Source organism: Diceros bicornis, chromosome 25 (assembly GCF_020826845.1).
Source record: "Diceros bicornis minor isolate mBicDic1 chromosome 25, mDicBic1.mat.cur, whole genome shotgun sequence".
Taxonomy (NCBI): Eukaryota; Metazoa; Chordata; class Mammalia; order Perissodactyla; family Rhinocerotidae; genus Diceros; species Diceros bicornis.
The window spans coordinates 10,470,165-10,608,852 of NC_080764.1; the positions used below are offsets into that span (position 1 = coordinate 10,470,165).

At 58.2% G+C, this 138,688-nt stretch overlaps 1 protein-coding gene across 1 annotated transcript; it reads right to left on the reverse strand.

Annotated features, from left to right (window-relative positions):
- Nucleotides 1–8,436: 8,436 nt before the first annotated feature.
- CACNA1I (calcium voltage-gated channel subunit alpha1 I) lies at nt 8,437–113,608 on the reverse strand. The gene is made up of 36 exons (XM_058568321.1): nt 113,364–113,608; nt 92,154–92,265; nt 90,310–90,443; nt 75,927–76,024; nt 61,201–61,360; nt 54,470–54,785; nt 52,597–52,689; nt 49,200–49,512; nt 46,428–46,849; nt 38,578–38,729; nt 37,721–37,906; nt 37,303–37,420; nt 36,410–36,565; nt 35,862–35,955; nt 34,983–35,185; nt 33,833–34,303; nt 33,460–33,560; nt 32,608–32,731; nt 32,300–32,368; nt 31,455–31,639; nt 30,782–30,908; nt 29,315–29,440; nt 26,644–26,733; nt 23,981–24,173; nt 23,248–23,399; nt 21,897–22,006; nt 21,127–21,260; nt 20,186–20,256; nt 16,644–16,722; nt 15,903–16,024; nt 15,107–15,445; nt 14,708–14,854; nt 14,175–14,297; nt 12,392–12,557; nt 10,578–10,774; nt 8,437–9,647 (listed from the first exon to the last, which is right to left on the reverse strand). Exons 1-36 carry the CDS (start codon nt 113,606–113,608, stop codon nt 9,090–9,092), a joined length of 6,486 nt encoding a protein of 2,161 aa, XP_058424304.1. The 3' UTR covers nt 8,437–9,089.
- Between the last annotated feature and the right edge of the window lie 25,080 nt (nt 113,609–138,688).

Here is a 138,688-nt window from a genome sequence, read left to right on the forward strand (position 1 = left end):
TTTGGGTTTATACCCGAGAGAAGGGAAAGCAGGGACTTGAACAGATATTTGTGCATTCAGGTTCACAGCAGCGTTATTCACAGCAGCCAAAGTTGCAAACGACCCAGGTGTCCATCAACAAGCCAATGCAATGCGCTTCATATGTACAATGGGATATTTATTCAGCCTTTAAAAGGATGGAAACCCCGACACAAGCTGCAGTGTGGATGAACCTTGAAGACATTAGGCCAAGGGAAAGAAGCCAGTCTCAAGAGGACAAATACCGTATGATTCCACTTATATGAGGTCCCTGGAGTGGTCAAATTCATAGAGACAGAAAGTAGGATGGTGGTTGCCAGGGATGTGGGGAGGGGAAATGGGGAGTTCGTGGGTACAGAGGTTCAGTTTGAGAAGATGAAAAAGTTCTGGAGATGGATGGTAGTGATGGTTGCACAATAATGTGAATGTTGATGCCTCTTAACTGTACACTTAAAAATGGTTAAAACAGTAAATTTTATGTTATTTGTATTTTACCACAATAAAAAAATATGGCTAATTAAAAAAAAGGTGAGGCGCTGATGGTCATCAGAGGGTGGGGACAACTTGGAGGTGCAGGAAGGTTTCTCGAGGCAGCGAGGCCCCAGTTGGGGCTTGAAGGCTGAGAACAAGGAACCGAGTGAAGGGAGGGGAGGCCGGGCCAGGAAGTCGCAGTGGTCAGTGGTGAGGACCAGAGCACCAGGCCCTCGCAGGCCTCGGTGCAGGGAGCCTCAGAGCAGGGTGGGGCAGGCAGAGGTGGATCAGACGGCTCACAGTGAGATCCGATTGCAGGGCGGGACTTCGGGGAGACCCTGAGCAGCCTTCCAGGACCAGGGCAGGGTGGCGGGGGGAGTGGCGGGGCGTGGGCCCACCTCTGCTGCTTGAGGCCTGGGCAAGTCACCTCCCCTCTCTGATGGCCTTGCCAGATTTAGCAAATAAGAATTTGAATTTCAGATAAACAACAGGTAACGTTTAAGTGTAAGTGTGCCCCAAATACTGCATGGAATGTACTTCCACTAAAAAATTGTTCGTAGTTTATCTGAAATTCAAATTTAACTGTGCGTCCTGTATTTTATCTGGTAACCCTCCTCTCTGAGGGGTGGCTAATGCCTTTGCATGGCTGTCTCCCTCTCATCCTTCAGGCCTCAGAAGCTGATCACCCTGGCCGAAGGGCCCTCCCCTGCCCCCAGTCACTCCGGCCACCTCACCCACTCTGCTGCCTTCCTGGCACCCACTGGCTCTGAAACGACCCCGCTCACGTGTCTCTTTGCTGCTTATTATCTGTCTCCGGCTCTGGGAGGCAGGTTCATGAGCGCAGGGACTGTGGCCGCCGTATCCTCAGTGCCAGCACACAGTAGGTACTCAATGAATATTTATTGAAGGACGGAAAGGATGCCTCCTGGGAGGGGCTGTCAAGAAGGGCAGTGAGAGGATGTGGGTGACCCGGCGGCACTGTCACTTGCTGGTTCTGTCCACCCTACCCCTCCCACTGGTGACTTGTCCCCTCTCCTCCAAGGCTCAGGGCTTCCCAGGCGACAGAGCTGCCCCCCACCTGGCCCAACACGGGACCTGCACGTCCACTCCAGCCCAGCGGAGTCCTGCCGGCCGTCCCTCCCCACAGGACCAGTCTCCCTGTCCACAGATTCCCACAGCAGCCTTGTTACCATGGCAACGGCAATCTGAGGTCACAGCGCTGGACACCAGAGGACGCTTCCCTCCTGGAACGCCACCACCGAGTCAGAATCTAATTTTCATTACAGCTATAATGGTGGCTTTGCATAATCATACATATATTAATACCTAACATGCCAGTGTTTATTTGGTTAAAATTCATGAATTCAGGTCTAAATAAAAAGTGCTGATGGCTGAAGTTTTTCATTCTCTTAAAATGTTCATGGGTAGTTTTTTTTTAAGTCAGTCTCTCTCCTTGGCAGCAACTTGCTTTTAATCCCGTTATTAACGGGGAAGAGAGAGGAAAACAGAGCAGGGCTCTGCTCCCCAGGGGCCCGGCAGCCACGGCAGGAGAGTTGGGCACAGCTTCCCAGCAGTGGAGAAGGAGGTGTGGGTGACAGTCACCCCTGGCACTGCCTCCCTGTGTGACCTAGAGCCCTCTGGGCCACCTCTCCGGGCCTCAATTTCCCCAGGTAGAGAAATGAGGGAAGGGCATAGTTGGTCTCTAAAATCTCTCTGCTTCCGAAACGCAGGCACGGAGCTGACATTCGCTGAGGCTCAACAGGGCACTAGACTCTGGGCGGGGAGGAGGGACCTTGGATCGCTGCCCTTGGGCTGGAACTCAGTCAGGAAACAGACAAAGCCCTGGGGCAGCCAGGAAGCCTTCCTGGAGGAAGTGACATTTGAGCTGAGACCTGAAGGCGTAAGTAAGAGTTAGCCAGGAAGGGGAGAAAGGATTGAAACAGGCGCCCAGACACTCAGTGGAGGGGCTGCTGCCTTGAGGCCTGCGTCCCCCCAGTGCTGGACACACCCACAGCCGGGTCTGGGCATGGTGGGTGATATCTGTGCACACTCACCCGTCTCCCCACTGGTGTGGAAGGAGCTGGAGGCAGGACCACACTAGATCTTCTCTGAGGCCCCAGCACCTGGCCAGCTCAGGCCCCCGGAGCTGCTATTGGTCACGTCAACATCCTCACATCCACTGGCCTAGGGAATGAAGCTGGGGTGCCCGAGGCCTCTGGCTTCTCAGCCCAGCTGGCCCTGCACACCTGCCTCTGCTGCCCCAGCCCTGGGCCCTCCCTCTGGCAGGCAGCCGGATGAGGTGGCGGGCAGAGAGAGGTCTGGGCTGCAGGTAGAGACATGAGGTTGGGAGGGCACGGGCAGCACTCAGAGTGAGGCTGAGAAAGGGCAGCGAGGAGGGGCCTGACCCCAAGGGTCCCGTGAGAACAAGGAGGCAGTGAGAGCATGAGGGCTGGGAGAGAGGAGAGTGTTCCAGAAGGAGGGATGGTCCTAGGGACAGTGGCCTCCAAAGGGCTCAGTGGGATGAGCTGTGGGATTCGGCCCTGGGGGTCAGCAGGGGGAAGGGATGGAGAGGAGCTTGTGGGGAGGGAGCAGGAGGGAAGCCAGCCTGAGGTGGGCCCAGGGTCCCCGGTGACGGACTGACTGTGGTGGGTGTGTCGCCTGCACAGGCTCCGCGGGAGTAAAGAGTCCCTGTGTCCTTCCAGTCCCCTACCCTGGCGGGGAGCCTGGAGCCAGCACCAGGGGGAGGTGGGAGGACAGAGCAGACCCCAGAGCCTTGCTTAGCAGACACTAGGGTGGAGCACTGAACCCCAAAGCCTGGCGGTCGTGTGGGGGACGCGGCCTGGCCATTTTGCCAGCAAAAGCTGCAGCCCCACTCCACCCCCAGCCCAGCGAGCCACGGCCACTCTGCCCCTGTCTGTTCTCCAATATTCCTTCCTTCCTCCGTCCACCCATCCAACAACCATTGTGGAGCTCCTGCCCTGGCCCTGCCCAGAGCTGGCCCATCAGGACAGAGGAACAACAGGACGTGTCCCTGCTCTCGGGGAGCTCCCAGTTTCATGGGGGAGACAGACTTGGAAATGACCCCTCAGGATTCAGTGAGATCCGAGCTCATTCTCAGAGGCCTCCTTGAAGCCTGGGGGCACTTGCCAGGGCTGGGGCAGATGGGGGGGAAGAGTAGGTAAGAGAGCCTTGCGGGGGTGCGGGGGGAGACAGCGCTAGCTGAGGGGTCAGGACTTTATCCCCAGGGCGGCCCAGAGCCCCGGGGAGGTGAGGTGACCAACTGGCCTGGTAGGATCAGGGCCCTGGCTGCCGGGGCTGTGGATCGCAGGGGCGGCTCCTGGGCTGTCCAGGGTGACGAGACCTGAGCAGGCAGCAGTGTGCGGAGGAGAGGAAAGGAGGCTCCGGAGGGACGCAGCGGGGGGCAGGGCGGCTTGGCCATGACTGACATCGGAGGAGGAGGGAGGAGTTGCGGCTGGGGCCCAGGTTTCCAGGAGGGGAGGGACGTTGGGGGAAGGTGACTGCGGGGTTTTGGACACGTGGAGTCTGAGGTGCCTGGAGAAGGAGTCCAGCAGGTCAGCCTCGAGGGGCTGGAGCTGGGCTCTCTGCAGACGGCTCTGGGCCAGGAGATCCATGGCTGGGCCGCCTGACCAGGTCTCACAGGTGAGGAATGCGGCTCAGGCTGGGGCCTGGGCACACCATCCAGAGGGGCCTGGGCCTGCTCTGCACTCAGGGCCCCAGCCCGCTTTGTAGAGGGCCTGCCTCGCCTCAGCCTCCCCATCTGAAAATGGGGGTGAGCTCGCTCTCAGGACGGAGGCTGCAGCCCGGAGCTGGGGCAGGCCTGCTCTCGCGGACCGGGGCAAGTGTGAGTACTTGCACACACGGGCACACGCATGTGCACACACACCCAGGCTTCCGCCACTCTTCCTGTCACCACTGCTTTGCCTATTGTGAGGCTGACGCCCAGGCAGAGAGGCCTGGAGAGGGTCCCGGTGAGACTCCAGAGGGCAAACCTGGAGCAGTCCTGCAGTCAGCTTGGGGTGCCCGTGTCCCCACCAGGCCATGGGGCCTAGACGCTGTAGTGGCTCCTCTATCATCTCCAAGAGCTGCAGCGGCCAGCTGCAAGAGATCATGGAGCAGAAACCAGGAACAGGGGTGAGCAGACAAAGGGTGATGACGAGACAGGGAAATGCTGGGGGGGATGGGCCTTCCTGTGGGGTGGCCTCAGTTCACCCGTCTGCAGAGTGGAAGGGGCCTCAGAGAGGGAGCATGGCACCTCCATGGCACGTACCCCAGTCAATTCATGAGATTCCATGGACTTTGACAGACTGTCAGGGAGAGAAGCTCTTGTTCACCTGGGGATGGGCAGACAGACCCGAAGCCTGGGCTGCTGGTGGCCACTAGGAGAGGAGGGATACAGAGATGGAAGCAGAGCCGAGAGATGGAGAGATACTGCGTCCTAGTGACATAGTGACTTGATCCAACTGCACCTGAAGCCAACCCCACCTCTGAGCTTTGTAGCTACTTGAGCCACTTACGTTATTTCCTTCTTTTTCTTTCTTTTCTCCCTCCCTTCCTTTTCTCTCTCTCTGATTCTTTCTTTCTTTTATTCTTAAGCTCATTTGAGTTGGCTTTTTGTCCTTTGCAGCCAAAAGAGTACTGATAATACCCATAATATAAATTCAGAAAACAGTGGCAAAGGTGAGCAGATCATTATTCCCCTGTGACCTTCCCGTCTACGTTCAGCATCTTAGATACTGAACCGGAGTGACAGAGCCAGGCCCTGCCTCTTCGCCAGCCCAGCGGACCCCAACCCATAGTCCAGCCACGGGAGGACCCTTCCATGGTACATTTCTCTAGGCCCCAGACACCCCAGGCCCCCCAGCCTGAGCATGATGAGGAACACATCACCACCCCGCCCCTGGGAAACCCCCAGCTCAACACCCACCCCGCTGGGGAAAGAACAGCACAGACACACGGAGAAATTCTGAAACAGGCTTCTGGGTTTTTATTCAAAACAACACTGGTGGCGGCTGCCACTTGGTTTCTCTACGCCCAGGCCATCTGGGCCAGCAGGGACCAGCGCCATCAGCAACTAGGAGGGAAGTTCATTCACACCATAGAAACTGTACAGCGACTGGGAGCGTGATAGTTACAGCGGCAGGGCCAGGTCCAGGGCTTCCCAGAGGAGGTGGCCTCTGCCTCCTCCCCAGGCCCTAACTCGGCCCGGACTCTGCCAGGAACACTGATTATTGCACAAAGACAAAAAGAATATGTGTATCTGGGCTAAACGACAGCTTCTAAGACCCCAAGCCCTTACACAGCACAGCAAAGGGGACCGAAGGTGGCCCTGGAAACAGAAGGCTCCAAGGGGAGAATTTGGGGGGAGACAGGCAGGTTGATACTGTGCACACTTCATCCTTTAGGGGGCTGCCTGGTGCAGAAGGCGGGCAGGGACAGGAAGAGGGTTTGGCCAGGGTAGGCCACGGCCCCGTCTGGTCTTGGGTCTATCTGTGCAGACACCGAGGTGCCTGCCAGCCACCACTCTGCAAAGCCCTGTAAACAGATAGCTTGGGGTCTCTGGCACCAGGGTCCCCACTCTCCCCAGGGCCAGGCCCGTGTGGGGGAAGGTAAGTTTGTGCTTTTGTGATGGACAGGCCACAGCATCAGGGAGGGCAGAGAGGGCACTCACCCACCCCTTATCTATTCGGGCTGGTCCTGGTCAGCCAATCACAGCTTCCCTGGTCCCTCAGCCCCCAGAGCTCCCAGGAACAAGGCCAAGTGCCTGGGAACAGGATGTGGGGCCGTCCAGGAACAGCCCCAGCTCCCACGACGTCCCGGGTGAAGCTTCTCCTCTATGCTCACTACCCCTCCCTCTAGACACGCACTGCTGTCCCACCCGCGCACCTCCACTCTGACCAGTCCACTTGCCTAGACTGCCCTCCCCACGCATCTGCTTGTTCCGGGGTCACAAGGTCCAGGGTAAAGGGATGGCTTCATGTCCACACCCAGGGTGTGTTCCCTGCCCAGCCCTTATAAGCTGGTGACACCAGGAGAGTCACGTCCCTGGCGGGTGCACGGAGCAACAGTGCACACGGCTCAGGGCCACCTGCCGATGATACAGGATGGTGCCTGGGCCTGGAAAACAGAAGCTGCTGGCCAGTGTCAGACGCCGTCCCCTTAAGCACCAACCCATCCTCCCCTCTTCCGGACTCCAGCACACGTATCCCTCCAGGAACGTGCTGATGTGTGCGCCACCTCCCCTCCAACTGCCACTGCTCGGGCCAACGTGGCGCTGGGAGGGAGGGTGAGGCAGAGCCAGACAGGCCCATCTGTGCCCTCTCCTCCCCCAGACGAGCACCCCCATAATTCGTGCCCCCATAATGAAACAGCACAGCGAGGGAGGCGGGCTCGCTCCTCCCTGGAGCAGGCAGTGTGGGGCGTGCACCCAGCCTCCCCCGCCAGCCTTGGGGCCACCCACCGCAGTGACAAGACCCCAGGGCCACCTGCTCCCCGAGGGGGAGGGCCCGGCCACCCCCTCACCCTGGAGGCTACTGTCCTGGGAGTGGGCCCAGTGCTCGAGCATCACCTCAGCGTCCTACAGGGGCCCAGCACCCACACTTCTGAGGCTCCACAGGCTCAGGGGCACTTCCAGGTCTGACTGCCACACCAGCCCAACTCCAGAGGGCCAGCAGAGGCCTGCAGCCGGACTGTGCCTTCTGAATCCACCCCCTCTGAAACACAGGGCGCTTCTTCACCTTCCAGGTACTCAGGGGCTGGCCCCCGCAGCGCCCCAGCCTCTGCTGCCAGGGCCCTGAGGGATCCTGGGGTGGCCCCTTCACCTCTCCAGCCCTTGGTTTCCTCACCTGTAAAAGGGCCTGGCCTTCCCCGCTGCCCCACCAGCTCCTGGGGGAAAGGCTTTGCGGGCCACGAAGCTTAAGTCACTCGTTACCTCCACCCTTTGCTCCAACGCCCAGGCCCCAGGGGTCCCTGTGTGCCCAGAGACACCCAGAGCCCGTCAGGCAGCCCACCCCCCGACACCACCCGCCAGCCCAGCCGGAAACCAAGGTCTTTAAGGTCAGGGCTTGGGAACAAGGACAAGCCCCCCGTGGCGGGGCCCAGCAGAAGCCCTCCGAGGAGCCCACACAGGCAAAGGGCCTGGTTATTGCTGAAGTGCAGTGTGCCCCCAACTGGCCAACTTCCCGCGCCACAACTCTGCCCACCTGCAGACCACCTCCCACCTCTACCAACCTTCTCCTTTAAACTGACCTTAAATCCACTCACTTTTAAAAACTTAGCCTTAAGCAATATGTCTGTGAAATTACTGTTCAATGCACTGGTTTTGTTCTTAATAATACTGAAACAAATGCATAACTGTTCAAATAAAAAATACCCGTCTGCGAACGCATTCAGGAAGCACTGCTGTCGTGAAACCTGATCTGCAGCTTTTGGGGGGAAGAGGGGAGACAGAGACCCAGAGACGGCAGGGGGGAGGTGGGAGGAGGTGGCTCTCCAGGTAACCGAGTGTGAAGGAGCTAGGGGGTGCTGGTCCCAGGGCCCAGGCAGGTGCCCTCCACCCCTGCTTAGAATCCTGTCCCATCTGCTTTACCCTGAACTCCACTGAGGGCGGAGCAGAATCACTCAGGGGGGTGGGGGGAGCACAATCTCCTGGAATGGGCGCAGCTCAGGGCCCACCTGGGGGGGTCAAAGGCAGTAAGTAACCACCCCACTGCCTGCCTGAGCCAGCACAGACCAGGGTGGAACCCTTGACCCTCCAAGATCTCCTGGACTGGTCGACCCCCTTCACCTTTCGTCTCTCTCTGCTGCCTGCCCTCTGCCTTTCTGGAGGCAAAGCCACGGCAGACCCCAACCCCAGAAGCGCCCACTGAGGCCAGGACCTCACCTGGGGCAGAGCCCCCCCCCCCCCCCCGGCCCCCACCCCTGCCCTAAGAAAACACCACTACTCACCCTGGTTATTCTAAAGAAAGACATCTAACTGGTTGACTAAGAGAGCATGTGTGCCCTGGGGCGTCTACAGAAGACTGTTCACAACTAGACGGTCAGGAACACTAGACAGACACCCCAACACATGAGGGAGGGCAGGATCTTAGCAGCGTTCCTTCTTTAAAGGAAAAAAATGCACCCTGAATTTCACTTCTTCTGGGCCTGTGGACCCTCCAAGGCCTGAGAGCCCTCTCCGAGCTACTCCTGACAGAGGAGAGACATCATGAAGCACAGCTGCCCACTCCGGGCAGGACCATCCAGGAGGGTCTGGCCTGGGTCCTAAGAAAAGCCCCATCTGGGCCCCGCCCGCACTTCCCAACTTTAGCACTTTCTGGAAGTCATAAGCTCTCAGTAAAAAAAATAAATATATATGTCTGTCTCTCTTTCTATATGCATATATATACGTCTATGCACGGGAAGGACCACGGCGGGGCCGGCGGGGCCTCTGAGACCCTGCTCTCTCGCCCTCTCCGCGGCCTGGCGCCGGCTGGCCCCCGCGCGGGTGCCCAGGTTGTGGACAAGGTATTGCTGTCTGGCCCCGGCTCCTGAGGTAAGAGAAGGTGAGACGGGGCGGGCGGCGTCGGGCGGCCCTGCGGCCCTCATCTCTTCCTCTTGCCCGCGGCGTCTCCGGGCTGCGGCTCCCCCGGGGGCTCGGCCTGGCCCGGCGGGTCCTTGCTGCGGGCCGCGGCCCACGAGGGGCTCCGGGCCAGGCCGCGGGGCCGGGCGGGGGCGCGGGCGCGGCCGGGGCCGGCGGCCAGGCTGCCGGCGCTGCTGACCCTCCTGGCGGGCGGCAGGCCGGGCGGCGGCGGCGGCGCGAAGAGCGAGGTGAGCGAGAGGCTGCTGAGCGCCTCCGAGTGCTCGCCGCCCGGCCGCCCGGCCGCGCCCTCCTCGTCCGACGGGTCCCCGGAGTCGGGGTGGGCGCAGCCCGGGCTGGTGGAGCCGCCGCTGCTGTGGCTGCGCTGGTGCGCGCGCAGCCCGCGCAGGCGGATCGCGCCCCGGCCCCGCGGGCTGCGGCGGCGCGCGGGCGACGGGCCGGCCCGGGGGCGCGGGCCGCGCCGGGGACTGTCGCTCAGCGTCAGGCTGTCCTCCAGCGTGGTCTGCAGGCTGCCCGCCGAGCTGCTGCGGCTGGCCTCCAGCGACGTGTCGCTGCCAGTGGCCTGCGGGGCGGCGACAGGGGCTGGGGCCGCGCGGTGCCCCCTGGGTCTGCGCTCCCGTCGCGCCGCCCCCACCCCACCCCACCCCACGCGCCCCTCCGGGCCCGCGGGAACTCCGTTCATCCAGAATCCCTCCGCCAGGCCACCACCCGTCTGAGCTTCTGGTGGCTCTCACGGGGGTCACCGCAGTGGCCTCCCTCTGGGCTCCCTGCCCCACCCCGCTCCGCGGTCCTCAGGGGGCAGCAGGATCATCCTACTCAGACCTGGTCAGACCCTGGCCCCACCCAGCCCTCTGGGACCTCACGTCCACCATCCTCCCACGCCCCACCTCTGCCCTGGCTTCCGCAGATGCCCACCTGCTTCACCCCTCCCTGCCTTCCCCCACCTTCGACCTGCACCATCCGCACCCCTGCCCCCCCCACCCCCTTCCCTGTGTGATCTCCCCAGCGGGTATCGCTATCACATAGACTATACTGTTCATGCATTTATTGTGGCTTCTCCTCTCTCCTCTCGCACACCCACAACACACACTTGACACTGAACTGTGAGCCCATGAGGCAGGGATTCTGCATTCTGCTGCCTGCTGTAGCCTCCGAGCCTGGCACAGCCTGGCAACAGCCCAGCACATGGCTGGGTGCACAGTTACTAAATTAACGGATGCTCAGAAGGGGCCGGGCCCTGCCTCCTCCACACTGGGAGCTGCCGCGGCTCCTGCCTCTCCCTGAGCCCAGGACCCCCACCCACACAACGGGGCCACGGGGTCTGCGGGGCCTTTCTGCTCTGTGCTTCAGGCCCTCTGCGTGCCCAGGTGGTGGCCCTGCTGGCCAGGACCCCCCATCCCCCAGACCTGCCCCTCTACCTCCACCTGGGACGTCAGGGCCCCACTCAGATGTCCCCAGCAGGGGAGCTCTCCGAGCCAGGGAGGTGCCATACCTGCCGGAGAAGGGTGCAGTTTACGCTGGGTGACCGCAGGGATGCCCAGGAGCCCTGCAGGGCGATCTTGGGGAGGCTGCGGGCCCCCGCGCCCTTCTCCTGCCCTTTCTGGCTGGCGGACACAGCGGGGTGGAAGAACTCGGCGGGCATGGGCAGGAGCGGGCTGGAGGCATCCGCCGAGAAGGGGCTCGGGGGCACTGCTGGGAGAAAGGAGAGGGAGCTGGGAGTGGGCTCAGGCTGGGCGGCCCCTGGGGGGTGGGCTCCCACTGGGCTGGCAGGGAAGGGGCCACCTAACAAAGTGGCTGTGAGACCGGGGTCAAGTCTCCCTTTGGAGCTTCGGTGTCCCCATCGTGAAAGCAAGAGAGAAATACTGAGCCAGCCGTGTGACTCCTGGGAGGATGGGCACTGGGCAGAGGCACAGCTTTTGGAGCCAAGTAGACCAGGCTCGAGGACCCTGGGTTCCTCCTCCTGTGAAACGGCGCCCAGATGCCTCCCTCGAGGGGTGGAGGGACGGTGGTGAGAACAACCAGGTGCAGGGCACATGCTCACTATGACTAGTCACCCCCAGGTCCTGACACCCCCTGGGGTCCAGCCAGGCCTGGGGGCCCTCCAGGACAGCAGGCCGGTGGGCACTGCACTGGATGGCAGAGCAGACACAGTGCTGCTGGAGCTTTCTGGACTGCTCCACTGGGGACAGAGAGGGACAAGGACAGGGGAGGGGAACATGAGGGCCGGGCAGGCCTGGGGGTGGCCAGCAGCCTCGGCCCACAGTCCCCTCAGTGCCTTCCAGGAAAGGATGGATGAAGGAATTCGGGAATATGTAAATATGCACCCAAGTACATATTTGGACTGCTTGAATGTCCCCAGGTAGGGGATTCCTATTCTATGTCTTATTATTTAAGGAAAATGCAAACGAATGGTTAACGAAAGGGAATGGGACTTCACTCCATCAGAATGGCTCTTGTGCCCTGTGCCCTGACTCTTGGTTCAGGAAGTCTGGGGTCTTGGCGCCTTAGCCATCACGTCCAGTCCAGAGGCCATCGGCTTTAGGGAAAGTCCTTGGAAAAGTCATTCCACCCCCCTGCAACTGGAAGATGCTCAATGCCAGGCCCCCCAGAAGAGCACTTGAGGTAGGCTCAGGGTCCAGGGTCCCTCTTCTGCTGAGCTCGCCTCTCTGCCCACTTCCCCAGCCAGTGCTGTGAAACCAGACTCCTGTCACCTGAAAAGGACTGGAGGTGAAGGTGAGCCCGAGTGATGGAGAGGTCAACTTAGTCCTCTGTCCTCTTATCTAGAGCCAGGCCACAAGCCCAAAGCAAAACACAGGATGCTGAGGGTAGGACTGAAGAATAAAGTCCGGACATTTTACAAAATGGCTATTGAGGACGACAGGTTTCTATTGTTCAACATCACCTTGTGTGAAGATCTGTGGGAAAAATATCTCTCAAATTCAGCTCTAGAAAAACACCTCAATAATTTGGTAGCTTTCCTTCTGCTTGATGAGAGCTGTGTGTGCCAACCTGTTTCCCTTTTTACCACAGCTCCTAGGAAGCTCACGTGAATCTTCCACTAGCCCATGTTTCTGGTATAATTATCATCTCATCGCTCTGTATTATCTGGCTCTTGATCTTTTATCATTGTTATATCCGGCCTGAATTCCTATCTTTTATTGTCAGTTATCCATCTGGTTCTTTCTGGACTCAATATAATAGTCTGAGCAAAAATACTAAGGGAAAAACTCAACCAGCTCCCTCTGAAGCAGACGCCCAAGATCAGAGCCATGGGGAGCTGGCAGGGCTCCACCCCTCACCCCTCACCTTGGCTGCTCTCATGTTTCAACCAGGACCGGATGGGGTTGAATGGGATTGCCTCCATCTGGGACAGAAAGTTCTCTGGACCCGATGAGACGGCCGTGTTGGACAAGGGGAAGAAGCATTCGCCCAGGTCCCCCACACACATGGGCTCGGGTGGGTCCGGCTCCCCCTGCAGGAAAAGGGAGGTAGATGGGGGAGGATGGTAGAGAGGGGCACAGTGGCCAAAGCCCACCACAGCTGCCTTCATGCACCTGCTCCATGGCCCTTTGCCCGGGCGCTCTCACTGCCTGGGATGGCCTTCTCCTCGCCTCATTCACCTGGCCAACAATCATCATCTTCCAAACCCCTGTGAAAGGGCCCTCCCCCCAGGAAGCCCTCCATGATGTCCCAGGCAGGTGGCAGTTTTCTGCTCACTCCCCTCTTGTCTCTGAGATCCTTAAGGCAGGAGAGGGTCTTCTTGTCTCTGTAGCCAAGTCTCTGGTACAGACCCTGGCCCAGCACAGAAGCCAAGTCCAGGCTGGTGAAGGCACCAGAAGAAGGGCTGAGCGGCCGCAGGGCCTCCCTGTGAGCGTGGCCTTGGGCCAGTTCCTTCCCTGTGGCGGGCCTCAGTTTCCACACCCATAAATGAGAGAGGAACCCCTCCTTCGCTGGTCTGGTGCCCAGAAGCCACTGGCATTCCTTCCCGGCACTCCTGGGCCCTGCCCCTCCTGGGTCTGCAGCCCAAGGAGACTCCTTCCCAGCAGGCTCCTCCAGGGCTGCCTTGGTGCCCTCTCCAAGGCAGAGGGACCCTAAGACTGGCTCTCCAGGTCCTGAATAAAACCAGACTGTGCTTGCCTAAGCCCAACCAGGCCCCCGGGAGCTGTGCGCCCCAACAACCTGTGTGGGAGAGCAGCGCAGGGGTGTGGGAGACGCAGGAGGGGCTGGGTGGGGGGTGCCAGGAGCTGTGTCAGAGAGGGGACGGGGGGCAGGGAGATCAGAGGATCCTCGTTCCCCACCCCAGCCTTCCCCAGCTGACGGAGGACGGCCCTGGGGCAGTGGTGCCAAACCCAGACTGCCCTGGGGGGTCTCAGGGAGAGAAGCTCTCATAGGGCACGGCCACTGTATCCCTACCTCCCCCTCCATAGCTCCTCCTACATCCTGGTCTTCAGGTCACGAGCCCAGCAGCAGACCCCTCCTGCCTGAGTCTGCAGGACCAACACAGTGGCCCTTCCAGCCCTCCAGGCCTCTCACACTGACTACCTCGGGGGCAGAGGGTGGGAACAAGCCCCAGGGCAGCTGCCCTGCTCGGCCATTCCCAGCCGTGTGAGGTGGGCCACCTGCCTCACTTCTCGGAGCCCCCAGGTACTCGAGGGTGAAACGGGGCAAATCACCCCACTGCCAAGAGCTGGGGGACAGACAGACTGAGTGCAAGGAAAGCGTCTGGCACACAGTAGGTGCTTGTGCCCAATGCGACCCTCCCCCATTCTTTTCAACCTCAAGGCCCCCAGGAGGTTGGCCTGCATGGGAAACCCCCCTTAAATGGATAAACAATATCCAGAGCAACAAGGAGCAGCTGAGGCCACTGGATGCCATGACTGGGGCCCTGGCTGGGATCGCTGCTGTGTGGCTTCAGGTAAATCACTCCACCTCTCTGAGCCCCAGTGCCCCCATCTGACCAACAACAGATGAGGGCCTGGCACACCTCAGGTGTGCTTAAATGGTGCCCTGGGAAGAAGCGGCATCCTGCTGGGCAGGCAGAGCCAGCCTGCACAGACCCGCTTGCCCAGGAGCCCCCGGGACCGCTCACCTGGTTGTCTTTGGGGCCGGGTGGGCAGGCCGTGGGGTCCTCGAGACTCAGGTCGTCACCCAGCAGGATGGATGAGGACCTGTCTGAGTTCAGGGAGAAGGCCTCTGTTTCAGCCAGCTGCACCTGCGGGGAGGGCCGGAGCCTCGGGTCACCCCTGAGGCTGGGAGGGGCAGGCCTGGTGCTCCAGACAGACACGCAGCGGCGTCACAGAGGCCCGGAGGTCTAGTGAGCACAGATGGCGCGCCTGCCCTGTGTGGGGCCCAGTCTTGGCAGGGGTGGCAGACAACAGGACGGTGTCACAGCCGGCCGAGGGCCAGCCCTGGGCTGGGCCAGACGGCAGGCGAGCTGCCGTGGGTGTAAACTCCAAATCTGGTGTGCTCGCCCCCAGACCCAGTGCCCTCGAGGCCGGCCAGTGTTGGCCGAGTCGGCCCATCGGGTCTCTCCCGGGAGCCAGGCTCTTCCCTCGGCCTGGCCCCCACCAGGCTCTGTGCTGCCCCCACCACGAGGCGTCAGCCTCCCGGGACTGTCCTTACCTCTTGCTTGTCGTGGTGACACTTCTCGCAGCCGGCCGGCGCGGAGTAGTGATGGAAGATGGAGCCGGACAGGTTGTCGATGATGGTCAGCTCCCCCTCCAAAGAGTCCTTGATGATTAGAGAGACGCTGTCCAGCCACAGGTTCTCCTAGCCGGACAGGGACGGGGTGGGGACAGGCGAGATTACCGGCAGGGTCCGGGAATGGCGAGGTGGGTGAGGCACAGCTGCCCTCCCGGTTCTGGGCCCGACCCCCTCGTCACAGGGTCACCCCTCCAAAGGAGCTGAGCAGGGTGGGGCCCAAACAACAGAGGTCTCTGCCCGAGGCCCCCCCCCCCCGGCCCAGCTGCCCTTCCAGCCCCACGGTCCGGCCCTGGGTGGCCGTCTCGGGCGTCCGCGCACCTGGGCCGGGGAGTAGCAGCGCCGGCACAGGCGGCCCTCGGCCTCGCTCCCGCCGCCTGGCCCTCCTGGCCCTCGGCCGGGCGCCCCCGGGGAGCTGGCGGGCGGCCGCGGGCTGGGCCCCAGGCCGTGGGCCATCTCCAGCTCGAGCTCGGCGTCCATCTCGGCGTCCTCCTGGGCCTCCTTGTTGCTGTCGTCCAGGTGCTTCATGAGCACGGCCACCACCACATTGATGAGCACGAACTGGGCAGTGAGCACGAAGCTGACGAAGTACAGCGGCGACACGAACTGCAGGCTGCTCAGACAGCTGCGCTCATCGTGCGTGCAGTCCCGCAGCGTGTCCTGCGCCCGGGGCGGGGACGGTGGTGAGGACCCAGGCTCTCCAGGCCCGGCCACCTCTCCGTCCTCCCCGCCCAGCCCACGCCGGGCTGTGGGCCGCAGTCAGGGAGCCTCTGGGCGCGACCGCAGTGCAGCCAACGCCCGAGGGCCTGGCACCAGGAGGAGCAGTGACGGGAGCCCCGGCCCTGAGCTGCGGGCCCCAGGTCCCCTCTGGCCCTGGCGGAGTCGGGTCCCCTAGAATCTGAGCAGTGATCCCAGAGCATCATTTAGGGGCGGACAGAGAACCACTTCTGGCCTCTCCTCCACCTGCTGTGCTGCGGGGTCCTGGGCAGGGCCCTCTGCTTCTCTGTGCCCTGCACTCCCCTCCCGCGTACACTGGGGCGCTGGCGGGCAGAGGGCCCAGGAGCCCCAACTGTTAGGGCACAGCCTGACTCCTCCCTCCCCGGCCTGCCCACAGTACCTTCATGATCCCGTTCCAGTTGTCACCGGTGGAGACCTGGAAGAGCGTGAGGAAGGCCATGCCAAAGTTCTCGAAGGTGGCATGCCGGCTCATGCCCTCGCACGGGTTCTCGTCATTGCAGACTGCAAGGAGAGAGGAGGTCGGCCCATCCTACTGCAGAGTCCCCCTGCATGGCGCCCCCGCTGGTGCCTCCCGGCCTTATCTCAGAATCCCCACTACAACCCTCCGAGGTGCGTGTGGACTGTGCCCAGCCCACAGATGCAGAAACTGAGGCTTAGGGAGGTGGCACACAAGCTAGGCTCAGACTCAGGTGACCCAGGGGAGCCCCGCTTTCTGGAGCCGACCCTGTGTGGGGCTGGGCTCGGCGTGAGCTGTTGCCCTTGGCCTGTGCCCTGGCCACACTGCTTGCTGGGGCAGTGCCAGCTCAGGACAGGCACTGGCACGTGGCACCAGAGGGGGCGTCCCCAGGAGGTCAGACAGCTGGGGGTCTAAGTCAGGGGGCCACCGCACAGGCCTGGGGTATGCACATGGACCCAGGCTAGCATCTCTCCAAAGCTACTACCCACCCGGGGGGGCGGAGCATCACCCCTCCACTCCCACAGGCCTGCTGTGGGGCATCTCCCCAGTACAGAGACCCTGATGTGACAGTCCAGGGGGGTCTTGGGCCTCCCCACCCTGCCAAGGCCCTCGACCAGACCTGATCCACCCACCCCACGCCAGCCTACATCGGGAGCCACTCACCCAGCTTCCCGAAGAGCTCCACGCCCAGGGCGGCGTAGATGAAGAAGAGGAGCATGAAGAGGAGGCCCAGGTTGCCCACCTGTGGGGACAGCAGGAGGGGTGGGCCGGGCTGGGGGAGGGTGGGGGGCGGCAGGCTCCAGGCAAAGGGCCGGCCTGAGGGTCAGGGCAGCTGTAACGTCTCACCAGCTCTGAGACCATGTCCGCCACCCCCCGCATGAGCTCCTGGCGGGCAGGCCGGGTCCAGCACAGGACACGAGATAACAATGAAGCACTGGTGAGGCCTCCACCGTGAGCAGCCCGGTCTCAGGCTCTTCACGTGCACGAGCTCTCTTACTCCACACAGCGATCTATGAACTATCCTTCACCTCACTCTTCAGATGAAGAAAGAGACGTACTAAGAGACGGAGTAATATGCCCAGGGTCACAGAGCTCATGAGTGGTAGGACCGGGATTCAAACCTAGCAGGCTGTCCCAGGGGCCACGCACACAATCGCTATTCCATACACCTGTGTGTGGTTAGTACCACCCCATGGATGAATGGAGGGAGGGTGGGAAGGAAGGAAGGCTCGGCAATAATGCCACCTCCTCCACGAAGCCTGCCTAGATTCCTCCAGGCAGACTAGGATGCCGTCTGACAATGTGAGTGTAACCGGTGTGTCCCTGTCACTGTCTCTGCTAGTCTAGAAGGTCCTCGAGAGCAGAGAGTTGGCTGGATTAAGTCAGATCTGCTTCCTGGGGCCAGCATGGGGCCTGGCCATGGAGAGGAGTGAACACAGGAATCATGCAGAACTGTGGGCCCCAGAAGCTTCCTGCAAACCCAGCCACCCCCGTCCCACAGCTCCTGTGGGAGAAAAACGTCCCAGATTCCAAACCTATTTCACATCTCTCCATACACTGGAACCGCCTTTGACTTGTGTTACGGATGAGATAAGCTTCACACACACTTTCGCCCTAGACATGAGGTATCTCCCGGAACTCCCAGAAGACCCGCATGAATGCAATCAGAAGACGTTCCCATTAATTGCTGGAAAGTGAACCACGTTAATCCCAGACTCCTCATGTTTCTCTGCTCTGGAGGTTTCCTTCCGTGTGGTTCTACAATCACATTGATAGTGTCTAATTAAATGATGCTCCGTTCATTAATGAAACAAGCACTTACTGAGCACCTACGAGGCATGGTGCGAGGCCCTGACAGCAGAGAGGGATCGGACCTTTCCTGTCAGTGCCCCCCTCCATCCTCAGCGTCTCCCAGAGCCTGCATGGCTGCAGCAGCCTCCGCACCTGCCTCCCTGCCTCCAGCCTCTCCCTCCAATCCATCCTCCTCACAGTCACCAGAGCAGCCTTCTGAAAGGCAGCTCTGCTTGAGGACTCTCCTGTCCAGAGCCTCTTGGGGTGCCCACTGCCCTCAGATCAAAGCCCCAGTGTGCTGTCCTGGCCTCGAAGGCCTGCGTGACACAGCCCTGCGGACCCCTTCCCAGTCTGATCTTCCCACCTAGACTCCAGCCACACGGAAAACAGACCCTATTTGCATATTCTGTTCCCTCTGCAGGGAAGACCCTCTCTCTGTCTTTGCTTGCTAAATGCCTCCTCCCCATGCCTCAAAGCCCAGGTCTTGGGTCACCTCCTCTGAGAAGCCTTCCCTGATGCCTCCTTCCTCTGCTCAAGGCAGAGCCTGGACGGAAGGGGCTGAAGTTGCATTTTCACAGCACTTTACATAGAACCGAGGAAATGTCCAAGCGCAGCTAATAGAGTTTGGGGGCTAAGCACCCCGACGCCACATGGTACTCGGCACATGCATCTCTTAAGTGCTGACACTAATTACTATCACGTGTCTCCTGTTTGCGGCTGGGACGTCCTGGGCATCTCCATGTGCCCTGTGCCAGCTCAGGGTTGCTGAGGGGTCAGGAGGAGGGGAAGGGAGGAGGGGGAGGGGGCAAGGAGGCCAGGGAGGCCGGGGGCACACACCACCCCCACCCCCATCCTTAGCAGACTCTTATATGGCACTTCCTAGGACCCAAGTCCCGTTCAGCGCTTTGTAAGCTTTAACTATGTCCAGCATCACAACAGCTTTCAAGATAAGTACTGTTATCCCCCACTTCACAGCAAGGAAACTGAGGCATGAGAAGCTGAGTCACACACCCAGGGTCTCGCAGGAGACTAGGCTCTGATCCCAGGCAGGGTGGCTTGAGTCTGGGCTCCAACTTGCTTCCTGTCTGCTCACCCCCCCAGGCCAGCGCTCACCCCCATCTCCCAGGTGACGAATTCCCCTGAAGGGATTTAGTGTTGGGAAGAACACATCTCCCTGAGGGAATGCCCTGGCTTTCCATCCAGACCTGACGAGAGCCATGTTGCTTTCCCTTTGCATCTAGGCTACTGGGAAGCTCACACCAAACTCGAGAATGGAACTCACTAACATCCTTAGCCCAGGTCCCTGGAGAATTAGCTTTGCTTTCACTTCCCTGGGCTGTTAATCTTTTATCCTCATTTTCGGTTTGCTATATCTGTGCCTTTTATTTTTATTTATTTATTTTTGTGTGTGTGAGGAGATCAGCCCTGTGCTAACATCTGCCAATCCTCCTCTTTTTTTGCTGAGGAAGCCCGGCCCTGGGCTAACATCCTTGCCCATCTTCCTCCACTTTATGTGGGACACCGCCACAGCATGGCTTGCCAAGCAGTGCGTCGGTGCGCCCCCGGGATCCAAACCAGCGAACCCCAGGCCGCCGCAGCGGAACGCGTGCACTTAACCGCTTGCGCCACCAGGCCGGCCCTGTGCCTTTTATTTTAAGACACCTAAAGTTCCTTCAGACTAGATGAGTCATAATGAATAAATGAATGTGCAAGAGGCTCACCTCAGAGCAGAGGCCACCCAGAGGGGAAGGAAAAGGGGAGCACTAGGTAGTCAGGACAGTGGGGCAGGGAAGAGATTGGGACTGCAGAATTCCCGGGAGGATGAAAGATGCACCCTCTGTTGCCCGGACCTATCTCCCTTCCACTGACTAATGGGACGGGTCGGGGGGCTTCCTAACTTCCCAGGGCCCCACCCAGGTCAGGGTCTCATGCTGTCCCCTCCTAGAATGTCATATCTGAACCTCTCTGTCCACATCACCACCTCCTTCTGCCAAGCCACCCTACAAGGTCAAGCTCAAATCTCTGATGCCTTCCCTGATTTCCCCAGGGAGTGTCAGGACCCCCCACCCCCAAGCCCCCCTCCAGCACACTGGAGGCCCCTCCCCACGCTGCCTGGAAGCGTCTGTCTTCCCCATGAGGCTTCGACTCCTGGGAGTGGAATGTGGGTCCTTGGTGCCCAGCCCAGGGCGAGCTACAGAGCAGGCATTGGCGAGCACGTGGTGAAGTAGGAGGAAAGAGGCAGAGGGGCCCCTTTCCACCTTTCACAGCCCCTGCCTCAAGTTGCCTCTCTGGAGATGGGATTCTGCCCTGGCTCTGGGCAGGTGTGGGGAGAAGGAAGTCGGGGCCTGCGCCCCCCACGGCCCAGGTGACACCAGTGACAGCCAGGCGGGGCTGCCGGAAGGAGCGGCTCTTACCTGGGGCAGAGCCTGCACCACCGTGTCCAGCAGGGCCCGCATTCCCGTGGCCATCTTCAACAGCTTCAGCACTGTGGGCGAGACCCGGCCAGCCCACTCAGCCTAGGCCAGTGGGGACGTGTGTGTGCACGTGTGTAAATGTGGAAGAAGAGTGAGAAAGTGGAGGGGCATGTAAGCCAAGGGGGCGGCTCTGTGATGCCACCACGGCAAGAACATGGGTGCAGCTACAGGATGAATGGGGGTGTGCACAAAAACACGCGTGCACGACTGTGGACGTCGGTGTAAAACAGTCCAGGAGAAGGAGGGCACGCACAGTGGGACGGAGGGATATAGTGTGTGAGTGAGCACATAATTCACTGCGAGGAGGCAAAAACGACCAACATGGGAGTGTCCACGTCTCTCCCTCGCCCTCTGGCTAAAGAGGGCTCTGGTGCCACTGCTGGGTTTCCACACACACACCCCCACCTGGGAATCTGGAAGCAGGGCGGGTGCAGGACGAAGAGTAAGAGGCTCTGGGTGAGCACCGGGGCAGGAGGTTTTGAAAGAAGTGTGGGGACAGTCTCGGGGTGAGAAGGAGGCTCTGGGAGAAGAAAGGGGATTTTAAGAAGCATGGAGGACCGTGTGTCCCAGCCCCTGTTGGGGAAATGCCGGTGTCTTCCCAGCTGCCCGGGGCTCCTTTCATCCCAATCAGACGGGACTGCATGGGGCACGGTGTTATAAGGAGGCAGGGGTGTGGTGTGCTGTGCAGAGCTGTCTGTGGACGAGGGCACGTGAGCGTGTGACACAGGAGGCAAGTGTGTGTCAGGTGTGTGCTCCTCCTGGCTCCTGTCCTCCTGTCGTGCTCCAGCATCCCTGTCCCCACCCCACTCCTGGGTGCTCTCCCAGGCGATGGGGAATCCTATCTTGCCCCTGCCTGTCCCCACCCTGTCCCCGCCCCTCACCCCGGGCAATGCGCAGAACCCGCATGATGCGGATGATGGTGGGGTTGATGGGCAGGGCCGCGTTGATCTCAATCTCCTCCAGCGTGATGCCCATGACGGACAGCAGCACGATGGCCAGGTCCAGCTGGTTCCACCTGCTCGGCCGGGCGGAGGGCAGAGGTGGGAAGCAGGTGAGAGGCACTCTAGTTTAGACACACCTCAGTTGGGGGAGGTTGCCAGCTCTCCACCCCCCTGTTGTGGCCCATGAGGATGTGAGGCCACTCTCCCCACTAGCCCCTCCAGACCCCACTCGGTCCAGCTCTCTGTCTTCCTCCTCAATAGCCTTGATCCCTCAAGCAACAGGTTGACCAGACTAAATAAATATCTCTAGCCTCTGGCAGAGGAGGAAGAATGGGCTCCGACTTCTAGGTCTGAATCTTGAGCCAGCTGCTCCCTCTGTGTGGCCTTGGGCTAGTCCACCAACCTCTCTGAGCCTCACTTGTTCCCTCTGAAAAGGACTAGCATGAGGTGTGCCCTGCTCTGCCTGTGGGGTATGGAGGACACATGCGAGATGAGCTGAGGAGACTTGGTAGAAAGTCCTGTACCCATCAGATGGGACCATAATCCCTTCCTGTTCAGGGCTGTAGGCAGCACCCAGGGGACCCTGGCCATCAGTGCCCAGACACTTATTGGTTCTCCTCCTCTGGCTGTTCCAGGCTTCCCCAGGGCTCAGGGCTGCTTCCCCACCCTATAGCCCACGCTACACTGCCCTAGCCTGGCCCAGCCCTCACCGGTCCTTGAAGAAGCGCCTCAGACCAAACGCCACCAGCTTCAGCACAGCCTCCAGCACAAAGACAGTGGTGAACATGTAGTTGCAGTACTTGAGGGCTGTCTCCAGGGACTACAGGGAGCAAAGAGAAGCATGATCCAGGCCCTATGACCTGGCCCCCACCTTCCTCCAGACAGAATGTCTCTGCCTTTTAAGGGGAGAATTTAATCCATTCACATTTAGTGCAATAATTTTGTATCTGCCCTTATTCCTTCCATCTTACTTCATGTGCACTATTTATTTTACATTGGTATTTCCTCTTCCTTATTTCTGCTGGTTTGGTCCAGGTGCCCCTCTTTGGAGGCAGAACAGGGTAATGATTAATGGTAGTGGTTAAGAACCAGACTGCCTAGATTTGAATCCTGGCTCAGCACCTACTCCTTCTTCACTGTGCAACCTTGGGCAAGTCACTTGACTTCTCTGGGGCTTAGTTTTCCAATTTTTAAACTGGGGATGATAATAGTACCTCCCTCAGAAGGTTACTGTGAAAATTAAATGAGATAACAATCCAGGGCCAAACACAGAATACTTAGTAAATGTGAGCTATTATTATTCCATTTCTCCATGGTTAATTTGCAAGTTCTACAATTACTGTTCCATATTGCCAATGGTTGCCTTCCCCTTCCCTGCACTCATAATATTCCTCCCTTATCATTTAAAATAAGATATTAATTTCTCACCTGGAGGCTCTGCTCCCCTCTTCTTCCCCTCGACTCTAGTAAGTGGAGGCTTTGAGAATGAACTTGCCCCTACACGACCCTCACACACACTGCCTGCAACTAGCTGGGAACTAGCCACCCTCTCCTGCCCCAGAGTTTGCTCCCAATGGTCCTGCCAACCGGAATGCCCCTCCCCCAGTTCCATAAGCCCAGGTACTCGGAGAGCCCACATGGAGGCCTTGAATGCAAATCCAAGTTCCAGTCCTGGCTCCACTACTCACTGGCTGAGTAATTTGGGCATGTATTTAACCTCTCTGAGCCTCAGTTTCTTCATCTACAAAATCTGGAGAAACTACCCCCCAACCTTAGGGTTGCTATGAGAATTAGAGAGTTCATATCTGCAGCATGTCCTGTAAAGCACCATATTGAACACACCGCAGCCATTGTTACCCGTGTTCAAGGCCGGGCCCACTCACCAGGAACAAGTGGCTTTTCCCTTCCACTCATCTGTTCTACCAAACCCTGAGCTTCCTGGGCACAGGGCCCCGCATGGGTGCTGCTCAGATCCTGGCCCACTGGGTCCCTGGGGTGGGGTTCTGCTGAGGACCCAACCCCACCATGTGACCTCGGGCCGGGGCTGGGGCCGGGGCTCACCGTGGGCTGGTTGTAGTGCTCCAGGGACATGGTGACCACATTGAGGCAAATGATGAAGGTGATGAAGATGTCCAGGTAGTGGCTGGTGCACATGGAGTGGATGAGCAGCCGGGTGGGACAGTAAGTGGCATAGTAGGGCAGCCGCTGGGCCTCTACAGGGAGCACAGGGGTTGTAGCACAGACCACAGAGGGTTGGGGCGGAGCGAGCAACAGAGCACATGGAGGGAGAGGCAGAGGGGAGGAGGAAGCAAGGGGGAGAGATCCACCCCAGGCCCTGGGAGTCAGAGCCAGGTCCCCTTCACCCAGCCAGGGGGCCACAAGGGGAAGAGGTACGACGTGGGGGACAATGGCGAAGAGGAAGGACCCTGATTCTCCCATCTACCCCAAAAGTGCCCACAGCAGGGGCTCCAGGTCTGCTGGGGGGATGACGGGGTCCCACAGCTTAGGGCCAGGCGTCCAGGCTCTGCCTTTGCCCTCTGCCTGCACTGAGCTGCCAGGGCCTCATTCAGGTCGGCAGTGGGGTCACCATTAGAGTCCAGGTGGACACTAATAGGGGCTCAGGTCACTAGACAGGCAGACGCTGGGGGAAGGGGCAGGGCCAGGGGCACAGGGGGAGTATCCTTTGTTCCCTTCCAGCGCCAAAGGCCCAGAGGCTGGGGTCAGGCCCAGGACCAGGGGCAGTGGGCAGAGGAGGCCCAGGGCCGGGGGCCCCGCCCCCACGTCACCCACTCACTCCGGCGCTTCTTCTCCAGGCGCCGCAGCCGCTTCTCCTCGCGCCGCCGCGCCTCCTCGGCCTCCTGGTGCTGGCGGCACTTGTGGAAGTTCTCCACCACGACGCCCACAAACATGTTGAGCACGAAGAAGCTGACGATGAGCAGGAAGGAGATGAAGTAGAGCAGCATCCAGGGGTTGTGGTTAGGCACGGGCTGCAGGGAGCCAGACGGGGCTGAGGCAGGCTGCTCGGGCACCGCAAGGCCCACCGTGGGTAATTTGGGCTGAGCCTCAGGGCAGTGGAGGTGCTGACAGAGCCCACCTCCTAGGTGGCTGCGAGGTTTGAAGGAGGCAGCAGGTAGGAAGTGCCCACCCTTGCCTGGCACAAGTAAGGTGCTCAACAGAGTCCCTCCCCTTCCCTGCTCCAGCTGCTGCCTACCGGACACATATCTGTCTTCTTCTCACCCACCCATCCATCCATCTCCCCATCAACCCACTTATTCATCCATCAGCCCACCCATCTACCCATCCACCCATCCATCCATCTCTCCATCCATCCACTTATTCATCCATCTGCCCACCCATCTACCCATCCATTCATCCATCCATCCACTTATTCATCCATCTATCCACCCATCTATCCATCCATCCATCCATCCATCCACCCACCTATTCATCCATCTACCCATCATCCATCCGTCCATCCATCTATCCACTTATTCATCCATCTACCTATCATCTATCCATTTATCCATCTATCTATCCATCCATCCATCCATCCATCCATCCATCCACTTATTCATCCATCTAGCCAACATCCACCCATTTATCCATCTATCCATCCATCCATCCATTTATCCATCTATCCATCCATCTATCCATCCATCCATCCATCCATCCATCCACCTATCCATCCACTTATTCATCCGCCCACCCACCCATCCACTCATCCACCCACCCACCCACCCACCCATCCATCCATCCATCCACCTATTCATCCACCTACCCATCATCCATCATTTATCCATCTACCCATCCATCCATCCACTTATTCATACATCTGCCCACCCATGTATCTATCCATCCATCCATCCATCCATCCATCCATCCACTTATTCATCCACCCATCCATCCATCCATCCATCAGTCCGTCCACCCACCCACCCACTTATTCATCCATCCACCTATCATCCATCCATTTATCCATCTAACCATCCATCCATCCACTTATTCATCCATCTGCCCACCCACGTATCTATCCATCCATCCATCCATCCATCTATCCATCTACTTATTCATCCACCCACCCACCCATCCATCCATCCACTTATTCATCCACCCATCCATCCATCCATCCATCCGTCCACCCACCCACCCACTTATTCATCCATCCACCCATCATCCATCCATTTACCCATCTATCCATCCATCCATCCACTTATTCATACATCTGCCCACCCATGTATCTATCCATCCATCTATCCATCCATCTATCCATCTACTTATTCATCCACCCACCCACCCACCCATCCATCCATCCATCCACTTATTCATCCATCCACCCACCTATCCATCCACCCATCCACCCACCTATCCAAACCATCCATCCATCCACTTATTCATCCATTCAGAAACAAGGCAGGAAACAAGGCAGCCAGCAGAGGGGAGAGCACAGCCCTGGTGGAGATGGTGTGTGTGTGTGTTTGCTGGTGGGGTGGTGGGCAGGAGGGGTGAACAGACAAGGAAGTGGAGGAAGATGCCTCTAAGTGTTCTCATTTCCCTCGCAACCCCATCCCCACCTCCAGCTCCAGAGTCATACAGGGTAAGCCCCAGGAGGCTAAGAGTCAGAGGTCACTTACCCATGGCCCTGACTCCTTTACTGAGTGGGCCCTGTCCTGACCTAAAGCGCCTCCTTGTTCCCTCTCCCAAGGATCCCTCAGCCTGGACAGAGTCAATCCTGGTCAGCCATATGTCTTGCCTCAAGTCCCTGCCTAGCCCCAGAGGGACTCCTGCTCTCAGGAGATCTTAGGAGTGAGGGATCAGGCCTCCTCTCAGGCCCAGCCTCCTTTCTGACCCCTTCCACCTACCCCTACCCCAAATCCCTCCTCACCTAACAGCCCACAGGAAGCTCCCACGAGCAAACCTGATGGTGACACTCCCTTGCTATAACACCTTCACTGACTCCCATTGCCCTCAGATAAACTCCAGGCCCTGCGATGGCACACTCAGGGTCTTCCTGACCTTCCAGCCCTGCTTAACCTCCTCCACTCATCTGCCTCTCTCCTTTCACTTTCTAGGCCCAGCCCTCGACTCACGACTCCCTGAACACGTCACTCTCTCGCCTCAGGCCTGACCCTGCTCTGCCAACCAGCTCAGCCCCTCTTCTCCTCCTCCACTTGGTTCTCCCCTCACAAGTCTCTGCACCCCTCCAGGCAGGAGCAGGCTCAGAGTGCTCTCCCTGCAGAGTGGGGGACTCATTGAAGCAAATGGAACAATGACTTACGCTACTCAAGGAGCTGCCCTAATGGTGGAGGATTCAGGCCAGGAGCGCAAGGGGTGGGCTGTGGCTGACAGTGGGACACTGGGGCTGTGGGTCTTGCTGACACCAGTTGCAGACCACTGGGCTCCAAAGACACTGTGTCCCTCCCCACTGCCCAGGCCTGACCTGGCCCCAGCCATGCCCACCTGCTGGTCCACCGCGACAGCATCCAGTCCATTGTACATGATGTTCACCCAGCCGTCCTTGGAGGCCAGGACAAAGAGGGACATCAGGGCCTGGAAGACAGGGGAACAGGAGGCTATAGGGGTGATGGGCCTGGGCAGCTCAGGCTACATCTGCCCCCTCCTCAGCTCTCCATTTTTCTGCCTCTGGGAGGCAGAAGGACAAAGAGGCCTTCTTCACACTGAGGGCAGAGCTGTGCCCTCAACTGACAAACCTTTTCTGAGGACCTACTATGTGCCTCCCATATACCCTGCAGGTATTGCTGCAGGAGAAGGAGCACTGGACCAGGAGTCCTGGGTTCCAGTCTCAGCTCTGAAATTAACTGGGCAAGAAAATTCATGAGCTCTTGTCCTCTCACCCACAGAATGGAGCTAGTACTTAAGTGAATGCCTGCCAGGTTTGCTGGGAGGGTCAGCGGAGACTTTGAACTGAAAGGTTCCCAACAAAAATGAGGAGCCCTGCCACCATCACCCCAAGCTTGCCTCTAGCATCTGAAAACAGGAGCTCATGAGAGAAGTCAGGAGCCCTGGGTCACAGCCCAAGCCCTGCCACTCACTGGCTGTGTGACTTGGGGCAAGTTCCTCATTGTCTCTGGAAATGGCAATAATCATCCTCACCAATGTGAGATTTTGAAATGGAGGTGACCCCCAGGAGACAGCCAGCCAAGGCTCCTACACAGACTGCCAAAGCATCCTCGTGTCCCTTCAACGGGACTACGGGCTGGTCCTACAGCACCCAGCACAGAGCCTTGCACACAGCTGGCGCTGAGTAAAGGCTTTATGAGCAGGACTGAACTGGTGCCACCCTTGCAGAGCCCAGGTGTGCTGGCAGTTAGTGGGTTCACAAAGGGTCCCAGACCACCAGAGGCTGACCAGAGGTCACACACCCTAATCCAGAAGCCCCTCCTCCTCCTCTGCTCCACCACACCTGTTCATTTGCTGTAACCCAGGGCCCTGGGCCAGGCAGTGGGGCTCTGGGGTGGGTCTCCTGACCTGTACCGGCCCCTCCTTCCCACCCATCCAGGGCACAGAGCCTTCCTCTTCCCTTCCAGGTGGGAATGGTGCTGAGGGCTGCCCAGAAAGGGCTGAGGCCCAGGAGCAGGTCAGGGCAGGAGCACAGAGGGAGCCCTCCCTGCCAGGGGGGCACATGCAGCCCTCAGGTGCCAAGGGGCAAATGTCCCACGAGCCCTTGGGTCACAGAGGCCTGAAGTACAGAGAGCCTGGGGCTGGGAATCACAGACATGCTGTCAAGTCCCCATTGACATATGAGGACACTGAAGCACAGAGAGGGAATGGAACTTGCCTGAGGGCACACAGCTGGTAAGCAGCCCAGCAAGGAATCAAAGGCTCTGGGCCGTGCTGTAACCCCCATATGGCTGCGTGCTGAGGGCCGTGCTGTAACCCCCATATGGCTGCGTGCTGAGGGCCGTGCTGTAACCCCCATATGGCTGCGTGCTGAGGGCCGTGCTGTAACCCCCATATGGCTGCGTGCTGAGAACACCCTACTTAGGGGTCCAGGGGCCAGCCTGGCAGAAAGCATGCCCAGAAAGGGAGAGAGCTGGGGATGCTCCAAGGGAGCCAGGGCCTGGGCCTGGCCCTGAGGTCAGGGGGTCAGGACTAAGCTCATAAAAGGCCTCCACTGGCTTTCCGTCAGCTTCTTGGAACATCTTGTTTTAAAACTTCTGTTTTACCACCCATTGAGTTGTTAACAACCTGAAAATGCACTGCTTCTGGAGACTGGAGGGTACGAGGGAGTGCCTGTCCCAGTTCCTGACTCCCTTTCCCTGGCCACTCGCTGCCCCTCTACGACCCCATGGCTTCTCTCCCAGCGGCATGGGGAGTGGGATCTCTGGTCACGTGGGGTGGCGGGGCTGGAGGATCCCCAGCAGAGGGGTGGGGCCTGGGCCCTGGGCCACACAGACCTGGATCTACTCTCTGTGTGTGACCTGGAGAAGGCACCCCCCCTCTGGTCATACCTAGCTGCCTGAAATCCTTCAAGAAATGGAGCAGCTCTGAGGAGGGGGGCAAGGCTCTTTGGAAACAGCCAGCTAGGGGTCATCCGGGGCACTACCCAGATGGGTCAAGTCTGGCAGGCCCCCGGGAAACAGGACCAGGGGCAAGACAGGAACTGGGCAGGGGCCTGCCTGCAACTGGAATGGAGAGCAGAGAAGATGGGAAACCCGGCCGGGGCCCAGGACCTGATACACTTTCATCTCTACCACAGCCTGCCTGGTGGGCTGTAACATCCCCACTTTACAGAGGAGGAAACTGAGGCTCAGAGAGGCCACACCTCCTGTGAGTGGTAGAGCTGGGCTCACACCATGTCTGGCTGACTCTAAAACTCCCGCCAGGGCCCCTGGGTGGAGGGTGGGGGACCGCACACTGTCCACTGAAGCACCTGCTAAGCGCCAGGCGCCTGGGGGACACCCTGCACTCAGGATCACTAAGCCTCATGCTCCCTCTGAGGTCAGCGCTATCCCTCCCCATTTTGCAGAAGAGGAAACTGAGGCTTGGAAAAGAGAAGCCCTGGCAGGGCAGGACTGCAGCCTGGTCTGTAAACCCAGGGCCGCTGGCACCGAAGAGCTGTCACCCTGCACTGGCGTGGGTCAAGTCAGGGGTGGCGGGCGGCGCTCACCTGGCCCAGGTTGTCGAAGTTGTACTTGTGATGGACCCAGCGGTAGTTGGCGGCCACGCAGTCAGAGCGGTTGGTGATGTTGCGGGTGTCCACGCCCAGACAGTGGTAGAACTTGCCCTTGAAGAGCTGGGGGGAAGGGACACGGGGTTGGGGACTGTCTTGCCAAAGCTCCTGGGGGTGGGGGTGGGGTGCAAATCAGAAGAGGACCCGCCCCTCGGGGGGCACTTGCTCTGTGCACAGCTTGGGCCCAGCACTGACCATACATCTCAGCAAGTCCCCCAACACGAGGTGGGGGTACTCTCATCCCATCTCCCAGACGGTGAAACAGGCCCAGTGGTGTCAGGAAATTTTCCCAAAGTCCTCTGAGGTTTAGGAAGGGCAGAGCCAAGGCTCGCATCCCCGTCTGTCTGACTCCCAGGCTCTTCCACAGACTCTGAGATCAGACCCCAGGATCCACACTGGGGCTTTGGGCAGGGACCCCATGGGGGAGAGTTGCCTGCATATACCCAAGGGAGAGAGAGAGAAGTAAAGGGACGCTCTCCAGGGACCCAAGCTCTCTCCACGTCAACTGCCTGGACAGGGCAGGGCCACTGTCCCCACAGGGTCCACATCAAGGCCCTCCTGCCCTGGCGGCTCCTCTGTGGATCTCTCAGCAACCCCAAAGGACACCTGTGCCTGAGGTCCCTCCCCAGCTACAGCCCCAAACACAGGACCAGGCGAGGAGCCCCGGGGCCTCAGTGCAGGGCTGACAGTACACAGGAAGGGTCTCGGCAGCAGCTCAGACCCCAGAGGACCCTGGTCGTTCTGGCCACCCCCCTCCCCGTCACACACTTTATGATCCGCCCACTCCACCCCATCCAGCCCTGAGACCCCATCCCATTCCTGGGCTGGGCTCCAAACCAAAATCCAAGTTAGCTCCAGCCCCTGCCTGTGTCAGAGACCCTCCACGTTCCCTAGCCCCTAGGAGCCAAGCCTCAACTCCTTGGCTGCCACTCCAGGTCTTTCCTCACTTGGCCCAGCTCATCTCCCTATGCCAGCCATAGCTCCCAGGCTCTCACCCCAAACATGCCCTGCTTGGTCCCATCTCTACACATGTGCCCATCCTCCCCTGAAACAACCCCCACCCCCCACCATGAACTGTGGAAATCACTGCTCTTTCAAGGCCCAGGGCAAAGGCCACTTCCTTCAAGGTGCTTTCCCCCTTGCCCCCAGCCCAGCCCTGTGTTCCTGTGTAGCTCGGACCCCTGTGATCCCATTTAGCCAGACTGCCTTGCGCTCAGACATTTGTGTCTGTCTCCCTCCCTGGACTGTGAGCTCGCTGCCGGCAGGGACCATGGCTGCTCTACCAGGGCCACCTGGGACCCCAGGTCGGCTGGCATGAGGCCGGGAGAATTGGGCAGGAGTTTAGAGTCTCTTCCCCGACCCTGGGGCCCGCCCCACCGCGTGCCCAGCCTGGACGCCCCTCACCTGCACCCCCAGGATGCCGAAGATAATGAAGAAGGCACAGCAAATGAGGACAATGTTGCCGATGGGCTTGAGGGAGGAGATGAGTGTCTCCACCACCAGCTTCAGGCCAGGTGCCCGGCTGATGACACTGTGGCAGGGAAGGGGCAGGGGCACAGTGAGCCCATGGCCAGGCCCCCAGGTGTGAGGACAGGGGCAGGCAACACAGAGAAGGCCAGGCAACCTCAGATTTTAGCAGAACAGGTGGTGAGAACCCCCAGGTCCCAGATCTGTAGGCACAGCAGGCACTGTGCCCTCACCCACACCCCTGGGGGTCCACACTACACCCTTGTCTGGAGCCTGAGGCCCAGAGACTGCAGTGAGCCACCCAGGGACGCACGGAAAGTGGGTAGCAGTCCTGGGGGCCACCTTTGGCCTCGGCCTTCCAGCGCGCGCGGGCGCGCACATGCACACACACACACACACACACACACACACACACACACACACACGGGCTCCAGGCTCCTCCCCCAGGACCAGCACCCACAGCCCAGGCCCTGGCTCCGCTCAGCCGGTGCCTGACACCTGCTATGGAAGGACTGAGTGGGTGGGGAGCCGGAGTGAGGGGTCCACTTAGACCCAGGGGGCTTCCCTGGACAGTGCAGGATTGCTCCATCCGAAGGGGACAGGTCCTCACCGCAGGGGGCGAAGGGTGCGCAGGAGCCGCAAGACCCGGAGGACCCCCAGGATCTTGGCTCCCCCGGCAGAGGCCACGGACACCACGATGTCGATGATTGACACGAAGACGAGGAAGCCGTCCAGCACGTTCCAGCTGCTGCGCAGGTACGCCTCCTCGCCGAAGTACAGGCCCAGCGAGACCACCTGGGGGCGGGGCGATGGGCGCGGTCAGCCGGTCTCCGCGGGAGGGGCGGGGCAGTGTGGCTGACGGTAGGCCGGCCTCGGTGAGGGGGCGGGGCGACGTCAGGGCCCTGTGGGCGGCCCTGTTCGGTTCGCCCCTGGGGGGGAGGGAGACCTGGGGGTCGGGGGAGGGGTGACAGACGGGGCGGGGTCGGGCAGGGGACCCGGGCCTGGGCTCCCCCTCCGAGGGCCAGCGATAGCCGGGGGCGGGGCGGGGTCAGGGCCCAGCGGTCGGCCCTGTTCGGTTCTCCCCGCACATCTGGCAAACCTCATTCAAAGCCACGCGCTCAGGAAGCGTCCCGGACGGAATCCCTTCCCTGTGCCCCAGCCCTCCAGCAGGTACCTCTGCTACACTGTAAATGTTTCCCCGCATTCGCCTTTCTGCCGGGTTGTGAGCTCCTGGAGAGCGGGGACTTGGCTGATCCTCCCCTCCCCTGTCCCCCGTCCCGGGAGCCCAGGGGATGGCACCAGGGGTTGGGCCTCCGGGGCCTCCTGTGGAATGTCACTGATGGGCAGGTGAGTGACAAGCTGAGGGAGGGGCACGCCAGGGTCAGGCACCAACCCCCCCCCCACACACACACACAGCTGGGAGTGGAAGAGGTCCCAGGTGAAGCTGGGAGCTACCTTCAGCGTCATCTCGCCCACGAAGATGGCTGTGAAGATGTAGTTGGACACCGTGAGGAAGATGCGTTCCTGAAAGACCAGGAGATTCCATGGGCCCAGGGGCTCCCAGAACTGCCTGGCCACCTGGCAGCCATCCAGGAGAGGCTGCCACTTCACAGCCCAAGGAGGCTGTTCCCCTCCCCGGAGGCAAGCTCCCTGCCACACCTCTCTCAATCATGTTGGGCCCTGGCACACTGTCCCATAGCAGGCCCTGGTGGTCTGCCCCTCTGCCTTGTCCCTTGCCCTGCCCGAAGCCTGCAGCCACTCACAGTGCTTCCAGCCTCGATCTGGGGCCGCTCCAGGGCGATGGTGATGCAGTTGAGGAAGATGAAGGCCAGGACGACATAGTCGAAGAGCTTGTGGGCAATGATGGTCTGACACAGGACCCGGAACCTGGGCAGGGGTGGGCGGGGGTCCACATGAGTGTCGGTTTGCCCCTCACCACGGCCAGGAGGAAGGCAGAGGGACCAGGCACACATAGGGGCCAGGATGGCCTAGAGGAAGCTGGCCCTGCTCTTCTTCTCTGGCCACACAACAGGTGGTGACTTCACATCTGCCCAGGGTGCCCATTTGGAGCCGCCTCCCCGACCACACACCCACAGCAGCTCCTGGTGCCACAGGATGACGGGCACCCAGCTGGCCCTGGCACTCAAGGCCTTCCCACTCTGGTCCAAATACCGGAGCCTTGTCCTCCAGCCACTCGGACACATGTTGCCTGATGCCCTCAGCTTCTGCCCCCAGGTCTTTCCTCCGGCTGCTCCCTCACCTGGACCCCCCCCCCCACATCTTCACAACCCCTGCATCACCTCCTGGAACGCTGTCTGCCTCCAAGGTCCACAAAGGCCTCCTCCCCCAGGAAGCCCTCTGATCCACCCACCAGACATGAGCACCCCAGGTCACTGGAGGATTCGTTCAACCTAGTGCCCAGCACAGGAATGGCCTAGACTAGGGGTGATGCCCAGGAAAGCCCCCACACCAACACTCCCCCTCCCCTGAGACCCTTCACCACTGGGGTATGGGGGACCCTCCACCAATGGCCTTTCGTGTTTTGGTAGAACTCTCTCCCTCCCCGACATGTCAACTTCCTACTCCAACCTCGCCCCCAGCCTGGCCCTGCCCACCTGTTCTGTGGGGAGAAGAGGTAGACAGACCAGTCCTCGCGGACTTCACACCAGTCGGGTTTGTAGACGTCAATCATCTTCCGGACGCGGAAGCACAGAGTCTGGCGAGGGGAGGATGGGGGACAGGCGGGTCAGAGCTGCGCAGAGCTCCCAACTGTCCCCGCAAAACCAGAACCCTTGCCCCACCAAGGGCAGGCCTGGAGGGCTTCTGCCCCAGGGGTGGGCCCAGCTCGGGTGTGGGCAGTGCCGGCCCCGCCCCCTGCTCCCCACCTAAAGCCCTCCCCTTGGCCACGCCCCTCGGCCCCTCCCCTTCGGCCCTAGCGGATCCTCTCCGGGTCCCCTCGGCCGGACCCCTAGAGCCCGCCGCACTCACGTAGTCGATCTCCTCCTCGTCCTCGCCGCGGTCCCGGCGGTCGTCCATCTTCGTGAAGACGTCCTTGGCGATGCTGGGCATCCTGCCATTGCAGTCCTCGTGCCCAGGGGCCGGGCCCGCCGCCCTCCAGGCCGCCCGCGGGTGGGCGCCCACGGCGGGCACCAGCTCCGCCAGGTCCACCGAGTCTCTGGTGTCGAGGGACAGTGTGCGGCGGTGGTGGCGGTGACGGTGCGCCGGGTGGGGGCCGTGATGCGCGTGGTGGGCGTGCGGGGCGTGCAGGGGCGCGGCCCGCGGGGGCCCCTCGTCCCGGGCGCCCTCGCAGGCCCGGGCCCCGCCGCCGCGCTCCCCCGAGAGCAGGGACTCGTGCTCGGCCGACGGCGGCCTGTGCTTGAGGCTGTTCCAGCTGGAGCGGCGGCCGGCCCAGGCCCCGCTGCGGCCCCATGGCCCGTGGTAGGAGCTCCGGGAGCTGGACTGGGAGGAAGCCGGGCTCCTGTCAGTGCCGGCCGCAACCCTGGGCTGTGACTGAAGGCAGCCTGCACGCCCGCTGAGGCCCGAGAGGGCCACCCGCCTGGCCAGTGGGTGACAGAATGGGCTAGACCCCAGGGGTCCTCTCCCCGCCCGGCCTCTCACTCCAGCCACATCTGTGGACCTGTGGGTATGTCCACAGTGTGCTTACATTGGTTCCTGCCACCTCACTTCCCCTGAGAAAGGTACAGGAAGTTAGGGCAGCTCCTCATTTTAGAGGGAAGGAACAGGCTCAGAGAAGGGCTGTAGCTTGCTCGTTGTCACACAGCTTGGAAGTGGCAGAGGCTGGATTCAAGCTCAAGTCTGCCTGACCCCAAAGCCCAGCTCTTTACCCTACACATTGCTGCTAAGACGAAAATCTAGTTCTCTACACCAGACCCACTGGCACTATTCATTCATTCATTCACTCATTCATTCATTCACTCATTCATTCCTTGTTGCCAGATCCTGCCCTGGGCACCCAGGAATGCAACAGACATGGTCCCTGCCTGGTTCTGGCTGGATAGTCTGGTGTCTTAAGCCTGGGTACCAGGTTGAGGCTGGACTAACAGGCACTTCTGCCCAGGGTCCCTCGACACACACCCCAGCAGGGAGCAGCCATCCAGAGCACCCCACAAAAACTCACCAGGGAGCGCTGGTCATAGCTCACCCTCCCCAGGGACATGACACTGCTCTTGCGGGAACCGAGGGCCACCAGCATGGGGTCCGGCTGCAGCGAGAGGCGGGGGGCAGGTGCCACAGCCCCAGCAGGGCCCAGGTGTCCACCCAGAGGAAGGTTGGGGTCTAGATGCCCATTGGGGGTCAAGGAAATTGGGCAGAGCTTGGGATCTGGAGGGGTGGGATGGAGACAAAGGGAGGGCAGACAGACAGACAGAACAAGAGCAAAAGAAGCCATGAGATACAGAAAGAGACATGGACAGTAACGGAAATGGAGAGTTTTTCTGGGGAGACCTCCTCCACCAGGAAGTCTTCCTGGTTGGACGCCATCACATGTGCCTCCCCTCCACCCCACCTGCAGGGCTCTCAGCTTTATTTTTGGATGAGTGGGTCCCCTGCCTTCTGTGTTCAGGGACAGCCCCGAGCTTCACCCAGCATGGGAACCTCACTCCCATGCCCACTGCAGGAAGCAAGGCAGAGACTGTCCAGCCCAGTTACCGAGAAGCACACAGCATGGGTTGGGGAGGTTCCAAGCTGCCCAGTAGTGACAGACAGGACCAGAACCCAGGTGTCCCGAGGCCCGAGGCTCTTCCCAACAGGCCACACCATGTGGAGGGTGAGGGTGGGCTGCAGCTACCCCTGTGGCTGGAATTCAGGAGGGCCATGAATGTCACAGACCTCTTTTTGGATTTAACATGTCTTTCAATTATGAATGTAAACAACCAACCACAGAGAATTGGCAGTCCTGGAGCCTGGGCTGGAGGGAAAGCCAGACGCTGTGCCCTTTGCCCACCTGGGTCTCGGGGGACGGGTCCTGGCCCCCGGGGGCCAGTGGAGGTCTGCTTACCTCCACCGCCTTCCAGGCCCTCCTGGAGCTTGTCGAACTCCTCCATGTGGGACGAGCTCTGGTCCTCGTCTGAGCAGGAGCGATTGGCGTCACCCTGGGAGACCATCCCTCACGTTGGAATGTAAGTCAGCTCAGGCCTTCCCTCCCTCCTGAATTTTTCAATGGGTGTTTTCACCCCCATTTTACAGATGGGGGAACTGAGGCTCAGAAAAGGGAAGTAAGAAGCTAACGAGGATCTAGGCCACAAACCCAAATCTACCTGACTGCAAATGTCCCCACTGCCTCAAGGAATGGAGGAGGCAGGATCCAGAATCTCAGAGACGGAGAGGCCTAGCCCTACACCCCTGGGAGAGAGGCAGGGATCCCAGATACAGCCCCCATCTGCATGCGTCCTGTGCTGGGAAGCTCACCACCTCATTGGCACCCTCCTCCTTTGGGGACCTGTTGCCTGTAAGTGTTTGAATCGCAGCCCTCCTCCACCTAGGACCCCTTCCCCCCACCCAGTCTTGTGTACATGGAGGTGCTTCCTCCACCAGGGCCACAGTCACCTCTGCCTGGAAGCCCTCCACCAGGATGGCCACCAGCAGGTTGAAGAGCACATAGTTGCCGAAGGTCATGAGGGCCACAAAGTAGAGGGAGGCCCAGGGGGAGGTGGAGGCCATGCCGTTGTAGAGGACGACATTCCAGTCCTCCTGGGTGAGGATCTGTGGGGGAGGGGCACGGCTCAGCCCTGGAGCACCCCCAGGCCCCAGCCCAGCCCAAGGGCTGAGGGAGCCCACCGGGTGGCATAGCTGCAGGAACACTGCCGCCCACGTCACCTGCAGTATCCTCTCACACAGGCTCGGGCACACCCAGGCCCTCACATGTGATGGCCCTAGCTGGGGGCCTGCCTCCCTCACACGCACACTGCTCTGCCCGCTGCCCACAGTTTGCCCACACTCTTCGGCCTGTGTCACACACTCTTGCCCTAACACTCACTCCCCGCTGATCGGTGCTCCCTCCTGGCTGCTCCCACAACCCCATCCTCTCAGCACACTCTCCTGCTCGAGCCCCACCCCCTGGGCATGGGCCCACCTCCTCCTCCCCTCGCTCCTTCTGCGCCCACTACACCTGTATAAACATGCTCCTTCAACCATGCCCACGTTACACGTGAGGAAACAGTTTCAGAGAAGAATCCCAAGGTGCCCAAAGTGGAGGGGTGGGGGCGAGGGGCAGGGGTGGGTGATGGGCAGTCAGTCCAGCTCCCTGAGCTGGTGCTCACCAGCCTGGCCTGGCACCCAGGGCCTGCCCACTGGAGGCCGGAGTCCAAGGGCCTCCCTGTCAGGCCGCGCCTCTTCTTCAGATTCTCCACGGCTGGTGACACCTCTGAAAAGTGATCCTGGGTGGCGGGCCTGGGAGAAACCCCTTCCCCTGAAGCCCAGGGACACACGCTGCCACTCACCTGGAACACGGTGACAATGGCCCACAGCAGGGAGTCGAAGTTCTTCCTGTCGGGGACCGTGTCGCCTGTGTCCGTGCGCAGGCTGAATTTGCAGCCAAAGATGTGCATCCCGAGGATGCTAGGGGAGGGATGGAGGTGGCTCAAAGGACTCGCGCACAGCAAGCTCTCTGCCCACCCACCTTGTTTCATTCTCAGAGTATGACGGGAGTGGGCAGCATTGGTCCCATTTTACAGAAGTGAAGGCTGAGGCTCAGAGAGGTAGTTCTCGCCCAGACCATAGGGAATTAAATGCTGTGCCAGGAGTCACACCCAGGGCCAGGGTGTTGCCCAGAGAAGTTCAACCAGCCACTCTCCCCCAGGCTCCTGCCCACGACCCCAGCAGGCCCCGCAGGCGTAGCCCCAGGTGGGTGGGGCTCACCTGAAGATGAAGATGAAGAGCATGAGCAGCATGCAGAAGGTGGCCACGTTGTCCATGGTCTTCATGAGCACCACGAGCTGGCGCCGCAGCGCGGGCATGAAGCGCACCAGCTTCAGCACCCGCAGCAGCCGGAAGGTCCGCAGCACCGACAGGCCGCCGTCCGCCTGCCCCACGATCTCCCAGATGCTGCGGCAGAGGGGTGGGCGGGGGAGGGTGGGGGAGGCAGGCGGGGTCGGTGGGAGGCCAGCAGGAGAGGCAGGCAGAGAAGGGAGAGGCCAGGAGGACGGGGAGACAGAGTTTCCATTCATTCATTCATCCATTCATCCAACAATGTGTCACGGGTCACTGCTCTCTCTCTCTCTCACGGGTCACCGCGCACTCTCTACCAGGGGCTCCTGACCTGGAGTCTACGGACACCCCCCAAGATGTCTACATCTAGAGTCCAGGAGGTCCACAAAGGTCACTGGCCTCTTTTTGAGATTTAACATTCTCTTGATTATGAATGTAAACAACAAACCACAGAGAATTAGCAGTTCCTATGACCTCGTGACCAATCAAAATCACTGATATTTTCACATCAGTGATGCAGATATTTCCGAATATTATTTATGCTCATCCCTTCTTTGGAAGGGTGCTTGTCACAGACCCGCTGCTAGATCTTGCTATTTCATGCATTAATCCAGAAGCACATATATTGCTAAATCACAAATTTTTAACCATTTTGATATGTGTTTCTGAGTGTGATTGGTTTCCTTTGGTCTTATGTGGTTTATTTCCTGGCTGGAGTCAGTGCATTAAGGCCCCCACTCCCCCCCTCTGCTTCTGGGCCCACAGCATGCTGGGGGCGGGGCCAGCACCTGATGATGACAATGATGCTGTCGAAGATGTTGTAGGGGTTGCGCAGGTAGTCAAAGAGCCCGAAGGCAGCCAGCTTCAGGAGCATCTCCAGGGCGAACATGCTGGTGAAGACCACATTGCAGATCTCCAGGATGTTGGTCAGCTCCTCGGGCTGTGGGGGCGTTGGGGCAGGGGACAGGGATGCGGTCAGGCCCGAGGGCAGCCGTGGGTCCCCTCTGGACGCCCATTGGCTCCGGGACCCTTGCCACGCTGGCTGCATGACCCGGCAGGTCAGTGCCCTCACTGGAGCCCAATCTTCCCCCTACATAGTGGCCTCGGGAACTTTGCAACTCTGCTGTCCTGAGAGGTCCACCGAGGCGGTGGGACCCCACAGGGCTGACCTTCCACAAATTTAGAAATGATGCTGGTAGTGCACACTAAAGGAGGCATTATGATACCCATTTTACAGGTGAGGAAACTGAGGCTCAGAAGCCAGCCTGAGGTCACATGGCCAGACACAGAGTAAGACGGTAGGCAAGCCATGATTGCTAGAAACGCCCGGTTCACCATGATGCTAGCCCATGTAGTGAGCGTGTGCAGGCCCCATTCTGTGCATGTCACAGTGTCACATCACCAAGTCCCGCACAAGAGCCCAGTCAGCAGGTGAGGAAGCAGGTTCAGAGAAGGCCAGTCCCTGCCCGAGTCTGCGGAGCCAGTAAGGGGCAGAGCCAGGATTCAAACCCAGGCAGCCTGGCTCCAAGGCTCCCGCCCTTAACCCCTGCCCGTGTAGACAGCCCTCCCCAGCCCGCCCCTCGCTCCCCATCCCCAGCAATGGCCATCTCAGGATTGCGGGTGGCTGGAGACCACCATGCCCCGTGAAGGGAGGATGGAGACCTACTGTGTGCCACAATGGCTCTTAATCCACCCCACCACCCTGGTTGGTGGAGTTTATTTCCCCCACTTCTCAGAGGAGGACACGGAGGCCCAGGGAGGTCAAGGGTTAAAGTCACCAGTTGGTCAGAAGGAGACTAGCCCCCTTGGCCACAGAGCCAGCCTCTGCCCCCAGAGCTGTGTACCTCCTGGTGTTAGCAGCAGGAGACATCCCTGCAAATGGGGCCCTCTGAGCAACCACAGTACAGACAACAGGCCACACTATGGGCTATGACAGGGGGCGGGGTTCCAGGTCCACCCCCACCCCGGCCTCAGTTTCCTTATCCACAAAGTGAGGGGGTGGAATGAGATGATATTCATCCCAAACCTCTCTGCTCCATCCCCACTCTCCCCTCCACCACCCCTCCGGGCCTGGGGAAGCATCTGGTGTCTGCTCACCAAGGGGCCAGGTTGGGAAGGGCCATTCGTTCAGCCCTGAGCACGAGTCCATGCTAAGCTGACCCCCAACACAATTACTGACACCTCAGACAACCCTTGAGGTAGCTGTTAGCATCTCCATTTTACAGATGAGGAAACTGAGTCTGGGAGAAGTGAACTGGATGTGCAAGGATGTGGCAGAGCCAGGCACCGAACCAAGTCGGACTCCAAACTGCTCTCCCCTTACACACACCGAAGCCCCACCCGAACTCATCCATTCATTCATTCACTCATTCATTACTGCATGCATCCCACAGGTTCTCTGAGCCTCCACTGTGTGCAGGACTCATGCTACCCAGGACGGCCAATGGTGGATGAGTCAGGACGTTCTCCTGCCCTCAAGAAGTGCAGGCTCCGGTCGCAAAGCCCAACACACAAAGTTCACAAAACCAGTCGGCAGGTGCTAAAAACAGCGGGAAGTTGGGGCCGGCCCGGTGGCGCAAGCGGTTAAGTGCGCGCGCTCCGCTGCGGCGGCCCGGGGTTCGCTGGTTCGGATCCCGGGCGCCCACCGACGCACTGCTTGGCAAGCCATGCTGTGGCGGCGTCCCATATAAAGTGGAGGAAGATGGGCACAGATGTTAGCCCAGGGCCATCTTCCTCAGCACAAAAAGAGGAGGATTGGCGGATGTTAGCACAGGGCTGATCTCCTCACAAAAAAAAAAAAAAAACAAAACAGCAGGAAGTTGAGGGTGGCTGAGGGGCAAAGTGACCGTGGGGTCAGAAGCAGCTTCCTGGAGGAAGTGACATCTCAGCAGAGACCTCAAAGCTGAGAGGGAGAGCCGGGTGATGGAGAAGAAGAGAAGGTGTCCAAGCAGAGGGACCAGCCAGAGCAAGGGCTGGGAAGTGGGAAAGCACAGCCCCACCCCCCATGGCACGGCGCCTCAGGGGCCTGACGTGATTCCACTTGGGTCAAAAGAAGAGGAGGGAAAAAAACCCAACCACCCACTTCCTGCCTGGTGCCTGAGAAATCTAATAAAACTGCCAGCTCCTCTCAAGCCCAGATAAAAGGAGAAGCCCCATTGCCACCCGTAATTACATTTGACTCACAAAATGGTCCCGGAAAAAGAGTGGGACCCTGAGAGGGGTCCCTCAGTGGGGAGGGGCTGGGGCCCAGCATCCCTGGCTGAGCCAGGGCCCAGATGCAGCTCAGAGCCGCCAATTTCCCAGCCTGCCAAAAACAGAGATGAAAAATGTGGACGCTGACACTCCATAACGGCGGATCACCAGCTCCAGGCCGCACACGCTGCACACACTCCTGCCCGCGGCTGATGCGCGGGGCCACCACTCTGCTCTCCTGGAAAGGTCACCCGCCGCTTCCCTCCTCCCCTGCAACAGCTGTTTCTCTAGTCAAGCGCACACCTGTTAATCTTTCTCTAATGGACCATCCGTCACTCTCGCGAGCATGTTTCTGGGAGAGAGACAGTGAGCGGGAGAGAGACAGACAGACAGACGAATACAGACACCATGAGCGAGAGACCACAACCATGGTGGGAGACAGCAGCAGCCAGATGGACAAAGAGAGACTCGAAAGAGAGACGGACAGACAGACAAACATAGACACGGGGAGTGAGAGGCAAAGACAAGTGTAGAGAGACGAGACAAAGAGAGAAAAATGCAGATAAAAACATAATGAAGGACCAAGATCAGGACATCGTGGGAGTCAAAGAAACAGCCAGAAAGTGAGAGGAAGAGCGGGCAGACAGACAGACAGGCAGAGACTGCAGAGAGGTGGCAACGACCCCCCCAGTGGAAGAGGAGGTGCTGAAGGGCAGAAAAGCCAGGTTAAGTCAGAGGCAGGAGGGCAGAGGGCAGGGGCAGGGCCAACCCATCCCTGCCTGACGCCAGGCTTGGGAGGCACCAGGCTGCCCAGCCTCCAGCCATTTCCGCAGGAGTAGATACGGGCCTGGCTGGGCAGGGGTCTCTACACTGCCCCCAGGAACCCTTAGAGCCCAGCACCATCCCCAGGATAACGGCAGCTGGTGTTAAGCGTCTCCCACGTACCAGGCAGTGCTAAGCACTTTCCATGAATTATGTCGTCTAAGCCTCAAACATTACCCTATACTGTCCTCACTTTACAGATGGAAACCTGAGGCTCAGCGAGGAGAAGTGACTGCCCAGGGCAACCACCAGGCAGTGGTGGAATCAGACCTCAAACCCAGGTCTCCTCCCTCTGCCCTGCCCCCTCCCCAGGGCCCAGGCGCCTTCACTGCCCCACTTTTCTGACTGAGGCTCCAGGTCAGCACAGACGTGTCACTGCCCTGCTTACAAGCCTTCCATGGCCCCCCAGTGCCCTAAGAATAAAGCCGGCCTCAAGACTTTTCATGGATGGACAGCCTCCCTGGCCTCCTAGGCTGTCTGCCCTGCCCCACATGCACATCCTCCTTGAGGGCTCAGGAGCATGCCTACGCTCCTGGTACCTGTATCTGTCCCTCCTCAGTCTCACTGATGAAATCTCAGTCATGCTTCAGGATCCATCTCCAGTGCCACTGCCTCCAGGAAGCCTTCCCTGACTGCAGCCTATGTTGGTGTCTCTCCCCTACACCCTCAGGGAGCTGAAATGTTGGGCACTAAGCAACCCATCTTCCTCTTCCCAGAATCACCCCAGACTTGGGTGACCAGTGACTTTACGGGGCTGCTGAAGGAAGAATAGAGCCTGCTTTGACCCATGCGTTGATTTGGAGGCCTTGAATGCATTCCCCTGGGAGCTGAAGCCAGTGGGCCTGCCCCGGGGAGGCTCCCTGCACCCCTGCCATGCTGCCTACTCAGCCTGACCCTCTTTCCAGCTGTCCAACTTGGGGAGCAGCCTTGCCCAGCTCAGGAGGAGTCAGGCAAGTGGATGGGTGAAGGCTAGGAGAGGAAGCTGAGAGCCAGACTGCTCCCAGGAGCAACGTCTCCCCACCCGCCTCCTGTCTGCTTTGTGGAACCTCCAATTCCACCTCACCATCTCAGAGCCCAGCTGGGTGGCCTCTCTGAGCCTCAGTTTCCCCATCTGCCCAGTGGGGATAAGACACTCACCCTGCCTGCCCCATAGGGCTGCCATGGGGATCACCCAGGGAAGAGATGTGACGACACATGACAGCAGGTGATGATGGAGGAATCTGGCCACCCAGGCTGACCCCACCCCACTGCCTGTCACGCAGCCTCAGTCATGGACGTTCTGGGCCCACCCTCCTCCCAGGGCTATCCAGGAGGGCAGACTTCACCACCACCTGACCACCTCATGGGTCACACAGGCCCCTGCCTGGCTGACCCCTCCGTTCACCTGTCACCTTCTCCCTGGTCAGTCCCTACCAGGAATAGCATCTGTGGCCACGAGGAACCTGGTGACGCTCCCTCGTGATTTTGACAGCAGTGACCACCTAAAGGCCACAGGCACCCGCAATCCCATCTCTCGTTCATCAGAGCACCCAGGAGCAGAGAGGCGGGGGCCAGCCCCGCTTTCCCGATGGAGTAGGAAAGCAGTGCCCAAGCTCGTCACGCCCTCACCACCTGCCACCCCCCTGTGGCCACACCAAGCTCCCTGCCCGCAGGGTGGGCAACCGGGCCGTGGCGGGGGGCCCCCAGGACGTCTCCTCTCCACGGTCACCACCCCTGCAGGAGAGGGGTTGTGCGTGTTCACCCACCTTCTCCTCCTGCTCCTCCCCTTCTCTCCCTGCCCCCTGGCAGCCCTGGGCCACCTCTCTCTGCAGGCGCCACCTCAGACGGGGCTGCTCAGAATAAACACGGGGTGGGGCGGACCACTTCCTGCTGAGCCATGTCTGGGGGCGAGGAGAGTGGAGCCAAAACACCAGCAGCCCCCAAGCAGGCCCTGCGCAGAGCACGCTCGGCCAGACAATGGCTGCCGCTCAGAGCTGCTTTAAAAAGAACATTTTAAAAATCCTTCTCCTCCTCACTTTTTCTTTAATTAATTAATTTTTTGAGGCCCAGACAGCGGATGGTAAACTCACCCCAAGGGTGGGGGTGTAAGGCTCCAACATAAGATTCAGAAATAATTCCTAACTTGTGAGCACACCTACTGTGCGCCAGGCTTCCTAATGCACCCTCCCAGCCACTCTGTGAGGATGGGACCGTGTGCCCCTTTACAGATGGGGACACCGGCTAAAGGAGGCCAAGCGACTGGCCCAAGTCCACCCTGCCGGTCAACAGCAGAAGCAGGGATGGAACCTGGAGCTTGAGCGATGGACTTCACTCCCTGGGAAGTGGCCTTCACAGGACGGCAGGGGGACGGTGACAATAGCTGCTTCGAGGGGGGGTTGTGAGGACTCAACACACCGTGCAGGCTCGGGGCCTGGCACTTAGTAGGTGCTCAGCAAACGGGGAGGGGAAGGGCACGCAGTCAGGGCACCTGCTTCGTAGCTGAGGAACCCGAGGCGGAGTCTATGAAGGGCAGGAGACTGGCCAGGGAGAACAGCCTCTCCAGCCCGGCCGGGGCACCAGGGGGTGCCCGCAGTGCCAGACAGGAGAGGCTCCCCCATATTCCAGGCTAGAAAGCTTTTCGGACAGGATGTGGTGGAAGGAGTGAGGGAGACAGGCCGGGCAGGGAGACCTTGAGGAGGCTTGGGCAGAGCCCATGGCCTGGCCTGAGGCTGGGGCCTGGCGTAGAGGGAGAGGCTGGGCCCAGAGAACAGAGCTGCCCCGGCCTCCGCGTTGGCTTGGAGGGGATGGCTGAGGAGGCAGGGACCAGTCAGACGCTGGCAAACAGGCCTCTGAAAAACAGCCCTGATTTGTAGCAAATGCCAATTTCCGTGGTGTAAATCTCTCACCATGGCCAATTTCAAGCTACCAACTGTTTTTAACACGGGCTTGCAAAATTCCTGAGTGTTAGGAAATTGGCTCTCGCAGGCTGGTTCCAGCAAGTCCCTGGCAGGGACAGTGCTCAGGCTCTCAGCGGGACTGTGACAGGCCCCTCAGTGCTGCCCCACACAGAGACCAGAGCCAGCAGCCCAATGGCACCTGTTCCCTGTGGCTCCCCCCCAAAGGAATGCTGGCCCGGAAGGCTGGACCCTAGGCGAGCGGGGTCCGGGCTGCCTGTCTCCCCGGCTTCACCCCGCAGAGAGCCTTCCCCTAGCCCTCCCCAGAGACCTTTTTAATTAAGCCGGAATGGCTGGCAAACCAGCTGATCCTAGCAGAGTCGGCAGCCCCAGGGGCCGCGTTTAAATAAATTGAATGGAGCCTGCGCTGGGCGAACTAATGAAGAGGGAAATGAGAGTGTGGCCCGCCGCAGGGCCAGCGGGCAGGTGGAGGGCTTCCGCGGAGAGAGGGCAGCAGGGAAGCAAAAGGGACGTGGAAATCCACACCCTGCGGGGTGTCAGTCTCGCCACAGAGAGGTGTGAATTCAAATCTGGCCCCTGACTGGCTGTGGGACCTGGGCCAGTGGCATCCCCTCCCTGGGCCTCAGGATCGCCAGCTGCCAAATGGGGTGCCCTCACAGGGCTGGGATGCAGGTTAAGGGAGGGAACCCATCCAGGGGATAGGGGGCAGTAGGAGTGAGAAAATGGTGTTTTTCCAAATGGAACCAGAGTTGGACTTGTCATTCAGGCTGTCACCCCAGTGTGACCTATGGACTGGGGACATCTGTGCTAACCCCCCACAGCCCTCCATCCCGTGTGCCCACAAATAGCTTCCTCTCCTCATGTACACATCATCCCAGCGCTCCTGCCACCTCCCGGAAGCCGTCCCCTCCCCCATGTGCTGTCCCCCCTAGGGGACCCTTTCTTCGAACTCTGAATCCCCAGTGGTACCCCCCACAGCACACACAAGGGGCCTGGGACACACCATTCAACTCAGCCCACACACCCCTGCACCCCATGCACCCAGAGCTGAGGACAGAAGAGACCACAGGGCTGGCCAAGGAGGGAGATGGGGGACAGCCTTTGCAGGACAATCGCAGGGCCACCCTCAGTGCCGTCGGGCTGTGGGGAGGGTGGAGTAAGCGGGGGCCTCAGGGACAGGAGGATGCCCTGCCCGCTGAAGGGATGTTGCAGGCATCCCTTGGAACGTCAGCGGAAAGGTCTACGTTTCATGCCAAGGGCAATGCGGAGCTGTGCAAGTTTGGGGCAGGGGAGAGCCCAGCCTCGGCAAAGATCACTCCAGCTGCTCTGGGGAGAGTGGACAGCAGGGCTCAAATGGAAAGGTGATGAATGGAAGTTAGATTTGCAGGGACTGGCCGTGGATGGGCTTTGGGTGCCTTGGGGTCCAGTCTGAGCAGCTCAGGAGGGAAGGAACTGCCCTCGTTCTCACCCCAAGTAGCCAGTCCCCGCACGGCCTCACCTGGTCACTCCTTCACCCATTCAGCAGACACTGAGCTCCCCGCTCCTCTGTGCCTGGCCCTGGTCTGGTCACTGTGGCCACGTGGGTGGATTGGACCCAGCCCCGGTCGGGCGGAGACAGACCCACAGTGGGTGTCCCACATGGTGGCTGGCTGGGGCTGGCTGGGGCCTGGGCGCCCAGCCCTCCCTCCACACACGCGCCCCACCCGCCTCCAGCGCCCACCCCAACTGGCCTGCTCGTGGTGCTCGATGCCCATGCTGACGGTGTTGACCAGGATGGCCATCATGATGCCCCGGCTGAAGTACTTGCTGTCCACGATGCCGCGCAGCTTGGCTCGGGTCTCCCGCCACACGGCCCCGCACAGCCGGGCGGCCCCATCCGCCTGCTCCTCCTCGTCCTCCTTCCCCAGCCCCGAGGAGGCCCCATCCTCGCTGCTCTGGGCCCCGTCCCCACCGACCTCGTCCTCGCCACCACCGGAGCCCCCGGAGCCCGAGCCCTCCTGGCTCGAGTTGGTGCTGCCCAGGCCCGAGGGCCGCCGGCCCGCCTCATTCTGGCAGCGGGGGCAGCTGGTGGGGTCGGAAGCCAGCATGGCAGAGATCGGCTGCACCAGCGTGTGGGGCGTGGGGTCCAGCGGGCTGTGTCTCGGGCACAGCTCTGCAAAGCAAGTAGAGGGCAGGGTCGGTGCCTCACGCTCGAGACCGCTGGAGGCAGCACCCACACCGGGCCCCAGCCCCATCCTGGGACACAACCCCGCGTGCACTTCAGGCTCCCGTGGCCCACAGGGTCTGCCTGGAACGCGGCAGCCCCACCTGGAGGCCAAGTGGCGCCTGGTTCCTGGGGAAATGGCTTTCCCTTCTGGGCCTTGTTTGCCCCTGTGCAGAAGCAGGGACTGGGAGCAGCCACCCTGCAGGAGGATTCTATTGGTTACTACATGTGATGTTCCTAGAATGGGGCCTGGGCACACAGACACATTAGCTGTCCTTGCTCCATCACTTCCCGGCCCGTGGCCCCGGGTTAGTCACTGAACAGAGCCTCCCGGAACCCCAGCCCCTCCCCACCGTCCTGCTTGGGGACAGCATGCAGCTTGGGACATGGCTGAGGAGGGGTATCTGAAAGGCGGGTGTAGAGAGCGGACACCCCTCACAGGAAGCCAGGGTGGCCTCGGCCTTCTCCAGCTCTCCCGCCTGCACGTGGGGCCCATCGCATCCCAGGGAGGGAACGAGGCAGGAGCCCTGGCAGGGGCAGGCCCTGGCTGTAGCATTGCCTCCACACAAGCTGAGGCCAGGGCTGGCCCCAGGGGAGCAGGCAGGAGGGGCCGACCGGAACGGTTGGCCCTTCGCTGTCCGGGGAGAGCGCGAGAAGCCTGGCCAGGTCTGAGGCCCGAGCTCTGTGATCTGTGAACCATTTCTAAGAATGCCACAGAGGCGCTCTCTGGGTAGTTTGGTTTCTTCTTTATATTTGTCTATATTTTCCTAGAATTAACAGGTTTTGCTTGTGTATGCAAAAAACACAACATTCAAAGAAAAGAAAACATGTAACGGCTACCCTTCATTTCCACACTTGCCTCCAAATACCTCCCAACGCCCTGGACAGGCCCTCTGACTCATTCACCCCTGAAGCCGGAGGGGGCAGCCCGCAGCCCAGGGGTCAGTCCCACCTCAGTGGGAGGACAGGGCAAAGCCCTTCTCAGCCCGCCTGTCTGTGGGGCTGGGCCCCTGACACGTTTCCCAGGGAAGCGGGAAGGCACGAGGCCTGGGGGCAGGGGGAAAGACCTCCCTCCAGACGCCCCCTGGGACTGCTCTCCACGCAGGTTCCCTGGAGAGCATGGTGGGAGCCCCCTGCAGTAAACACCCCTCCCCGCGTCATCCAGGAACGCCGGGTGCCAGCCTTGCCCAGACCCCAGCTCCCCCATCTACGTGCTAAGCCAGCCCACAGGCCACCTGGAGCCTCCTCCAGGACCATGTCATGTCTGGACGGCTGTCGCCCAGAGACGGGTGGGCGGCAGCTCTGAGCCTGAATTCTCCAGCTTGCTCCAGAGAATCTCATCCCCAGGACGTGAGAGCAGCAAGAACAGGGCCTGGAGGTGGCTGACTCCCACTGTGCACGGGCCTCCTCCTCATCTCACAGAGGGGGAGACTGAGGCCTGCAGAGGCGCCGGGGCTGCCCAAGGTTGCACGCTGTGCATCTGCTCCGGGGTACAGTCCCCATGATGCCTGCTGACTTCCTTCTTGGCACCAACTGGGGGCAGGACTGGGTCTGGGGGTGGGGGCCACCTCCCATGGTGGGATTCCCTCCTCCTACGGGAGCAGCTCATGTCCCCCTGGGAGCAGGCTCCACAGACCTCAACACTCTGACCTCCCTGACCTAAGTGATTCCCTTCATCTCTCTAGACCTTAGTTTTTTGTCTGAAAACGGGATAATATTCTTCACTCTGCCCCCTTCTCAGGGCTGTTTTCTAGAACGGATGAGAAAACGAATGGAGAGCCCTTTCTGAGCCTGTAGTGCTAACTCTCAGAAAGAACTGGCTACAGTCTACAGTCCAGCAAGCAGGGAAACGGCCCAAGGCAGGAGCAGATCCCAGGGAGGCACGTGTCCCCAGCACGCCAGGCCTTTGCAGGGCAGGCCATGCCCCTTTATTCCAGGCGGCCAGATGTCACCTCTCAGGTGTGCCAGCAAGCTGCAGTGGCAGCAGGAGCCATGCAGGCTGCAGGGCAACGGAATTTCAGAGTTGTATTACAAGTTCATTTCTTTCAAGTGAGGATCCCAGGGGCAGAGGGAATTCCTCCAGGGTGGGGGTTGAGTCCCCGAGCCCAGGGAATGCCCTGGCAGGTGGTCGGGAAAGGGTGGAGGGAACCGAGGGGTGTGGACTGGAGGGGGGCAGAGACCCAGGTTCTCAAGCTGCTGGACGGCTCTGCTTGTGCCGTGGAGATGGGGGTGCACGTCTGCAAACAGTGCCGGCTCTGAGTCCCAGCTGGAGGCACACGAGGCTGCGGGGGCCACTTACTGTAGTGCCTGGGCTCCTTGGCGTGGGGCCCCGGCTTGGCGGAGGCGGGTGCTCTGGGGCCCGGGGCCTGGCGCCGGCTCTGCAGCGCCTGGTAGAGGCCCAGGGCGCGGCGCTTGGCCTTGCGCAGGATGTGGCAGACGTACTGGAAGATCTCCTCGTAGCAGTCCCCGGGCTCGGCGTAGCTGGCCACCGTGCTGGACGACAGGTAGCGCTGCCGCTGCTCCAGCATCAGCCGGTGCTCCCGCTGCTTGGTCTCCGAGAACTGGGTCGCTATGACAACGAGGCACAGGTTGATCATGAAGAAGGAGCCCACCTGTGACCAACGGGAGGAGAGGACAGGGACAGGGATGGAGGAGACAGGGGGTGGGGGAGGCCGACATGGGGGGTGGGGTGGGGGGAGGCGGAGATGGAGAGACGAGGAGACAGAGATGGAGATGGAGTGACAGAGGCAGGGTGAGAAGCCGGGGGATACAGGGGCAGAAAGGGAGACGGAGGGAGGGGAAGGGACAGATCCGAGACACAAAACAGGGACAGGACAGAGCAGGGAGGCAGACAGCCAGAGACAGCCAGGGGTACAGAGAGACGAGGACGAGGAGAGACACCGAGAGAGAGTAAGACAGGCTCAGACAGGACAGAACCAGAGGGTGTGGGAGACGCAGAGTGAGGGGGCAGATGGAGACAGGGAGAGAGAGGAGGGGTGGGGGAGGGCCCAGAGAGGCGGAGAGGCACAGGCACAGGTAGGGACAGGAAAAGATCACTGAGGCCTTGCCCTGGGAGGAAGCCAGGCCCCAGGACGGCAAGGGCCCGGGCAGCTCCCCAGGCCCCACTGAGGCCTGCTTCCATCCCTCTCCTCTCAGGCCCCTGGGTCCTGGCCACGGCTGCCCTCCTGTCTGGGACATGAGCGCAGAGGCCAGGGAGGGAGGCACAGCCCCTCTCAGGCTACCCAGGCCCCAAGTCCCAGCCGGCCTTGACTTTGGGCCCAGCTAGACCCTCAGACATGAAAAGAGAAGCTTCCCTCTGAAAGGGTTTACGTGTGAGGCTGTCTCGGTGCTTGCCTGGCGGTGGTGGGGAGAGGCTGCCCAGTCAGTGCTAGGAACCCCGCCACCTCGTGACCCAGGGCCTAGCTCAGGGGCCCCCACAGGGAGAAGAGCCCTTCCTGCCCAGTCTCCGAAGAGCAGGCCCCTCCCCTGGCATTTGCTAAGTCTCTGAACAGGCTCAGTGGCCTGCCAGTGAGAGGCCTCCTCCAGGCTACCGTCCAGGAGGCTCCCGCAGGCCGCAGTCCCACTCACTGATTCAACTTCCCTCCTCTCCCCAACAGCATGGTTAGGGAGCTGGGGTTCTGGGGGTGTCGAGTAGGGGCTTCCAGGCACAGAGGACTCTGGGAAAATTCCAGGTAAGAGATGCCCCACTCATTCACCCTCTCTGTCATTTCTTTCTCAAGCATTTCCTTGGAGACCTGCTCCGAACCAGGCCTGTGTCAGGGGCACAGAGGAGGAGCGGATATGGAGCCTCTCCTTCGGGAACTCACACCTGTCAGCCTTCTACCCAGCCTGCCTCTGCAGCTGTCCCCACTGGGTGACTCAAGCAGCAACCCCATCCCCTCTGGACCTCCATTTCCCTATCCGTAACATTGAAGGCTTGCGCAAAATGAGCTTAGGACTTTTCCAATCAGAGGGAGCACTGGGGAACGGGGTCTGAGGGCTGAGGACCCCTCACCGGCTGTGTGGCCCAGGCCAGGCACCTCACCTCTCTGGGGCTCAGGGCCCTCACCCGAGCAACAGGCGGGTGACCCCACGTGGCCAGGGTCAAGAGGGTAAATGACAGCAGGGTCGCTCAGGCTCTGCTCTCTGGACCGTCACTGTTCCCCAAGTCACTAGGAGCTCAGGAAGCTAAGGGGTCTGCCTGCGGTCACGAAGGGAATTGCCAACCCCAGACTGCCACCCTAACTCCATCAGGAGGAGCTGAGGGAGCATCCTCCAGCCCCTCTCTGGAATTCAAGGCTTCTCTAGCAATCCCAGTGGTCACAATCCCTACTGATGGAAGATTCTGTCCACTTCAGGGTCTCTGTGAGTTACTCCCCTGCCCAGAAGCCTCTTCCTCTGGCTGCCCCTGCCCCCTGAGTTTTTAAGGCTCAATTCTCGTATCACCTCCTCCAGGAAGCCTTGCACTCCCCCAGCCCTCCTCCAAGCTGGATCAGAGGCCTCCTTGGGCTCCCTCAGCCTCCTGGGCTGCCTTCTATCACAGCTCCTAAGATGCTGTCTGGTCGTTGTTTGCTGTAGCCCATCTCTCCTCACAAGACTGTGACCCCCTCGAGGGCAGGGCCGGGCCTGACTCACAGCTCAGTTCCCGGCACTCAGCTCAGGGCCTGGTGCAGAGCAAACCTCCCTGAACGTGCCAGGGAATGAACAAACCAGTGGACGAACAGCGATGCTGAACGAAGCCTGGTCCCTCTCCTTTCATCTGAGGGGTCTCCTTACGGGTTCAAGGCCCCAGCCTCCCCAGGAAAGTGTCAGAGCTAAGCCAACAGCAGGTGCGTCTCAGGTCACCTGCCAGCTTGTCCTGGACCCCCAGGTCAAGGTCCCAGCAGCCCAGGATGGAGTGCTTCCCCAGAGGGTGAGGCATGTCCTCTCCCACCACCAGGGAGCCAGAGAATCCAGCTTCGCGGCAGCAGGGAGCCAACAGCAACTCTCCGGGAGTGAATCACCTTGACCTTCTGGGGATTGTGCTCTGGCTGAAGCTGCAGTCAGGCATGACAAGGCGGATGAGCTCGCTCTCTGGAGTTCGTCGGGGAGAAGGCAGGAGGGGCCAGGCAGGAAGGGGGGCCTGCTCTGCGGGACAGAGAGCGCCCCGCCTCCATCTCCAGGTCACCCCCACAAGGCAGGCTGCCTGAGAAGTGGGAGTCCCTCCAAGAATTTCAGGGAGCTCCACCGGGTCATGACCAGGGCTGGTCTCCTCTCCAAATGCTGCTCGGGAAGCAGCCCCAGGCTTCCATTTCAGAGCATCTCATCTTCCTGCCCCAGGAAAATAGGGATAAGCTGGAGCCCTTGAGAAGTTTCCATCCTGGGGCTGCACCCCGGCGAAGGTCATGAAAAGAATGTACTCCCAGAGACTATGAGGCAGAGAAACAGGAGCAGGAGCCATGGGGCGGACTTAGATGCCCAGAAATGAGAAACAAGGGCAATTGGAAGTGACGGATGCTTCCAGCGGCGGCCCCTGACGAGTCCCTTCAATCACCTGCTGCTCGGCTGCATTTAAAATTGCCTCTCCTGCTCTCTCCCGTCCAGTCTCCTGGCTCTGAAGGGCTCCCTGAGGACTCCCGAAGAACTCCCCGCCGCCCGTCCCCTGGTCCCTGAGTCCTTGGAGCTTGCCTGGAGAGCCCAGCTTCCCTGACACTTACTATGATAAGCAGGATAAAGTAGATGAAGTTGTAGAAGGAGTGAGCATCCATCACGTAGTACATGATCTCCACCCAGCCTTCCAGAGTAATCACCTGCCAGGACAGAGCGGGGAGGAGAGAGCCTAAGACGGGCTGGCCTCAGGAAAGGCAGGCGACAGACAGCGCCCCAGACAGAGGCCCTACTGTGTTCCAGGACACTTTACACACATTCTCTCTTGTACTTCTCACAAGGGCTCAGCAGGGCAGCCACCCTCATCCCCATTATACAGGTGAGGAAACTGAGGCTCAGAGAGGTGAGGGCATTTGCCTAACATCACACAGCTGGAAGGAGTGGAGCCAGACTTAAGCTGGTCCCTCTCACCCCAGAGCCCACCCTGTTTCCAGTCTACCCCACCAAGGCGGGAGGGCTGGAAGCAGGGGGCCCTGGGCTCTGGCTCCAGCTTACCAGCTGGGCCACTCTCTGAACCTCAGCTGCTGCTCCTTCAGTATATGGCAATAACAGAGCCCACTCGGGAGGGGTAGGGTGCGGCTCAGCTGAGCCCCGCAGTGTGGCTGTGATGAGGCTGGTGTGACTCTGTCCCCTACACATGCATTCCCAGAGAGGGAGTCAGAGCAGCCTTGGGCAAGACAAATGCTGGGTCTGCCCAGCACTGCCGAGCAGCCCACCACCCTCTGGGGGCCGGAGGGTCCCAAAACACAGCTGCGGGGCTGTAGCTCTAAACCCCGTTACCCTGCCACTCCTCACAGCAGCCACCTCGGTAAGGCCCTCCCACCACCTCAGGGGCTTGTCCTCAGCCACCACCCTATGTCTTGCCCCATCCTTCCCCCTGAGGACCGCAGGAAGGTGATCTTTACCAAGTACGCACTGCACACTGGGCTGACTGCTCTGCCAACATCCTCTGGTTTATTCTCAGCCATTCAACGGGGTGGGGGGGGCTGTTATCACCCCATTTTAGAGATAGGGAAACTGAGGCACAGAGACATCAAGCAATTCACCCACGTCCTACAGGCCTGGTTCCCTAAACATACCCCACCCCTCTCCCCCGCAGGGCCACACAATGCCATCAAGTGCTCTGCACAGAGTAAAACCTGTGGATATGTGTGCACTGGGCCACAAGGTAAAATGCATTTCTTACTGAGTTTTGCTCTCAAAAACGAAAGTCTGAGTGGGCCGGCCCCGTGGCTTAGCGATTAAGTGCGCGTGCTCCGCTACTGGCGGCCCAGGTTCGGATCCCGGGCGCACACGGACGCACCGCTTCTCCGGCCATGCTGAGGCCGTGTCCCACATACAGCAACTAGAAGGATGTACAGCTATGACATACAACTATTTACTGGGGCTTTGGGGGGAAAATAAATAAATAAATCTTTAAAAAAAAAAAAAAAAAGAAAGTCTGAGAGACCCCGCCCTAGACTCCAGATAAACAGCTCCCCGGTGCTCCCAGCACACCCCTGTGGCTTCTCTGCCCCCACGCTGCCTTGCCTGCTCAGCCCCGCTAACGGGGCTTGAGTCCAGCCTCTCCTCTCTATGAACAGACCTCCCCGCGGGGACCCAACTGCCCCTGGCAACCCGGGACTCCGCAGAGAGGCTTTGGGGTCACCCAGACCTGGGTGAGAATCCTGATCTGCCATTTAGTCGTCACGTCGTCCTCACTTCCCTTCTTTGACCCTCAGTGGCTCTGTCTGTAACGTGGGCATGATCGTGCCCAATGGCCAGCACGCTGGGCAGACGTCAACGAAACGACAGGTGGCAACGCCCAGTGCAGAGCCCTGCCCGCCAGGTGAAGCGGCGCACTCGGCCACTCGCCCCTCCACCGCCCCCCACTCCCATCCCCAGCCCCCCGCAGGGGACCGGGCCAGGCCTGCGCGGCCTCACCTGGAAGATGACGATCCAGGCGTAGCCAATGTTGTCGAAGTTGATGGCGCCCTTGTGGGGGTTGGCGCTGCCTGTGCGGCACACGTTGTAGTAGCGGTTCCAGTTCACGCAGAGCCCGCTGGCGTTGAGGTCCTGGCGCCCTGCCCCGAAGTCGTAGGCGTCGTCCTTGGACAGGCAGCACTCACGGCCCTGCTCCTTGAGCGGGGGGATTTCATGGCAACCCATGATACCATTGTCCCCCGACAGCGAGCAGATGAAGGGCATCTCGTCGTCCTCCTCTGGCTGGTAGTAGGGGGGCAGGGCCACGTCCCCTTGTCTGTCCACAGGTGATGGTGGGCAAAAGGGGAGAAGGACAGGTCAGTGCCGGGAGGAGCAGGAAGTGGAGAGGCCACACAGTATGGCAGAACTGGCCCAACAACTGTCATTGCCTCCAGGCCTTTGTACATGCTGTTCCCCCTGCCTGAGACACCCTTCCCCACCTCTGCCATGGTCACAAAAACTTCCACTGACCCACTGTGGTTACTTCCAGGGTCCCCCCTTCAGGGAACCTTCCCTGAGGGAGCCTCCCCAGGATTAAGCAGGGCCAGTCCTGGGCCCCTGTGGCCAGACTGTGCCCTGCACACACTCTCATTATTGCTGCTGGGGCAAATACACCCAACTCCCCTGGAGGCTGGAGCTCTTTTAGGAGAAGGACGGGGTCTCAGCATCCCTGGTCCCTGCACGCTGTTTGGTCAGTGCAGAGCAGGTGCTCAATAAACAAATGCTGAATTTTACTGACCCAGCAGATGAGGGTAAGCTCCTCTGCCTGCCCCACCCCTTCCCATCTATGTGACCTTGGGCTGGTCACTTGCCCTCTCTGGACCTTGATTTCCTCATCTGTAAAACAGAGATGACAATCCCTGCCCTGCCCGCCCTGTAGGGTTAATCTATGATTCACTGCAATCCCAATCAAAATTTCAATATGTTTCTGTCTATGGAACCTGGCCAGATGGTTCTAGCATTTATCTGGATGAGAAAACAGTCAAGACAATTTTTTAAAAGAAGACAGATGAGTGGAGCCCAGCCCTACAAGAGAGCAAACTACTCTACAACTACGATTATTAACACAGTGTGGTACTATAGCAGGAACAGAAAGATTTGTGGAACACCGCAGAGCACAGAAACCAACCCATGTATAAAAGAGAACTTAGCATGTTCTAGAGATGCCTTTCAGATCCATGGAGAACAGAAGGACCAGACAATAAATGGTGTTGGGACAATTGCTAACCATTTGGAAAAGAATAAAGATAGATCCCTACCTCACACCATATACAAAAATAAACTTGAAGACTTGGTATCCAAAGGAAAAAAATGTAAATTTCTCATTATTAATTGTTTACATTGATTGTGCATTGAAAATAATAATATTTTGGATATGTTAGGTTAAGTAAAATATAAAGTTAAAAATAAACTTCTGGTGGATTAAAAAGCATAAATGCAACAAATACAACCACAAAAATATTAAAAGAAAATATGGAATATTTTTGTTAACTCAGGATAGGTAAGGCCTTCCTGGATAAGACACACAAATTCCAAATTCTACACAGGAAAAGGTCGACAAGATTGACTATGTACAAATGTAAAATTTCTATGAGACAGAAGATAGAACACAAAGTAAAAAGACAAGCAACAAATTGGGATAAAGCAGAGGTAGGCAAACTTTTTTTGTAAAGGGTCAGATAGAAAATATTTTTTTGCAGACCACATGGTCTCTGTGCCAGTTACTCAACTGCACCACTGTAACTTGAAAACAGTCATAGGAATTAGGTCAACAAGTGGACATGGTTGTGTTCCCATAAAACTTTATTTACAAAGGGGTCATCCCAGTGGCATAGTGATTAAGTTTGCATGCTCCACTTCAGCTGCCCAGGGTTTGCGGGTTCAGATCCTGGGCATGTACCTACACACCACACATCAAGCCATGCTGTGGTGGCGTCCCACATACAAAATAGAGGAAGACAGGCATGAATGTTAGCTCAGGGCTAATCTTCCTCAAGCAAAACGAGGAAGATTGGCAACAGATGGTAGCTCAGGGCCAATCTTCCTCACCAAAAAAAAAAAAAAATTTTATTTACAAAAACAGGCCAGAGTTTGCCATCCCCAGGATAAAGTGTTTGCAAAATATAAGGCAGATAAAAGATAACTATCTAAATCATATTAAAACCTCCTATAACTCAATAAGGAAAAGAACCCACTAGGAAAAAAAGGACAAAAGATAAGAACAGAAAATTCACAGAAGAACTTAAAATGGCCAATATATAGAAAGAGATGCTCACCTCACTAGTAACAGGAAAATGCAAACAAAAATAACAATGAGATCATTTCACATCCATCCAAACGGCAAACACTTCAGGGTTGATATTACTGAATGTGGAAAAAGGTGTGCAAACAGACACGCTCATACACTGTTGCTGGGAGTGTAAATTGGTACAACATTTTTAGAGGGCAATTTGGCAACACCCATCAACAATTACCATGAACACATCCAACCCAAAAACATCCGGTCCCCTGACATGGAGGCACCACTGCAATTCACCGGGGAAAGATGGACTTCTCAGTAGATGGGGCTGGGACAACTGAGCATCCATATAAAAGGTGAATCTTGACCCCAACCACACACCACCCACAAAATCATGTGAGATGGAATATAGACGTACATGTGAAAGACAAAACAAAAAAACTCCTAAAAGAAAACATTGGAGAATATTTTCATGACCTTGGGTTAGGAAAAGATTTCTTAAACTGGGGGGGCCGGCCCCGTGGCGCAAACGGTTAAGTGTGTGCGCTCTGCTGCGGCGGCCCGGGGTTCATCGGTTCGGATCCCGGGCGCGCACCAACGCACTGCTTGGCAAGCCATGCTGTGGCAGCGTCCCATATAAAGTAGAGGAAGATGGGCACGGGTGTTAGCCCAGGGCCAGTCTTCCTCAGCAAAAAGAGGAGGATTGGCAGATGTTAGCTCAGGGCCGATCTTCCTCACAAAAAAAAAAAAAAAGATTTCTTAAACTGGACAAAAAAAGCCATACTGAAAAAATGCTTGCTAATCTGGACTTCATTACAATTAAGAGTTTCTGTTCCTCAAATGACACCATTAAGAGAGCGAAAATGGAAAACTCAGACTGGAATAAAACATCTGCTAAATATATCTACCCACCAAAGGACTCAAGTCCAGAATATAAAGAACTACTATAAACTGATAAGAAAAACAAGACAATCCCATTTAAAAAGCGTAAAAGACCATGACAGACCCTTCACAAGAGGACCTATGAATGGCTGATAAGCACATGAAAAGATGCTTATCATCACTAGTCACTGGGGAAATACAAATCAAAACCACAGTGAGATACCACAGCACTCTTACTAGGATAGTTAAAATTGAAAGGACTGACACCACCAAATATTGCTCAGGACGTGGGGCCGCTGGAACTCGCAGACTTCACTAGCGGACATTTCACGCACCCATTTTGGAAAACAGTTTGGCAAAATCTACTAAAGCTAAACATAGTTACACCTTCAACCCAACAATTTCACTCCTGGATACCTACCCAGAAGAAGAGATGGTTCTATCCACCCAAAGGTCTGTACAAGAATATTCATGAGTCATACGAGCCAAAAAACCAGAAACAAGTCAAATCAACAGTAGAATGGAAAAACCAGTAAAGGGTATTTGCTTAATGGAATACTCACAGCGATGAAAAGAAGGAACTACGGACACAGCTCAAGAAGCAGACACAAAAGGTAACATCCTATACGATTCCATTTAAAGAAACCTCAAAAACAGGCAAAATAAATCTATGGTGACAGAGGTCAGAAGTGGCTACTTTGGGGTGACAGGGATGGTATCTGGGAAGGGGCAGGAGGGAGCCTTCCTGGGACTGTAAGTTTCTCTGGGTAGACTTACGCTGGTGCATACCCAGGTCAAACTTTGTTAAGCTGTGCACTTAATAGTTGTGTCCGCTACTAAATATAATTTATATCTTCAAAAAAAGTACATATGGGGGGGCCGGCCTGGTGGCGCAAGCAGTTAAGTGCGCGCGCTCTGCTGCGGTGGCCCGGGGTTCACTGGTTCGGATCCCAGGCGCGCACCGACACACTGCTTGTCAAGCCATGCTGTGGTGGCGTCCCATGTAAAGTGGAGGAAGATGGGCACAGATGTTAGCTCAGGGCCAGTCTTCCTCAGAAAAAAGAGGAGGATTGCCATCAGATGTTAGCTCAGGGCTGGTCTTCCTCACAAAAAAAAAAAAAAAAGTACATACGGGGCCGTCCTGGTGGTTAATTTCCCCTGCTCTGCTTCGGCGGCCTGGGGCTCACAGGTTCGGATCCCTGGCACGGGTCGACGCACCACTTATCAAGCCATGCTGTGGCAGCGTCACATATAAAGTAGAAGAAGATGGGCACGGGTGTTAGCCCAGGGCCAGTCTTCTCAGCAAAAAGAGGAGGATTGGCAATGGATGTTAGCTCAGGGCTGATCTTCCTTGAAAAAAAAAAAGTACATACACTTTGAGTAGCAATTATTGTCAAGCCATTGATCACACGTGCATACAAAGATCAGACACATACACAACGCACCCTGCAGCCTTGTATGTAGGAGCAAAAACTTGGAAAGCACGCAAGGCCCATCAACAGAGGCTGGCTAGATGAACTGTGGTTTGTCCACGGAAGAAGAAACACTGGTGTGAAAACACGCTCAAGACACATTGCCAAAGCAATCCACAGTGTTAAAACCTGTCTGGGGTATAAACGGTCGTGTGTGTGCATGTTAATGCCTAGACAGAATCTGGAGGAAGGGACCAGACGCTTTGCAGAGGACACCAGACTGGGGCTCAGATGCCAGTCCCTGCCACTTCCTAGCTGGGCAACACTGTCCCAAGTCTGCACTCATCAGGAACCCTCAAACCTATCATTTGGGGTCTCCCGGGGGGCTTATGAGCCCAGAGGGATGCGTGGAGCACACTCACTGGAGGCTCTGGAGTCAGGGAACCCGGGTTCAAATTCCAGCTCTGACTTGGCCGAGCTCGCCCTGGAGCAAGACTCTCCTCTCTTAGCCTCAGCTTCCTGGTATCTGCCCAGGATCAAACGTTAAGCGTTACCTCCACCGCCCCATCATGCAGGAGCGCTTCATCACTGCCAACCAAGTAAATACACCAGTCTAGAGACACCCCACGACCAGTACATAAACTCACAAGTGAGGTGATTGCACACAGAGATAGCGCCGCGAAGAAAATCAAGCAGGATAATGCAACAGGGTGTCTGGAGGAGGGGGTAGTGAGGGAAGGCCTCCAGGAGGAGGTGACGTTGGGGCTGAGCTGGGACAAGGAGAAGGGGGCAGCCACGGAATGACCTAAGGAAAGATCCATGTGGGACAGAGGGGCCTGGATGTGTCCTGAACCCCCAAAGCCGAGAGCTCATACCTGCACGTCTCCATCTTGAAGGCCAGACCAGGAGAAGCAGGTGTCCCTTCTCTTGCCGTCCCAGGCCCTGCCACAGGGACCCCCTCTTCCAAACGATTGACACAAGTGCAGCCCCCTCCCCCCACAGGGTCCTTACCCACAGGGTGCCCCTTCTCTGGTCTACACAGGTACCCCCTGTTCCCCCACAGCGATGGGCAGGTGAGCCAGTCCCTTCCCCAACCTTCACCCGACTCTCTGGTTTAGCATCCTCTCCACAACGGACAGTTAGGCCTCAGGGAGGAAGCTCAGCCCACCCCTGCACAGTGTCCCCATGCCTCCTGCCGTCGTCCTCGGTCCATGAAAGTCACTCAGTGGAGGCATCTGTGAGCAACTCCCAGCCTGGGTGCTCCTCAGGCACAGGAACTCCATCTTCCGCTGTGTCCCCAGCCCTGAGCCCAGGCTTCGCAAGAGCGGCCACTTGGGTGCGTTTGTCGAGTGAGAGGATGAAGGAAATGCTTTCCCGTGTCTGTGTCCCCGGGCCTGGCACACAGCAGCAGTGCACTGATGCACATTAAAATGGAAGCATACTTGTCCAAACACGTGTGTATGTATGCACACTCAGAGATGCTGCCTGTCCCTCACCGCTAAGATGCTACAGATGTCAAATTTCTCAGACAACTCAACCCAACGCCTCCAAGAGCCCAAGCTTGATTTCTGCTTAAACAGCTTGTGACACTCATCTCTGAGGAGTAGCCTGGCCCCCTGCCTTTAGACATAAGTGGGCCGAACGCGAGTTGACCTGTCCTTGATGACTCAGTCACTAACAGGAATGTCTGTGCTGCAATTAGAGAGCCAGGCCTGTCTGTTTTTGAGGTTTTCTGTCTTCTTTTTCCCTGTTGGCATCACTTCTGCTTGGGTTTTAAGTGCTCTTTCCCCTCCCATCTGACCTCCTTCTAGTTTGCTGCTTCCACCCTGTTGCCCCCGATTCACAATTACCAAGTAAGTTAAAACTTTGTGTTAAGTAAGAGTCACTAGGAGCTGAATTAGCTTCTAAGGGCCTATGTTAGACTGATACCAATTTTGAGGACTCAGAGGCCTTTTGTGCTCATTTTAGTGTCCAGTCATTCACGGTAGACCCCCCGCCAACTCGCCTGGGCACATCCCTTGATCTCTCTGCACCACTGGGAACAAGGAGTGGGACCAGGTGCTCCATGGGGAGACCTGCCCGGCCCTAAAATATTCAGCACCACTACTGCCCCAGGGAACGCTGGCTGGGAGCCGCCTGGGTGGCGAGGCTGCACTCACATGGTGAAGTTCTCCTCCAGGAAGCAGCGGTTGCGCAGTAAGCCCGCCCAGAGCTGCACACCAATGATGCCGAAGATGAAGAACACAAAGAAGCAGAGCAGGAGGACGTTCCCCAGCATGGGCAGCGTGTCCAGCAGCAGGTTCACCAGGATCCGCATACCTGGGAGTGGGGAAGGGTGCAGGGATGCTCAGACGGGGAGCAGAGGTCCCAGAGAGGAGAGAGGGAGAGCAGGGTTAGAAAAATGGGGGGGTGGGAAGACAGCTGGGGACACACGAGCACACACCAGCCTGCTCAGTGGCCACCAGACAGACCTTCTCCTTGACATCTGCCCCTCCACCCAGAGGCCATGGAAATGGCTCTGGGCCCCAATGCACTTCTGCTAGATTGTGGATGAATAAGCAGGCCTTTACGGAGCACTGTTTATGTGCCAAGCACTCTTCTGCATAATGCACCAATATGATCTCCTTCAGTCTTCCTGACGACTCTGTGAGGCTGGCAATATTATCCCTATTTTATAGAGCAGGCAACTGGAGGTTCAGAGAACTGAAGCTACTTGCCCAAGGTCACATAGCTAGCAAGCGGCAGGGTCTGGATTTAAACCAGGTGTCCTGACACCAAGTCTAGCACCCTTTCCACAACCCCCAAGTACTCAGAGGTCTGAGACCAAGGCTCACGATGCCCAGCACCCCCTCAATGGGCACAGTAGGTGCCTAATGAATGTATCCTGAATGCCCTTCATTTCCGGGGCAATCACTGGTCCCTTGAGCATGCCAGGACACACCAGCACCAGCAAGAACCACCCTGCTGACCCACCCCACAGCATGATGGGACCAGGCAGAGATCTCAGAGCCACCTACAGAAAAGTCATGGCCAGCGAGGGACTCAGATCTGGCCTGATGTCAGGAGACGAGGCCTTTTCCCTTCCTGAGAAATAGCTGCACTGAACCAGCCAAGCCAGAGGCGAGAAGAGGAGAAAATAGGAAAATGGGATGGAAACAGGAGTCCCCAAGGAGGGCGATGGGGGACCTGAGGGGCCTCAGGCAGGCATGGGAAGGGGAGCAGAAAGAGTTAGTCACATCTTGGAGGGGGCTGCCATTCTGAAAGCCAGCAGTAAGGAGAGAGAGCCTGTGATTTAGAGAGACCCGGGTTTAAATCCCGCCCTGCTGGCCTGTAGGACCTTGAGCCAGTCCCTTCCCCTCTTGGAGGATGAAGACCCTCGGCAAAGGGGCCCAAGAAGACAGGAGCCACCCTGCAATGGTTCCCCGGCTCAAGGGCCACACCTAACTTTGAGCAAACCCTGGGGCTCCCACCCCACAGGGAAAATGGAGAATGGGCTCAGGTTCCGGCCTCACCCCACACACTTACCATCCTTACATCTGTCTCCCCATCCTTCCCCTCTGCCCATCCTGCCCTGGGCTGGCCATCAACCCCCTCTCTCTCTCCACCGGCTCAGTCTCCCACCCCCTGCCCCACCTGTGAAACTGACCTGCTCTCCCAAGTCTGGGAGATGTCATCCACCGTTACGGCTTCAGTAACTGTCTGTACGTCACCCACTCCCTCCTGACTCCACCCATGAAGATCCCGCTGCCCCGGTAACTGGAGAATCCACAGGAGTGCAAGCCCCAGGCAGATGGGTCACCTCTGTGGCTTTGCCCAGACACCCTTCCCAGTCTTAGGAACAGTGCCCTCCCCACTCCAGTCCCTTGGTTTGGGTGGGCTGACATGGCGATCACATGACCAAGGCCTGACCAATCAGCACATTCTGTTCCCCTAGCCCCAGTGATTGGTCCAGGATGGGCATGTGACCCCAGCCAGGACCAATGAGATTCAGCCCTGAGACTTGTGCTGGAACTATGGGAAGAAATGCTCTCTTTCTGCAGAGGTTGCCAGCTGCGAGGAGTAAGTCCAGACCCGCTGGGGCCATCTTGCCTGGAGAGGGCAGCAGCTGCCTGAGGTTGAAGCCAGCCCAGGGCAGAGGCGGGGATTCCTCACAATAGCACCCGCTCTAGAACACAAATCATGGCATGCCACCACTGTGTGCAAAAATCTCTGGGGTTCCATCACCTACAGAAGCTGGGGTTTGTGGACCCCTGGCAGGGAGGGAGGTCCCTGGAAGGACCACAGGAGGTCCACGAACCTTATGAAATCGTTGCAAAATAGGCAGGTATGATGCCATGAATTTTTGTGGGGAGAAGGTCCACGCAAGTGTCTGTGGCCCCAGAGGGTCAAGAGGTGGTGGGTCACCCCTTGAGTGCACGCCCCCCAAGATCCTGTGAGGTCCGACCCTGCCTGCCTCTCTAGCTTCATCCATACCTCTCTCTCTGTCTCTCTCTCCCTCTCTCACCAATTTGCACCCTGTGCCTAGCAACACCAGATTATTTGAAGTTCTCTAAACATACCATGGGGTTTCACACCTCCATGCTTTTACTCATGCTGTTCTCTCTTTCTGGAACACCCTTCCATCTCTCTTGTGCCTGGCAAACCCTTATTCAGACACCACGGTCCAGTTGAAGCTCTATTTTCTCTCTGAGAAGCCTTCCCATATCCTTTCTCACTCCATCCTAGGTAGAGTTCATCCCTCTCTCTTCTGCTCTGGGCAATCTCAGCACCTCTGACCTAGCCTAGGCTGCCACGTACAGCTGTGCAGGTTGCATACTGCATAACCTTGGAGGCCCCATTCACATCAACATCTAGTCTTCTTCTAGCCCTAGTGTATACTTCTCTCTTTACCCTCCTGTCACATCCATTGGGCTCCTGGGGGCAGGGCCTGGTCTGAGTCAGCGTTCCCAGAACCCAGCAGGTCCTGGCCCAGAACAGAGGCTCAGCCAACATTTGTTGAATAACTGCTCATGAATGCCTGATGTGATAAGTCATGGAGAGAGAGTGGAGATTGGAGAGGGGAGGATGGAAGGATGGTGACAAGGAGAACAGTTGCCCTGTCCAGATTTTTATTTATTCTAGGGGTGATGCTGAGGTGGTTATTAACAAGGGTAATTATTCGGGATTTGCATCACGAGCTCTGTGTGGAGTGATTTCCATTCAATAATTAATGCCCACCCCATCCTCCCGCCCCACAGAACTAGGTCAGCCTCCTCTCAGGAAAGGCAGTGGGGCTCCTTGCAGGCTGCTGCCTCCATTTAAGAGCAAGAGGCAAGGGGGAGTGAGGGCTCAATGCACCACCTCCCACACCCGCTCCCCAACAGGGTAGCCAAGGGGTGTGCGGAGGAGGGAAGCACGAAGATAGAACAAGCACCCTTTAAGTCATCCAAATGTTCAGTAAGTCAGTTGCAGACCTTTCTGATGCCCCATCACTCATTCATTCATCAAACACTTATAAATACTTTTGTATGCCAGGCACAGTCCTGGGCACGTGGGAAATCCAAAGATGAACAAGCCCCATTTTTTACCCCTTCGGAGCTTGCAGTCTAGCAGAGGGGGACAGGGGACCACGGTGTTGGGAAAAAGGACCATGCTAGGGGTGTGGGGGCAGCTCCAGGCATGTCACTGGAGGGGCTGACTTGAGTTGGGCCCTGCAGGATGACAGGAACTTGTGGCAAAGGCACAGAGATGGGACCATGCAGAGAGCACATCGAGGCCATGCTGGGGGAGTCTAAGGAGTGTGTGGCTCTGTGTCAGGTGACTGGTCAGGGAGGGTCAGCCCTTGATGGGCTCTGGGCAATCCTGGAGGCCGGGACAGAGGCAGGAGGCAAGCGCAGAGGGCCAGGCAGCGGCTGTGAGACGGTGCTGGATCAGAAAGTTCTCGATGACGGTGGCTCTGCACAATTCCAGCCCGGCTGCTCCATGGCTGCCCCCCGGGCCCAGCCTTTGTTGCTCAATTAATTACATTTCCCTTGTTCTCCAGGATATTGAAATTCTGAAAGGCTCCTGAAAACCTGCCCGCTGGCCTCCCTGAATGGGAGCCCGGCCCCTCTTCCCCTCCCGCCTCCCTCTGCCCAGCTGGGCAGGCTCACTTCACGGCCCTCCCTGGGGCCCAGGGAGTCCCAACGCCCCAGAGCCGAGGCATAATGAGCTAATTAGGGACTCAGAACAAGTTCGTAGCTCCCGTGCCCGGGGAAAGGGGCCACAGGGTCAGGGAGCCAGGGAGGACCTAGCGAGACCCCCGCTAATCCTCCTTTTATGCCCACAGTCAAGTAATTAGCCAAGGCTAGTCAGAAGCTTCCACTCTGCCCTCAGCTCCCCTGGCTCTGGGCACAGGAGAGAGAGAAAGACAGAGAGACACAGAGAGACAAAGAAAGCAACACAGAGAGACAGAGAAAAATGTAGACAGAGAATCTGCATCTCTATGCAGAGAGAGAGAAAGACTGCCTTCGAGACTGTCACCACCTGCCTCAGACCACCCTTGCTACTCATCTCCCTCCACACCTTCCCCCAAGCAAACTCTCTTCTTCTAGGCAGTCTTCTCTGATTCTCACGCCCAGTTAGATGTGAAGCCCTTCTGCCTCTGGTCCCCCATGGCTCTCCATCACCCTCTCACAGGATGAGCTTGCCTGGTTCTGCTCTCTTGGTGTGACTTTCCTGGCCTTCAGCCTGGGATGGGGCCAGGGGGACCTTGACAGGAACAGGCCGCAGGTGACCCATGAGTGTGGCTGAGAGCCCTGCTTCCCCAGCCGAGAAGGGAGAGGACCCCGGAGTCCCCAGGATGCCAATGCAGCCTGCCTACCCAGGCAATCACTCAGAACACCAACCCACAACAGGGTATCCGGGTCCCAGTCCCGGCTGGGCAGCCTGGAGGCAGAGCTTGCCCTCTCTGGGCCCCAGTGGCCTCGTCCACAGAAGAGGACAATGGTTCCTGACCAGCCAGCCTCTCAGGAAGACCATGGAGCCAGGACACTGCAGAGGAGGGAGCCCCCGAAGTCAGAAGCCACTAGCAGCCCATCCATCCCAACAGGGAAAATGCAAATCCCTATCTCCCCCACATCCCGCACTCACACGCACCCACAATCTGGCCCCAGCCCATCTCCCCAGCCTCACCTCCCTCTGTTCACCATGCACGCCTGAACCTGCTGCTCCGGCCACACTGGCAGATGCCCCCAGCATCCCCTCTCCCCACCTTTGCACACTCTGCCCCCCACCCACAGCGCCCTCCCCGACCCTGTGCCATAAAGCTTCCTGTTCCTGGTCCTGTGCTGCTGGGGCAATGCCGGGTCCACTTCCCACGGCAGGCGGGGGTCCAGGCTGCTGTGACCCAGCCAGACCCACCCACTTCCAGTTCCTGGAAAGCCCAGGGTCTGGGTGACCGTCCAGCCCTGGCACACGCTCAGAAGGCCATCTCTCCTCTTTTTTAGCCCTCAGCTGAGTGGTCACCTCTCCTGGCCCCCAGGCTGGGCTGGTGCCCCTGCAGTGAGCTGCCACAGCTCGTCCTCCCTCCGTCACAGCACTCATTACCCAGCTGGCCTTCATCAGTTCATGGCTCTGCCCCCCGGGAACCGGGATCGTCCCGAGCACAAGGCCCATGCGGGGTGCCCTGCATCCTCCAATCCAGCCCAGGGCCTGGCCCAGAGCGGCCCCTCCGAGGACGGCAGCTTGAACAAATGAAGGAGTGATGGATGGGGGGATGGATCCACTCGACAAATATTTACTGCGGGCCCACTATGTGCCGGGCCCCATTCTAGGCTCTAGGGATACATCAGCTGAAAAAAAAGTGGACGCTCTAGGTCGGGGTAGGGAGAGACAGACAGAAACAGCAAATGAAATAAATACGTACATTTCCCAGCTTGTTGGGTAAGTATCAGGAAAAAGAGGAATGGAGGAGGGGTGGGGAGCACCAGGCTGGGCCGGGGGCAGGTGGGTGTAAAATGGGGGCCGGGAAAGGCTCCCTGGCAAGAAGAGACTCGAGGCGGTGAGGGAGCCAGCTGTGCGCACATCCGGGGAGGAGCTCCCCAGGCAGAGGGAACAGCCAGGGCAGGGCTGAGTGGGAGCGAGCCGGCAGAGTAAGGAACAGCTGGGAGGCCAGTGTGGCTGGAGGGAAGCGAGTGAGGGGTGCAGGCAGGGTGAGGACTCGGGCTTCTACTCCACCCGGTGCTCCGGGTGGAAGAGGGGTGTGGTCTGAGGAAGGTTCGAAAGGATCGCCCCGGGTCTGGGGGGCGAAAATGGACTGTGGTGGGCCAGGGTGGAAGAGGGGACCCTTAGGAGATACAGCCTGTGGGGTGGTGTACAAACGCCCATGTGTGACGCCGGCACGTGCACACACATCTCTGGAATGTGGAGCTGGGCTCCATGGCCAGGGGCGACAGTGGCCACACGGTGGCTGCCTTCCCCTGGGACAGAAATGGGGAGCCCTGAGGGTGGGACCCAGGAGACATGTGGCCCCTGCCTGTGCCCTCCCTGCTGAGGTTGCCCAGGCAGATGCGGGGCATCCTCTGTGACTCTCCAGGGCGGGTCTGGGCCTTCAGTCCATCTGCTCCTCTCCGTCCCCCCTGTCCCGGCCATCGCTCACTTGCCATCATGATATTGCACATCTGGCTGGGTCCAGATGATGACAGCAGTGGAGGCAGGGATGTGGCTGAATGCTGGAGATATTTTGAAGGCCGAGCCCGGGGACAGGATGTGGGGTGTGGAAAGAGGAGAGGAGTTGGAGCCTCTCCAAGGGTTGGGGCCTGAGGCCAGGGGCATGGAGCAGCCATCAGTGGAGATGGGGCTCCGTCTGGACACATGGAGTTTGGGGTGCCTGGCACACACCCATGTGAAGTCGTTTTATAAGAACTCGGGGTCTGGGTTCAGGAGAGAGGGGTGTGGCCTGGCGTACCGTGTGGGTGGCACTGAGGTAGAGACGGTCTCTAGGTGGCATTTAAGTCAGGAGCTGGGAGGAGACAGATGACAGTGGGCAAACTGATGGAGCCACTCAACCTTTTCAACCCTTTCCACAGGGGACCCCCAGACCAGACTGGGATGCTGGAGAGCATCTGGACAGGGGGCCCTTGGCGGCACTAGGCAACCCAGGAGGAGATGGGGGTGCGCTCCCTGATAGGCATCTCCCCTGGAGGTCTGGGGTGCCCTCTGCAGACAGGAGCTGTTAGCCCAGACGGGCAAAGCCACTCTGCCAGGCCAGCTCAAGTAGAAACAGCTGGACTCATGCCAGCCTCTGCCCCGGGCACAGCCCGTGACCAGGAGGAGGGGAGCCAGACTGAGGGCAAGGGGGCCGAGGCTATGACTGGCCACGGGGATCCCCTCTCTCTCTGGTCAGGCCAGGTCAGTGGAGGGCGCTGAGTGCCCAGGAGAGGCCGTCTGCTGCTCCTGACCCTGCCAACGCTGGCTAATCAGGGGCACAGCAGGCACTGGACGGCCAGGCCAGGCAGCATATGGCCGGGCTGCCGAAGACACCACTGCTAGCCCCAGCCCAGCCGGGGAGGGGCCTGTGGGCTGATGAGGGGCCTCGGCGCCCACTCCCGACATAGGAAACAAACCCCAGCCAAGGAGCTGGCACTCCTGCACCCTCCAGCCCAGGAGAGGCCTTGGGTTGCTCCCCAAGGCTGTCGATGCTCAGGCCCCAGGGGGGTGGCCGGGCCCCCATCCCACCAAAGGTCCCTGCACCCCTGTGGCCCAAAGAATCCTACTCATTCTTCAAACGCCCTGTCCCCTCCTCTGCGAAGCCTCCCCAAAGCACACGTAGGCGGCCCATCCCCTCGGCCCTACTGCCTCCATTAGAGCATGTGTCCCCCTTGGCCCACCCCTGGCTCCAAGTGTCTGCCTGCAGAGAAGGGGCTGTGTCTGAATCTTCTCAGTGACCCCACATCTGGCCCAAGGCCTAGCCCAATGGCCTCTCAGTGGATGCTTCTTTGGATGAATGAATGAACAAATGAATGAATGAATGAATGAATATAGAGTAGCCTGCTCCGTCAATCTGGTGTCCCATCCAGGAATCACTCCTTCCTGATTTGCAGAGTAGAACTGGACCCCAGAGTGCTGTCCTCCCTCTACCCCTACCCCCAAGCATTTCTCCATCCACAGTCCTGGCTGCTCTTTCCCGTTCCCAAGTCAGGTTCTCAACAGATGTTCTGGCCAGATGTTCTCCCATCCTACCCCCTCTCTCCCGAAAGGGCAGCAGCCCCAGGGAAATCGAGCCCCTCCGCTCCATCCTCCTCCTCTCTCCCCACCTCCCTCCTCCCTCCCTTCCTTCCTCATGGGGGCTGCCAGGCCTTTTTCTCGAAAGGCAGCTTGGGGGCCCCTTGCCGGTGACAAGGACAGACAGCCCAGGGGTCTAAGGTGTGGCCTGGGGCCACAGCCTCCTGCAGCTGCACCCCAAGCCCCAGGCAAACACACACCCTAAGTGAAAATCCTGAGATTTCATGCAAGCTCTGTTTCAAGGAGAGTCTCCCAGCCCCCTTGCCAACAGGTGTCCCCAAGGTCCTTCCAAGAAGGAATCCTGGGACCTTCCTCGCCCGTCCTCACACGGAAGGCCTGACCACGACCTTGCTGGGTGTGGAGCTGGGCAGAAAGGGTCAGAGCAGGCCTGGGGTGTGAGGGCCGGGTGCCGTGTCTCCTAGACCAGATCATTACAAGATTTCTCATTCCGAAGCCAAGGCCCTGAGCATCTCTGAAACCGAGAGCTGAGATTCTGAGGCTCGATGATTCTAAGACTCTCCAGGACTCGCAGCAAAGCTAATTCCAAAATCCCAAGAGTATGAGAATCCCACGCAATCAATATACAACACCGGCACCTCCACAGGGTGCCTTCCGGGAGCAGGGGTCGTGCGGACGCTTTGCTGCCCCACAGTCTAGCAAAGGAGGGCCAGCACCCTACTTTAGAGATGGGGAAACTGAGGCCCAAGAGGTGGAGCTGCTGGCCAAGACCCCAGGCGCAGAGCCACGTCTAATGTCCTGGAGGCTGATGTCTGTGACCCCAATACTGTGACCCTCCCTCTATGGGAAAGGGGGTGGGGCAGTTCGCTGGCATGTGTTCTGCGCCTGGGGCTGCAGACTAACCCATGTGTGCCATCCCCATGGTGCAGACGAGGGATCGAAGCAAGAGAAGACTCTTTTCCCCAGGTCCTGCAGCTAATTAATGCAGGACCAAGCTTTGAATGCTGGCAGGGCAGCTCAGAGGCCATGCTCTGCACTAACCACTGAACCATCCTGCCTCCTGCCCTGACTGGTCCCCCTCAGGCTGCACAGGGCCCAGCACCAGAGAACTCTGTGCCCTGACAGTGAAGGGCGTTCAGAGGTCTAGAGCATGCTACGCTGGAGGGGTGGGGGATGGGAAGAGAAGGTGCCCCTGGAGCCTTTCTGCTTTGACCCTGGACATGGGCAGGGGTCTTCCCTGCAGGCAGGGTGGGTGGATAAGGTGCCTACACACCAAAAGGAGAGGAAGAAGTCGTGAAAAGGAGCAAAAAGCTCTGGGGTCATGAAAGCACAAGTTCCTAGCTCTGTCCTCGGCCAGCTGTGTGGCCTTGGGCAGGTTCCTCAACCTCTCTGTGCCTCAGTTTCCCCATCTGTAAAGTGAGCATCACCACGGCACCAACATCCTAGGGCTATTAGGAAGATGAGATGACACAGCTCATGTAAAGCACCGTGACAGCTTGTCCTAAGCTCCTGATACATAGCCATTTATCATTCTGAATAAACCCCTAGAAGATGTGGAGAGCCCACCTCCCACCTCCCCCCACACGCAGTCCCCCCCCCCAGGCACACTGTTCCCAGGCCGGCTCCTCCTCTCCACTTCTGCACACGCAGGCTGGTCTACCAGGAACACCCCCACCCCCCACATGCACTTGGTGCGCGTCTCCCAAAACCAGCCTCTGCGCAACGTCCTGACGCACCCACCCTCCCTGCCCTCGGCCTCAGCCCCCCAGCACCTTCCTCACAACAGCAGCGCCTATGGACCGCTGACTGCGCACGCAGCTCCACGCCAAGCTCTCTACACACACGGTGGCATTCCATCCTTACAAAACCACATGGAAACCGGTATGATTAACCCCATCTTATTGCTGGAGAACTGAAGGCTCCTAGAGGAGCGTGGCTGCCCTGGGTCCCACGACGGGCACGTGCAGGCCCTGGGACCAGCACCCGGGCCTGTCGGTGCAGGGGAACCTCCAGTTCCCGGGCCTGCAGCTGGGGCCTGAGAGCGGCCTTCCCACAGCTGTCAGCTTTGCCTCCCGGCCGGCCGTGGTCCTGTCCCGGAAGCACCTTCTCCACCTCTCTGTCCCGCCCCCACCCCAGGCCCAGCCCCGAGGCCCCTGCACGGAGGTGGGTTCTTGCTGAACCAGGGAGTGTGAGCTGGACAGGCGCTGGGGGTGGGCAGCGGCCCAGACCAGGCTCAGCATCCCCAGCAGCTGCCCCTGAGCTCCCCAGGCCTCCCTCCCACCACTCTCCCCAGCCTGGGCCAAGGGATGAGCTCGCCAGGGGCAGGTGTGGGCCGGCAACCCAGGCTTTAGTGGTGACTGCCCTAGTTTCTCACTGGAGGGAAAAAGCACTTTTCCTATTTAAATGGCTTGGCCAATGGGCTTAGGGAGGCATGCAGCAGCTTGAGGGGTGTGTGGGCCCAGGGAGGCCGGGAGTTGGCTGGGGCCAGGAGAGGGCACTTTTAGAGATCATCCAACCCCATCTTGCCGAGGCCCAGAAAGGGATAGTGACTTATGAAAGGTCACACAGAAAGGAACCAGAACCCAGCCTCCTGACTTGCAGTCTGGTGCTTCCTTCCTCCCCACCCTTCCCCTCCATGCTGTCTCCTTCCCTTGATCCACCAGAGGTGGAGTGGCCAGAGACCTGCAGGGGTGGGGTGGAGGGACATATATGATGAGGTTCCGTAAAGAGCACCATGACTCCCAGGTGCCCCATGCATGTGGAAAAAGTTGAGAACCGTGCATCTAATCCAGTCCCTCCTCCTGCTTTGTGCAAGTAGGGAAACTGAGGCCCAGAGACACCAAGGGACTTCCCAGGTTGCACAGCAGCCTCCTAGCAGAGCTGACAACCAGAATTTGCATTCCCTAACAACCGAGTTGAGTCTTTCCAATTGATCACGTTGAGGCTATGCAGCCGTTGCTGGACTTTTTAAACCGTAGGCAGCCACCCCACACCCCCTAGCTCTGCGATTAATAACCCGTAATTTGCCTTTGCCTAGTCCCAGCTCTCTAGCCTGCCATCTAGTGGCCACATTGACAGCTACAGGCTATTGTCGAAAAGAATCAGTCCCAACGCAGAAAACACTCTACAGATAAACAGGAGGACTTGGCATGTTTCAGGGAAACATCTGGAAAAAAAAGGAGGCAACCAAGCAAACCTCTCTAGGAAGCACTTCTACGAGCCTGTGCCCCCTATGCCACTCATTCCCTGGTGACCCCGGGCAGAGGCCGTGGCCCCTGGGAACAAGGCTGCCCCTCCTGTAAATGAGCCGCTGGAGGAGGCATCTGCTCTAACAGGTGAGGCTCCTGTTAATTAAGTTGCTCATGAACAGGAATTTATCTTCTGGTCCCTTTCCAGGGGGGCACTGGGCAGTCTCTAAGTCGGGGGAGGGGTGCATGGGTTAGATTTTGGATCCTGAGGGCTTGAGCCTCCAGCAGCTGCTCCACACGGGGTTCCGAGAGAGCGAGCTTCGTTTGTCAGTGGAGAGGTGGAATCAGGAAACAGACAGTCCCCACTCAGGGCCACCTGGGCCGCCCACCGATGCCTATTAGCAGGAAGGAGGCCCCTGAGGAAAGACCCCAACTTGGCTCTGGGCTCTCTGGGCACCCAGCCTCCAAACTTGGGGCCTCCAGGAGCGCAGGGCCCGTCCTGCCCTTCTCCAGAGAGCCGCGCAGGCGGGCGCTGGGGCTCCAGTGACCCCCGCAGCCAGGAGCCGCCTAATGAGCTCCTCACGCCGAGCAGCGGGAGACGGAGGGAGGGGCCTGGGGAGAGAGACACATGTACACACACCCCACATGTGCATGCACCCTCACATGTGCGCACATACCCTCACGTGTGCATGTACCCCACACGTGCACACACACCCTCACATGTGCATGTACCCCACATGCGTACACACACCCCACATATACACACATGCCCTCACTTGTGCACGTACCCCACATGCGCACACACCCCACATGTACGTACACATGTACACACACATGGTCTCCTGAGGACACAGAGACCCTCAAACCCACAGGTACCCACGCACAGATGGACAGAAACCCACCCACAGAGAGAGACTCATATTCCGTATGTCTGCCCTGCCCCTTCCCTCCTAAACCTTCTCAAACACCCTGTCACATCACTGTTCTCATGCCTGTCAGACCCCGAGACCTGGTGGGGGGTTCAGAGTGCTGGATCAAGTACAGACGCCCGTGTGTGACCCTGGCACGTGCACACGCATCTCTGGAGAGGGGCCCAGGCCTGTGGGCTCCATGGCCAGGGGCGTGACAGTGGACGCGTGGTGGCTGCCTCCTGAGGGCAGCCCCTGCCTTCCCCTCCCTGTGCCCTCCCCTGCTGAGGTTGCCCAGGCAGGCGCCGCTCTTCCTCTGTGGCTCTCCAGGTGGGGACTGAGCCTTCCGTCCATCTGCTCCTCTCCGTCCCACCTGGCCTGGCCATCACTCACCAACTCTACCAGAGCGGTCCTCCGTCCAGCTGGCCCCCCCATCTCCCCACCCGTGCCAGGCGTTTCTAACACACTCCCTTGCCTGGTTAATGCCCACACTCCACTGGGTCTTGGCTCAGACATCACCTTTGACCACCAGCCCCCCACTCTCCCCCTCCCTGCCGCATGGGCCCCACTCCGCCCGGGCACCTCTCTGTCTGAGCACGGACGTCACTGGGGCCCTGGCACAGGACACTGCTCGATACACTTGCCCAGTGGGCCACTTAACACACGTTTATCGAGCGCCTTCTATGTACCAGGCATAGTCCCGGGTGCTGATGAATGAACTCCACCTCGTGGCCAGTCTCCCAGTAAGGGAGGTGGGGCACGGGGAACAAGAACATGCACTGTTGGAGAAGCTGTGCTGGTTAGAAACTTGGGCTCCAGGTTAGTCTCTGCCACTGACCTGCTGTGTGACCTTGGGCTGGTCATGGCCCTCTCTGAGCCTCATTTTCCTCATTTGTTAAATGGGGTAAAGATGGTTTTGAACTAGGTGATCTTTAAGAAGTCTCCTAAGATTGGTGGGGATTGGGAAGGATAGAGAGAAGCTGGCACCTAGGATGTTCCTTCCCTGTCCCCGGGGGAGTCTTCCCGGGGCAGTGGGAGGGACAGAGGTGGTCCAGCTGGACTGCTCCCCCCCACCCACTCGGCTTTGGTTCTCATCACTGCCTGCCTCCAGCCCCCTCCCTCAGGACCTTCCCCGAAGCTCAGGGCCCCCTGAGTTTCCCACCATGTCAAGGTTCATGTGTGGGGAGGTGACGCTGTGTGTGCGACCTGGAGATCCCAGGACCCCCAGCACCCCCTCCGTACCTTGCCCAACCTGAGCCAGCCTGCCCCTCTCGCAATGAGGCAGGAATCAGGCCACCCTCCAGGCTCAGCCACGCTCCTGGTCACCTTGCTCCACAAATGTCCCAGAGCGTGGCCTCCGCTGCCTCACCAGGCCTGCCCGGGCTGACCCACCGGCTCTGCAAGCGCAGAGTCAGGCCGGCCCCAAAGGTCACTCACAGCAGATGGGCTGCAGAGAAGTCAGCTGGATGGGGCAGATGACAGGGCCCCCCAGGGCCCCAAGCCTAGGAATTAAGGGAGTGGAGGCAGCACTGACTGTGGAGGAGGAAGAGGTGCCGAAGACCTGCCCTCTTCTGCAGATGGGGAAACTGAGGTTCAGGCAGGGAAGAGAAGCAAGGGTTCAGATAGTGCCAGGGAAAGAGCTGGGTTAAGACAGACAGAACTCCACTCAGATCCCTGTCCTGCCACTGAATTGCTGTGTGACCTTGTGCAAGCCACTTAACCTCTCTGAGCCTCACTAGGTGGTTGAGAGGATGAAATCAGCCATCAGTATGTCAAGTGCCTGGCACACAGGAGGTGGGTGATGCTCACAGAAGTTCCTGTCCTTCCCCAACGGGGCTGGAACCCCACACAGGCAGGGCCCTCCTCCTCCCCTCCCCTGGACTCCCAGTCCATTCCTAACACAGGGCAGTGGGAAGAGCACTTCATGAGGAGTCAGGAGACCTCCTGGGCAGGTGATCTCATGTCTTCATGTCTCAGTTTTTCATGAGAATAGCACACCTCCCTGACAGGCGGATTATAAGACTCAAAAGAAATCATGGAGATGAAAAGCTTTGAAAACTGTGTGGATCTGGACAGATGTCAGGGCTTGTTGTAAGATAACCTCTCTTAATACTGGGTGGGTGGACAGGCGGATGGGCAGACAGACGGATGGGTGAGTGGGTGGGTGGACCTACAGGTGGAGGTGAGTCGCTGGTGATGGGGCTTGAGTTCTAAGTCAGCCAGCACGAGGGAGGGACCAAGGGATGCCCTCCAGGGAAAAGCTGCACAATGCCCTCCCTCAAACTAAGCAGCTTCTCACCACGTGCCCCCTGGACAACCACCCGCCCGTCCCCAAGGAACCTTGTCCCTGAAAAGCCAGACTCCCCAGCACGCTGCAGGCCCAGTTTTTCGGGACTCAGAGGCATCACGGCCACCCTCTAGCATCTTCAGGCCCAAACACCGGCCCACGAGCCCCGTGGGAGCAGGGCCCACGTCTGTCTGGCCACTGCAGGATCCCCGTGCCCAGCACAGGCCTGGCCCTGGAAGGTACCGTCAGTCTCTAACGAGTGAATGAGTGGCTGGGCGGGCCGGGGGTGGGGGGCAACTCACTGGGCACACGGTTGATGGCTTTGAGGGGCCTGAGGACGCGCACGGTGCGGATGGCCGAAAGGTTGATGTTCTGGAGGTCCAGGGAGTACTCAACCATCCTGCGGAGAGAGGGGCCGAGAGTGAGGGCGGAGCAGGGGACAGCGGGGCCAACACCCACACCCACCCACGCACGCCCACACCCACCCAGAAGGAGGAAGTCAGAAAAAGGTCCGAATCCCGGCTCTGCCCCAGTCGGCCGTGTGGCCTTGGGCTGTCTCCCGGGCCTGCCTCCTCCTCTGTAAGCGGGGGAGGTGACGTCTCCCCTCTGGTGACACCTACCTCCTGACTGTCCTGAGGGCCCCAGCAGGTGTGGTCGGGGGCGGAGGGGATGGAGGAAACAGAGACTGCGTGGCCAGCGCTGTGCCAGGCGCTCCTGCCCCGCCTCCGGAGCAGCCTCTGAAATGAGGGACTAGCCCCGTTCCCCAGAGCGGGAGAACTGAGGGGCTGAGAGACCCCCGGGCTGAGCCCAGATGGGGACTGGACATCACAATCGCAGCAGCAGAGTGTCCGTGAAGCCCGTGCTGGGGACAGAGGCCCGAGCGGAGCCCCCAGTCCTTACACCTCCCTGAGTCCTCAGGGGCCCACCCAGACACCTGGACTTACAGAGGAGAGGGTCTGTAAGAGAAGTGACCTCTCACGCCCCAGGTCATCCAGGACGGGTAGAGGCTCAAGGCAGGAGCCACACTAGGCCTGCCCCTCCCTGCTCTCCCGCCCTCGGCCCCACTGCAGCCTCACGCCGGCTGGGCCTCACAGGCCACGGCTCCGGGATGGGCCGGCGTGTGTAGTCTGCCTGCAGGAATAACCCACCCAGCCAGCCCCCTCCCTGCCAGGCACCCAGGCTCCAGCCTCCTGGGCTCACTGCACCCCCCACTCCAGGCCTTTGCTCCCTCTCTCCCTTCGGCCTGTCCCACTGCCTCTCTCACTTCTCCGTCCATGGAAACCTTACTCATGCTTTAAGGTCCCCTGCAGATGCCCCTGGTGTCCTGAAAGTTTTTCCACACTGGAATTCACGATGAACCAGGCCAGTCTAGGTGCTATGGACCCAAAAATGACTCCGACTACTCTCAGGAGTACCCACTCGGGGAGGGGAGAATCTCAAAGGCAAAGGCAGCACCGGAGGCCTCCCCACTGCCCCAGTTCTCTTCCTCAGGGCCTCATCAAACAGGTCTACCCTCCCACTCCATGCTCAATCAGTCCTGCAGCTCCTTGGAGGCAGTTTGCCTCCTCCAGGAAGTCTTCCCAGATTTCCACAGGAGGCAGATCTCTGTGGTTCCCTGTGCTTCCATCAGATCCCACCAGCTCAGTCTCTACCCTCCTCCTTCTCCCACTGAACGACAGGCTCCAGGGGCTGCAACCCCAGCCTGACCCCAAGCGCCCTGCTCACCAGAACTGTCCTCCCTCCCAGCCCCCCACCCCAGGCTCCAGCACGGCTGCCGGCTCCACCTGTCACACCGTCAGCGGGAAATGAAGGCTTTCTCTACACGCCATGCAAACCTGTCCGACTGTTGTGAAGTCACCGCCCCCTCCTGCTGCTTGAAGAGTAATTGAGTGAAAGCTTCAGTTCGCCTGAAATGCCTCCATCCATCCCCCAGCTTTCTGGGCGCAGGCTCTGGGTCCCGTGCTCAGGCGCTCTCTCTCCCCCTCTCTCTCACACACGTGTGTGCACACACACACAGTGACACACCTGCGCACAACCATCTGTCACACACACTCCTCGGATCCCCTCATACATGCACACTCCTACCAGCCCCCAAATTCAGATGAGGGGGTGTGACAAAAAAAGTGACAGAGACCTACAACTAGAGACAGAGACCAGGGGGACCGGGGGAGGAGGAGCAGGGGGAAGGCAGGGGGCGTGGGGACAGCAGCCAGGTGGAGAGGGTGAGGGCTGAGGCGCCTGGGGCAGTGTGCGAGGCAGAGGGTGGTCTGAGCAGGGGGCACCAAGGGAGCGGAGCTGCGTGAGGATTCCGCGCGTGGGTGAGCCAAGCTGTCATTTTCATATTTTGTAGAAAGAGCTCTCCAGGCAGCCAGGGAGATGTGTGTGACGGAGGGACTGCGGGGGTGGCACACACGGGCACACAAACAGGCATTTACACTGGCACGCGCACACGCACACACACATCCCCCCCAGGCCCAGGAGAACCACCCCACTGCAGGCAGCCAGCCCCTCCCCCACACCCACCCCCACAATCACAGACCCTCTCCCTTCGGCCCAGGCTCTCTCCATCCTGACAACGGGGGTGGCACCGGGCCCTGGGGAGGGCTGGGCCCCCCCATGGCTCAGTTATGTTTAGCTGGGTGTGCTGGGGGTGGGGGCTCCCAGCCATGCCACACTGAACCCACCCAGATCCTACGTTTTAGGAGCCCTAGGGCACACCCACCGAGCTCCCGCAGGTGCCAGCCCAGGATTTGTTCCCATCCCCATGAAGTCTCACAATAAAAATAAATAGATGGTTCACAGATGGACGGGTACACAGAGAATAGCAAATGCCTTGTGAGGGCCTGCTGCCTGCCAGGCACTGTGCTCGTTCTTCACCTGCATTCGCAGGTTTGGGCCCCGCCACATCACTGGGATCCCGCCTCACCCCTCTCCCTGCTCCCCTGGACCAGGGCAGCTACAAGCACCCAGGGCCCTCCCGCTCCGGGAGCCTCAGTACAACCCTGCCTGGTCCCTGACTCCCCCGCCCCACACTGCCACGCAGGGCTACATCCCCTACAGAACCTGTGGTCCACCGCCTGGGACCCTTGGTACTTAATTAAGGGGCGTCCGCCATGGTCCCTGTCCTGGGATAGGCTGGGGACGAGAATGAGAAGCTTCTACAGATGCCCCACGTCCTCAGGCCCCGCAGTGAGAAATCAAGCTTTCCTTTTGTGTTTCTCTGAAATAAGGTTGGGGGTAGACAACTGGCCCCTGGGTCCCCAGTGAGATACAAGTTGCAAGCGGATGTCACCAAGGCCCACAATTGCCCAGAGTTAATAGCTTTAGGGTCTGACTTAGCCCCCCACGGGAGGCTAAGACTCTTGCGCCCACCTCCGAGGGGGACCAAAGCAGCCACATACCAGCCCAGCCCCTTCCCTTCACCCCTGACCTTTGTCCTCACTCTGTCCTTCCTTCAGGACCACCTCCTCCAGAGGGCCTGCTCACCCGCTCCCTGCACCGCAGGGAATTCACTCCTCTCTGCTCTGGCTCCTGCCACACTGTTCACACCACCTGTCTAGTTGGGGTTCCCCCAAAACAGAACCGGAGCCAAGGACTTGGGAGCAGCACTGTATCTGGGAGGCGACCCCAGGAAGCACAGTGTGGGTGGGAGGAGGGAGAAAAGCCAGTGAGGGGCTGGGGGCTATTCAGGAGCAGGTTACCACTGTGGGCGACCGGAGTGCCACCCCAGCGGGGACCCCCTCAGAGACTGTGTGGACCACGCCTCGGAATTGGACCAGCGAGGGAGGGGGCTGCGGCATCATCCACGGGCTGGCTGGATGGTGGCCGTGCACCTTTCTCCTCCTCAGACACCCCCCACCCCTGCACCAGCCCCACACAGCACACCGTAGGAGCTCAGGGAATCCACTTACAGAAGAAGCCACCTTCTACCCCCTTCCTCCTCCTCCCACCCTGGATGACAGCTGCGGGAGGGGCCGCCCCTCCCCAAAAGAGAAGGTGAGGAGAGGCTGCTCTGTGGGTGAATAACCACGGGGCTGACTTCCCTCAGGCCCCAAGTAAGACATCACTTACAGGAGCGAGAAATTAATTCCTAATTACACAGTTACTTTATCACACAGCTTCAGTGCTAAAAGTCTAAGAAAAAAAATCAACAAAAACCCCCACTACCTCCTGCCAGCTCCCAAGCGCCTAATTAGGTAAGTAATTTTGCTTTAAAGCGAGCACTTCCGTCCTGACATCACCCCAGGAGGAGAGCGGCGGAACCTGGTTCCAGGTGTCTTCTGGAAAGAGGGGTTCGGGTGTGGCCATGCGGGGTGGGGGCCAAGCCAGGGGTGGGTAGGGTGGGTGGACATCCGCTCTGCAGTGCACACCCCCATGCATTCCTGCTGAAGAGCCTCCCTCCCCCACTCCCAGTTCCCCTGGCCCCCCCGGGGGGGCCAGAGACCCAGGCCTGGTCAACAGGTGGACACCATCCTGGCCACCATGACTGGTTCAGGATGGGCACATGGCCCCAGGTGGGCCATGAGGGGCAGCCCAGCCCTTGAGCTGGGACCGCAGGGAGGAGGTGCTCTCCTTGGCAAAGCCGCCGCCTAGAAACCCGGAGGCGCTAATGGCCATCTTGGCTCCGTGGTGGCCTGAGAATTTTGCCAACACAAAGGAAGGCTGAGGCCAGAGCCAGAGAGAGACAGGATCCTGGCCATATGGTTCAAGCTTTCCCTCCAGCTGCACCGAATCCCAGATCTGCCCTCTGTCCTTCCCTGTTATGGGAGGCGATGCATTCCCTTCGGGGCTCAGGTCCCGTCTGCACTGCGTTTCTGTCACTGGCAACTCAGAGTCCCGCTGACTCAGAAGGGTTTCCTGACCACTTGCTGGGTGCCGAGCACTGTGCACACCTCCCCCCAGTGGGATTACGGTGCCCGCTGCAGGTGAGGAAGCTGAGGTTCAGAAAGAGGCCGGCTCACACAGCCAGGTAGTGGGGGATCCAGGAGCTTGGCATGACCCGCCCCACCCCCCACCTCATCAGTCATCAGGCTGGCGCCTTCTAGCTCACGAGCACCCCTCTCAGCTGGCCAGGTGGCCAGGAAGCACAACACACATGGCAGCACACGGAATAAGGCCAGCGTCCCTGGAGGCAGTGTTGCCCAGTGGTTAGAGCACAGAGCCTGGGTTCCAATCCCAGCTCTGGCGCTAGTGCACTGTGTGACCTTGGGCAACTCACTGAACCGGCCTCACGGGGGTGTGGGAGGATGAAATGTGTTCATACTGAGATTCAGTGCTTAGAACACGGCCTGACACAAGTAAGAGCCAAATAAGTGTCAGCTATTATTATATCACAGCCTCATCCACCACCTCAGCTCACACTTGCCCATGAATCACATAAGGCCGGCTTAAACCCCTCCCCGGATCCCAGAAGCTCTCTGACCATGACCCCAGCACTGCCCGCCACTTGTCCTGCACTCCAGGGATGCTGAACATCTCCAGTTCCCAGAGGGCACATGCTGTTTCCAGCCTCCATGTCTCTGCATTTGCCAGTCTTTCCACCTGGATGGAGAGCCCTTCCCAGCTTTCCAGATCCCACCCCCCCCCCCCCCGGGGCAAAACAGGTTTCCCGCCTTGCATCCCACTGTGCCTCTCTTAGGACACCTCTGGCTCTGAGGCATGCTCTGTCATGTCCCTATCCCTCAGGGCAGGGGCTGGCTCAGGGTCCCCGCTGGGTCCCCAGCGCCCAGCCCAGGCCCTGGCTTGGAGGCAGGCTCCCCATGCCAGCTTGTCAAACAAATAACTTTAGGGATGAGATCAGAAAAAAAGCATGGAGCTGACAAGAAGCAACATAAAATGACTGAGATTTAACGTCTTTCCAGGAAATACCCCTTCCAGGAGATGGTTTCTGTGTGTTGCTGATAAAAATAGGGTGTTTCCTCAATCTTTGCAAGGGGCCCACGGGGGCTTCCTTAAAATGTAACTTAAGATGTAGCTAATGGAATGGAAGCCGAGATGCTGGAAATGGCAGATCATCTGTCAGGAGGCTGCTCTGTGATGACTCAGCCTTGTGTTGGTTGATCCCAGACCACCAGCCCAGGCTACTGTCCCAGCCCCCAGCACATAGTAGGTGTCAGCGGAGGGAGGGAGGGAGGGAGGAAAGAAATAACCCAGAGAATGGGGTAGGAATAACACTAAACCTCGACTTCAGCCAGCACTTTACAATTTACAGGGCCTTTTCACCTACATATCCTCACATGAATCCTATAAGCCTCCTTGACTGATAAGGAAACTGATGCTCTGAAACCAACTCAGGCCAAGCTCAGAGTACAGGGGGAATTTGAGGCCACGAAGTGGAAGGAAGGGCTGCACAGACAGACCTGGTAGGCCAGAACCGGGGCAGCTCTGGGGACCTCAGTGGCAGGAGACCCTGGACCTTCACTTATGACAATACCCCAGGGACTTTATCTCCAGATAGAGTCGCCAGATAAATACAGGATGCCCAGTTAAGTTTGAACTTCAGATAACACTACGTAATTTCCAGTGTACGTCCCACATATGCCTCATGACGTCTCCCCGCCATGAAATTTAGCTCCATTAATCTGGAGTAGCCTCCGCATCACGGCAGGTGGGCAGGCTGCTGGGAACCAGATAAAGACCCTTTCGGCTCTACCACAGCTTAGGGGCAAAGTCCCTCTCCTGGGACTCACCCTACATCCTTCTGCCCAAGTCCTCCGGGGCAGATCAACTGGGATATTTTGGCCTCTGAAAAGGTAAAACCTGTCATGTTGCAAGTCAGCCTGGGCTCTGGGGGCCTTCATACCTGAGCACATCCCAGATCTGGCCCATACAGGCTGTGCGACCTGGGGTAGGCTGCTAATCTCTCTGAGCCTCTATTTCCTCATCTGCAAAATGGGTTTAACAACCCCAAGCTCTCAGGTTGGTGAGGACGTAAAAGGGCCCAGCCCAGTCAGAAAACATTACTTCTGGTAAACCACCTAAGCTGTGGTTTCTGTCTGCCCAGAGCTCCCCTCTAGGCGTAACAGTCCTGGGGTTTCCAGGTCTGTCCTCCCCACTCTCAGGCCACGTGGCGTGGGTGAGGCAACCTCACACCGGGTGCCGGGGGCGGGTCTTGATCTGGGCCTGGCCAATCAGAGCACTGCCTCATTCCGGCCACTGTGATTGGTTCAAGGATGAGCACATGACCCATACCAGCCAATCCAAGCCAAGGAGGCTCAATTCCACACCCTTTGGAGCCGCGGGGAAGGGAAAGGCATTTTTCTGTTAAACCCGAGGAAGTAAGCCGCCTGTGAGCCCCTGGCGCTGCCGCCAACACCCGCACCCAAGAGGCAAGTTCCCAGGGATGGAAGTCAGCCCGGAGGAACGATAGAGCTGTGGGATGGGAGGACACAGTCTGGTGACATCTTTCAGGACTCTGGATCCAGCAGGCCCTGAAGCCAGAGGTGCCTTGGCCTTCAGTCAAGGAGATAATAAATCCTTTAAACCAGGTTCTGCCTGTTCCTGTCCCGTATAACGGAGAGTCCGGCCTGAGTCATGATTGACTGGGATCTGGCTTGTCAACCTGCGCCCTGAGAATCTGGTGACTTACACCCCTCCCCTGGGCATCCAGCATCCTGTTTCCGTGGAAACGGACCTGAGCAGTGATCATCACTCTCTCTCCCACTCTACTCCAGATGCAAATGAGAAATCATCCACTCCAGGGTTCCCACTGGAACCACCCCAGATCCACACCCACCCAACAGCCAGTTCAGCTTAAAGAAAATGGTCCCAGATACTCCCCACCCCAACTCTGCGGTGCCTGGGCACAACAGATATGAAACAAACATGTCACGGAGCTTCCCCCTCCATGCTGGCCCAGGGCCAGGCTCCAGGGACTCCAGGATGATGACTCAGCCTCGGCCCTGCCCTCAGAGCACCCAGTCCTTGGAGGAGCCAAAGCTGCAGAGCCCGGGATCAATCAGAGTGTAAAGTAAGTGACAGGGCCAGGAGGGTGCCCTGGGCCTGCTGACACGTGGCGTGTTTCCCTGACCCACAGATAATGCACACAGAGCCATGCAGGAGGGAGCCCAGCTCCAAAGGCTTCTGGAAACAGCCCCAGTGATGACCCTCTGATGCCCATAACCAGAGCCGGGTCTGCTGGCAGGCACAGGCCTCTGGGAAGCTTGCACAGATTGGTATTTGACTTTAGATTTCTCAGTAGATCCCACGCCCTGCCCAGTCAGCCCAGGCAGACTCCGGAGGCTCCAGCCAGGGCTCGGAGACATGGTAGGGCCACAGCTTTGGTGGAGAGCAGACGAAGCAACTCAGGCCCTGGGAGAGGAATGTGGCAGACTCTGCGAGTCGCCCGCCCAATGTGCATTCTCTCTTTTTCTAATCTTGCCTGGCCCCAGGGAACAGTTCTTGGTTGATTTAGCCAAATTCAATGATGTCTATTTTCCTGGCTTCCCTTGCAGCTAAGGATGGCCACAAGACCCAATTCTGGCCAAGTGTGCTGGGACAGGGGAAGGATCTAGGAAAGAAAGTGCTGTTTTCCTGATCAAAGTGGACAGGCAATGCTGCCACAGCCCTGGGCCCCTTCACCCTTCCAGCCTTCAGTGCAGACACAATGCCCACAGCTTCAGCAGCCACCTTGTGACCCTGAAAGAAAGACCTGGAAAATCACAAGGACATCAGCCTCCACATCACAGAGCCATCAACAGTGACCACTGGCCTCACAACTTATTGTTATGGCAGAAAAAACACCCCAGGATTTGCTCGAGCCACTATTGGTTGGATGTTCTGTTACTTGCAGCCAAATGCATCCCTGACAAATATGCCCACAAGTTACACAGGACTCAGTGCCAGCCCATGGAGCCAAGCTCCCCTGGTTCAACTCCTGGCTCTGCCCCCTACCAGCCTGTGACCTTGGGGAGGTCACTCCCTGTCCCCGTGCCTCGTCTGTGAAATGGAACTGACCACAGTCCCTCCCTCCCAGAGCTTGTCCGAAGATTAAACCAGATAATGCACAGCATCGGGCCCACAGTGAGTACTCAGCAGGTGCTCTTATTTTTACACACCCTTGGGTGATGCCTAAGAGGATTCAATTCCCTTTGCTTTTTAAAGTCCCACTGATGGGGCACTTTGGACAAAAGGAACTCAGCCAGCAACCACAGAGGGGACGTGCCTGCCTTGTCTTTGTAGAAAGCTCTAGTCCAGTGCTGAGCAGCAATTCTTATTGACGTTTTGTTTCCCAAGAGCCTGTGAGAGTCAAGGTAGGGGAGCTGTTCTCGGCATGCACTCAGGAGGAGATGTTTCCAGGGTGTGATAAATCCGGACCCAGCCTCTCCTGCCCACTCCCTGGCTGAGGTGTGGAGTTCTGACGTTACTGCTATTTCTGTTAATATTATTAACGATGATAGAAATTCTTACGAGGAGTCCCCACTGTTCTGTTCCCAAAGTACATCTGTTTGTCATGAGAATTAACTCAGATCCTGGACACGGATGAGAGATGGAGCCCCCATGCCGCACCCCCTTCCTGTGGTTCTCAGAACTCAGAAATCCCATGATTTCTACTTGAAACGCTCCCAACAAGGGGTTCCCTGAAGGTCGAATGAACTAGACCACTTGCTTCAGGGCTACCTGGGCATTTGGTTAAAATGCAGATTCCTAGGCCCTGCCATACCTGCTGGGTCTGGATCCCTGGGGTGAGGCCCAGGAATGTGTATCTTACCATGTGCCCCGTGATCCTGTCACTCCCTAGATTTTGAGGAGCAGTGAGAAGGGGTGCAAGGCTGTGCACAAGTTTGAGGATTGGGGAGGTGGCCCGTTCCCAATCTGCTCACACTCAGGCCTCCGCTGCTCCATTTTCCATACCCAGCCCCTCTCTGGGACGCCCTCACAGTCACAGTCAGAAGCTTTCAAGAGCTTTCAGCTTTAAGGCGGCTCCTGTTCCCTGCACTCATCTGAGGCGGGGCCCAAGCCAGCCACGCTCTTGGTAAGGCCCTGGCTCAGCCTCATTCTGGAGAGGTCCCTGCAGGCTGGCCCTCCAGCCAGCTTCGCCCTAGAGACCCAGCATCAGAATTCTTGGGGAAGCTTTTAACAGAGGTGCCAGGCCCCTCCCCACAGCCAGCGTGGCTATTCCACATTTTTCTTTTGTGGACAGGTAGAATTACCAGCATGACGCACCAAGGGAGATATATAGATAACGACTATCTCAAGTGCAACAAGAATGTCATTGAATATTTCATGACCTCCTAATGGACAAGGGCAGAAAAGTGTGGCTTAAATAAGCAGAAAAGTGTGGCTTAAATAAGACAGCGAGGTGGGTTCAACTATTGCCGGATGATTCCTGGGGCTTTGTCACACCCTGGAAGAGAGTCTACTGAAGTGCCTCAGGGCTCGCAGTCCTGGGCTGATCAAGCACAGGAAGTAAGTGTAAAGAGTGAATCAGGACTTCAGGAGATCACTAAGATGAAATGAACAACAAGAAATGCAAAGTCTGGTATTTGAGGTAAAAAAAAATTGGGGTGGGAGAGACGGGGCGTGGAGGGTGAACAGCACCTAGGGGTGGCAGGGAGCACAGCCACTCAACAGGTCACCACAGTCCTACATGGCACTGGCACAAGGGCAACCCATTCTCTCCACCCCATAAGTCCTCACTGGGAGGCTGGGGTCCTGGCCCCCGGCCAGGGACCAAGACGGCCTTGATCACTCGAAGGGGGTCCAGCAGGTAAGGCCCCCTCACCTGTCCTTTGACAAATGGTGGGAGGCGCTGGGGACATTTCATGTGGAGAAGGGGAGACTTAAGGAGGAAAAGAACCACCTTCCCAATTCTGAAGGAGTCTGTCATGAGTCTGCCAGGGACACCCCTGCCCACAGGCTTGGGCCCCCCCTGTGCATTCAGGCCCCTGCCCCCATCTCTGGCTTCATCTCTCAGCACCCACCCACCCCTGGGGTCCCCGGGCTCCAACATTCCCCTGTGCTCTCCCTCCCCTTCCTCAGACAGCCCCCTCAGGCCCTCTGTGTGCCGTCCCCTCTACCTGCTCACCCCCCAGGCCTCTCTCCCTCGGGGAGCCCTATGCTGACCCCCACCCTGCCCCCCATCTCAGTCAGGTCCGTCTGCTTCTTTGCGACAGCACTGATCCCAATTTAGAATTTACTTAGAATTTTTTTACCTGTTTTATGTCCATTTTCTAAACTGTGAGCTCCACGAGATCAGAGCAGCATCTGTCTCATTCATCTCGTGTCCCCACTGCCCAGCACAAGGCCCGGAACCTAGTTTGTGCTCAATAAATGCTGATTTATGAATGAGTGGTCCCATCAGGTGGGAGCTCCAGGAAGACAAATTTCAGCTCAGTGAAAGAAAGAACTTTCTAGCACATTGGGATCAGCTGCCTTGTGAGACAGTGAGTTCCCCGCAGTGGCAGCAGGCAAGCAGGGGCTGACTGGATATGGAGATGAAGGCTCTGACCTCTAGGGAACCTGCTAGCACAGAGGTTCTGTAGCTTGAAGAAGGAGCCAGTAATTTGGGGAAGGGGAAGAGCGGGAAGGAAGAAACATCCTCAGGATGTCAGGCCTGTTACTTGGGAAACAGAACATTTATAGCACCAAGCTTGGGGGAACCGCAGGGGCTGGCCGGGAAGCTCTGGGGATGGGTCTGGAGTGGGATCAGGCCTGGGGAGCCAGGGCTTGTGGCTTCCCATCCTGCCCTCCGCACCCACGCCGTCCCTAGGCACAAAGGACGAGGAGGACCTTGAGGATGGGGTAGGTCTGGGTCACCTGAGCCCCCAGCATCCCGCACGGAGCTGGCCACGTGAGTCTCCATTGAACCTGCCCCCCAGCCAGAACCACCTATGTAATTTGTGGGGCCCAGTGCTAAAAGAAAACGCAGGGCCCCTTGTTCACACTTAAGGATTTTAAAATGGCAACAGCAGAGCATTAAACCAAGCATGGGATCCTATGCAACTGCACATGCGCCCAGCCCTCCCTCACCCCCAGGAAGATGCTGGCCTGTGGACCCCACCCCATCCCACCCCCACCCCGAGGACCAAAGGACGATTTCAAACAGAGACCTCACAGACCAGCTCCTCGCTCTGCTCAGCTTACATCTCCAATGTCTTAATCCATAAATATGAGCAGACAGAGGGGAGTCACTAAGCAATGGAGGAGACTCTTCAAGTCAAAAGGGCAGGTGGGGCGCTCACGGGAGGCAGTGGTGGGGCCAGCAAAACAAATGACTTCCCCGAAACAGGAGTTAAGAAAAATTATCCTAAAACTTGGAAATAAGGCAAAGGGAGGGTAGTATTTCTCGCCATGTCATTTTGGAGCGTTATTTAACAGATCCATCTAAGGATTATTTCATTATCTAGGTGAATATTCCTCTGTTTGACTCACTATTTACTGTTAATTAAAGGTCTGGCGGCTGTGAAATTACATGTTAACTTGTAGATTTCTATAAGTGATTTCTGTCCAATGGAAACGATAACCTCAAAGGTTGTGGTTTGCTGAGCCTGTAGGTCGTTCACCAGCTCTGATGCCAGCCTAGCCCCACATTCTTCCTCCAGTGCCTGTTGTCCTAATTCTGCTGGCTCCTGGTTCATGAGTTGAATAAATCTGTGACACATGTTCCTTCTAAGATTTGTGTGAGGGTCATTTGTTTTTTTAACTTTTTGGAAATTATATTTTGACTTCAGGATTAGGAAAGGACTTTTAAGAGCCCAATTAATATCCATAAGGAGATTCGAGTGGATACTGCATCCATAAAACAAGAGCAGGCCCAAGCTGCTCTGAAAATGGAGAAATCCAAGAGCAAGAAGCCATCTTGGGAATTAAGGAGACGCAGAGGAGACAAAGCCTTCCGAAAGGGGCAGCAGATAGAGGAAAGGGCATGGTTAGTGACTCAGAACACCAAGTCACGGACTTCCCTCCTGGTACAGATGAAGCCTGTGAGGGAAAAGAGGAAAGACCTACAGAACAGATAGAGGAGGAAAGTGTCCATTTAATGGGAATCCCAGGAGAGGGCAGAGAAGAATGGGCAACAATCAAAGAAAAAAATAAAAGAATGTTTTTCTGACCTGAAGGAACATACGAGTCTTGAGTTCTAAAAGGCCCCACAGGGAGCAGTCCTACACCTAGTCCAGACCTTGTGAAATGTCTGAAGTCTGAAAGTAAGGAGAAAACCCTACAAGCTTTTAGCAAGGAAAAAGCAGGTCATCTCCCAGGAAATAAGAATCAGACCTCTACTGGATTCACTGAATTGTACTAAATGGTACCCTGTGCCGGGTTCCGAGGGGTCAAAATGACAACTCTGGAACAGCACAGACAAAAACTGTCCTTCACATGTGAAGACCAAGGGAATGTATGTTTGGACAGGCAAGACTGAAAAATGACACTATCCAAACAGCTTTTCTTTATAAAAACTACTTCAGGATATCCTCCAGCCAAACAAAATGAGAATGAGAATGAAGAACTTGACAGAGGGTGACGCGATTCACAAGAAACCATCTGAACTCAGCATAACTTGTAGTTAGGTCTGAAGAGGTGCTGACAGTGTGGTTGTGCAATTGAATACAGTTCCTAGAAAGGATGCTGAGAAAGGTGTAACATTTTTTAAAACACTAGTGGACACATCATTGCTCTTCAGAACACATCTGGAGTTTCACACATACTTGGTGGTCCTGACTCCCCCTCTCAGCCATATGCCTGACTACCCTGCCTGCCCCTTCTCCATGGCATCACACTCACACGCTGACACACACATGTGAATACACACACTCACACACAATGACACACGTACACACCCATATGTACACACACACACTCATGGGCCTCCAGCCTTTTACTCTCCCCCTCCTCACCTCTGCCATGTAGACCCACTACTGGGCATGGTTAACACCTACCTTCAGCTCTTCACTTCCCCAGGAAAGTCCCCAAACCCCCGAGCCCCCAGCCTGGCTCAGAGATGCTCTCAGAAAACCACACCGCTGTGCCCAGAGCCCTTGTTTCTGTCTGTGACATGTTCACCCAGAGAGCTGTTGGATGCCTCTCCCCAGACGGTGGGTGGGAAGGACAGGCCTCTGTGTGGGTTTGCTGTCCTCCAGACCCACCTCTAGGACCGCACTGACACTTGAGAGGAGCTCATTCAACCCCGGTTGTTGGACGAATGTGTGAAAGGGCCACCGGCCTGGTTTGACCAGGAAGGCAGGGACAAGGCACAGAGTCTCCAAATGGGCGACACTGTAACCTGGCCTCGCTCTCTCCGACTGTAGCTTCTGTCTGGGTAGAAATAACCACAGTCCGGAGTCAGACAGTGCTCGAGCCTGTCTCGCTCTCTGACTCGCTGAGTGATCTAGGACAATAATAATAACAAGAGCTAACATTTACTGGCTGCTCATTTTGATGCAGCTACCACTATTATCCCATTTTACAGATGAGGAAATTGAAGCTTAGACAGGTTAAGTGGCTTTCTCAAGGTCACACAGTTAGTTAGTGTAAAACAGACCCGGTATCAGCTGATGGTCAGGAGGACACAAGACTGACCAGAGAGAGGAGGAAGGAATGTCTGCCTGTGCAGGCCATTCAGTGCAGGGGCATCAGTCCTCCCCCCCAGAGGACTAGGAGGGCCCCAGACCTCACCATGCAGCCTCATTATATCACCAAGAAGCCCCAGGGACTTACATCTGGTGTGCACCAGAGGCTGAGACTTACCCCGCCATGACAATGAAGAAATCCAGTCGGTTCCAGGTGTCCCCAAGGTAGCACTTCTTGCCAAAAATGCCCAGGGCCACCATCTTGAGCACCATCTCCATAGCAAAGAAGACGAAGATGAAGTCATCAAAGACCTGCAGGGGCCGGAGGAAGGCAAGAAGCAGGGACAGTGTGAGGTTCAGAGCAGGACCCAGGGTCAGAGCCACAGTCGGAGGTGGGGACACAGGCAGGGACAGGAGGGGCCTGGGAAAGACCTGGAAACTTCTTCTCCTGGGCAGGCAGAGAACCTGAAAGATCCTGGTCCACTGCAATCATTTCACAGATGAGGAGACTGAGGCCCAGAGAGGGGAATGAACTCGCCCAAGGTCACACAGCCCATTCTGTTTGTTTTCTCTGGGGGTGGGGCAAAGAGGCTCTCCCTAATAACTGTCAAGCACTGGGCTAGACACTTGACCTGCATTCTCACTTCTGATTCTCAAAATGACCCCATGAACAGTGCCATTCTACAGATGAGGAAACTGAGACTCAGAGAGGCTCAGCAACTTGCCTGAGGTCACACAGCAGGTGAGGGGCAGAACCAGAACTGACGCTCAGGTCTATCTGACTCCAAAGTCCCTGTGGAAGGAGCTTTCTCAAAACTGGCCTGACAGCCTCACCAGGCACAGGCCCCAGTGCTGCCTTCCTCTGCTCAGAAAGGAGGCCCCAATGTGTCCCTAACCATGGGCTCAGGTGAGCATCTACTTCCTGAGGGCAGGACATGGGTGGAATTGCTCTTTCCAGGATCAATGAAGGCTGCAGTCAATTCAATTCAGCAAATGGGCGCTGAGCACCCGCCATGTGCCAGGACATAGGCTGGGTGTCGGGGACCCAGATCGGAGTCTTTGGTGAGCTCACCACCTAGTAGGGCAGCCAGCCTAGTATCCACTGAGGCTAATCGGCTCTAACTCCCCCGGGGGGCCTGCGGCTGGCTGAGGAGCTTGTTACCCACCGGGACCCCAGACCCACCCCAGAGTCTCTGGCTCTGCAGGTTTGCGATGGGCCAGGGATCTGGATCTCTACCAAGACCCCAGGGGATTCTGAGGCCCGGGCTGCTTGGGAACTGCTCAGCCTTGTGGAAACACGGGAGGCAGAGGGCAATTCCTCCTGGGAGGACTCTGGCTTTCCCAGGGAGGCAGCATTGAGTGTTTCCACGTCTGTAAAATGAGTATAAGCCAAACACCCCCCACTACCAGCATATGTGCTCAGCATGGGATCAGGGCAGGTACCAAAGGTTCAGCCCCCACCTGGGACCTCGGGACATGAGAACAGGAGAGAGACTGGAGGCCAGCTCCCTAAGGGCATCAAGAGCGAGTTACGGAGCTTGGCTTTTATTCCAAGAGCATCTGGGTACGAAGGGAAGGCTTTCAGCAGAGGAGTGTCAAGGTCACTTGTCACTTTTTTCGGCACGGTGGGGTGGCGGCGGGAGTCTAAGGTTGGGGAGACTAGGTGGGAGAAGATCAGGGCCTGGACTAGGGCAAAGGCCTGGGGATAGAGGGGAGAGAGGATCACGAAGGAGAATGAGTAAGATCAGTGGGAGTGAGGAAGAAGACAGCGAGGTAAGCAGTGCAGGCCAAGTAGAGGGGATGTGGCTCGGCTGGGTCTGACGGGGCGGGGCGGGGCAGCGGGGGCGGGGCATGGCGGGGACGGGGCGGGGCATGGCGGGGACGGGGCGGGGCATGGCGGGAGGCGCGGGGCGCGGTGGTGGGCAGGGCAGGAGGGCGGGGCATTGTAGGGCTGGCAGGCAGGCAGGCAGGCAGGCAGGGCTGGGTGGGCGGGGCATAACGGGGCGGGGCGGGCGTCCTCACCTGCAGGATCTTGCAGCGGTCCGACAGGCAGTCCATGTCGTCGCAGGGCTGGTACATGCCAAGTGTCACGCAGTTCAGCAGGATCACCAGCATGCTGACACATTCAAACCACGTGCACACCGAGTCAAGGACAAAACTGTGGGGGGGACCGTGGCCATGGCGGGCAGAGCGCATCCTGGAACGTAATGCCCCCTCCCACCACAAACACAGGCATACCACCCATTCCTGGTTCTCCCCACTCCAGGTGCCTTCCCTGAATGGGTCAATGCTCACGTTTTCAAAGACCATGCAGCCAGCCTACCCCCCTCACAACAGACACTGTGAGGCCACACGTGGCAATGTGCCAAACCCACCAGAGAACCCGCACTCCAAGCTACCGCCTGCCAGGACCTCCCCTCCCACCTCCCTGCCCCAGCCTGAGCATCCCCTTCATGCCTTGGGAGGGAGAGGTCCCCAGAGGCCTGGCTGGCTGGCCATCTCTGGACTCTCCCTGACTGCCTCTGACTGCCTCCCTCTGCCTGTCACTGCCTCCCCTCTCTGACCACCTCTCCCCTCCCCTGACCCATGCCCCCTCCATCTCCGCCCGAGGCCTGGATCTGAAGCCTGCAGAGGGCCATCCAGTGTGGCTGAGATGGGCTGGACATCCCTGTCCTTCTCTCCTCCCCTGTGGCCAGGTTAGAGCTCATCTCCAGAGTCTGGAATGTCTGTACCTAGGCCCTCCCCAGTCCCTGCACGGTGGAGTGGGGCTCAGCCTCCCCAGGCCTGACCAGGCAGAAAGCCTCCTGTAGCCAAGGGGTCTAGAGACCATCTCATAAGGCAGCCCTGGGCAGGGCCTCTGGGGCCCATGCTTGGAGCCGGACCCGTGGGCTCCCCTCCGCTCCCCCCGCCAGGCTGCTCTCCTCATCAACACCATCCTCCTGCCTTCCTTCCTGGCCCACTCCTCCCAAGTCTTAGAACACAGCCAACGAAGTCCAGTCCCACCACTCCCAACACACCTAGAGTCAGAACCAGGGTGGTCAGAGCTCCAAGGGGCCTCAGAAAATCCATGCCTCATTGAAAAGAGGGCGACCCCAGGTAAACTGGACTTAAACAGGTTCTCCTTCTCTAAGAGGAGGGACACACTGCCCATACAACCCCATAAACCAGGGGGACTGTGTTTGAACTCCAGGCCCAGCATTGACGCGTCTGAGGTCTCAGGCAAGCTCCTTCCCGACTCTGAACCTCTGGAGGTTCCCCACCGGAGGACCAGGAGCCTCCTCACTGGCCCCACCGGGTCTGCTCTGGCCTCTCTGGTCCACCCTCCCTGCAGTAGCAGTGAGCTGTTGAAAACATCAGCGAGATCACCTCCCTCCCCTGCTCAAAACCCTGCCACGCTCTCTGTCTCTCTCAGCATAAACTTCGAAGCCCTCACTGTGGTCTGCAAGGCCCCACCCGCCACCCCCGACTACCTCATCCCCTTCTTCCCTCCGCCTGGCTCACTCCCCTCCAGCCTCACTGGCCTCCTGCCACTCCTCAGACACATCAAGCACACTCCACCTCAGGGCCTTTGCACCTGCTGTGCCCTCTACCTGGGAGACTCTTCCCAAGACCATCAAGGGCTGCTTTCTGACCCTTTAGCTTCATTGTCACCTCCTCTGAGAAGTCCCGACCCAACCTCTCTGACCTACCCCCACAGGGGTCACCCTCTCCCACCCGACCACCACCTTCTCCCAGCTTTATGGTCTCCTGAGCACTTATGCCCTGAAGCTGTCTTGTTGACAAGCTCCTTGTCTTTGTCCACAGCTAGAACCTCACTCCAAGGGGACAGGGGTTCCACATTCACAGCTCTAACAGTAACAGGCATCTAGTAGGAGCTCAGTAAATATCTGTTGAATGAGTAAGTAAATCTCTGTGGGCCCCACCCACTCTAACATCCAGTGATTCTTGAGTGTGTCCAAATGAAAACCCTCACCCCTCAATTTCAAAGCGCTTGCTCTAAGCTCGGATGTCGCCACACCAGCCAGACCCTCAGCCAGACCCACCCAGCAGGGGCAAGCACCTCCTGCCTGATGGGAGACTGCCCTGGTTTCCCTGGCAACAGCCTCCCTCCCATCCCGGGCCCTTGCTCACCTTGGGATGCTGCCTTCCCTCCCGCCTCACTCTCAGACCCTCCTCGCCCCGGCCCTGCTCCTTCCTGCCCCCCCACCCTGCTGCCGTCCTCCTGCCACAGCCTGTAATTAATTTCAGTTGCTGCCAGGGCCCCCTTCTAGCCGAGCATCGCTCCAGCAGCAGCTTCATCGTTAATTAACTTTTTTGAAGTTCAAACGTTCTAATTACCAGGGAACATCCCCCATCCCCCTTGTCTTCCCCCCTGCTTGTCATGCTCTCTTCTCTTCCAGCCACCTCCTCTGCTCCCTCTGCCCTTCCTGCCAGTTTCAAGTTCAAAGAGCACTTAGCACGTGTCTCCCACGGGCCTGGCACCTGCGCTTCTTCCTCACCAGGGATCTGAGCAGCAGAGTTCGGCAGGCCTATTTTACAGATGAGGAAAACTGAGGCTCAGAGAAACTAGGGGCCTCTCCTGGGTCACACAGCTGGGAAGTACCAGAGCTGAGGTTCACACCAGGAATGCTCGACTCAAGGCCAGTGCTCTCCTCTGTGACTTCCCCCTCCCTCCCCCGAGGCCTCAGTCTATCCTCGGCATCTCTCACCTGGACCCTGCACAGCCTCCCCGCTAGCCTCCAGCTCTGGCCACTGCCCCTCCAGTCTGCCCCACACAATAACCAGGCACCTGCTGTGTGCCCAACACTCGCCAGCACTTTGCAAGTGTTATCGTTTCATCCTCACAGGGCTGTTGTAAGCCCCATTTACAAATGAGGAAACTGAGACACGAAGGGGAACACGATTTGCCCAAGGTCACCAGCTGGAAAAAGGCAGAGCTGGGATACAGAGCCAGAGCTTGCTTTTTTTGTCCACAAGCTATTTTGCCCCTGCCAGATTACTCTGCCTGAAGCAAAACTCTCCCCTGTTTGAAAACTTTCCATGGCTCCCCATTACCCTCCTTACCTGACACCCAAGGCCTCCTAGACTCTGACCTCAATGACATCCTCCAGCCTTATCTCCCACTGGCCTTGGCATGCACTGAACTTCTTGCTGTCCCCAAGCATACTCTGCATGCACTTTCTCTTCCCCCGACTGACTCTACCAGGCAAACTCCTACCCATCCTTCACAGCCCAGTTCATTTGTCACCTCTTCTTGAAGCTTCCCTTGAAGCACCGTTCCCCACTCACAAGGTAGTGAGTCAGCCTCCTCTCCAGAAGTGTTCCCTACCCACCTGGTCTAGCTTGCATCACAGTGATGAACTTGGCAGTAACCACGACTACTGCATGCCAGGCCCTGAGGGACACGGCCCTACCTCTCATCACAGCCTGCTGGGGGCAGATGAGGAAACAGACCTAGAGAGTGGAGGGACTTGCCCAAGGTCACACGGTCAGTGAGCAGCCCAAACGGTCTGACTCAGTGGTGCCCGGAGCCACTGCCCGGGGCGGCCTCTGTTGCTCATCCAGCTCGCCCACTGCACTGAGTCCCTCGAGAGGGCAGATGGAGCGGCTTTCACCTCTAGATTGCTCAGCTTCAGACGTTCAGAGATGGACAGTCTCAGCCCTGCCCGGAGGCGCTTGGGGAAATCCCAGATGGCAGAGCCTGGGCCCTTTCCAAGAGCCCACAAGGCTCAGAAGTCAGGCCAGAGCTGGCATCGCTGCCCGCAGCTCCTCACATGCTCCCCACCGGCTCAGGGATCAAAGGCACCAGCCTCCTTGAAGTGGAACCACACCACGTGGCGTGCGACCATCAGTCGAGGTCTCCAGGCTGAGTGGCTCCGTGGCTTGGCCCAACTCTGAATGTTTGCACCATTAGTCACAGCATCAAGGAACTCGGAGAGCACAGCTGGGCAAAGCTCTGGGGTTCCGGGACAATCTGAGGGAGGACAGAGGCCCCAGGAGGGCAGTACGGGATTCCTGGGCAATATGGCAGGCGGCGCCTGAGTGCTGGCTCCACGAGGGCAGGGAATCTTCAATGGCTCCTGCAGCCTCTCACAGCAAGGCTCAAAGCCCCTGCCCAGCATCCGAGGCCACGCCACCTTGCCTACTTCATCGCCCAGACCGTTACTCCTTTTGGGGTGTCCTTTATCACAGACAACCCCACCGAGGTCCTCAGAGGGCAGCTGATCCCATCGCCCATTTCTCAGATGGGAAACAGAGGCACAGAGAGCTGTCCAAGGACACAGTGAGCCCAAAGCGAAGTGACCGCAGACCACAGACTCTCCCCCCACGGGGGTCCCTGAGCCACAGCTGAATTTCAAACCCACACCAAAACCCCACGTCTCCCCCGAGGTCCAGGCTCCGCATAATGTACCACCCGCTCGGCACAGCCACATGCGGTCATTTGAAGATGATTAGATCCCTGAGGAGCAGCCACAGCACCTCTGAGGAACACAGACGGGGAAACACGTCAATGGTGGTCCCATCGATAGCTTCCTCGGCGGGCGACGCCTTCCCAAACACCCATCCAGCTTGGGGCAGAAAAACAACCAAAGGGTCCTTGGGGGCTGCAGAGCCCCACCCTTGTCTCAGCCCCACCTCCAGCCAGCCCCCACCTGGGGCCCAGGCCCTAATCCCACCCCCACCCAGGCCTCCCATGGTCCGAACGGGGGCCTCAGAGCCCAGCAGTGAAATAACGAGCATATATTGAGCGCCTGCTGTGTGCCAGGCACCAGGTTAACAACAATAACGGCAATGATGGCAAACATGTCTCGACTGTTCTGGAGTGTCTGTTTGCCAAGGGGCTTTCTAATCAAGCAACACGCATTATCTCATTTAAACCTGACAGCAGGCACACGAGGCAGGGAGCCCCGAGGCCCCAGAACACAGAGCCCGTGGAGCCGTGGACCGGGCACCAGGGCTGGTCGTGTGGTGTGCAGTGCAGAAGCCCCGCTCGTCGTCAGCCTCTCCTGTAACACCGCTTGGGCCCTCCTGTTCTTTGGCTTTTGGGGGGAAAAAAGCCACCTCCCCAGCAGAGGACTAAGAATGCCATGCTGGCGTTTATGCTGATTACTTAATACGACCACGAGTGGAAAATGAGAAATGCTGAATCTTCACTCACAGCCTTTCAAACAGAATCAGTCAGTCCAGACCTGACAACACAGAGAGTTGCCCCAGAACTTCAGCAAAGCTCCCCAAAACTGGCAGGTACTATTGCTACCCTCATTTTACAGATAAGGAAACTGAGTCACTGAGAGAGCTGGCTCCAGGGCTCCAGCACAGCCGCCAAGATTCCTGTAGCTGGTACGTGGCAGGGGCAGGATTTGAACCCGCCATCTGCTGACTCCAAGTCCCACATTCTCAGCCACATGCTCTGCAGCCCCAGGCACAGAGCCTGGAATACGAGGGACCAGTGTGTCTTCAATGGAATATTTGCTTTCCCTTCTCCCCCAAATGTTGCCTCCCTATTGGGCCTGGGTCAGCAGTGAGCCCAGCCGTCAGCCACCAGCTGTGCCTAGTGGGGTCAGGAATGGGGACAGTCCGCCCCTGCCCGTGGCTGGGAAGGAAGGACCCACCTTCAGGAGACAGTGGGAGGGAAAGCCACCAAGGGGAGGGTACTGGCCTCAAGGCCTCCAGTAAGAGGCCGAGCTTGATTGGAACCATAACTTCCCCCACGTCCTTGCTGCTGAGTCTTGAGAAGGCTGGGGTATGAACTGGGGAGACAGAGTCACCGGGGAGGCCACCGTGCCAGGGGCCCCCTCAAACCTGCCACTTCCCGGAGAGAAGAGTGACCAAATGGAGGGGCAGTGCCTGATGCCTGAGCAGGCCCCTGGGGGCAGCCTCCTCTCCAGGAGCTGGAGCCAGAGGCCTGCACAGTTACCATGGCAACCACCACCCTCCATCCTGGAGGCCCTGCTGACAGTCACGGTTTCTATAATTGGGGGGCTCTGGGAGGGTGGGTGGCAGTGGGAGAGCTGGGTTTGGCTGGGACAGCCAAGTTTGTTTTTATTTTTGTCAAATTTGAAATCTGATCCATTTCCCAAGGTGTGCCTCAGTTGTCTAAATAAACCAAGTGGAGGAAGGGGCTGGGCGCTGCATCCTCCTGGATCAGGGAGGCAGGGAAGGTGGGCCAGGCCCTACTCGGGGGTCCCTCCCCTACTGGTCCCCAGTGGCTCCAAGGACAGGAGCTCAGGCCGGGGCCTGAGGTTCTAGACCCGGGTTCTTGGGCCAGCTCTGTGCTCCTCTGAGGCTAGGTCCACAAGCATCCATGAAGCACTTGCTGTATACCTGGCCTGTGCATCAGTGTACTGAGAAGAACCAGACTCACTCCTGCCCTGGAGGTGCCTGGAGTGCATCCCTGTCCCAGGCCCCGGCGTGATGGGAGGCTGTATCACATGCACTGCAGTAACAGTGGCTACCATTTTGAATGTCAGCTACGCTCCAGGCCTTGGGCTTTAAAGAGGCTATCCATTCACTAATTCATTCATTCATTCATTCGACTTATCCTTATGAGCAACAACCACTCTGGAAAGCTGCTCGGCAGCATCTATTAAAGCAAAATATAGGCCCAGCAACACTGCTCCTGGGTCCATACGTCAGAGAAACGCCAACAGAAGCCCGCCACAGGCACGTATTATTCATAACAGCCCCAACCTGGGGACAACCCAAGTGCCCCTCAACAGAAGAATGAGTTGGGCAGCAGATTTTAACTGGGGATGACCCCAGGGGATGAGTGGCCGTGTCTGGAAAGATTTTTGGTTGTCACCACTTGGGGAGGCAGAGCACTGGCATCAGTGGGTAGAGACCAGGGATGCTGCTAAACCTCCTACAACGCACAGGACAGCCCCACCACGAAGAATTATCCAGCCCACATGTCAACACTGCCAAGGCTGAGAAACCCTGTGGTACGTCCATTCGATGGAATCCTGCCCAGTGATGAAGAAGAACAAACCACAATACACACAACAGCAGGGATGGAGCTCACAGGCGGGACACTGGGTAACAGAAGCCAGACACCAAAGAGCAAAGAGCGTCTGAATCCAATCATATGAAGTGAAAATTCAAGCACAGTCAACCTGCAGGGAGGGAGATCAGAGCAGCGGGAACTTTGGGGGAGAATCCATGGGGGATGAGGACAAGGGAGCTTCCGGGAGTCTCTCCATCTTCTGGAGATGTTCTTCTTGGCCTGAGTGGGGTCGCAGGACTGTGTTTATATGGAAAACCGCCTTGAGCTAGACACTACAATTTGTGAGCTCTATTGCATGCATGCTTAACCTCAACCAAAAGTCTAACAAAAAATGATGAAGAGCAAGTGCTCTGAGGATAAATAAAAATGCAACAATTAAGAAAACACAAGCACCTGCTAGCGAGCCCGCTGTCGCGGACCCCCATAGGAACCTTCACCACAACCCTGCAAGGGAGGGGTGTCACCCCTGTTTCACAGACTTGCCCAAGGCCACAGTTAGTGAAGGACAGAGCTTGGATTTGAACCTCACACCATCCTGTCCTCTGTTTGTTTAAGGATTCGTTCCGCCCACGGCAGCCCTGGGAGATAGGCACGGCAGGCATCATTACACCCGCTTCACAGACAGGAAAATGAAAGTCCAGAGACAGCAGGACTGGCCCAAACTGACACAGCAGTGGAGCTGGGGCAGAAAGTTGCTCCATAAAGTGAACAGACCTGCTGGGCAGACGGTCCTAGGCCCCCACTTACGTGCCTCCAGTGACAGGGAGCTCCCCACATGCCACACAGCCCTACCCGGGCTGATTGGTCTACTTATAAGCTACGGAGCCTCAGTGGGCTGAGATCTCTTAGGGGGAGGGGATGAGGGAGTGAGCCCTCCCTTCCTTCCTTGTCTCTGCCCCCAACCCCACTTCTTAGAGTCCTGATAATTTGAGAACTCGTTGAATTTGGCCAAAGTCTCTGATTCCCAGATGCCCAGCAGGCCGTGGTGTCCAGTGCAGACAGCCGGAGTGGGGGAGGCGATGGAAAGGGAACAGGGGCTGCTGGCTTGGCAGAAAACCTGGGGCAGCTGGTCCACGGGAAGAAGGTTCCAGCCAGGGAGACTCTAGACCACTGCCTTCGCCACCGCTGAAGAAAAGGGCCAGGCAGGCCCCTGGGGGGCCAGGGTCCCGCTGCCTGTGGGCTGACCCAGCCTCAGGAGCCCACCCACAAAGAAGGTGTGCCTTCAGGGAAGCCTCCTGGAGTCCTAAGCAGGGGGTGTAGGCACCTCCCCGGGGCCCTCCCAGCTCCTTGGATGTCCCCTTATAGCAGCTATGGAACTGAGCGTGGTCTGTCCCAGCCTCTCACCCCCAACCAGGCTGTGCTCTTCAAGGGCAGAGCACAGCCATCCCTCTCTGTGCCCAGAGCCTTACCTGGAGCAGCTGCTCAGTGGCACTGCAGCCTCAGGAAGGAGTGAGGTCCCCATCACTTGGAGGCATCAAGGAGGCGAAGGAGGAATTTCTGCGCTGGAGGAATTTGCAGCCTCCCTTCCCACCTTGAACTTCCTCTCCTCTCCTTTTAATTTCCGTCATCACTATTCATTTATTCAGCATCCCGTCACCGAGGCCTCCCTCTGTCTGGCCCACAGTGGCTCCAGGAACCCCGAATGAGGAAGATGTAGTCCCTGCCCTCCAGAAACCATGAGTAAACACTCGGTGGAGATACGGACAGAGGGGGTGAGGGCTGGACGGAGGGCGATGACATTCTCCCTCGGCCTCCTGGGGGACACACGTCTCCCCTGCCTGCCCTGACCACACAAGTGTACACGTTCACATGTGCATCCCCCTGGAGCCCTTCACACACCTGCACACGCTACCTGTGTGCACAGCCTCCTCCTCGCCCACCAGGCCAACAGCACCGGGCACGGCCGACCCCCTCTCCTTCTGCAACAGCAGTTCATAAGCTCTCCTGTGCCCCCTGGGGAAGCTCACACGCCCCTTCTCAGAATAATGTTTTTAAATGCATAAAAAATTGTTTTAATGCGTAGGATTAGAAAGGAAGGAAGCCACTTATGTTAACATAGATGTCAAAATATTTTTTAAAAAAACAAATTGGTGATAGAGAACTACAGTGCTTCGTTATCAACATGATGAATGAGCAGAGGCAGTGCGAGTCTGACATGGTGTGATTGTGAAGAGGTGATGAGTGTCGGTGATGTCCTGAGACTCTACAACCACCACGCGACAGGCAAATATCGCTGATTGCTACAGTGATGGTCACAGGAACTGCCAAGGATCCCACCATGGTTTGTTACCTCCATTCATAACACGAAGAAATGCTCAATTTCAGTCAGAGGTCAGTGAAAACATATATGCATCTTGTCCCCATCCAAGTTCACGAACCTCAAGACCCTTGTTCTAGAAACTCCCTCTCCCTTGGGCCCCGAGGACACCACACTCCCTGGGCAGGTCCTCTGCCCCTTAAACGCTGGGCCTTCTCAGGCTCCCCAGCCCTCTGGCCTCCTCTCTCCTCTCCTTGACCCCACATCCACTCCCACAGCCGCGACTCCTGCAGTCCAGGGGCTGACCAGGTCCTGAGTCTGTCCCAGCCCTGGGGGGCTCACTCAGTGCTGAGCAACAGCCCCCCAGACACTGCCCCAGGATGTCTCTGGGAACCTCAAATTCATCATGTCCAAAATGGGATAGGTCATATTCTCCCCAGACCACCAAACTCTCTGCACTTCCCACCCCCATGAACGATGCCCTCAATCACCACCAATCCTGGAAGTTGTCCAGACGAGAACCCTCAGGAGCCTCCCTCTCCCTCGTCCCCATGTCCGTCTCAGAGACCTGCCCATTTTACCACCTAAATCTCTCCTCTCCATCTACTCTTCTGCACCCGCACTGCCCCAGGCAGGCCGCCCTCTCACTCCGGAGTCTCTCAACAGCCCCCTCCTACAGCCTTGCCTCCTCTAATAAATCCTCCACGTGGCGGCCAGAGGGCTCCTCCGAAGCCAAAAGCCTTCCATGGCTCCTTACTGCCTTCCAGAGAGTTTCCAAATTCCTTGGCTTGGCATTCAAGGCCCTTTGTGGGCTCATGAATGCATGAACGTAAGTTCCCTTGGTCAGCCTCATCTCCGTCCACCTCCAGCCCTGCTAGGATGCACTTCGTTGAAAGCTTTGCTGCACACCTACTATGTGCAGGGCTGAGGGCCAAGGCCTAAAGATAAGATAGGCATTAATGGAACATGGAGCCTGTCCTCAAGGAGCTCACAGTCCAGCAGAAGTGAAGAGAATAAGTCAGGCACAAAAAGGCCTTGTAAGCAGTACACGGAGAGAGTGATGGCCCCAACACAGGGCTCAGCTGGGCAGTCAGCAGGCGGCAGGGCAGATGAGAGGTGGGGGGAGGCATGGTGATTAATGAGCATTTGCCAAAAAAGTGAAAGGATGGATGAGTGAACGGGTTGATAGATGGGTATTAGGAGGGTGGAGGTGGAGCCTTTGGGTCAATGAATCATTGATTGGGTAGATGGTTAGGAAGGTGGGTGGATGAATGCATGAATGTGAGAATTAGGTAGATGGATGGGTGGGTGGGCAGATGAATGGATGAAGAGATGGAAAGATAGATAAATGGATGGATGGATAGATGGATGGGGGGGTTGATAGATGGGTGGGTGGGTGGATGGATGAGTGGAAAGATGGATGGGTAAATGGATGGATGGATGGGTGTGTGGAGGGATAGGTGCGTAGATGGGTGGGTGGATGGGTAAATGGATGGATGGATGGATAGATGAGCGGAAGGATGGATGGGTGAGTGGATGGGTAAATGGATGGATGGACAGGTGGTGAATGGATGGATGCGGGACAGCTGGATGGGTGGGTGTATAGGAAGGTGGTTGGGAATGTGACACTCTATTAAATGGCAGCTCCAGGATTCAAACCCAAGTCTACGTGACCAGAAGAAACGCTTCAGGTTGCAACTCAGCACTGTCCTCTCTCCTCCTTCAGAGATTCTCACTCTCAGTCTCTGCCCTCCTCCCAGCAAGGCCCTCAACCCCATGCTGTTCCCACACGTTCAGAGCTTCCAGTGCTCTCAGGGACCACCAGGCCAGGGTTCCTCAGCCTCGGCGCTACTGACACTTAGGGCTGGAGCGTTTTTGTTGTGGGAAGCTGTCCTGTGCATCGTGGGATATTCGGCCTCTATCCACTAGAAACCAGTAGCACACCCTCCCCAAGCTGTGATAAGCAAAACTGTCTCCAGACATCGCCAACTGTCCCCTGGGGGCAAAACCACAGCCCAACCTCCCCCGCAATTTTAGGATGAGGAAACTGAGACCCAGAGAGGAAGAGGGACCTGCCTGAGGTCACCAAGCTTGCACTTGGCAGAGCTCAGACTGGACCTTGGGGGACACTGAGTCCACAATCATCTCCTCGCTGGACGTGAGGGAGGGGCTGGGAGCCTCGCCCGCCACTATCTGGGAGAAGCCAGGCGCAGCCCTTGGTCACCTGCTCTCTCCACCTCCACCCTGGCTCTCTCCTGCCAGCCCGGCATCCCAGGCCCTCACAGTCAGCCGAGCCTTCTTCTCCTGCTTTCTCATATAGATAGAAACTGTCACCCAGAGAGGTCAAGTTGTTTGCTCAGTATCACACAGCAGTGAGCACCAGTGTCAGGATTCGAACTTGGGGAGGGAAGAGGGAGACCAGAGGAGCAGAGCACAGCTCCACAGGGCAGATGGGACGGAAATGTGCAAGGCAGCCCCACAGGAGAGCTGGAGAGAGATTAGCAGGAAGACATTCTGGCTGATTAAAAAGACATATCGATTTCTCTCCGAAGGAAACAAATGGGGCCGTTTGTCTCCCAACAGGATGGCGAGGCGGTCTGAGGGAGGCAGCAGGTCAATGTTGGCTTCTGACACAGACGTCGAAGCCCAGGCAGGGTGGATGAGTGAAAATCCAATCATGCTTTAAATGCCCCAGGAGGGGGCTGACTCTTTATCAGCCAGCCAGCCCTCTTTCTAATTCTCCGCCTCTATATCAACTACAATGAGACTTCCTGGAGGGGCTCACAGGCTCACAGGCCCCAGGCTCGCCCAAGCCCCCCTCGGCCAATGCCAGGCTGGGTGGCCTGGATGGGCACTTCACCTCTCTGGGCCTCCTCTGTCCAGTGGGCAATCTCTAGAGCCAGCACAGCTGCTGCGAAGATGAAACTCACCAGGCGCATAGTAGGTCCTTAGTGAACACCCTGCCCATCTCAGTCTTCTCCTCTGCCTTCCAGAATCTGGACCCCAATGTCTTTCCATCCTCAGCCCTGGCTCCTTTCCTCTCCCAGCCCGCACTCCAGGCTGTTATCAGCATCCCCGTGACCCCCAGCTCCACTTCAGCACTTGACCAGGCTGTTCCCTTAGCTGGGATGCCAACCACTCTCCCCTACGCCTCCCCCATCAAAGTCTCTCCTGCCCTGGCTCCAAGGCCTCCATCTTCACCAGACGGCTCCTGCGGCATCCCCAGTCGGAACAGGCTAACCATTCCATCCTCCACGTCCCCTGAGGGTCCCTCTGCCCAGCCTTTACCCCATTTTGCTTCACAGGAGTAGGATTTGGGTGTGGATCTGCCTCCCCCATCAGACTGGGGACTCCTCGGGGTCACTGCTGGGTGTCCAGACCTGGTATACCGTGGCCCCACCCAACATGGCTGAATAGTCCTGGGGGCACCTCCACTCGAGTCTAGAACAGTGTCCAACATAGAGCTGGCCTTCAATAAACACCTGTTGAATGAGTGAATGATTGAATCAATCAATCAATCAACATCCATGGCCGGGCCTCCAGGCCTCACTCTCTCCCTCAAGCATCCTCCATTCTGCCCTAGGAGCAGGCATTCTAATAAATGAGCTTACCCACGTCCCATCCCTGCTAGACACCCATCAGTGATGCCCCAGCACCTGCAAGATCAAGAGCAGGCCCTAACCTGGCATTCCACACCCCGCTATCCAGCCCCTGCCTCACACTGTCCCAGCCACACTAAACTCTTCACTGTTCTCTACACTATTCCCTCTGCCTGGAGGACCATCCCTCAACTGTTCTCCTTGAAAACTCCTACTCATGCGTCAAGACCCAGGCGAAATGCCCCCTCCTCTACGTAGGCTTCACCAATGCCCCAGGCTGGATCAGGGGCAGCTTCTGCACCTGCAGCTCTCTTTATATAGACATCTCCACGGGACAGTACAGGAGGTTGCCCTGGGGGTCAGGGTCTCTGTGGCCCAGCTGGTCTCCTCTGACTGGCCATCTGGCCTGCCCTGCTGACCAATGAGAGTGCAGCATCCACTCTGGCCACTATGAGCATCCCCAGGGCCCAGCTGGATGCTGACTTTTACTTCTGAGAAAAACAACCTTCTCTACACCAGATGGAGGGAAACGGACAATTTCCCAGACATGTGTTGCTTCTTCAGCAACACTTGCCGTCCGTCTGGGCACTCCCATTAGGCCAGGGCTGAAGGAGGAGGGGACGCTTCCCCAGCCATGAGCCGGCAGGGGGTGTAGCACCGGCCTGAGAGCTGGGAGTCCTGGGCTCCAGTCTGCCCTGGCTCTGCCGACTCCTCAACACGTGAGCTTGGGCAAGTCGTGCTCTCCTCCTGGACCTCGGTCTCCCCAGCTGTGGAACAAGGAGTTAGCACGCTCCCGGCTCTGCCACCTCAAGGGAGGTGCTGAGAGACTCTGCGAGGTCACGGCGGGTGGGAAAGTACTCTGAGAACTGGAACGTGACAAACAAGCCCACCACTGCCAGGCCCATGCTGGGTGTGGGAGACCCAGGGTGACGTGAGAGCCACAGGCCCCGCCCTGGGGGCCTCCCGCCTGGTGGAGGAGACAGAGCCAGCAGCCAACTACTCCCAGGAGTGGAGGTAGGAGGAATCTTGTAGGCTAGGGAAGGACTGATGCAGGGCTGAGGGTCCAGAGAGGAAAAAGCTGGGATCCAGGAAAACTTCCTGCCAGTCATGGCCATCAGGAGGGGCCTGGGGGGGCTGGCAGGAGCTGGAGCCACGGCCTGGGGGAGGGGGCATCATGGGGGCAGCGTAAGCAAAGGCAGGGAAGCGGGGGGCGCCAGGAAACATCGGCAGCCTGTTTGGGCTTCAGAAGAGCGTGCGTGAAGGAAAAGAGGAGGAGCTGGCTGGAGGACAGCCAGGGTGGGTCGCAGAAGCCTCCGACCAGGCGGAGTGAGGCTATTCTGGGGGTGACGGAGAGCCCATCCAGGGTTTAGAGTGAGGAAAGAATAAGCAAACAAAGGAAAGAAGGCAGGCAGGGAGAGGGGAGACACAGCCCCTCTTGGGCAGGCAGCACGACAGATGACAAACTGCTCCCACGCAGGGCGGCCCCAGGAGCCCCTGAGGACGAAGGTGAGCGGGGAGGAGAGAGAGTCCAGAGGAGAGGCGATCAGCGGGGTCCAGAGCTGTGGGCTTCTGGCCGGGTGCTCTCTCCACTGTGCAGGGGCGGGAGGGAGGGCGACGCCAGCCCTCAGGTGTGGCAGGAGGGGTGAGGTCCCAGGAACCGCCTGTTCAGACAGGAAGAGATGGAATAACTCAAGCCCGATGTTCCCGATGGCCCAGCCACAGGGAAAGCTCAGGACAGGATGGATGGAGGTTAGAGTAAGGGAGGACTTCCTGAGAGTCAAGAGCCCTCAGAAGGGTCCTAGAGGCCTTTATCTGGTGGCCCAAGGCCCCGCCTGGGGCAGCAGGACTGAACAGTAGCCTGCCCAGAGGCAGGGGGTGGACTGAATGATCGGCACAGGGCAGCAGGGGGATGGGAGAAGGGTGCTCCTGCAGGCGAGTTCCTCCTCCACCACATTCAGCGCTCTCCTCCTCCTCTCACCCCTCAGCCTTCACGCCCTCCCACCCCCAGGAGCCAGCACGTGCCCACGCTTGCCGGCCGCCTTCAGCCTCTCTCCCTGGTAGCCTGGCCCACCTGAGGAAGGCCTCTCAGACCATCATCAAAGACACGGGGCCCAGCTGCACGCCTGCCTTCAGGACCCTTGTCGGGAGCCAGGGCCCCTCTGCAGCGCAGCCTGAGCCGCCCCGGGTGGCTCCCTGCCGCTCCACCGCCAGCCCCCGTGTGCACCCAGCTGCGCTCGGCATTTAACAGCTTGCCCAGTCAATGCTTGCCCTGGAATTCTCACCGGACCCCCTGACATTCCCAAGCGGGGGTCGCTGTGGCCCTCAATTCACAGATGAGCAAATGGAGGCTCAGCAAAGGCAAAGGCCCCTCAGCCAAGAAGCCCAGAGCAGGTCTTCATTCACGTCAACCAAGCCACAGTCCCTGGGGTCACCTCTGAGTCCTCTCCTTCCAATACCAACCCCAAGGCAGCCACACCTCCGCTCAGACCCTCCTCTCCAGGCCCCCCAGCACCTGGGCCACCATCATTCCTCGCCCCACCCAACAGGTGCCCGCTCATGACCATCTCCCAGCTGACGTCACTCCAAGGGAGCCAGAACGATCTTCCCCCGCACGAAATGGCCACAGCTGTCCTCTGCCCATGCGTGGCACACGGCACACACTCAATAAAGGCTAGAAGAATGATCTCGTGAATGGGTGAGTGAATGGAGGGTGAACGAAAGCCCATTCACCCCCTCAACAAACACACTGAACCCTCACAGTGAAGAGACAGGCCTGGCACCACAGGGCTATGATGAGCCCGTGGGCCCTGCCCTCTTCCTGCCCAGTGATGGGTAATGTCAGAAGGTCTGCAAGGCGGGGGTCTCAGCCAGGTGGACTTCAAAGTGAGAGCAAGCAGAGGGCCGGAGTCAGGCAGGGGACTAGAAGCAGACAGAAGTGGGCAGAGGGGCAGGTGAGAACCAGGACTACAGCCGCAAAAGCACTGAGTGAGTGAGCCCACCCACAAGGAATGCAGGGCCTGCACATCCCTGCAGACACACTGAGATGCTTCCTGGGGAGGACGGCAGGGAAAGAAGTACCCAGGCAGCCCCCTCCTGACCTCGCGGCCCAACTCTCCCCATCCTGCAGACAGGGAGACCGAGGGCGAGAGGGGAGAGTGACTTGCCCAAGGTCACTGGCAGCTGGCGTCTCCTGCCTCCCAGCCCAGGCTGGCGCCCTCCCGCTGCCCAGCAGAGGCAGCCTTCGCAGCCCACTGGCTTCCCACCATGCATGGTTCTGGCTGCAGCAGAAGCGCAGGCTCAGCACTGGCTGGCGCAGGGGATGCTGCAGCCAGGAGCAAGCCAGGAGGGGAAGGGGCTGCAAACTCCTCCAGGGGATGGCCCCAGGCGGGCCACAGCGAGATGACTGCCACATGTAGACGCTGGAACCCAGCAAGACCCTAGCCCTGCCATCCGGAACTGGGAAGCAAACCTGGGGGGCAACCTGGGGTTTCTCCAGGCTCTGCAGGTGGCAGTGGTGTCCTGGATACGAGCTGAGGCTGGGGATTCAGAGAAATTGAGGTTTTCATCCCAGCTTTACCACATCCTGGCTGTGCATCTGGATAAGAGTTACTCAACCTCTCTGAGCTTCACCTTCCTCATGTGTACAATGGGGCTATGACAGCACCTACCTGCAGGGGTGGTTGTAAGGGTTAAAGGTGACAATGCAGGCAAAGCGGTCAGCATGGTAAGCACCAGCTCCTGTTATTATCATCCCTGAGCACCTTGCGCGCCTGCATTACAGGAATCATCTCTATTCATCTTTAATCGTCCCATTATAGAGATGAGAAAACAGGCTCAGGGAGGGGAAGCTAGACTGAGTACAACCCACCACTGGCTCTTCCCCCACAAGAGCTGGTTATGCTCCTAAGAGAGGCTCTCCAAGTCCAATCTAGGTGGAAAATAGGTTTCCAACCTATCAGTCATGCTGCTAGGGGTGCCCTGCTGGAGGACGCTGTGATCGATTAGTAATGTCTGCACAGACGAGGGCGCAGCTACCAGTAGCGTAACCGGCACAAATGTATCTAAATAACAGAGATTGAATCTGATTTTCCCTGGAACCAATGTCCTCTGAAGGCATCATGTTCTATCTAAAGACTTGATGCCCAGCTTCTTATTGAATCTATCATGAACAGAGTGTGTTAGCCACACACGAGGGCCCCGTTCACCTTTTGGGCACAGGAAGCAAGAGTGATAACCACGTGTGTGGCAGTTTTTCTAGTCTACAAAGCTCCATTTTCACGTGTGCCATATGTACTGCTTCGGTCTTCAGTGCAATCCTGGGGAGGGAGAATTACCACCTCCATTTGACACCTGGAGAAACGGGGCTCAGAGAGATTAAGAAACTGGCCCATGGCCACACAGCAAATAAGACGCAGAACCAGCCCCTGAGTCTGTCTGACTCAGGTCCCCAGCACTTTCCATGTGCCACACACACGAGTCAAACAGCACAACGGATCCCCTGACATTTCAGACCCAGAGACCTCCCGGCTGACTCCCCGGCTGACAGCACATGCTCGAGGCCGAGGCCAGGCAGAGTGGCACTGACATCTGAGTGAGTGGACCTTTCCCACCCCAGCTCGCCGGCTCAGGGAGGGTCCCAGCAGCCTTCTGTCCCCGCAGTGAGTCAGGTGGTGACTCAGGGCCTAGATCTGGGCTGGAAGGGGAGCTGAGTCAGGAGAGCCAGCCTCACAGGGGAGCTGGCTCGGAGCCGGGGCCCCCAGCACCAGACCCTCCCACACTGCCCTCCCCCCTCCCGGGCCGCTGGGCACGATGACTGCTCCCACTGGCCTAAGGGGGATGCCCGCACGGCCACCAGTCCTTTGGATGCTTGAAGGGGAGCAGAATCCTGCAGAGTCTGGACACATGAAGGGCCACTTGCAGTTGTCACAATGATTGAGGGACACTAATGACTAATATTTAATGACCAGGGACACCAAACGCCTGTAATGTGCACCACAGCCGGGACCACGAAACACTGTCACCCCCATAATGCCTGCAGGGCCCCCATGGAGGAGCACTAGGCTAAGCACGGCCCCCTCCCTGGGCTGCCTCCCAGCCAGGATGGGAGAGAGGGAGGTTTTGGGCCAGGAAGAATTGCAGAGCCCTCCACACCTGATCAAAGACACCCCCCGACACACACACCCCCAAGCCTCTAAACCCAGCCTGAGTGCCCCACGATCGAGTCTCTGTTCCACGGGCCCCCTGGAGACCCCAAAGTCCCCTGGGCCTGTGTCTGCAGAAACCTGGCATGGCCTCTCTCCCGCTGACCCAACTCGGGCTATGAAATCTTAGCGCTGTGTCATCGTATTCACGAGACCCCGAATCACGGGTCCTCCAACTCCCAAACACACACCAGCACAACACCAATCTCGGACTCCACCCTCTTTGAGACACAGAACACTGCAGTCTTTGAATCACAGAAGCTGAGAGTTTTAGTGTCTCTGAGCCTTGAGTCTGAACTTTGAACCCTTAGACTCGAACACGGAAGCTTGGAGTCTGCAAGTCCCAGAACTTGACGTTTTTGAAGCTGCTCCACGCTGGAACCTCAGACCTCGGGGCTAGAAGGCAGCCCAGCAGTCAAGCGGCCAGTTCAGGCTGAGGCCTGCACCTCCTCCCTCCCTCACCGCAGCCTCCTGCCTGGGGCCTGGGGGGCCGACGTGCTCTGGGCAGCTCCCAGCATTCAGGGGTCCCTCCTGAAAGAGGAGGCTGGATTCAGCCCCATCCCCTCCCCCAAGCGGCTGCCACGTGCTTGGGCCAAGGGCTCTCCTGAGACAGGCGAGGACCAGCCCAGCTCTGCCCAGGGTCCAGACCCCGTCCCTCTCCGCCTGAGCCAGCTCCCTGTGGCCCCCAACCTCAGGCTCTCACACGCCCTGAGGGTGGAGGCCAGAGGGGTGGTGAGGACAAAGGGCAGAGGACCCAAGAGGCCAGAAATGTGGCAACGTGGAAGGGCCCCTGTGGGCTGCTCAGTGGTCAGGGCCCAGGGGGCCTGAGGGTCAAGAGTGCGGGCGAGTGTGGCTGGCACCCCAGGCTCTCAGGGCTGGAGGGGGGCATCTCCTCCAGCTCCTCCTTTTCAGGCGGAGGCACTGAGGATCAGAGAGACGGGACTGCCCTAAGTCACACGCCTAGTTTATGGCAGACAGGACTCAGGCCTGCGCCCCATTCACGGGCTTCTCCCTGAATGACACTCGGGCCGTCTTTGTGCTGCTCCAGCCTGGTCAGACCCGCCAGAGCCTGTCAGAAGGCGAGCTGGGTCAGACTCCCAGGCCAAGGTCATCTGAGCCGGGCCTCTGCTTCCAGCCTGGAGCAGTATGGACCATCTAAACCATGTGCGGCTCAGAGACGTGAAGTGACTTTCCCAAGGTCACACAGCACCCAAGTGGCAAAGCCAGAATCTACCCTTGTCCACCCAGGCAAGGTCCCTGTGACATGGTTCCACAGGCACCCTGGTCCCCCAGCCAGCCTTTCTCTCCCTCAGAAGCCCAAAGCTCCCGTGGTCCCCCCTTCTCTGGCCTGGCCACCCCTCAACTCACACACTGAAGGCCCCTAAGGTTTCCCCAGCATTTTGTACTACATCTGCTCCCATGGGTGGTGCCTGCGTCCCTCACTCCCCGGGGCTCCCCAGGGCCGACCGGCCCTGCTTCTCTGTCCTCCGTGACTCCAGGGCAGACGTCAGTGAGTGCTGGGTGACCTGACACACTGAACAGACCCCCTCACCACGCAGAGACCTCCTGAGCCGTCCCACAGAAGGAGCATCATGGCTTTCGGGCACCTCCCAGCTAGGGGCCCCCAGTTCTGCTCTCCACCCGCCGCAGCAGAGACCCTCCAGTTTCCCGGGTGGGGGGATCCAGGGCCATCATCACCTCAGCCCCCTACGCAGTGGGGAGGCCAGCAGACCTTTCTGGGGGCCAGCCTCGCCACCCCAGCCTGCATGGGGGCATGCCAGGTGTCAGGGCTGGGCTTAGGGCCCACCCTATGTGGCCTCGAGCACTGGCGGGGACTCTGTTCTGCTTGGTGGGCCCCAACAACCAGAGGCCACCACAGCTGGCTCCCCAAGCCCCCTCCTCACCCCTGCGATCCATTCCCACACCACATCTCAAGGGTCCTCTAAACCACAGTCTCTCCACGACACACCCCTGCTGTCAATGTCACCAGGGCCCCGTTGTCCTCAGTACACACAGGCCAGCTCCTCCCCCGCCCAGAAGGCTCTGCAAGATCTCCCACTACCCTCCAGCCTCGTCCCTCTCCACGCTGCCCCTCCCTCCTCCACCCCCACCACACCACACTGCCCTCGGGTCCCCCCTTCTGCAGGCCCCTGCTCCTGCCGTGCCCTCCTGCCCGCTGCGCTCTCCAGCGAACACCGCTCAACACCACACACTCAGCTCAGACATCGCCAGCGTGCACCCAGCAGACCCTAAAGGGGCACCCGCCATGTGCTAGGCACTGCGCTGGGTGCTGGGGTCCAGCAGTGAACAGGACAGGCTCTGCCCGTGTCCAGGTCACCTGACAGTGCCCCTGGAGGCAGCAAATGTTAGACTCAGAATCCCACAACTAGATAGTGACAAGTAACGGACAGGCTGAGGGGCAATCACAGAGGGCTGCCCTGAGGAGGTGACACTTAAGCAGTGATTGGAAGGATGCAACGAAGCATTTGGCCAGGTGAAGAGAGAAGGGAAAAGCATTTCAAAGAAAAGAGCACGTGCGAAGGCCCTGAGGCCTACAAGAGCTCAGAGGAGGCAGAGCGGTGGGAAGTGAGGCAGGGCCTGGGGGGCTGGGAAACAAAGCATCTTAAGCAGGGGGCGACGCGAACAGACTAGACGCAGCAGGTGGAGGCAGGAAGGTTTGTAAGGAGCTGCTTGCTGCTGCCTTTGGCCCCAGACGGGGGCACGACAGACAGAATTTGGAGCGGCGGGGCCTCAGCCTGCATGTTGGGATCGGCTGCCTCCAGGTCCGTGCCCTCAGGCTCCCCACTGGGTCTCATCACCCCTGTGGTCACCGTCCATCAAATGGCTCAGTCACTGGGAGCTGGGCCCTGGGCCAGGGTCTGACTTAACTCTGCACCCCCAGACCCGGCGCAGACCTGGGACTCATACCTGATGACTTTCTGAGCCAGCCAGCCACTGGACAGACCCCACGGTCATCAGCAACTTCCAGAACACTCCCATCAGCAGGACACCAAGTCCTCGTTGCCCGACCTCCACACCCTGACATCTCCCCAGACCCACCGCCTGAGCTCGCTCACCACCACCTCGGCCCAGGCCGCAGAGGCAGGTGCAGCAGGCTCCATCGGGGCACAGTGTGGCCCCGGGCAGGGCCCGGACACGCACAAAGGATATGGGTTACACACCATCTTGATGCACCAGTTCCGGGGGCTGGTGGTCTGTCGCAGGCAGAAGAAGGCCACGGGTGCCAGGTCCGGGTGAGGGAGGTCCAGGTCAGCTCCATCCAGAGGCCCCTCCGGGCCTGGAGGGGAGGGAGGGGGGCTCTGGGGCCCCGGCTGCTCCGTGACTCCGGGCTCAGGGGCCGGGGCTGTGGCTGCGGCTGCGGCAGACGAGGAGGGCGGCGAGGAGCTCTCAGCCATGTCGGGGGCGCTGAGCAGGGGTCCCTGGGGGAGAAAGGGAGGCGGCACGTGGCAGGGGCGGGCCTGGCACCCGCTCGGACCCGCTTCCTCCCACGAGGGGACAGCCCAGCCGCAGGCCCCACAGGCCCCTCGCCCTGACTCTGGCCGTGAGGATCAGGGAAGAGCTGAGGGCTCAGATGCACCCGACAGGAATCCACTTCTAGTGGCTGGTCCGGGGGCAAGTCTGTAACCTGCTGAGACTCAGTTTGAGGAGACGAAAAGGGGGGAGAATAAAACCTCTTTAGAAAGTAGCTTTGTTATTAGTTTCGTTTTTTATGAGACCAGAGTTGAGCATTTATTGCATCATCAGAGCTAAGAAACTTTGCAAGAAAAAGGGAAAGTTACTGTAAAGATACATTATTGCCAGAATGACACGTGTTACATGGGAGAGGTTAGGGCGCTATGGGACCAGACACCAGGGGACCCGGGCAAGTCAGGAGGAAATCAGGGCAGGCTTCCCTGAGGAAGTGACACTTGAGCTGAGACCTGTGGTTGAGCCCAGGGACCCCCCACCCGCTGCCTCATAAAGCTGAGAAGCCAGAGACCTGGGCCCTGATGGAGAAACTGAGGCCCAGAAGGGACAGAACAGACACACAGCCGGGAAACAGCAGAGACAGAACTCCATCAGGGCCGGCTTCCTGGGTGCGTGACCTGTGCAGCCACCCAGGGCCCCACACTCAGAAGGCCCTAAACTTGATTTAATGCTCTGCTGTCACCAACTTGAAATTCTTAATAATTTTTAATCAAGGAGCCCACATGTTCATTTTGCACTGGGCCCTGCAAGTCACGTGGCTGGTCCTGGACTCCATCGCAGGGGTACTTCCGCATCCTGGTCTCGTCTGATGCTCGCGGCAACCCCAGGAGGGTTACTACACCCATTTAGCAGACGGAGAAACTGAGGCCCAGAGAAGGGAGCAGTGTGCCAAGGCTACACACTGAGCCAAGTGTAGAACCGGAGCATGTGCAGAGGCCAGAATCCCAGACCAGCCCTCCAGATTCAGCGGTGACTGACCGCGGCCTCGCGGGCCCCCTCTACAGCCGGCCAATGGTAGGGCAGGAAGAACAGCCCCTCCTCCAGGCTTGCCGCCTCCCCACCTCATCCAAGAGGCTACCAACCCCAGCATCTTCATCGGCTGGGGTCTCCTGGGCCCTGGAACCCTGCCGGTGCCAGGCTGGGCAGTGAGAGCTGGAGACGAGGCCAGAATCCCTGGCACTCGCCCTGCTGCCACGCGGCTGCTGAGCTGCCGGCTGAGCCGCCCAGCGCTGATGCGTCTGGACATTTCTCTGGCTCCCGGGGGCAACAGGCGGGAGTTGGTGCCTCCTACCACTCCGCCCGGCTGGTCAAGGAGGCAGAACTCTCTCCCAAGCTCAGGGCTTTGCTCTTGGCTCCAGAAACACAGCTGTGGGCCTTACATAAGCTCCCGGGCACCTCGGCCCACCACGTGTCGACCACTGGGCTGAAAAACATCCTCCCCGGGGGGCTCCGGGCCTGCCCACCGCAGTGCCAGCCTCGGAGCCCACCACTCCCTCCACTGGCCCCTCGCTCCTGCCAGACTGGACCTCCTCAGGTCCCAGAGCGCCAGCTGCCTCCTCCAGGCCTCTGCTCACACCGTCCCTCCCCCGGCAACACCTCTCCCCGCTCTCCCAGGCCCTGTGCTCCCAGGCCCTGACAATTCATTCACCTGTCCAACACACATTTCCTGGGTGCCTACTATGCACAGGTGCTGGGCAGGCTCTGGGGCTCTGCTGGTGAGTAAGACAGACCGGGCGCCAGCCTCATTCAGCCAGCACTCCAGCAAGGGAGAGAGACGCACAAGTCAATTAATTTCTCTCTCTGCGTTTCCACAGCCCTTATCATCACCAAACATACTGTATAATTTATGTATTTCCATCTTTATGATTTAGTGCCTGTCTCCCCGACCTGCAAGAAGGCAGGGACTGTGGTCTGTGTCATTCACTGCTATATCCCCCAGTGCCTGGAACAGCGCCTGGAACATACTAGGTGCCCAATAAATATTTGTAGAATAAATAAATAAAATGGGCTGGGAAGTAAAGAAACAAGGGAGAAAGGTGGAAGTGGGGAGAAGCCACCTTGCCCCCTCTAAGGAAAGAGATATTTAAGATAAAAACAACAAGAATCAGAAGGCACCAGCCATGGGTGATGTGTGGGAAGAGCACGAGTCACAGAAGGAACAGCATGTGCAAAGGCTGGGAGACTGGAATGAGCATGGTGCATGTAAGGAACACAAGTAAGCAGTGATGCTGAGGCTGGGGCAGGGAGGGGAGGACATTAGAGACTGGGGCAGGGTCCGTTGCAAGCCCGTGGAAGGAGCTCGCGTTTTATTCCGAGTGCAATAAGAAGCCACGAGACGGTTTTAATGCGGGCGTGGTACGCTCTGGTCTGTGTTTTTAAGCCATCTCTCTGAGGGCCGAAGGGAGGTGGGCGCAGGGGCAGGGGTGGAGCAGGGAGGGCCAGAAGGTGGCTGGAAAGATGGCCTGGCCTGGGGTGCTGGCAGAGTGGCAAGAACAGGGGGGATTTGAGATATATTTTAGAGGCAGAGGAGCCTGGCCTGGCATCTGTCCCCACGCCACCACCCAGCCCTGCCCAAACCCCTCCTGCAACCGCACAAGTGGAAAGAGCCGCCGCGGCCTCCGGAACACACGGAATCACTCCCCTCCTTGCTCTCAGCTCCATCCACTTGGTATTAACTTGCTTCTTGCCTCACTCGGCCCTGTTTAACGCTGTCACACTCTGTGGTTGTCTTTTGTCCTCACACCTCTCCCCCAGCTGTAGGGCTCCTAGAGACCACGACTGCCAAGGCCACTATACCCACCCCCACCCCTGGTGCCCACCCAGCCTCCACCCTCTGACTTGCTCCCCAGTGAACACTCAGCCTCCACCTTCTGACCTGCTCCCTAGCAGCTGCCCAGGCCGCCACCCTCCCTCTGCCCTATGCCTGTAGCCAGCTCCTGTCCCCAGCTGACCATGTGCCAATGGCTGAAAGCTCTGGGGGGGTTGGCAGCTGGGCCCCCTGGGCTCCACATGACTGCAGATGGAGCCTCACAGAGACGACAGGACTTGCTTTAGGTGGCAGCTTTGGTGGATTCAAACTCAGGTCCACCTCGCCCCAAAGTCTGAGCTGCCTCCACACCCTGAGCCTCCTCCCTCTCAGTGCTCCCAGGTGGGCCCACCAGGCAGCGGAGTGGTAACTGGACTGGCCTCCGTGAGCAGGGGCAGGTGCAGGTGCAGGACCTCACTGCGTCTGGAACACACACCCCTGCTCCTGACTCCATCAGCCTCCTCGAGCCTGAGTTTTCCTCTCTGTAAAGCTCAGCCCTCCTCCTGCCTCAGCAGGTGCTTGTGAAGAGGCAACCTGCTGTGGATGGGAAGGCTCTCTAGGACCCATGAAGGTGGATGTCCAAGCACGCATGGGGCCAGCTGTGCCATTCCCAGGGGCTGCCATGCCAGACTTCTCTGTACCACCACCACCATCACCACCATCACATTCACCATCACTCATCATCACCACCAGCACCATCACCATCACCATCATCACCACCACCATCATCAACACCACCATCATCACCATCACCAGCACCATCACCACCACCACCATCACCACCATCACATTCACCATCATCCATCATCACCACCAGCACCATCACCATCACCCATCATCACCACCACCACCACCACCATCACCACCACCACCACCAGCACCACCAGCACCACCACCATCATCACCACCACCATCATCACCATCACCACCACCATCACCACCACCACCACCATCACTACCACCATCATCATCACCATCACCACCACCATCATCATAACCACCACCACCACCATCATCACCACCACCACCATCACCACCATCACCGCCACCACCACCATCATCATCACCATCACCACCCTCACCACCACCACCACCATCACCACCACCATCACCATCACCACCATCACCACCTCCATCACCACCACCACCACCACGATCACCTCTACCACCACCACCACCACCACCACCACCATCATCACCACCACCACCACCATCATCTTCACCACCACCATCACCACCACCACCACCATCACCATCACCACCACCACCATCATCATCACCATCACCACCATAACCACCACTGTCACCATCACCTCCATCACCACCACCACAGCATCACAGAGGCTCTGACTGACTCTGACTCTATGCCAAGCAATAGGCAAAAGGCTTTCTGTGCATCGTCCATGTCAATTCCCACCATAGCCCCATGATGTACAGACCACGCTTATTCCTACTTTATAGGGAAAGACACTGGAACCCAGGGAAGTCCAACAGTGCCCAAGGTCACCCAGCTGCTATAGGGCAGAGCCGGGTTCCCAGGTCAGGTCTGCCACGCCTGAGCCCGAGCATGAACCATTACAGGCACCACCCAGGGTCAGGGAAAGGTGCCCTGAACCAGGCCTGCCCTCCCAGCTGAGTCACCAGGCAGTGCCGAGATCACTCCTGGTCCAGCTGAGACCCCCAATGTGGGCAAAGACCCCCAAAGTCTTCCCAAGTCTGTGAGAAAACTTGCCTCCCAGAATGTTACAGCTGGCACTCCAGAGCCATTGGCGTGTGGTGTGGGGAGGCCTTGTGTCTGCAGAGCTGAGCCCTGGTGAAGACAGACCTGCGGCCTGGCCTGCTCACCCAGGCCCTGTGTGTGTGCGTGTGTGTGTGTGTGTGTGTGTGTGTGTTCATAGGCACACACAGGCAGGCAACTTGTTTATCCCTTTGTCAACAGCCACACGCCAGCTATTGTCACGACTAGAAGAACAAACAACAAATTCATCTGAGAATACTAAAATCCAGGCATCTCAGAATCAGAGTATCTTAGAATCACCCAGAACCTTAGAAGCCCAAGATACCAACTACAACACCCTCAGACTCTGGAGTGTGGTGTTGCAGAGCCTGGACGCAGGAAGCCAAGACCCATGTTGGAATCCCGGCTCGAACACCAACACGCCCCTGCACACGACTCAGCCTGGCAGGGGCCCTTGGCTACCGCCTATAAAATGAGGCGACCACTGTCCTGTGGCCAGGCTGCTGGGGGGTGAATTGGGGGAACACACGAGCACCTGACCACACCACCACACCCAGACCAGCACACAGGGAGCCCTGTGACAGCCTCCACGCCTGTTAGCGCTGTCAGCCACGGAATTCCAGAATCGGGGAACCTGGGGTCCCAGAAACACAGGGTCTGGTTTAGGCTCTTATGGGCTCCAGATCTTCACACACAGAATCTCTGAAACGAACGGGACCCCTGAAGTGGCCTAATCCGTGACCACTCACACTCACCAGCGCAAAGATCACCCACAGGCACACACACAGCCACACATACACAATCACACACAGACACATACACATAATCATACAAGACTCACTCATACAGACACACAATCACAGATACACACAAAACTCATACTCACAGATGCACATACAGACACAAACATAATACACAGACACACGCAAGCTTACTCACACAGACACACCCCTCACACTTCACACACTCACTACCACACTCACACACACACACAATCACACCCCCCCAGTGTGGAGCCTGCATCTGGTGGCCTGCAGAAAAGCCTTTGCGAGGCTGTGGGAAACCTGCCTCCCAGAATCTTCCAGCCGGCATCCCAGAGCCCCTGGAACCCTCTGTCTACTCCCTCTTCCGCATGACAGCCCTGCAGACGCATGACGCATGACGACGGCCCGCCCACCCCAGGCCTCATCTGCCCCAGGCCTCTTGTCACCAGCTCCCTCAGCCATTCCTTGGGTGACAATTTCCAGATCATCTGCTCCTTGGTAACCCTCCCCAGTCACACTCAAGTTTGCCTACTCTCCCCTGCAAGGTCACCCAGAGTAGAGCAGACAGATCACCTGCCTGGATCTGCAGGGGGACCTCTCCTGATGCAGCCTGGGAGCCCCAGAGGCTGGCTGGCAACTCAGTCAGACTACAGCACCTATGAGGCATGTGGTCCACTGGTCCCCTCAGATCTTCTTCAGAGAAGCTGCAGCCAAGACCAGGTTCCTCTAGCTTAAAGATGAACGGCCAATGTTTGGCCCCCAAGTTTATGATCTGACACAAAACTTGCTCTTGTCTGGCCAGCTGAGCCTGCCCACCTACTGCAGTCACCTTGGTCCCGTCACCAAAATCAACAGCTAGCCCTCCCAGCTTTGCAGTGTTCAATGAACTGGATCAGAAACCCTTCCTATGACAGCTAACAAGGTCAGAGCCAACACTATTCGCTAAGCACTTACTATGCGCCAGGGACTGCGTTACAACCCAGTGAAGTAAGTGCTTCTGCTCTCTCCGCTTTACAGGGGAGGAAACAGAGAGGGTAATGGATTTTCCCACGGTCACGAGCCACTCGGTGAGAGAGCCAGGGTTTGGATCTGGGAGGCCCAAATTCAGGTCAGCAGTTAAACCTGTCCGGACCAGGTTGTGGACAGGAAGTTGGAGCCCACCCGCCCACCCCCCAGGACCTGTCCACATGTCTGTCACTGGGCATTGTCATTCGCCGGCTCTCGGCCTTATGGCAAGTGCCAGAAAGTGAGGCTGCGTTGAATCTCTGTCAGTGTGTTTGAACATTTCCCAGCAGGTGACTCTGCTGATCATTTTTCACTTACTCTGCAGTAATTAGGGCCTTGGGACTTACTCCAGCTAACAAATCAGGGTGAACATGGTCCCCGATGTGAAGGAGGGTGTTCTAGCAGAGAGAGCACTGGATCAGGAGTCTCGGGGCCCAGGTTCAAGTCCCAGCTCCACCCTCCCTGCACCACAGTCTCACCAAGCTTCATTTCCTCTTTTGTAAAATGCAGAACATGATTCCTTCTCTAGCACACAAAACGGATAGCAAACTGGGAAAGAGCTTCGGGAAGTACCTTAACAAAAGAAAACCAGCTTCACCGTCCCAGGCTCCCCGCCAGGCTGCAGAGACACTTCTAGGGCTCAGAGAAATCCTTCAACGTGGAAGGTGTTATCTCAATTTTACAAGAAGGTGACGCTCCCGGGACACTAAGTGCCCTGTCCCTGCAGGCCATGCTCATGACCGTGGACTTGCCCCGTCTCTCCTGGCCGACACAAGAGCTGAGTGGCCCAGGGAGGAGCCCAAAGTCCCTGGACCAACAGGGAGCAGAATGCGGCCCTCGCTGCTCATCGGGCGGTAGTCAGGGGTGAGGAGAGAAAAAACCCTGATGCTCTTCTTAAAATGCATCGGGATGACCGCCCTGGCTGGGACGAAGGGAGAAGGCGTGCGAGGCAGGGCCGGGTCCGTGCTGGCCTCTGGCCCCAGAAGACCGTGGCCTCCACCCTGGAGAAACCACTCCCCTCTCATCCTACCCTGCTCAAGGAGTCCCAGACTCTCCCAGCACTTGCTCAGGGCATCCAAACACCGTGTGCTTTCGAAGCCCCCCAAGTAGCAAACACAGCCCTGGTCCTCCCCTCCAGAGCACGAGAGGAAACCGGGCCCTGTGGCCGTGTGCCCACACCGCACCTGGCACAGGGGAGGCCCCGGCCCCTGCCAGGGGCACAGAAGCTCCGAGAGGGCAGATTCTGTCTGTTCCCTCCTGTTCACTGCTGTGTCCCCCAGTGACCAGAACAGGACTTGGCACACAGTAGGTGCTTCAAAAATACGAGAGTGAGAGAGAGAGAAGGGAATCAGATTTGCTCTCTTCTCTCCTTAGACTAGCAGCCAGGAGGAGGAGAGACACAGCCCACACCTTCCTGGATATCAGGATCCACAGGCCCACGGACCTACAGACCCACGGACCCATGAATCCCCACATGCCCAGGTTCACAGACACACACACCCACAGATCTATAGATCCACGGACCCACACACTCACACATTCACAGAGACCTGCAGACCACGGAGCATGGAGCATGGACCCACAGACCACGCACCCACAGCTCCCTGGCCTGTCTCTGAGCCCCCAGCCCAGCCCCAGGACTCCTAGGGGCCCAAGGGTTGAAGGCACAAGGCAGGAGTACATCCTAGGACTGCGCGGGAAGAAAAGGTTCTGCAGAAAAGAACAGGAGGGAGGGAAGGGGTCAAAAGGAGAGCAGGGAAGGGAGGACAAGAAAAGGAGAGGAGAAGGGAGAGAGGAGAGAGGAGGCTGCAGGCCCCACTGCAGCCTGGTGGGGTCTCCTTGGACCCCTGCACCCAGCCGGGCAGCCCCCTGACCGGGGCTGGGCATCCAACAAGAGAACAAGGCAGCCGAGGGGAGACAGACAGAATCAAGGAGCCGCTAGAGCTGCCTGAAAGCCTGTCTGTCACCTTGGAAAGTGCGAGCCCCTCGAGGGCAGGGAAGGATCGACTGGTGCTCAGAAACGGCCTTTCCCGGGAGGGCTGAGGCCCAGGGGAGCCCCACTCAGGGGCGCAGGGTGAGGGTGGCAGAGATGGCAGTGGAGGGGGCATGATGAAGGGGATGGGGGCGAGGAGTCGGAGGTGGTGACCCCCCGGGGTCAGGGTGTGGATCTGGATCCAGGACCACAGAGAAGCTGCCATCAGGGCCGTCTGAAACTGCTCCCAGCTTGGCTGTGGGCTCACAGGGGAGAGGCTGTCCCAGCCAGCGACAGGAGGTGGGAGAGGAGGAGTTCCCGCAGCAACCCGTGCCCCCAGCTCCCCACCCAAGGTCAAGGGGAGTCACGGTGCAGACACGGGAACTGCTGCTTGGCGCCCCCTGGTGGGCCTAGAAGATGCCCTCTCAGAGCGCCTGGAATGAGGGGGAAGAGGGCAGCGGGGCAGAGAATCTTGTTCAAGGGAGCCTGGAGGGGCTGTGAGCCAGGCCTGTGGCCCCTCCCCACAGATGCCCCTCAGGGTACCCAGGGGCAGGCCTGGGCAGCTCTGAGCAGCCAGGAAGGGAGCGCGAGGCCTCGGTGTGGTGCCAGGCCCTCCGGGTGTGTGAGTGGGGTTCACTAGTTCAGTGCCAGGCCAGCTCAGCACCCCCAGGGCGTGATCTTCCGTTTTCCTCTTCCTCCCCAACTGCAGCCCCAGAATCAGTCCCCACTCTGCCACGCTGCCCTGTCACCCACTGGCCCCCTCTCCCTCCTCCTCTGCGTGCATGGTGGAGGCAGGAAGGGGACAGGGAGGTCTCCACACTCCCGGCCTGGTCCCATCCCAGCCCCGGGTCCTAGAACCCGAACAGAAAGTTTGTCCTGAAGGGTGGACAGGAGTTTCCAAAGCCAGTCCTCGGGACCGAGGGGAGACACTGATCCCAGAGGTGGTCGGACAGCGAGGGCAAGGCCTAAGGACTGAGGCCCGAGGGAAGCAGGCCCCAACGCCCCAGCCAAAGCCTCTCCCCGGCGCCCAGCCAGGAGCGGACCCACACCCCTATCGCACAGCATCCTGGCCCCAGGCGGCACCTGTATCTGCTGGGTGAATCCCCCGGGGTGGTGAAAGACAGAAGGACAGATGGCTCTCTGCTCAGGCCAATCTGAGCACTCCAGCCCCCAGGACACTCCTCACAGGCGTGTCAGACCCCATCACACCACACAGGCACAGACGCAAGCAAGCTGTCTGTCTCTCTCATTCTCTCTCTCTCTCTCTCTCACACACACACCTGGCCCCAGAACGCAGACTCTCAGGACCAGAATACAACCCAGGGGTCTCCCCAGAGCCAATCTCATGCGACTCAGGGGCCCCCAGGACCCTGAAGGGGGTAAAGACACAAGCCCAACAGCCAACTGATGCCTCCGCCTGGGGCCCATCCAAGAGCTCCCTCCCCCAGGCATCATGACCTCCCCCCAAGAGTCCTTCCCTCCCCACACCACAAAAAGCCTCTAGCCCCCCACATCCCACACACACCACCCGGCAGACAATTAAAACCCAATCATCATAAACACTCATTATATAACCTCCCCAACCTGCTAGGATTCCCTTTACCCCTCCCGAGTCCCGGCTCCCACCCTGGCCTGGCCTCACACAGGGAGGTGCCGACCAGGGAAGGGGCCGCTACCACCCCGGCCTCGTCTCCAGGAAAGTTAACCGCTGCCTGGGATTCCCCCGTTCAATCCCCCCGCTGCCCTTCTCCCTCCGCCAACACTCCCAGCTCAGCCCCCGGCCACTGGCACCAGCTCTGGTCCGGCTGGCCGCAGAGCCGCAGCGGCGGAGGGGCAGACAGACAGACAGCCTGGGCCCCCGGCCGGCAGCCTGACTTGTTGAATAAATTTCTGCAGCGCTGGCTCAGCCGGCTTCAGCATTGGCACCGAGAGAACTTTCGTGGCCTTGGAGAAGGGACCGGTCAAAGTTTCCCGTCCTTCCTCCCAAGGCACCCGCCCCGAAGGCACGGGATGGGGGGACAGACCTGATGGGCACGCGCGGGTGGGGGGCCAGGTCCCCAGAAATAAATAAATAAACGCCTAGATAAAGAAAGAACCCGACGCGCCAAGAAATTGGCCTCGGAGCTGAGCCCTCCCTTCCTCCCCCCCCCACTCCCATCCCCACCCCCACCTACCTTGCATGGACTTGGCCGGGCAGCGGGGGGTCGTCCAGGTTAGAGACGCGGGGGCGACGCGTCCCCCCAAAGGCGGAGATGGAGGGGGATCCCTAGCCCCGCCAGCCGCCCCCCGCGAATTCAGGATCAGCTGCGCCCCTGGGGCGCGAGGGGCGGCGGGCGGTGGGCGGCGGGCCCCGGGGCCCGGGCCATGGCGGGAGGAGCCGGCGGGCTGCCGGAGGGTCAGCGAGGCTCCGGCGGGCGGCGAGAAGCCGGCGGCGCGGACGAGCCGCGGACCCAGCCGGAGTTGGAGCGCGCGGCGGGCGGCGGGCGGGCGGGCGCGCGGTGCTCCGGGCCGGGGCCGGGGGCGGGGGCGCTGCGGGGACCGGGCGGCGGGCAAGTGCCCGGAGAGGACCGCGCGGCGGCTGGCGCGGGCGGCGCCCCGGGCGGGGGCGCAGGGTCGGGCCGCCTCCCCGCTCGGCCGGCTCGGCTGGGCTCGCGCTCCGGCCCCGGGCTCGAGGCGCGGGGTCTGCGCGCGGCGGGGGCTGCGGAGGAGCCGGAGCGCCGGGCGGTGCGGGGACGTGCGGCGGCGGCGAGACCGAGCCGCGCCGCGTGCGAGGCAAAGCTGTCCTTATACTGACACCAAATGTCTTCGGGGAAAGCTGCAGGCGCGGGACGCCGGATGGGGGAGGCGTGGAGGCGACAGACAGACTGACGGCGGTGGCTGGTGAGCCCCCTCCCCTCCCTAGAGGGCAGGAAGCCCCCAGCCTGGCAGCCACCTCCTTAAGATTCAGGGTGGAGGCTAGGGGAGGGTCCTGCCCCCTCAACATTGGGGCTGCGTCATGCCTTAAAAAGGGAGGGACCCCGTTACTGACCACCCAGAGTCCCAGGTGCCTGGTTGGCCAGATGACGCTCCGGATTCTCACCAAGATGCTGTGAGAGTCTAAATGGGGAGGGGGATGTTTCCCCCACTGCCACAGCCCAGGGCTGCCCCTCCGAGGCCACCAGCTCTTAAATGGTGGAGCTGGGCTAGAACTTGTCTCCAAAGGTCACTCTGTGGCCCAGGCAGTCTGCCCACTTCTCATCCACACCAGGGCTTCTTCCCAACCTTCAAAACTTGGCTGAAAGGCCACCTCCTCCAGAAAGGCTTCCAAGGCGACTCCCAAGTGGAACAGATGCCCCTTTCTCCAGGTGTAAACGCCCCAGCCTCTCCCCTTCTCCTGGGCAGCCTGGGCCACAGGAGTATGAGAGATCAGGGACTTCAGCTCTGCCCTCCCCACCCCCACCTCTTCTTCTCTGGGAGAATGTGGGCTGGGGGGCAGGGCACTGGGCTGGGGTTGGGGTGGGGTGGCAGTGGAGGACTGAGGAGGCCTGCTGGGGCAGCTGGGTCTGGCAGATAAACAGAGCTTCGGAGGACGGTGCCCGCAGTTTGGATCCCAGCTCTGCTGCTTCCTGAGGGCCTTGGGCAAGCCTCTGAAAGTCTCTGAGCCTCAGGTTCCTCATCCGGGAAATGGGGATAAAAGTTCAGGCTTTGCAGAATGAGAACAGTCTGAAACGAGCTTCGTACTGTCCCTGGCACATAGTAGGTGCTCAACAAATATTCATCCCTTCCCAGCTTTGAATCTGTCCAGGGGGACAAGACAAACCTCCATCACAGCACAAGGCCGGGTAAGCCCACCAGGCCGGAGGCGTCTCACAGGTACGGATTAAGCAGGCCAGAAGGCGTCCACGGGGCGGGGTAGATTTGTTTCAGAGCAGAGCGGGCTTCAGATCAGGAGTCTCGGGGAAGACCTCATCAAAGACGAGAGGCTGGCACTGGGCCTTGAAGGCTCGAGCAGGATTGAGATGAGAGGAGAGGAGGTGGGTGGGGAAATGGCATCGAGGAGGCGGAAAGGACATATGCAAAGGTATGGCAGTAGGAACGAGCTGGCGTGAGCAGGCGCTCCACACCCTGGCCGGCTGAGTGCCCAGCTGGACCGCCCCAGGCCTGGGAAAGGGAAAGAAGTTAGGCAGCAGGGCCGGGAGAAGATGCCAGCCACTGCTCACTTTCTCTTCCTTCTCCTCTGGCAACATTTTCATTAAGTTCCCAAGGCTGGACAAGACCTTGAGAAGCCACCAGATGGTGAGTTCTCAGGCCTGGGTCCTTTCGGCTACAGCCTCCAGAAGTGACTGCCCAGCCCCTGCTCACATACCTGGGGTGACGTAGATCTCATCACCTCTTGGGGCAGCTCCTTTGCTCTCTGGGTATCTCTGTTCATTTAAAGTTCTTTTTTATATTTAAGGAGACATATGGCCCCCTCCACGATCCTAGTTCCTTCCCTGTCCTGGCAGGACTAACACTCCGTCTCCAGCTTCATTCAAGCATCCACACAGGCGGGAAGTCCTGCTTTATGTCCAACCTAAGTGCTTTATGCTTCAACTAAAGCCTTACTTGTCCAATCCTTCACTCTTCTGCCCACCCCGCCCCAGCCCTCGGCATAGGGGTGGGCTCTGTGGACATGGAGGGTGCAGGTAGACTAAAGGTCATGGAAGAAGTGGGGATGAGGGATGACCCTCCACCTGCTGGGGGATGGGATTGCAACTCTGGGTCTCAGCGAGAAGCAAGGCTGCAGTATCCCTCCCAGAGGCCCTTGCTGGCTGCAGGAGCTTCATTTATTCATTATTGCTATTTATATTGTGCATGGTATTTGCAGAAGGCTGTAGCAGCCGCACACACTCATTAGGCCCCGCCATGCCCTGGGAGCAGGCCCCTGCCAGGAGGTAGGTGAGATGGACCCTGGCCTGGAGTCCCCTAGGGCATCTACCCGGCAGCTGGGCCAGGCTCCCTATCCCCTCCCCCAGGAACAAGGCCCAACCAGACCCTCACTCACTACTCCAGCAACTGCTGGGCAGAGCAGCCCAGGCTCCCCTCCATCCCCCAGGAGAACTTTCTAGCAATTGTAGTGCCTGGAAAGGTAGGGAGCATCTGTCCATGGGGATAAGCAAGCTGGGGCTAAAGGAAGCTGGGGCTAAAGGAAGCTGGGGCAGGATTCCTGCCGCAGAACATGAGATGAGGTCCTTTCCAGACCTGAAGGTCCTAAGAGCACAGAGACAAAGTTTCCAGTATCCTCAGAATTACCCTGATTTATTTCTCAAACACTTACAGAGCATTTATCTGTGCCAGGTCCTAGTCTGAGCCTTTGACAAATATTAACGCATTTAATCTTTTCCACAATCTTGTAAATCATCGCTACTGTTTTATAGACGAGGAGCCATTGGCACAGAGAAGTAACTTGCTCAAGGTCACACAGCTAATAAGTGGCAGAGCTGGTATTTAAATTGGGGGCCTGGCTCCAGAGTCTGTGCTCTTAACTAGGATTCTGGACTCTAGGATTCAAAAACTCTGAGTCAAGGTTTCCAGGATTCCACACTGGCAGAGTGGCCCTGCTACTAGAGTAGGGAGGGGCCTGGCCCCAGATATCCTCACATAGGCCACCCCGTACCCCGTTAGAGCACGTTCCCCTGGGGCATGGAGAGAGACTGCTCTCAGCCCTAAGCAGCACACTGAACGCTTGAGACCAAGCCCTGGGAGCAGCCCACCGTGATGGGAGCTAGGGATAGGAGAAACCAATGGCAGAAAATGAACTTCAACATCCCAAAAGCTTTTATTAAGCATCTACTGGGTACCAGGCCTGTGCCAGGGCTGGAGAACATTCTGAGATGGAAAGGTCAAGAAATGCTGAGTGGGGGAAGCAGGGAGGGGATTTGGGGTCAAAGGCAGAGGAAGGGTGGACAGAGGCTGGGCCTCCCGTATGTGATGGGGCAGGCACTCAATGGGTTCGGAGAGGCCGAGGTCGACCCGGACCCCAGTCTGGAGGGTCATGGGAGAAGAGCCAGAAGTTTCAGAGGGAAAAGAGTAGAGGAGAGTGAAGGGAGAGGAGAGGAGAGACTGCGAGATGGAGGAGTCAGGGTCACAGGGAGGGGGGCCCCTGGGGAGAGACCCCCGGAGAGCACGAGGACTCCATGGGAGTCGTTTGCATGGCTGCCGTGCCAGCCCCCTCTGCCCGATCTCTCAGGAAAGTCAGTGAGACACACACGGGCCTCGCGAGAGTGGGTTTTTCCGTGTGGGGATGTCAAGAAAGGAAATGAACTCCCCGCAGAGCTGACGTGGATGAGACCAGCCCCGAGCAGGCCAGCCACTCCATCCTCCAACTGGACGAAGCTGGCAGAAGCAAAGTTCAGAGCCAGAGGGCCCCAGGAGGACGCTGGCAGCCCCCAGGGTCGCTGTGGCCGCAGGAATCCACCCAGACGGAAAGGGTGGGGGGCGGCGTCTTACCTGCCGGGGAGCAGGGAGCCCCTCCCCGCTGACAGGTGCCACTTGCTCCACTAGCCCACTTAACCCGCTATAGTCCTGGGTAAGAGGCAGCGTGAAGCTCCAGTTACGGATGGGAGAAGCAGAGCCCAGGGAAATTATGTCAGTCTCCCAGGTCACACAGCTAATGAGCGGCAGAAACGGGATTCTATGCCAGAGTGAGAGAGAGAGAGAGAGAGAGAGAGACCCTCTCCCACCTGCCCAAGAAGGAGGCTGGAGATGGCAGATCTCAGGACCCCCAGGTTCCTGCCAGGTGAGAGGCCCCTGACTCTCAGCCAAAAGCAACTGTGGATACTCTAGAAGCTTCCTGGGTGGGGCTTGAAGTATCCAGTCTGGGCGCAGCTGAAAAGGCCGCTTGATGCTCCAACAGTCTGCAACTGGCCAGGGGGGATGGGGCGGCAGTGAGTTATTCCAGCGTGAATGTCAGAGGGGAGAACCATGGGGGGCACACCAGAAGCCCCTCTCCCATCTGACTGGAGCTTGACCCTTGGTGCATCATCCCCTTTGTGTCTCACAACCTCCATGCACAACCCGGCATGCAGTAGGTGCTCAATATTTGCTCGGTGCATTTCTTTCTTTTTTCTTTTTTTGCTGAAAAAGAGTGGCCCTGAGCTAACATCTGTGCCCATCTTCCTCTACTTTATATGGGACGCCACCAGAGCATGGCCTGACAAGCGGTGCCTCGGTGTGCGCCCGGGATCCGAACCCGGGCCGCCAGCAGCGGAGCGCGCGCACTTAACCGCTAGGCCACAGGGCCGGCCCCGGTGCATTTCTTGAATGCCAGCCCTCCGAGCAGCCATTTCCAGGTCCATTTTACTGATGAGGAAATTAAGGTCACAAGAGGTGATGTGACATGCCAACGCTCACTCCAGCTGGTCACTCAGTGACATTTGTTGGCCATCTACTATGTGCCAGGTGTTGGATCCACACAGATGAATGAAACTCAGCCCAGCAGGGAGACAGCCATCTTTAGACAACCCGGGTTAAGTGCAGTGGAAGAGAAGCGGGGGCCCCAAGAGGAAACCGTCCATTCTGGCGGTGGACAGACAAAGAAGGCTTCACACACAGAGTGCCCGTGTGAAGGCTTGGAGGGAGGGTGGGCAATGGGTGGGTGAGAGCTCTCCTGGCAGAGCATTGGAGGAAGGCCATCCCAGGTCGGGGTAACAGCAGGAACAAAGGCCTGGGAGTGTGAAGGAGCAAGGTTTGTTGTGGGAACAGCGGGAAGTCCTGTGCAGCTGGACCACAGCTTTGAACGCCAGGCTGTGGAGGTGCAGGTGGGGAGTGGCAAGGTGAGGGATGTTGCAGAGGCCCTGCCTGTGTGCCGCGTGAGAGCCCATGAGAGGGCAAGACAAGGCGAGAGGCCGGGACTAGCCTGGGCTGTGTGGCTGACAGGAGAGATGGAGACAGATTTGAGGGATGTTGAGGAGTCGAGAAACAGGACTTGGAAACTTAAGGAAGGAGGGAAGGAGGAAGGGGAGCAGGGACGGCCCTGGTTTCTGGTCCTTCCCTGGGTGGGTGGTGGTGCCTGATGTCTCCCCCAGCACAGACCCCAGGGCCCCTCCCAGCCTGGCTCCCAGAAACTCCCCAGCCTGGGAAGGCGGAGGCTGTGATGGGGGTGAGACAGGCACAGTGAGGAGGAGACAGCGAATCAGAGAGACGGGAAAGTGGGAGATGAAGACGGACACGGGAAGAGAGAGGTGAAGGCAGAGATGAGGAGAGACAAGCTCCTCACGATGGAGCCAGAGGGGAGAGTGAAAGGAGGAGGAAGAGAAACCAGCACAACTGGGCCACCTCTGCCCTCTGCGTTCTTCCCTCTGCCTCTGTCTCTCCATCTCTGCGTGTCTGTCTCCTTTTTCCTGTTCCTCTTGCCCATCTCCCTTCCTCCTCGGCTGTTTCTCTGTCTTCTCCTTTCTCTGACTCTCTCCATCTTTCTTCCTCCATCCCTGTCTGTCTCTCTCCACCTCGACCTCTCTGCATCTCCCCATCTCCCTCCCTCCGTGTGCGGCTCGCTATCCCCGTCTTCATGCTCTGGGTGTGTAAGTCTCTCACGCACGTGCGCTCTAGCTCTCACTCCTTCTTCTCTCTGCCACTCCTACTGCTGGACAAAGAGTAATAGAGCGGCCTCTCTTCCTTTTGTCCTCGCTGGACAAAGGCTGGCGCCCCGGCAGTCAGGCCTCCAGGAAGCCTCTTCAATGTCACCATCAAGGAGAGATGGTTGGGGTTGTGGGGTGGGAGCGGGGCGCTGGAAAGGCTGGTCCGGGCTGGCTTCTGCCCCTGCCCTGCAACCTTCTGACCCCTGGTGGCTCACGATGGGTATTCTGGGGAGGGCTGGCGTTGCCTGATGGAGGCAGGGTGGGCAGCTCCTCAGCCTCCCCGAGCGCCTGCCAGTCCAGCATCAGGGTTGCAGTTCTTTCTCTTAAGGTGTTGGCGTTGGTTAAAACTGGACCCCCTGGGAAGAATCATGGCGTCCAGTGCCCCAGCCCTGGGGCCAGCTCCATGCCTGTGCTGACTCCAGGGTTTGGAAAACAATCCCCAGCCCTGCCCTCTGTTTGGCCCTGGCCTTGGCGGGGGGGTTGGTGGGGAGAAAAGGCCATAATCAAATGTCTCCCCCTAGAGAGTGCATGGCATCCTCAAGCCCAGCTCAGACGTCTCCTCCTCCGGGATCCCACCAGGCTGTGTCAGGGGTCCCTCACTCCACTCCCGCCCTGTCCAGAGGGCCCACCTCTCTGCCCTACCCCTGCCAGACTGGGAGCCCTGCAAAGGAGCACAGAGTTGGACATAGAGTAGGTACTGGAGGTTTGCCGAATGAGTGAATGAATGAGAGAATGAATGAATGAGAGAATGAATGATTATCACACAAGAGGGTGTGGCGGGCACTTAAGTCTCTTCGGCAGCTCCTCCCTGAGCCCGGCTGTGTGCCAGGCACAGTTCTAGGCCCTGGGGTTCCAGCAGTGGACAAAGTGGGATCCTTGTCCTCATGGAGCTTACACTGCAGTGGGTGTCAGAAAATACATAAGATAAATAAGTAAACTACATAGTACATTAGATGATGATCAGCCTACAGACAAAAATAAAGCAGGGGAGAGGGATGGAGAGTGAGGATGGTGGGGTCACTTTAAGTGGTCAGGGCCACGATCTGACTCGAATCCTACAGACCACCCTGGCTGCTGTGTGGAGAATAGACTGGGAGGCCGTGTGCTTCCTCAGTCTCTGCCCACTCTAGGGCCAGATGCAAATGGCCCTGACATCTGGGCCCACCTACCCAGCTGAGGGCCCAGACACCTCTCCTGAGTGATCAGAGCCTGGGGCTCAAACTGCCCCCCCCAGCCTCCCCGCCCCTGTCTCAGCCCCTCCCGTCCATCTCTCCTCTTTCAATCTCTTACACCATCCCCAGAATGGACACATACTCACACAAACACACATGTTCCCTTTCTTAAAACCTGTCTAGGAATCCCTTCGTTGAGGGCAGAGACACAGACCATGGTGGGGGTGTCAGAGAGGCCCACGAGGCTGGAGGAGGCAGGTGCACACCCTCAGCAGAGATTTGGGGGGCTTCCTACAGAAGCCCCCCTTCAAGATGTGCCTTGAAGGTGGGAGTGGCCCTCCATGGATTAAGATCGGGGAACACTTCCATCGCGGGGATCTGGCCTCCAATTCTGTTTGAACATTGGTATAAATTATAAATACACAGTTGGGGAAGCAGCATGAGCCAACCCACTGAGGCAGAAAAGCACACACCTGACGGACCTCGGGTGTCCCACTGACCAGCACGTTCTCAGCACCACCCCCCCGCACCTCCGCACCCATGAATTCCCTCACCCCCCGCCTCGAGGCTGGTTAGATGAGCGGGGTCATCATGTTCCTCTGGCAGATGCAGAAGCAAGGACCAGAGAGGCCAAGAGACTGGCCCAAGGTCACACAGCAGAAAGTGGCAGGGCCTAAAAGCCAAGTCTGGGTCCACTCTCTAAATAGCCTGGAGCCTCTGACCACCCTGCTCCCAGTCTCCAGACGCCTGGGGATCCCCTTGCATCCCAAATCTCCAGAGGAAGCTGGGAGAAGGGTTCTTCACTACTTAATCCAGAGCATTTACTTCTGGGGCACAGAGCTGCCCTCCCTGGAAAGGAGAAGAAACACAGAGATACAGACACACAATCCTCACAGTCCTGTGTGTGCACACACACAGACCCACAAACACCACAGACACCCTCACACGTACACCCAAACAGAGATCATTTCTATTAAATACACCCTCACACCAAGACACAAATTCACAGATACATTCACACTCCCTCTCAAGTACACATAGACACATGCACGTTATTATTATTAAGTTCACACAAATACAGATGCAAGTGCAAATATACGCTTTCCCAAATGCACTCAGGGAGGGAGAAAGACGTATAAAGTGTTAGAGAGACGGAGGGAAAGGAAAAAGAAGGAAGCCGGAAAGAATCAAGGGGGAGAGGGAGAGAGGGGGCACGGGTAGATCAGGGAGTGAGTGAGTTCAGAGCATCCGAGAGAGATTTGGGGAGAAAGATGGGAGAGGAGAGGGGAAAGATGGAGAGAAAGAGATAAGGAGATAAGGAGGCAGTGAGGGGATGGAGAATAGGAAGGGAAGAGAGAGGGGAGAGGGAGCCTGTGATTGGAGCCTAACTTTAGCTGCAGCAGCGCTGATGACTCACGCTTCGGGGGGAGCGTTGAGTCGGCTCCAGGTTTCTGTTTATATACCTCGATGAGCTAAATATACAGGCTAAGGGGTTCTTCTGTTCTGGTCCAGCAGCTCCTCTGCGTTCTTCCTCCCGCCCTCGCCTCCCCTCCCCAGCACACACACAAACACACTCTGTGCCCCTGCCTGCATCTCCCTCTCCCAAGCCCACAGGGCCCTGCCTGTGCCCTCCTGCAGCCACTGGCACACATGTGCCCTTGCCTGCCGCTCTGCCCACCAGGGTGATGGCTGCCAGGAGCTGACCATGGGGTTTGGCTCCAGGCTCAGAAATAACATGGTCCAAACCACCCCTCTCTGATGCCAGGTGGCTGGGTGGGAGGAGGTGATGCTTGTCCAAGGTCACACAGCATGCGAGTAGATGAGCCACACCAGAGCCTCCTGTGACTGCAGGGCCAGAAACGCCCCCAGGAGACAGAGGTGAGGGCCTGGGGTGGTGGGCCTGAGTGCCCAGGGGCAGGCAGGCTGGAGGCTGGAGAAGGAAGAGAGGAGCCTGGAGGGAGAGAGGGCACTAGCCAAGGCCTGCAGAGCATGAAAGAAATGGAATGTGTGTCTGTGAGGGGGAGGTGATCGAGGATCTGGGGAACAAAGGAGAGAGAGAATTCCACTGGCAAAATCATCTCTGGACCCACAGGGAGCTCCTTCTACATCATCAGCCCCTCAACCCACCCTGCACCCTGACCTCCTCAGTCCACCGCCCAACCAGCCTGCAGGGTCACCTCCCATCTAGCCTGAGGGGTGCCGCTGTCCGTGGTGCTGAACCTCCTCGTCGCCTCTCCCGGCCTGGGCAGCGTCCATTCCCACCCAAACCTCTCCCAGCGGATCAGCAGGGTTGAGGGAAGAGGTGGCGACAGGAAGGAAGGAGGGGAAGGAGACAAAATGACAGGGATTGTGAGGGAGGTGACCCGGCCAGAGATTTTCAGGGAGAGAGTGCGATCTCTTCTTTGGCATCGTTTTACGGTGACCAAGAAGAACACCGCAAGCGAAGATGGCTGACAAATCGAGGAACCAAGGCGGAGAGAGATGTCTGCAAAGCTTAGGGAGTGTTGACACGCACAAACGGATCCAGGCCGGAGGGCGGAAGCTGGGCGGGCTGGGAGTAACGTCCTCGTCCTCGGCAGAGTTGAACCAAAGTGCTTCTAGCTTTCCTGTGTTTTTATTACCCATCCTGATGAAAAGGTTGTGAGTTTTCACACTGTCACAGAACAAACAGAGCTGCGACTTCCGTTTCCCAGGGTACGTGGCTGTTTCATGTACTCCTGACAGCTCCATTGCATTTCTGACAGTTTCGAAAATTTTGTTTTCCTCTGGGAACGTAGAAGGGCGCTAACCCTCCCTTTCCCTGTCACGTGCCAGGCTCAGGAGCCTCGTTCCCTGTACACACATGCCCCTCAATGCTCCAGTTACACTGCCCCGTCCCTACACTGTCTCCTGCCTCCAGGCTTTTGCACATGCTGTTCCCCCCACCTGGAGCGCCTTCCTTCCCCCCTTTCTCCTTCTAGGCCCAGCTCCTCTGTCTCCCCCACTGGACACTGCAGGGCAGGAAGTACCGTGCTCATCTCAGTTTCCCCAGCAGCTAGCACAGAGCCTGTCACACCCATTCACTTTATTTCCTTTCCTTCTACGTGAGTGAGCTGAGCCAAAGAAATGCTTGGCCATGGTGCTGGCCCTGTGGCGTAGCAGTTAAGTGCATGCGCTCCCCTGCTGGCAGCCCAGGTTCAGATCCCAGGCGCACACTGATACACCGATACACCGCTTGTCCGGCCATGCTGTGGCGGCGTCCCATATAAAGTGGAGGAAGATGGCACGAGTGTTAGCCCAGGGCCACTCTTCCTCAGCAAAAAGAGGAGGGTTGGCATGGATGTTAGCTCAGGGCTGATCTTCCTCACAAAAAAAAAAAAAACAAAGAAAGAAATGCTTGGCCAAATATCCTAGGATTGGAGGGGAGGGGTGCAAATTTACTCCTTGAGCAAGGAGAGTATTGCAGAAGTTCAAAGAGAGAAGTCTCCAAGTTCTTAGAAACTTACTGCCTAAAGCAATCCTAAAGACAACTTAATAGACTCTTCCCTCGTGCTTCATCTCATTTGCAGAAGAGAAAACTGAGGCTGAGAGAGGAAGGGCATTGTACAAGGCTGTCCAGAGAGATAATGGGCATCCCGACTGTGGGGAGAGTCCTTCTGAGTGGGAGCAGGTGAGGAGGGGGCCTGCTCTCTCTCCCAGGCCCCTGAGCCCCCGCTTGGCCACACACACCCCTCAGGAGAGAATTTTTGGGCCCCTGCAGAAAGATGGCCCCGCCCCCACTCCTCCACCTCCCCACCTGCCGGAAGATAAAATAATGAACTATTCCTAATTTAATTACATCTTTAATTCATTCAGGACTCCGAGGAGCTTTGAGCTGGAGTCGGAAGAAACGCTCAATTGTTCCCAGAGGGAGGGAGGATTTCCTTTCCTGTTTCAGAAAGGGAGAAGGAGAGGCCAGGGTCCCATTTTCCTCTGGGACTGTGTGTGCCCCCTACTTTCCCCACAGGGAATCCCTCCATGAGACATGAGCTTTGGGATAAGCAGGGTGCTGGGCAGAGGGTCAGGAAGGCAGCTGGGGGAGGAAGCCAGGGGCGGAGGAGAAAGCCCCTCGTCTGGCGTTTTAAAAGACACAGTGCTAGGGGCCAGCCCGGTGGTGCAGCGGTTAAGTTCATGCACTCCGCTTCAGCGGCCCGGGGTTCGCAGGTTGGGATCCTGGAAGTGGACCAACGCACCACTTGTCAAGCCAAGCTGTGGCAGCGTCCCATATAAAGTAGAGGAAGATGAGCACAGATGTTAGCCCAGGGCCAATCTTCCTCAGCAAAAAGAGGAGGATTGGCAACGGATGTTAGCTCAGAGCTAATCTTCCTCACAAAAAAAAAAAAAAAAGGCGCAGTGTTCATGCTCACAGACAGGGAATTGGTTGTGGATTCCGGGTCCTGGAGCATCGTAATCATTGTGTTCATTTCTTTAGGGTCTTCTGTTGTCAGGCACTTTATCCGACTTAACTTTAACCTCACAGTATTACCATCTGCATTTTGCAAAAGAGGAAACCGAGGCTCAAAGGAGAGGAAATGACTTGCCCAAGGCCACAAGGTAGGTGAGAGGCATAACCAGGACTTAGGAGGGCTCTTTCTGGCTTGAAGCCCTGCCCACAAGCTCCGTCTCCACAGGGGTCTCTAACACACACCTCCCATCTCTGACAAGGAATCCCAGGGGATGTCTAATCCAAGGATGCAACCCTCCAGGGATGAGCCCTCGGAGGTGTTTGTAAATCTTGTGCATATGTGCAAATTTCATCAACAGAAAATAATATTGATAATAATAACAATAGCAAACATTTATAGTCTTCATTATGTGCTGGACACTGTTCTAAGCACTTTCACACGTTACCTCACTTAACCTTCACCGCAGCCCTCTGAGGAGGTGCTGGCATTATCACCCCCATTTTACAGATGAAGACACTGAAGCACTGAGAGGCTAGTGACCTGGCTAAAGGTCACACAGCGAAGAAGTGGTAGGTTCTCAGAACCCTGCAGAGTAAGGCTTATCATGCTGATTAAAGATCAAGAGATCAAAAGATTAAAAGATCAGGAAACAGGCTCCGAAAGGGAAGGGCACCCCTCGAGGATGTACAGGAAGTGACTGAGCTTGAACACACACCCAGGTCTGACCCCCAAATCCCAGCATCTCCACTGCATTCAGGAGATGGGGACCTCAGTTACCACATTTGTCAAATGAGTCTGACGCCTGTGTCACAGATTAAGTGTGAGGACCAGACGTGAACTGGGCAAGTAGTCTGTACATGGAGGGGCACCGAAAGCATGAGAGCTACATTCATAAGGCAATTAGAATGTGATCATTTTTTTTTTTTCCTCAAAGCCCCAGTAGATAGTTGTATGTCATAGTTGCACATCTTTCTAGTTGCTGTATGTGGGACGCGGCCTCAGCATGGCCGGAGAAGCAGTGCATTGGTGCGCGCCCAGGACCCGAACCCGGGCCACCAGTAGCAGAGCGCACGCACTTAACCACTAAGCCATGGGGCCGGCCCAGAATGTGATCGTTTAATTCTCACAACGATCTACGGGGTTGAAGTTATTGTTAAGCACAATTTATAATGAGGAAATTAAGGCACAGAGAGTTTAAGTGATTTGCACAAGGTCACACGGTCCGCAAATGGTGAGCCAGGATTTGAACCTAAGAGGCTGGCTCCAGAGTCTTGTGTTTAACCACCATGCTCTGCTCCTTCCCTGCAGGGAGTAACAGGGAAGGTGGGGAGGGAATGGAGCCTCAGCCAGGCCTGGGGGTACACAGAAGAAGGTCATCTGAGAGAGAAGGGAGGGCAGAGGCAGAAGAGGGGGAAATTCTGGGACCAGACCTGGAGTGGGCACACAGCCTAGCCCGTAACCCCCAGGACCAAGGGGTCTTGTGAGCCCATCTGTGCTGAAGCCAAGCGTGGGGCCCAGGCACAAACAGTTAGTATGGAGGAAGGAGGGTCTGCCAAGCCAGGGGCAGGCAGATGAGGCAGCAGAAGCCCCAAAGGCCTCGTTGGCCACCAGCTGGACCAGCAAAAGCTGCCCACCCAACAGGGCCTCCCAGCAACTCTTGCCCAAGGCGGGCATCTGAAGGGAGCAAGACTTGGGGCAGCTGGGAAGCATGTCACGAGGGCCTGACGACCTGGACCGGGGGTGGAGCGATGGGAGAGGCTGAGGGTGATTTAGAAGGTTGAATGGACAGGACAGGTAACTCTTCGCATGTGGGATCAAGCAGAAGGGGGGAAAGGCACCCCGGCTTCTGTCTGGAGTGAGACAGAGGAGGGGAGAGGAGAGGCAGGCTTGGGCGAGGAGAGCAAGTGCCATTTGGGACAAGCTGAGGCTGAGAAGCCTGTGGGACACACAGGAGCTGGAGGACATGCCCAGGAGGCTGTGGAGATGTGACTCTGGGGACCCAGAAGGGGGGCCAAGCCCTCACGGAAGCCACACAGCTTTGGGTGGCTCGGCCAAGGGCCGGGGGACTCACCAGCCCTCCTTGTACCTGTTTCTCAAGAGAGGAGTCTCAGAGGACCGCTGGGGACATCTCTTGCCAGAGTCCACCATGCCAGGACCCCAGCAAGGGTGGCCACCCCAGGACTCCCTCCGAGAGTGAGGCTACCAGGTGCACTGTCCTCAGACCAGGCTTCGCCTCCCCTCTGGGCAATTCCAGGGCCATGACCTCCAGCACAGAAGCTGGCAGACACTGAGGGCACAGAGGCCGGCCTTACCCCAGCTTCAGAGAGAAATTCCCAAGTCTGAAGGCCATCCTTCCAGGGAAGAGGCTGCCCACTAAGGAGTGAGCTCCCCATGACAGGTTACAGCCACACAACTAACGAAGGCTCCCTCCTCCCAACCACCCCTTCCCGCCCAGTCCATCTTCCCGTCCTTGAGTCTGTGGACACATCTGCACCCCCACCTGCCCCTCCAGGCTTTACCGTCTCTGGT

Excerpts from the sequence above, each read along its gene's own strand:
- CACNA1I (XM_058568321.1), bottom strand. The coding sequence starts at position 113,608 with ATGGCTGAGAGCTCCTCGCCGCCCTCCTCGTCTGCCGCAGCCGCAGCC. Across the intron at positions 36,566-37,302 it reads CCATTGTCACCGTGTTCCAG|ATCCTCACCCAGGAGGACTG; the intron begins GTGAGTGGCAGC and ends CCTCCCCCACAG. Across the intron at positions 21,261-21,896 it reads AGGCGCTTCTTCAAGGACCG|GTGGAACCAGCTGGACCTGG; the intron begins GTGAGGGCTGGG and ends CCGGCCGAGCAG.